Source organism: Nelumbo lutea, chromosome 5 (genome assembly GCF_056320005.1).
Source record: "Nelumbo lutea isolate HS-2025 chromosome 5, American lotus-T2T, whole genome shotgun sequence".
Lineage (NCBI taxonomy): Eukaryota > Viridiplantae > Streptophyta > Magnoliopsida > Proteales > Nelumbonaceae > Nelumbo > Nelumbo lutea.
Window position 1 is genome coordinate 11965590 of NC_142688.1, and position 142220 is coordinate 12107809.

The 142220-nt window shown below is 38.0% G+C and overlaps 11 protein-coding genes, 1 long non-coding RNA gene, 1 other non-coding gene and 2 pseudogenes across 17 annotated transcripts in view; 7 read left to right on the forward strand and 8 right to left on the reverse strand.

Annotated features, from left to right (window-relative positions):
* ALDH6B2 (aldehyde dehydrogenase 6B2) overlaps positions 1 to 2105 on the forward strand; it is a 16465-nt gene extending 14360 nt beyond the window's left edge. The window contains exons 14-20 of one of the 2 annotated variants that reach the window (XM_088946150.1): positions 705 to 782; positions 926 to 961; positions 1067 to 1110; positions 1206 to 1284; positions 1410 to 1500; positions 1621 to 1775; positions 1870 to 2105. In XM_088946150.1, coding sequence (XP_088802276.1) covers positions 705 to 782; positions 926 to 961; positions 1067 to 1110; positions 1206 to 1284; positions 1410 to 1500; positions 1621 to 1730 — 438 coding nt within the window. In that variant the 3' untranslated portion in view covers positions 1731 to 1775; positions 1870 to 2105. Of the gene's footprint in view, positions 1 to 704; positions 783 to 925; positions 962 to 1066; positions 1111 to 1205; positions 1285 to 1409; positions 1501 to 1620; positions 1822 to 1869 lie in introns of those variants that run through there. The other variant, XM_088946149.1, reaches the window with a different exon arrangement.
* Positions 2106 to 10871: 8766 nt separating this feature from the next.
* Positions 10872 to 12833, forward strand: LOC148850361 (mitogen-activated protein kinase kinase kinase 20-like). Its single transcript, XM_088942796.1, has one exon. It carries the CDS (start codon positions 11234 to 11236, stop codon positions 12410 to 12412), a length of 1179 nt encoding a protein of 392 aa, XP_088798922.1. The 5' UTR covers positions 10872 to 11233; the 3' UTR covers positions 12413 to 12833.
* Positions 12834 to 20263: 7430 nt separating this feature from the next.
* Positions 20264 to 22183, reverse strand: LOC148850362 (uncharacterized). The gene is made up of 3 exons (XM_088942797.1): positions 21416 to 22183; positions 21071 to 21256; positions 20264 to 20901 (listed from the first exon to the last, which is right to left on the reverse strand). The coding sequence occupies exons 1-3, from the start codon at positions 21902 to 21904 to the stop codon at positions 20617 to 20619; spliced, it is 960 nt and encodes a 319-aa protein (XP_088798923.1). The 5' UTR covers positions 21905 to 22183; the 3' UTR covers positions 20264 to 20616.
* Positions 22184 to 29953: 7770 nt separating this feature from the next.
* LOC148850363 (subtilisin-like protease SBT3) lies at positions 29954 to 32266 on the reverse strand (annotated as a pseudogene). The gene is made up of 3 exons (XR_016099108.1): positions 32154 to 32266; positions 31979 to 32090; positions 29954 to 31674 (listed from the first exon to the last, which is right to left on the reverse strand). The product of XR_016099108.1 is annotated as a subtilisin-like protease SBT3 (transcript).
* Positions 32267 to 32412: 146 nt separating this feature from the next.
* On the reverse strand, positions 32413 to 41768 carry LOC148850364 (putative receptor-like protein kinase At1g49730). Of its 2 annotated transcripts, none has more exons than XM_088942794.1 (9): positions 41463 to 41768; positions 37838 to 38389; positions 34537 to 34830; positions 34198 to 34456; positions 34065 to 34117; positions 33900 to 33967; positions 33674 to 33763; positions 33489 to 33573; positions 32413 to 33405 (listed from the first exon to the last, which is right to left on the reverse strand). In XM_088942794.1, the coding sequence occupies exons 1-9, from the start codon at positions 41533 to 41535 to the stop codon at positions 32927 to 32929; spliced, it is 1953 nt and encodes a 650-aa protein (XP_088798920.1). In that variant the 5' UTR covers positions 41536 to 41768; the 3' UTR covers positions 32413 to 32926. The 2 variants fall into 2 exon arrangements, with proteins under 2 accessions (XP_088798920.1, XP_088798919.1); XM_088942793.1 differs by having other exon boundaries at positions 34546 to 34830; positions 41463 to 41680.
* A 9673-nt stretch (positions 41769 to 51441) lies between these two features.
* On the forward strand, positions 51442 to 58464 carry LOC148850365 (PI-PLC X domain-containing protein At5g67130-like). The gene is made up of 9 exons (XM_088942795.1): positions 51442 to 51748; positions 51842 to 51922; positions 52039 to 52161; positions 52280 to 52417; positions 55439 to 55537; positions 55638 to 55941; positions 56332 to 56555; positions 56653 to 56739; positions 58111 to 58464. The coding sequence occupies exons 1-9, from the start codon at positions 51743 to 51745 to the stop codon at positions 58276 to 58278; spliced, it is 1230 nt and encodes a 409-aa protein (XP_088798921.1). The 5' UTR covers positions 51442 to 51742; the 3' UTR covers positions 58279 to 58464.
* On the forward strand, positions 57581 to 58011 carry LOC148850366 (uncharacterized). The gene is made up of 2 exons (XR_016098736.1): positions 57581 to 57699; positions 57803 to 58011. It is a non-coding gene; the product is annotated as an uncharacterized LOC148850366 (long non-coding RNA).
* Positions 58465 to 66086: 7622 nt separating the features above from the next.
* On the reverse strand, positions 66087 to 69251 carry LOC148850367 (putative serine/threonine-protein kinase At1g01540). The gene is made up of 7 exons (XM_088946489.1): positions 68209 to 69251; positions 67893 to 67997; positions 67639 to 67761; positions 67387 to 67557; positions 67100 to 67229; positions 66786 to 66992; positions 66087 to 66524 (listed from the first exon to the last, which is right to left on the reverse strand). The coding sequence occupies exons 1-7, from the start codon at positions 68874 to 68876 to the stop codon at positions 66441 to 66443; spliced, it is 1488 nt and encodes a 495-aa protein (XP_088802615.1). The 5' UTR covers positions 68877 to 69251; the 3' UTR covers positions 66087 to 66440.
* A 7414-nt stretch (positions 69252 to 76665) lies between these two features.
* Positions 76666 to 79594, forward strand: SCO2 (protein disulfide isomerase). The gene is made up of 3 exons (XM_088947441.1): positions 76666 to 77227; positions 77334 to 77460; positions 79273 to 79594. Exons 1-3 carry the CDS (start codon positions 76817 to 76819, stop codon positions 79344 to 79346), a joined length of 612 nt encoding a protein of 203 aa, XP_088803567.1. The 5' UTR covers positions 76666 to 76816; the 3' UTR covers positions 79347 to 79594.
* A 102-nt stretch (positions 79595 to 79696) lies between these two features.
* CML30 (Calcium-binding EF-hand family protein) lies at positions 79697 to 80736 on the forward strand. The gene has a single exon (XM_088947440.1). The coding sequence runs from the start codon at positions 79823 to 79825 to the stop codon at positions 80456 to 80458; it is 636 nt and encodes a 211-aa protein (XP_088803566.1). The 5' UTR covers positions 79697 to 79822; the 3' UTR covers positions 80459 to 80736.
* Positions 80737 to 81385: 649 nt separating this feature from the next.
* On the reverse strand, positions 81386 to 84560 carry LOC148850370 (cell number regulator 1-like). Of its 2 annotated transcripts, XM_088947442.1 has the most exons (5): positions 83842 to 84560; positions 83101 to 83203; positions 82921 to 82992; positions 82610 to 82822; positions 81386 to 81749 (listed from the first exon to the last, which is right to left on the reverse strand). In XM_088947442.1, the coding sequence occupies exons 1-5, from the start codon at positions 83875 to 83877 to the stop codon at positions 81673 to 81675; spliced, it is 501 nt and encodes a 166-aa protein (XP_088803568.1). In that variant the 5' UTR covers positions 83878 to 84560; the 3' UTR covers positions 81386 to 81672. The 2 variants fall into 2 exon arrangements, with proteins under 2 accessions (XP_088803568.1, XP_088803569.1); XM_088947443.1 differs by lacking the exon at positions 83842 to 84560 and having other exon boundaries at positions 83101 to 83248.
* A 2011-nt stretch (positions 84561 to 86571) lies between these two features.
* On the reverse strand, positions 86572 to 89804 carry LOC148850371 (protein PLANT CADMIUM RESISTANCE 2-like). The gene is made up of 4 exons (XM_088947076.1): positions 89427 to 89804; positions 89246 to 89317; positions 88922 to 89134; positions 86572 to 86769 (listed from the first exon to the last, which is right to left on the reverse strand). The coding sequence occupies exons 1-4, from the start codon at positions 89629 to 89631 to the stop codon at positions 86693 to 86695; spliced, it is 567 nt and encodes a 188-aa protein (XP_088803202.1). The 5' UTR covers positions 89632 to 89804; the 3' UTR covers positions 86572 to 86692.
* A 6106-nt stretch (positions 89805 to 95910) lies between these two features.
* On the reverse strand, positions 95911 to 107658 carry LOC148850372 (E3 ubiquitin-protein ligase ATL42 pseudogene; annotated as a pseudogene).
* Positions 107659 to 113879: 6221 nt separating this feature from the next.
* LOC148850373 (acyl transferase 4-like) lies at positions 113880 to 118386 on the reverse strand. Its single transcript, XM_088942412.1, has 2 exons — positions 117875 to 118386; positions 113880 to 115018 (listed from the first exon to the last, which is right to left on the reverse strand). Exons 1-2 carry the CDS (start codon positions 118304 to 118306, stop codon positions 114173 to 114175), a joined length of 1278 nt encoding a protein of 425 aa, XP_088798538.1. The 5' UTR covers positions 118307 to 118386; the 3' UTR covers positions 113880 to 114172.
* Positions 118387 to 137167: 18781 nt separating this feature from the next.
* Positions 137168 to 137239, forward strand: TRNAC-GCA (transfer RNA cysteine (anticodon GCA)). The gene has a single exon. It is a non-coding gene; the product is annotated as a tRNA-Cys (tRNA).
* Positions 137240 to 142220: the final 4981 nt, after the last annotated feature.

The following is a 142220-nucleotide window of genomic DNA, read 5'->3' on the forward strand; positions in this document are numbered from 1 at the left end:
ATCCTAACGGTAAGGGTAGAGTTAGTCAATTGTCAGAAACAGTAAGGGTATACTTAGTCAATTAGCTAAACCATAAGGGTAGTTTAAGAAATTATCAAAAAAAAAAAAGCTAATAACTCTACAAGTCTTCTTCCATCATGATATTCTCAGTCCAAAGATGTATGTACCCAGCCTTAATCACTTGAGGATAAACAATTGAATTTCCAGTGCCGATGACTCGATGAGGCCTGCAAACACCATCAGTAACATACTCATACAAGTGACCACCAATGCCCAAGGTTCCTTGGTTCCCAAGACTGAAGCCATCAAAGTTTAGTTTGATCATAGCAGGTAGCAGTCTTCTAATGATATCATCCATGGATGCTATGGAGCCACTAGTGCTATTTCAATTTACAGCATTAACTAAAGCAGGATTTATTCAGAAACGAACTAGAAATTCTTTCATTTTCATTTAAAGTGGCATATTTTTCTCGCCAAGTTTTATTGGGAAAATGTACAATGCGTGTTTGGTATGCCTCCACAAAAATGAAGTGGTTTATTTTTTATTCCTGTATGAAGTTCTGAATGAAGCATATGTAATCCATTGTAGCTCCAAAGCCTTTTTGTTTTGTGGAAGAGATAAGTCTTTGTGGAGCCACTCCATTGTGCAATATCAATTATTTCAAAGATCTGAGTGGCTTTGGATCTCTTTACATGAAAAATAGGTTCCTGGGTATGAGGATGGTAACTTTGTTGGTCCCACAATCTTATCAAATGTGACAAGCAGCATGGAATGTTACAAGGTATATCTTCCTGTGCTTTCAGTCCTTTTATTAATTTATTCATGTTTTTGGAATGGTTGAACATGTGGAAATAATGCTTACTTGAACCCAAGTCCCAAGACCATGGCATAAAATTTTTTAACACAGAATATTGTGTTAATCAGGAGGAGATCTTTGGCCCAGTTCTTCTTTGTATGCAGGTATACTAGTTCTTGCTGGTCTCTTCTTTTGAAGTTCCTCATGGATTACACTTGAAAGTTGAAAAAGCACTAATAAAATTTTCTTTTGATGTCACACACATATAGGCTGACAGCCTAGAAGAGGCCATAGACATTGTCAACAGAAACAAGTACTTTCTCAGCTCAGTTGTCTTCAACCTTGTCGAATCATTAATTTGCTTTTGGTAGATTCCTTTTCCCTTATTTTGTTGTTCTGCCATTACAGATATGGAAATGGCGCATCTATATTTACCTCATCTGGTATAGCTGCAAGGAAATTCCAAAATGAGATTGAAGCAGGCCAGGTAAGTAAATCACTTCTCTGATGATGATATATAATCCCTTTAAGAAATATGGAGAACCGAAGACCAGCATAAACTAGGACAAGGTTTTGCAAACTATGTTTTTAATTGTTAAAATGTCGATACAGGTGGGCATTAATGTTCCAATCCCAGTTCCATTGCCCTTCTTCTCTTTCACTGGAAACAAGGCATCATTTGCAGGCGATCTCAATTTCTATGGTACTATGTATTTCTGAATCTTCCGCATTTTTTTTCTCTTTCAGTAGACAGCTAATAGAGGAGTCGACTTGGACTATATTCTGAACTTACAACTTAGAGAATATATTTTCTGGATTTCAGGTAAGGCCGGTGTCCATTTCTACACTCAGATGAAAACAATAACTCAACAGTGGAAGGATTTACCAGGCCAAGGAGTATCACTAGCCATGCCAACTTCTCAGAAAGCATAAAAACCCAAGATCATGCATTTGTTTCTTTGCTGAAGTGAATCATTTGTAAACGCATGAGAACCAATGTTATTGCACTTTGTTCAACTCTCCAGTTTTGTGCACGTCCATGATTGCTTTTTTTTTTTTTTTTCGTTTTTAGGCTTGCCCATGCCAAAGAGAGCTGCGAAGAAGTGGATAACCGAGCTTACATCAAACCCGTCCTCCCCCTTTCAATTTCATTCATGCCCCGTTGTCTTGATTGGAATTGGAATTGATCTTCTGGTACATGGAGGGATGAAACTTTCATTGTCCAATTGTCCCAAGTCCAAATAACATGCATTACTGTTAAAATGAAGCCGCCAAGCTACTTTAATTAAATTTAATTTGTCTTTAAAAGAGCAGTGGAACAATGAATGAGGGTTCCTTCAACGCGTAAGAGCTATGTATTGTGTTGTGCCCTCTCTTGAGATGCCCAAGTGTTTAGAGAAAACAATTGTATTCCCTCTAATATATTTTATTTCTAGGAGCAAGGGTTAAGAGAAAACAATTGGATCGTGGGCATGGGTATAAAACTACAAATTTGGGGAAAGGTGAAGAGAACTCGATCAGGTTAACCAACCGGCATCATGCTATTGGTGACCAATCAACCGTTATTCAAATTTACGTGACTTTTTATTGGTTAAAGTATTTTAGGTATCATAAATTGAGCTCGCATTCAGTGGATCCTTCGGCCCACAAGATGCGTGCACCCTTCAATAAATTTTAAACACGTCTGCTTGTACTTTTTTTAACAGGAAAACTAACGGCATTCTTAACGGCGAGTTGTATGGTTGAACCGGGTATTCAAAGCTTTAAAACAAAGAAAATCTACTCCTTTTTGACCAGGTACTGAAACGAACAAAGTTTCAAACTCATCTTCCCCTCTACATCCAAAATCGTCTTTGTTCTGTCTCATCTGAACCCTAGTCTTTAATCAGACCACTGGTAGTGGTAACCAGTGGCACCAACGTCTTACTGATATGCCCCTCCAAGGGTTGTTTCGGGTCAGCCACCAGTTCAGAGGGTGGCCGGGCCTTAAACTGACCCCTTTGAATCAATTTTAAAAAAATAAGTAAAACATAAAAAATGTATCGATACGGGCGTACTGACATATCGGCCCATGTCGATATTTAGAACTTTGCCAGCAACTACATTTCCCTCTTCTTCTCATAGAGGTTAGTGTTCCACGGTTCTACCCTACCCTTCAACTGGGATTCTTTTTCATTCTTCACCGGCGGTTGCTGGCTTGTGCATCTAATGCCAGAAATTGAACTATTAATATTCAAAGTCCACATGTTTATTTTGGACTCTCCAACATTTAGTTTCCTCAGATTGGTCCAGCCAGAAATTTGTTTTGTTCAGATTGATTTCAACATTTTGCACAGGAGTTCATTTTGAGATGCCAACATAGTAACCATATCGGTTACCCAAAGATTACCTTTGAAGAAGATACAATTTTAGCTTGCTTAAACGGCTGCAAGTTGAAATGTATTTGTCATTTGATAAAAATAAAGTGATCGACATTCAAATATATGGTGCTGTTGAACAAAAATGAAAAACAAAAAAATACGCATCAGAGGCTGCAACTAATTCATGGGAGTCGTTGATAGGCTGAGTTTTGTTGATCCCGACTTTGGATGTTAATCAGTGGTCGGTTGAGGGTAGGAAGAACCTTAACTTGACGAAGAAGTAAAAGAAGTTGCTTGATGTCAGTGGTCTAGTTAATGGCTAGGTTTAGATCGGAGATAATCGAAAGATGATTTCAGATAAGAGAGAGGAAGAGAAGCACGTTCATTTCAATGTTGAAGGGGAAGATATTTTTTTATATGTTTTTAATACTCGGTCCAATCAAGAAACTCGCCATTAAGATAAGAATCCCGTCAGTTTGCCAATTAAGAGTCATAAGCCAACGTGTTTAAAATTCATTGGAGGGTTCATGGGAGCATGTGCATACTTGCCTTGAGTTCCATAATACCAATTGCCATGTATGGTGATGCATGTGCATTTTTGCTCGTCATCTTACAATACTTTTAAAAATTCTGAAGTTTTGTTAAGAATATTTTGCTTTAGCATAAATTGAAATACTCAAAAATACCAGCCAAAACAAATATCCAAGAAAAACATGATGAATGAAAATTAATTAGATCATGTAATGTTTGAATGCGATTGATTGAAATCTTAATATGGTTGGATTATATTTATAAACCTAATGTTTTAGGTGGAATAAAATTTTCCTTTTTTATGAAAATTGGTATCCAACAATGAGCATGCAAATTTTAGATTCTTTGCTGTAGAGAGATGGTGAGAAGAATCTATGAAAATTATAATAAAAGGACGCAAGTAATTTTGTAGGGCCAATAATCCAGGACCTGCATAAATATCTTTTTTTTGTTTTTAAAAATTTTCATTATATTGTAAAAAAATAATGGGAGTTGCTACCGCAACTCTTTTGTTTTAGTCTTTGTAGGTAGGACCTATATAACCTATCTCATATATACATACATACATGCATACATACATACATATATGCTTTGTAATTTAGATGTAGGTACTATTCCTATGTCCTCTTCCGGATGTTCTCATCAACCTAGAAGCACTAGAAAGCATATTATGACACTTGTTAAAGTTAGCTAGCTTGGGAATTGGAATTGGGATAGCAAGAAGTAAGTCAGCTGTCTTCTGTTATAACCTGTATATGAAAATAACAGAATTTGGACTGTTTTTATTCCTTGTGTTGTTGGTGAAAGGATAGTTGGATAGTCAGTCGGATACGGCAGCCGAGCCCAAACAGATACTATACCAAACAAACCCTCGAAATTGGAAGAAACCAAACCAACAGGTTATAGGTCGAACCATTTTGCTGACCAAATGACGATCGACGGCACATGGGTTCAACCAGACCAGCCCAACCCGTCGAATTTAGCGGCAGATTCTAACCACTTACGCCTGCACAGTGCACACTGTATTGCCTGCCCTATCGTCTGATCGTCGTCCTAGGCCTAGGGGCTACTGGGCTAGGGCAAATAAACCCAACCCAAATTATCGCTCGGTTGGATGATGTACGTGCACCCTCCATCATATTCAATGTTTTTCATCATCCACCACAACCAACTAGCCAACTAGGCAAGGTTTTTGTGTTGTCCTTTTTCTACCGCTATAAGGAACTAAGGATTACCCTTCCTTCCTTCCCCACTCGTGGGCGGTGGGCCCTGGCCCGTGCACTCCCCGTCCCCGGCGCAAAATAGAGAAGACGCGTCCTGCACTATGCAACTGAAACATAATCATGTTCATCTGCAAATTCTTCTACAATTACTCGTTTTAAACCGTTCGATCTGAATCTCACGACCATGTCGTACACCCAGACCTGGATCAAAGGCCACAGTTGACAGTTAAAAAAAGACATTACCAGTTAAAAAAGCACTGGTAGAAGTGAAAATATGGGGTGGGTGGTACTGGTACGCGATATTATTACATTTCTCGACCCGAAACCCTCGAATTCGATAAATTAAAAGGAAAGCGGCTGTTGGCCGACACAGCTGTCACCCAACTTGTGCATGTGAGCCTCTGTCTCCTCCTTTCCCTCCTTTGTACGAGTGGTGTGGTGTGTCTTCCCCGCTTCACAGTTCACGCTCTCAAAGCACCGGGAAAGAAAAGAAACTGAAGACTGGTGTAGTTCTGAAAACCTGCGACTTCCATGGCTTCTTCTTCAAGGTTTATACTCCTGTTTGGCTTCTGTCTCCTCTTCATCGGTTGCAGATCAGGTGTTCAAGTTCAGGCCGAAGACACGAGCTTCCAGCTAACGACACAGGCCCTGGAATGGCCTTCTACAATGCCATTCTACGATGAATTCGGTGAGGACGACGACGTAGATGGTGGAACGAGTCGGAGGTCTCTGTTCTGGAGGGCGACTCACTACTACATTTCCTACGGTGCTCTCTCCGCCAACAGGATCCCTTGCCCACCTCGCTCCGGGAGGTCGTACTACACTCATAACTGCTACAAGGCTAGAGGCCCTGTCCATCCATACACCAGAGGGTGTTCAAAGATCACCCGTTGCAGGCGATAGCTTTTTAACCGTTTCGGTTTCCACGATCTTCATGTCGCCTTCCATCATCTGGGTTTGTTTTCTTTTACCTACGATTTTATTTATTTTTAGCTGCTGAATAATTTAGGGCTTGGTCTTGAACTTCTGAAGATCCTATCAGATTTTTGGGTAAGTGAGGTTATGATGGAGACTGGAGGAGGCTGTTCGTTTTTCTTTCTTCTTTCTCAATGTTGGAATTTATATTTATGTTTAACGTTATTTACATATATGATGGCCACCATTTATCTATGGAAATATAATGTAGTTCCTGTTGCTTAGTTTGTTGCGTTGCCGCCTCTGATATTCCTCCTTCGTGATTCTGACGCGATTATGTGTGTGAAAAAAATGCATTTTCCCTTTCATTTTTCTTCTACATCTGCTGAAATGATCGAACATTTGACCATCTGTTCTTTCTGAAGTGAGATTTGTTTTGCTCTTCTAAAACTAGTAATTTTGCTTACTTGGGTTGTATTAATAGGCGAAATGTACCGTTGAACTTTGCTCTTTTAATGGAAAATGTAAATGGGGTTTGGCACTGTTAAAGAACTAATCTGAATCTCTCTCTCTCTCTCTCTCTCTCTCTCTCAAAAAGTAAAGGAACTAATCTGAAAACTGAAGCTCAAAGATTTGAAAGGAAAATTTAGAGGAGTAACTTTGTTTTGAAATTGGAACATTGTGTTCTGAGAAGAATGTGAGAAGAAAGGGATTGTGAATCATTGATCGGACGAGGTCAAGATCGAAAGTTGGGAACAAAACTTTGTTTTCTTGTATTTGATCCATGATTCCCACCCATCTGGCAATCTCGAATTATTTGGGGGTTGGGTTTGAACATTGATTGCTCTACCCCTTTTGGTTCACAGTTTATTATGTGTATTTATTCCGCAGGTTTTGGATCATAGTGATTTTTCTTTTTATCTGAGGTTTAGAGAGGCCAGTAGTTAAAGAACGTGAAATCTTGCGTTTTAGTTTTTTTTTTTTTTTTGACCTTTTTGGATGATATGTGGATGTGACCGAGACAAATTTTTTGAGGAGCCAAAACCTAATGTGGTATTAACATAGACGGCCACTGAAGGGGGCCAAAGCATTGAGGGTGTGCTCTCCTGCCCACAAGAACTCTGCCTCGCCTACCCACAATACATTACCCCCGTGAATTGGGAACATCTCCCCCTGGTGGAGAGTGGTGGAGAGTGGAAGAGGGGAAAATTATAAATGGATAAAAACCGGACTGGACACTGAACCGTTTTGGGGACCGGTTCCAGGTCAAACTGTCTGACCAACTCCTGGGTCAATTGGTCTAACCATCTGGCCTGGTCCGGGTTTCAAACCCATGTTGTCGGCCATAGTGGGGCTATGGCCCCCCTGGGTCCCTCCTAGCCCCACCCCTGCGGAGAAGAAGCTAACCTTTTCTGATGGATAGAGAAGAAGCTAACCTCGGTTGGGTTTTCTTTCTTTAGTGCCATATTCAACTGAGAGCTTTCACTTTCGATGAAATTGTTGTCACTGGGCTTGTATCTTAGGCTCAGTTTGGGAAGAGTGCAAGTTTCATTTACATTACTATAATAGCGGAAATGCATGTGCTGAGTGTAAATTCTGATTTAGTTTAGTTCAGACCTGATTTTGCCTTTGTGAGAAGTAAAATGGTGTGCTTTCACCTTATATTTAAGAGAGGGGAGGTAAGAGGAGGGGATTATTTAATCGAGTGTGGTAGGAAGTTAGGAATTAGGAAGCTAGACGATGGAGATGCAAAATTTGCATTGTGAATAAGTGCAAAGGAGACAAAAAGTAAAAATTTTGTACCAGAAGAGTGCAAATCATAATTACAATTAAATGAATGCAAACAAAACTGAACCATGTGCAAAATCTGTATCAGGTTCAGTTTTGCATTATAAACAAACAAGGACTTTAGGGTTCATTTGTTTGCAGTGTAATTTTATTTGCGTTAATGCAAATGGATGCAAATGAGAAGAATGCATATTTCGATTCACTTTTGCTTTGTGGTTTACATTGCTTTAGGTTATATTTTACTTCATTTTCACTCTAAACAAACTAAGGTAAAAGTTGAAATAACAAACTAATCAGAAATTACACTAAAATCATTTGTGGTCCCATATTTTTTGGCTTTTGCAATGACTAGAGGAATGGCTCGTGCAATGCACGGGGTATTTGATATTGATGGTGATATTTGACTATGTTTTTATATATTGGGTATAGATTTGTAATTTATGTTATTTTCTTCAATTTTTATGATTTTCTATTTTTTCATAAATTTTCTGTGTATTTCTTTGTTTTTTATAATTTATATTATTTTCTTCATTTTATGTGTTTTTTCATAATTATTTTGCAATAACATATACATAATGGGAAAAATAGAAAGTTGAGGGTAAATTTGGAAAGTAAAATTGGGGTGTTTTGACCAAACCAATTGCACCATTCTCATTTTTAGTATGATATATAAGTTTCTATGATTTTCTACATTTTTTGTAAATTTTCAATGTATTTCTTTGTTTTTTGTAATTTATATTGTTTTCTTCAATTTTTATGATTGTCAGAAACTTCAAAAGAGAGGTTTTTGCATTTTACCCTATACTAAAATAGTATTTTGTTATGAACCGATGAGGGTCGTGAACCACTTGAGCCGGGTATTGCAAAGCTTGAACTTGATTTGATCAATTATTCAACTTAGAGGGGAGTTCAGTTAAAACTTATTAGTTGGGGGCTTGGAGCTGAGTTACAAGGTCGCTTATTCCCCTACTCCAGGCTCAGGGATTGTACAAGTTGGTCTGGCTTGCTTTGTGGTCATACATGGGAATGTGGAAGTTGAACAAGGGCTGTTAATGGATTGTCGTCAGTCGTCACCCACCGGACTCTCTTAAATATGGGTATAAGTTGGTCGCTTATTCCCCTAATCCAGTCGATCAGGACTCATGAGTCGTCGTCACCCACCGGACTCAATCCTCAAATCTCAATCAAATAAATCCCCCTGCTGTGTTTAGTGCTTAGTGCTTACCCAATTTGTGTTATTTGTGTGGTGGAACTGGAAGTCGACCGATGAAGATGATGGACGGTGTGCTTACCCAACCCAAATCTTTATATTTTCCGTCGTCCTCTTGGCAATATGAAAGTGTACGGTCTAGGTGCTTTGCTGTCAATTGGCCTCTTAATCCTTACGTTTTGGACTTTTGGATTTGGTCGTCTGCATCCACCTACGTGATATACGTGATACGTGTGTGTGAGTGTGTGTGAAGGCTCTGATGCTCCATGTTCCCCTATGCGAAACTACCTTGTAGGCAATTAGGCATTAGGGTGGCTGTATCAATTCGTTAATGTTGATCAATATCTCAACTTTTAGTTGTGTTGTGGTTCTTGTGGTTGATAAGTGGGTCCCAAATACCTACCAATACCATCCATCGTTAATTAATGTGTGTGTACTCTGATTGATGGTCCTCGACAGCTGGCTGATCGCGATGGAGGCCAGATAAGAATACCTGATTTCTTGTCTATAGTCGCTTCCAATTCCATTCTTTCTCTACGTAAATGCTAATCTTTGGTTATAACCCGAAACAAATCCAGTTGTCGTCAATAAATTTCTCTCATGAAAATCCCTTCAGAAAAACAAGAACCACGTTTTACTATCTATTATCTTCTATTTGTAACGTTTGGTTATCTATATCTATCCAACCCGCAACCCCCACCCACTCCCTCTTTTTTTCTCTTCTCCTTCTTGCAACTAATTATCAACATCTGGTGTCTGCAATTTGGATTCACTCAACCCAATACATTCATTCATGCATTAATTAATGAATATCAAAGATAGCCTTGACAGATTTTGTTAACCCGGTTCTTACTTTCTAGGAATGCCTAGACTTACCTCATTTTATTTGATTAAATAGGTATAGGTCATAAAAAATAATCCCTAGAACCTCAGCCCACTAGACTAGAAAGGAGGAAGAGGAGTGATACTTAATTACTTATAACTTAGTAGTGGCTCCCCCCCCCCCCCCCCCCAAGTCCTCAGATGAAATGAGGGCATCTTTAGTTTTAATAACATCTAAATCCACAACAATATCGAAATACTCACATTTCGGTTCTAACATTCGGTCCATTGTGTCCACTTGTGCCACCAAACAACACCGACACCTGCTTCGTCGTCGACACTAACCCATCTACCCTTTGAAAGTTATCCATTTTATATCTATCTGCTGCCTGCTGCTATTCCAATCCGTCTATTACATTCTACAAATTAATTAATTATTTATTTATTTAACCGTTCCTTGTATCACATTATTAACATCATCGTTCGTGGGCCACCTCAAAAATCTGCATTCAATTCAAATGAATGGCTATGATGCTTCGACCCCCACAAGTCACAACCACATGGAAATAAACCCCTTCCGAGTTCCGGCCATCAACATTCAACACTGGCTACGTTGTAGTTGTAGAGAGTAGAGAGGCTTACTCCTCCTCACTCCCTCACAAGCCACAAGGCGCATGCATGGTTCACGTGGTATTTGATTTGGTCCAGAGACGTGTCATATCGCTTATCCACTCGCCTAATTAACTGCGCAATTATACCATCCGTATCAACCACGTGTCTAGTCTAGTTATAACTTATAAATACGGGGACCATGAATTAAAATGAATTAATCCTTGCCCCTAAATAAAGGGTAAATTATAGATAAGTACTTTATACTTTAGAGTATTGACTGATAAATATTCTTTTGATTGCAACATTTGAATATTCTCAACTTTTTACACATAGTTTCATCCATTAATATTCCGTTAGTTAAAGGTTCAAAAATACCTTTATTGTATACTAACCCTTTTATCAAAAAATAAATAAAAAAATTCTGAAGTAGTCTTGGATGATATTCTCACATGAACAGTAAATAATATATTCAAATTTTCTGATAATTGCATTTCTTAGCGATGATTTTCTGACAATTACATTCTTTAGTGATGATTTTAGTTTATAGAATGATATTTTTGATATTATGCAATATTTAACTGACAGAATACTAATAGATGGACATTTACGAAAATTCAAGTTACTCGAGTGTTACAATTGAAACTTTAGGAGACCTATCGCTATTCACTACCCAAAATACAGGATATCTACCTGTAATTTGCCCATAAGTAAAAGGTAAGTCAACAGAAAAACTAAATCCCCTATTTATAGACAGAGACAATAATCGAAATAAACCGAAAGCGTTAGAGTTAAATAGTTGTTTGTTACTTGTTAAATACAATTTTCAAGTAAGCAAGAGAAGAAGAACAAGAACCAATCTCCCACGGAAACAAAACTTTTCTAATCTCTTAAGTCTCTAGCACCAGTGCACCACCAACAAGGAATCCAAATTCTCTATCCTATTGAGCCCACTTCGGATTCAAACGGCATCCATCGATGGAATGGACGAGAGGTAAGCCCGTCGGCAGGGGAAGCTTCTCCACTGTAAGTTTGGCCGTCCCCAGAAGTGGTTGCAGTATAACTAAGTTTCCTCCATTAATGGCAGTTAAATCTGCCTTCGCTTCCAAGTCTTCTTCGCTACGAATGGAGAAAGAAATTCTGACCCATCTCCGTGGTTGTCCTCAAATTCTTCATTGTTTTGGCGACGATCTCACTGTCGAGAATGGGAACCAGATTTATAACATCTTCTTAGAGTATGCCCCAACTGGTAGTCTAGCTGACCTACTCAAGATTTCCGGTGGTTTGTTTGTGGAATCGGATGTTCGACGCTACGCGAGATCAATTCTCCGAGGCCTTCGTTGCATCCACGCAAATGGCTACGTACACTGTGACATCAAGCCCCAAAACATCCTCGTCTGTTCTTATCCAGACGGAAGCAACGGCGTTAAGATCGCCGATTTTGGGCTGGCAAAGACGGCAGGAAATGAGAAGAGGAGAACGGAAGGTGCGGTGTCTGAATTAAGAGGCACGCCGCTTTATATGTCCCCTGAATCCATCGCTCGGAATGAACACGAGGCGCCGGCCGATATATGGGCTCTCGGGTGCGCCGTGTTGGAGATGGTGTTGGGCAAGCACGCATGGAGGTGTCGGGCGAGCGAGGAGGTCGTCGCCCTATTATACCGGATTGGTTTCGGGGAAGAAGTACCGGAGATTCCAGCGGAATTGTCGGCAGAGGGGAGGGATTTCATAGAGAAATGTTTCATCAAAGATCCTCGGAAGAGATGGACAGCAGAGATGCTACTGAATCATCCATTTGTAGCAGAAGACACTGTTTCATTGTCCGAGTGCGAGAAACAATCTCCATCTCCGAGGAGCGCCTTCGACTTTCCGGAATGGAACTCCCTACGATCGTCGGTTTCCAATTCGGTGGACTCTTCTTCTTCTTCTTCTTCGTCTTCTTCTTCTTCGTCTTCTTCTTCTTCGCCGGTGTCATCGTCGTCATCGGATTCCTTAACTTGTTGTGAAGATGAAGAAAAAGACCAATCCGATTCTCCTCGTTATTCGGCCAGTCGGATTCGAGAGGTGGCGACGGGACAAGTATCGAATTGGTCCACCTCAGATGGTTGGGTCACCGTAAGGGAGGCAGAATCCTCTGTTTCTCTGTTAGGGCGGTGATGCTGCTGTGTTAGAAGCCGAAGCATGAACTATGAAGCATGGGTCGGGATTCGGGAGGGAGGGAGGGAGGTGGAGATCAAGAGACACGTTTCATCAGACGGTTCTGATCTCTTCTCAAGTGATTTCACTTTGTAAATATGTGATATGAACAATCGATTTTGATTGATGATGGACCCCGACTCCTGATCCAGTACAAAATTATTTCCCAAGGAGCATCCATCAATTTTGTAAAACATGAAGAAAACCGAAGAATATCATATATATTAACATATTTTTATATTTTAATTTCTTCTTTTATTTTAAGTAAATCCATTTTCTAATATAACTTTTAATTTTAAAATTTCAGTAATAGGAATCAAAATTAGGGATATGTATTTGTTTCAAAGTTGGGATTCAGATGAAGAATATGATTTTTTATTTTTTTTGTGATATCCATTTTTCCATCAAATTCACATTTGGCGTGCATTGAGAATATCTCTCATACTTGTCACTGGGAGATGTTCTCAATACATGATGGAAATATGGTGTGAAACAGTTACAGGACACATTCTGAGGGGCATGTGTGACTTCTGAGCGACCAATGTCCCAGCCCACAATAAAGTGATTGTCCTAGGTTTGCAGATGAGTTCGCATCTCTGCCCCACCAAGCCTCGCCCCACACAACGTACAACTGACACCTGTCCAGTCACACGCGGTGAGGCATTCCTGCGTGTAGGGCTAATGGGACCGACATTAGCCCCACCCGTTAGCTCTAAAACGATCTCAAAAAGGGCAAAGTTCAAACTTCTCCCATATTCCTACCCCTGAACCTCAAATCGGAGTCTCTGACCTCCGTTCTAGCCCGATCTCTGACATACTGTATGTGTGGTGGCTGGACTAAAAAAAACATGGAATTTGGAGTATGGCCCCTCGGTTTAAAAATAGAGAAAAGAAAGAAAAGAAAAAAAAAGCAGGTGGGCGTTCCCCCAAATCACATGTGATTCATTAGAGGTCCATGGTGGGCCGTGAAAGTTCTCAATGGGCTAGGCTGCCCCATTTATATCGCTAGCGAACCGATTTAATCTTATGATTTCATGGACCCAAGGCCCAACCAAATAATCAAATGGGTTAAAAACTAACTATATCTACAATTTGCCGCCACCTGAATACTCAGCTCAGTCGCAAAATTGCATTAGTTGAAGCTAATCCAAGTTGATAATGAGATTGAGCTAGTTATCAGGGGTGATCTTGTCTAACCCGGCCCAACAAAACCCAGCCCCGATTATACTTGTCTATTTTGTTTTATATTAGAAATTATTGTGTACGATATTTTATATTTTATTAGCAAGGCTGGCGCTGTATCCTTTCTCATAAGTGTTAAGCCGAGATACGGCCCGGCCCATGATCACCTCTATTTGTCAGGTTGAGGTCAAGGCTTTTCAAGGTTCCATTGCATACTTCGGAATGTGAATCACCCATTATCCAACACGTGGTAATTTTATCCACGTCATAAAAAATTACATGTAGACAATTCAACCAAGAATTCACATCTGCAACCCACAAAGCGCGTCCCACACACACCCCACAGCACATCCCAAAATCTCAACCGTATATTCAGAATATTTTTCAATGACAACAGCTAGAAATGTTCCCAATGCAAACTTAGATGTGCATGTGGGAGGCACTCTATGGGGCACAGATATGAAGTCCTCAACAACATTAAACACTGAGTAATTCGTTATTATTCATCAGTTGAAAAACTTATAACCAATCAACTGGTACCAAAAGTGAGAACCAATTCATCAAAATGCACGCAAGGTCCAGTCACCCAACTGGTAGGTAAGGTCTCCTGCTGGTTGTAATCGGTTTAACACCTCTAGGACATGAATTCTTTTGCTTTCACTTTCTTTTAATTGTCACATAAACCAAAAAAAAAAAAAAAACAGTTCCAAATTTGTATTTTTATTTGAAAATTAGAAACGGGGGAGTTTTATTCAAATATATGTTTCTAAAACCATAGTTTTGAAAATTGGATTGGACTGGACGGTTGGACTGGTTGACCCAGGAACCAATAAGGTAACCAGTTCTATTTCACCCTGAAACCATTTTTTGGCCAAAAATCATTGATTTGCTCAATGGCTCGCTGACCCTAGCGGGTGTCAACTCGAACAACGTTTTGGCTCTTTAATATTTTCTTTATTTTTTAGTCAGAATGTGCATTCCATTCTAACTGGGTGGTCAGACTATTCAGCCTAGAAACTGGTCCCCAAGAGATTCTCCGTCTGGTCCAATTTTTATGTACTTTTTCTTATTTTAAGGACTTATTTATTTTCAAACCAGTCGTTTTTTGTTTGTCTATGAAAATGGCAATAAAAACAATTGACACTGATGAACACCCACCTAGGAATGGCAACAGGGTAGGGCGGGGCTGAGGAGCCTCTCCCATTCCCATCCCCGATAATGTGGACAAAGTTATCCCCATCCCCGTCTACATGGGGATCCCTATTCCCCATGATTTTTTATAATGTCAACCATTATGTTTTTGTTTTTTATTTTGTTTAAAAAATAAAAATAAAATAATTAAAATTTACAATCCTATTAGAAAAGATTCAAACATATTCAACCATTTTTTTAAAATATTAGCATCTAGAGGAATGTGTATATATATACATATATAAACGTATGTGTGTATATACATATATATTAGCGGGGATCCCATGGGGTAGGGATCGGGGTCCCTGTGGGGCAAGGAGTGCTCTCCCCATCCTTGCACCATCCTTGCCAATGGGGATGAGAAATGGAGAAAATTGCCATTCCTACACCCACCCCCCTTGTGTTTTAGTTTTACCATTGACTCGTGAAGCCAGAGTCATGTTCATGAAGCATAGTCAACTCAATGGCATTATGAGCCAAGAAGTCGAGTTAAAACAATAATTGATGGTAAGGCTGTAACTTGAGTCGGGTTGGCCTAAAGAGTTAGATTGGGTTGATGTTCGGGTTAGGATTAAGGTTGAAATTCATGAACCGAACTTTACTTCAGGTTGTGTTGGATTGACCCCTTGAGGAACCCAACTCTATAGTACATGTCATACATTGATTTGTTTAGATGCATGATAGTTGTATAGCCCCTACCAAATACTGTCATGTCTTTCTTTTAAGATAACCACTTTACTTAATCCTAATTGGAAAGACTAAAACCTTAATAACATATTTTATATTTTTAAATATTTTATTCTTCATCTCCTCTTTGTTGTTTGATGCTCATAGCTTGATGCCTATGAAAGATCTATCATAAGTCATAACTCATAATCAGCTATAGTCAGTCAAACGCTTATTTTTCTGAATTCTATATTAAAAAAAAATCAATAAAAGCATCAACAAACAAATACTAATAAAATATAGGATTAATGTATGTAATGAAAGTTGAGTTAAGATCTAAGGTTGAGAAGTTCCAAAAGATTTTAAGGGATGGGAAGGTTGGGTTGGGCCAACCTGAGGTTGAGATAAGGTTAAAGGAATTTAGTTAGGATGAGGATTAAGTAGGTCGGATTGGGTTAGGGGTTTAAAACTTAGAATTGGCCTCAATCTAACCTAACCGACCCGACTTGCAGACTTAATTGGAGTTCAGATCTGCGCCCCATAGTGTCCCACAGTACATCCCTGCCGTGTATTAGGAATATCTCCCAATGATACATCATCAAAACTGAAACTATCATCGGAAGATGTTCCCAATACATGGTGAGAGTGTGCTGTGGGACACTGTGGGGCGCCCCTTTGTGGGGCGCGGATGTGGACTCACTTAATTGGTAGTCGGACCAATGGCCAAGTTTCTCAAACAGTTCCGAATTGGTTGTTTATTGGGTCCAATTTTCACTTTTCACACCTAATATAATAATAATGACAATTGAATATCGATTATGAAAACTAGATAATAAGCATCAATTTTGTTTATCACAAACTCAAAGTAAAAACTTATCTGTTACTTAGTATTCCTTCCTACGCGCCCGTTTGCGAGTTTTTATTCAAGTGCTTATCCTAATAAGCCTTATGATTATTTGTTTAAAACTTAAAAGTAGAAAGTAATTCTTTCAAATGAGGAAAGTATAGGTATTTTGAAAATTACACAACAGGCCATGCTAAGATAGAAGTACAAATAAACCCTTCTTCAAAAGTGTTTTAAAAAAACAAAAATTGTGAGTTTATTTATTAAAAAGGGCTAATTTGGGGTTATTTCCCACATGAATATAAGGATTCTAGGTCTGCTCTTTATATAGCACTTCTTACAACGATTTCACAATATGTATTAACCACACATCAAGAATATCTTTCGTACTTATAAGTTATTATTCACGGGAGATGTTTCCAATACATAGTAGATGTGGCTGCCACATCAGTGTGAGGAACAGATCCCAATTCGCATATAAGAACCTATTGGTGTGGTTCGAGCAAAAAACAAATGCTTTTATTAATAAGTGCTTAAACATTAGCATTCCCAAATGGTGTTTATCATAAGATAGAATTTACATTTTACATATATCAAGTTAATAACTGAATATAATAAAAGTAAACTATGAGACAATTAATTCCCAATTGTCACAAGGCCTCACTACTCTCTCACGCTTTCCATCCACTTCCACCCCGCACCCAAAAAAAAAAAAAAAAGCAAAATTTCTTAAACTATCCCTAAGGTTTAGGAAATTGACTAATTATACCCTACCGTTTCATACTTCTATTGTTTCTCACAATTAAGGCTTGATTTCAAAGTTTGTTCACGTTTAGTCATTCAAAGTTTGTTCACGTTCAAAGTCTGAACTTCTCTACATCTTTCTCTCTCTCCGTTCGGTCCATTCTCTCTCTCTCCCCGTTCGTTCTCTCTCTCCCTCCTGCCCCTGTTTTATCACCGCCGCTGTTGCAACTTGCAGCAACGGCGAACCTCTCCAGCAACACCTCTCTCTCTCTCCTCTTCGTTCTCCCTATTCTTCTTCTTCCTCCGCCCCCTCCCAGATTTACAACTCCCACCGTTTCTTCTTGACTCGCACTTGAAGAGGGCATCGACACCCCCTTCCCCTCTTCGTTGTCCCTATTTCCTTCTTCCTCCGTCTCCCTCCCAGATCTATAACTCCCTAATTTTTTCGTTGACAAGATTTCTCCTCTCCTCCTCTCCTCCCCCGGCAGTCGGACGACTTTAAAAAAGGAGAAGATCACACCCGTTTGTAAATCTGGGACTTGCGACTATGTTTCATGTTCCAATAGAAGATCTGGGACCTGCAAGTGAGAGAGACGTCGTCCTCAACATTCTTGTGAGGAGAGAGACCATGGAGAACAAGTTTGTAAAACCTAAAATAACGATGGAAAAATTGGAGAACATGAAGAAAGAGAATGATGGAGGGAAGAGAAAGAGGTTAGACGAGGTGGGGGCTGCCGGTCCAAAGGAAAGGGATGAGGGTAATATTGGGTTTTAAAAATTTTAAAAGTTATATAGTGGAAAATAATGAATGCCGGTGGCTAGAGCTAGTCAATTGTCAGAAAACTTAGAGGTATTATAAGACAATAATTAAAAGGGTATTGTTTGTCAATTAAATTAACCAAATAGTAAGAATAATTTAAGAAATTTACCCTTTTTTAATCGTTTAATTAATATTTAATAGACACTCATGATAAGGAAGATTTGTCAATTGTAAAAAATAACAAAGGTATTTTAAGATAATATTAAAACAATAAAGGTATAATTAGTCAATTTTTATAATTTAAGAAACTTGTTCAAAAAAAGCTTTTGAAAGTTTTTATTATTCAATCCGAATCCTATCGTATAGTTAGAATGAATTTTGACCGTAAATAGATGTCAAATCTACGAACAGATGCGATTTATAAGATGATAGATAGTAAACTAGAAGGGGGCTGTAGATTTATGTGGTGGAGTGCAGTCAAAAAATTAATTGGGTAAATTACAAACACCCCCCTTACTATGGATCTCTCTACTTTGTTTTGGGACAAAAGACCCCCTGTACAATGATTGCGAGACAAAGACCCTCATCTATTAGCATTCCAAACACTATTCATCTTCACTGACCTCATAATTCGGGCATACCCCATCCTCTGGCTTCTTCTCTCCCTTTGTTCCTTCTCTTCCTCTTTCTTTTTTTCTTCATTTTCTTATTCCCATTGTTCTTGTCCGTGACATTAGAGATGTTACACAGAACGTCATTCACTCAATTTCCTCACTTTTTTAGTGATTTCTTGTGGAAAAAATGCAATACATCGGACGGCTTCCGTTTCATATACGTGTTGGTATTCTGGTATATTCTGTGGGTCCGTTGGACGAACCATTTAAACTCTACTGCATTGCGTAGAAACTTCTACGTAAGACGCATTCCCCCCAATAAAGCGGCAAATTCATGTTGAACGTTGAGGAAGTCGAGAGCTCACTGCTCACATGCTCTGGCCTCGGAGCTTAGAACTGCATATCTCTCTCTGTTACAGTCTTGTTTTTTCCTTTCTTCTTGTTTGGGAACCCTTCTTTTCCAAATCTTCTACCATCCTGACGTTTTTGGTACACTCGTGGTTCTGTAACCAGCTTTCTCCCGATGGCAGATCGTTTTGCTGAGGTTCCTCTTCCGGTTTCTGTAGAAGAAATGCTAAGAACTATATGTGAGCAACAGTCACTGCCACCTGCTGAAATGAGCGCAATGAGAGAGCTGGCTTTGCTTGGAGAAGAGGCATCTCTGTAGCTTCTTCAGCGAATTTCCAGTCAAGGAATCTGATCCTTGACAGGATTTATCATCTACATGGCAAGAAGGGTGTGTACAACCGTGTCTACTCAAGAAAGCGTGTGCTTCTTCGGGCCACGTAGTTCTGAAAGTTCAGCTTCTGTTTCTCTTTCTATGCGAGGTAACTTTATATGTGCATAATCCTCTGTTTCTGGTTCCTCGTGAATATCGTCGTCGTCATCGTTTTCATTTCAACATTTCTTTATCCCCATATTAGGTAATTATGCACTGACAAATTTCATTTGTCGTGCCATTATCTTAGTAAAGTTGTAATTGCAACTTATAAATTCTCTCTCTGTAAAATGTCATTGGTTTTGTTCAGCATTTGGCAAGCACCCCCATCCACCTTCCCGATTTAGGTATTCTGTAACATATCATGCCTTGGGCAGTTTCTGAACTTTTGAGAAAATAGGAGCCGTATAAGTTGTCTCTGCAATCTTCACTGATTTGGGTTCCCCCTTAATTCACTGCTTCTTGTAGGCTATGGTGATGCTACCCCTCACTCTCCGAGGTTAGATCATCTCTGTAGGTAGAAGAGCGGCTTGGGTTTGGAGGGGATGAGCAGAGAATCCCTTCTCCTGGCGTTGGGCGAACTGGAATTTAGGAAAGCCTTCTTGATATTAAGTTACATTGGCAAGTAAATATATGCTTAGCCCCTGCGAACTATCCCGCTGCTTTCAACCTTCACAATTTGCAAAAACAATCATCGTCTTCAACCTTGGGTGCACCATTCGGAGCTTGTGACGAAGGGTTCGATGAAAAGGAGAGCGACAAGAGGATTGTTTCTTCTCAATTCTACTAAATGGCGCACCCAACTATAAATCGTCTTCAACCTTGAGACGAAGAGGAGAGCAACAAAGCACGGATTACCGCCGCTGTTGTTCGTGTATCATGAATTGGGAGAAGATGAATAATGTTTTTTTCCGAATTATGCGAATAGTTACTACAAAGGTAACATGCGGATTAAAAAATATTGTACCGACAGGGTCTTTTATCTCACGGTCACAGTATAGGGGTCTTTATCTCACGGTCACAGTATGCGGATTAAAAAATATTTTTCCGAATTAAGCAAGTAAAAACTGTTAAGCCACTAGTATACAACTTATTAATGAATTATTGTAGTATTTAATTTAATTTAATTTAATAAACAACATTAAATATTTAACAGCAAAAACCAAAAGTCACCACCGAATCCCCAGCTGTCTTTCGGGCAATGCGGGCAATCTAAGCCACGTCACTCCACCCTTGCCCGTCTAGCTGTCTCCACCTTCGTTTCGCTTTTCTAAGTAAGATCAGAAATTCCTCCGACTACAATGTGAAAAAACAACACAACTAGCAAAATAATTAAATAAATATAAACCAGATCCTTTCTGTTCTCTTCTCTTCTCTTCCGTGATCTCTTTTCCCATGATGATGATGATGATGATCATTGGACTCTTCTCAGATTTTACTCAATCCCTAAGTGTATGTGCACGAATCCTTCAGCGAGATAGGAACGTTGAGCTTCTTTGGATTAAGAACTACGGAGCACTCGATCGTCTTGTAGAACTTTGGTTTAACCAATCTACCTAGAACATAAGCCCTTGATCGAACCGTGAAACTCAGTTTCAACGGCACCGGCACCGTTAATTTCCCGGTCGAACTGCTCAAACCTGCCCCACTTCCATACAGAGGAATCTTGTTCCCCATTACTACCACCGTCATCGTTCTTTGGCTCTTCCTCGATTGATAGAACTTCTTTATCTGAAATTGACCATTAGACACCACCCAAAAAGAAAAAGTGAGCAAAGGATCAAACTTTAACGAAAATGACACAGATAGAACATTAGCGTTTGTTAATTCATTGATTGATCTAAATTCCTCAGTAATCAGCAAAAGAAAGAAGAGATGGGTATTGGGTGTTGCAGCTTACGGTGCCACTGGCCACATTAAGTTGAGTATAGGAGAGATCTAGAGGCGTTGATGTTACATGCACTCCGAAGAACGTCGCAGTGTTGCGAAAAGTGAGCTTAACAGTGGAATTCAAGGAGACCATATCCGTTGCCACTCCTGTAGAGTCCGTACCGGATTGAATCACTACTTGCTCGAATGTGATGCTCTGCAAAATAAGGAAATAAAAACCCCATTTCAGACCAGACGGACAAGAGAAATGTATGTGACTGTGTTCAATAATAGACGGTTTTGTTACTAAATGTTGTATTGAACTCTTGATTTTATCTGGAAATAACGAGAGAGAGAAGAGAGAGATTGTATTGACCTTCATGGTGATCTTAGGCTTCTGAGGACGAGCGGCTCCCCACAAAATCAAGGAAAAGAGAGAGAAAAGGAAAATGAAGCCAAGAATGAAAGCGAGGAAATAACAGCGACGGGGAAGACTCTTTTCGGTGGATTCCTCTTCCAGAAGGCCCTCTTCTTCAATCACGGCGCATTCCTTCCACGGCTTTTGTCCCTTGCGCTGACCCCCTCGAGATCCGTCACTGGGCGTGATCTTCCGCGACCCAGGTTTGAGGGATCCGGAGAATCGGCTGGTAGAGGATTCACGAGAGTGACGACCGAGCGAGGAGTGGGAATGGTGGGGTGAGCCCATGGGGCTGAGCACCGGCGAGGAATGAAAAGATGTAGTCGTCTTCTCGCCATCGTGAGAATCTCGTGATGGGCTCTGCACGTAGTAGACGGGCCTTCTAGGGGACCTCGTCGGCGACGATGCGGAGAGACTTGTTACCTCTGAATCTGTCTTGGCGTGCATTTCCTTTGTCGATGTTCACTCTTGCGCAACTCGGAAGGCTATCTCAAAGAGAGAGAGAGAGAGAGAGAGATCTAGCAGCACCCAAACTCTAATTGCAGTCGTCTGTATTTCTCTCTAGAAACTAAAGTCCTAGAATTGTTAATTCAATTTTATATTGTATGTGAAGTGGAAAGGAGAAGGAAGCTCCGTCGACTTCATCATCAAGTCTGAACTCTGAAGTCTAATAAAGACTAAAACGAGTGATATCCTGTTCATAATTTGGTTAGTAGAATCTTAATCAGGTTCAATTCTTAAAATAATAAGATATCGTACAAACCACGGTGGTGCTGGCGCGCTGTGTATGACGGAAGTACCGTTTGATAATTCACCATTAATATATGGTCATTTTAATATTTCAACGGAGTACGAAACGAAATGATGCCGTTTTTTAAACCTTAAAATTAGTAGGGTAAAATACAAAAACCTCCCAATTATAAAAATCACCCCTTAAGTTTTATTTTAATAAAAATCTCCCTTAAATTTTTGAAAAACTACATATAAACTACGTATACCTCCCTTTTGTCATTGAACCAAATGGAAAACATTCAACTGATGCATTAATTTTTCTAAAATGGCCATCCTACCCTTTTAAAGGATTCTCGAACCCTGTTATCATTCTCATAGGACATGAAAACGTTATTCCTGCTAATTGAATGATTCTTGAGCTCTATTAGTGTGATGCATGCTCTATAGGTTGAGCACCCTTCAAGTTCGGAGAGAGGACTTGGGAAAAAGGAACCGAGGGTGAAGGGAGGAGGGGTTAGCAGAAGGAGGTGGTGGTCGGCATGAGGGAGAGGATCGAGGGTGAGGAGACCATAAGTGGTGGAGGTGAGAGAAATGATATGGTGACCGAGTCCAGAGCTCACAAGATGGGAGAAGTCATCGTCGTGATCAAGCAAAGTGGAAGAGACGCAACCCATATGGGAAGGAAGACGGGAAAACAGAGCAATAAGCACCAAAGCAGTAGTAGACAGAAACGAGTAACTCGACCAAACCCTTGAAATTTAATAATTTAAAATTTAAAATAAGGTGGTTAATTCCCTTTGCTAGTCTGTTTCATAGGTCCACTACTAGAGAAATCTGTAGTGGTCGAATGCTACCTCTCTTCTTGACTTGATGTAATTTTAGGGGTAGGAGATTGAGAAAGAAAAATGATGGTAAATGAGTTATTTGAAGTTAAAATCAGGATTATTTTAATAAAATTATATGTGAAAAGAAAAAATCTATAGCACATTAATAGAGTTCGAGAATCCTTTAAAAGGGTAGGATGGTCATTTTGGAAAAGTTAATGCATCAGTTGAACGTTTTTCGTCTGACTCGGTGACGGAAGGAGGTATGTGTAGAGTTTTCTTAAAGTCCAAAGTAGATTTTTGTTAAAATAAAACTTTAGGGAAGTTTTTGTATTTTATCCAAACTAATATTGATTTGGTATGGTAAGGGGAGAGGGTTGATGCATTCAATGTGCACTTCGATAGGCGTGCGCCTACCTGGATGGGCCCGGCAAGAGGGGCTCTAACATTTATGAAAGAAGATAATAGATCCTCCACGGTGGAGGACTTGTGTTTTGTGATGGTTTTGACTCCACATATGAACTCCATGTTGTAGCGGAAGAAATCTGTGCCATGGATGGTCAGATAAGCCTTATATGTGCATGAGAGCCATGAATCGGTCCGATGAATGGATTCATCAAAGTCAGTGGCAACACACCCATGTATTGTGGGTGTGGTGAAGGTTCATGCTTGAACCAAACCCATGTGCCAAACCTCCCTTCAATATGCGTGGAGCAGTGCCAGTCCATGCACTGTCCCCACCAGCGTGTGTGCCCATGAGAAAATCTGGTAGCCATGTTAGTCATTAACCAAGGCTGTGTCGCAAGGAAATGTTGGTTTAGGAGTGTCAAGGTTAAGCACTCAAGGAGGTCAACCACCCCTCTTCAAAGAATACGTTAAGCTTTTAGAGGTCCGCTAATAGAAAACATTACTTCTCCTAAAAATTATACTGATGATATTTACGAAAACGTTAGTTAACGTAAGCTTGTCAAGCGTAGGCAAGGCTAAGCCTGGGTCAGACCGTGACAGGCTCCCCCACTCAATTCATTGTTGTCTATGACAATGGCTCCTTTGTGAATGGGCATCTGTATCCTGCATCATTCATGTGTGTTCCATCTAAGGGTCGCTTGGTCATCCTAGGCCTCGCTTATATTGGTGTCCATTAATGGGGATGAGACTATTTCATCATGCCTTGGACTTCACCCGCTATGTTGGAGTTACTCAAATTGCACGATGGCTATGCCATTGATGTGTGTGTAAGGCCCTCAAAGAAATCGAGTGTGTTGTTTCGCTGAGATCTATCCCATGTTCTCTTTACCATAAGGCTCAACTGTCTTTTTGGTAGGTTTTTGGTGGTGCTACTGGATTCGATGCAATAAGTATTCTCCTTCTATTGGCGTAGTGTGCTAGGAACTCTTTCACCATGTTGGCCTGTGGACTTCACCTCACTATGTTCGGGTTATTCAAACCTAGCCATGGCTTATGTATTTTTGTCCCTTGGAAATATACTTCACCTTGTCAGTTCGGACTACATCTTCACTCCAAGGGGGCCCCAATGTATTGTACCTCAAGGATCTGACCACGCTCTATGCGAATGAGGCAACTTTTACCCATCCTGATCCTGCCAAAAAAACGTACTAATGTGCAAACCTGACCATAATTGGACTAAACCGCTACATCGCAATGAGCCCGATTTTGAGGCCCAGTGCATACGACTCCAATCTTTTACAGTAGCTTCTGCCCCCAAAAACCATGTCCTTTTAATAGTAGCCACGCCTAATTTTTTTGACCTGCTCTTGGTTGCCTTCTACGTAACTCACGTCATATAGTTTCCATTATTAATGGGGAATTCCGATTTGGTCCTCACAAATCCGTTTTTACACCTTTCTCAAAGCCCTATGCATTGGGAGTATTGGGGTAATATTCCCAATATACAGTTGCAACTAGCTGTCGAGACCAAATTCGAATTCCATACTACCGTAGGGCAGCAAAGATTGACCATCTTTGAATTCTAATAAAGATGTAGCGTGTGTTTGGCACCGATGCAGTTGTTCTAAGAAATGGTGTTACATCAGTGTTATATCGCAAAAAAATAGTATTCCACAAAATGAGTGTGTTCAGAATTGTTCTTCCATAAAAAACAGTGCTTCAAGTCATGTCTTGAAAATCGGGAAGGTATGACTTGAAGTAAAATTTGGCGTTTCCTAGAGCTGCATCTCGTTGCTGTCAACAGAGATGTGAGGTGGCAGTGATGTGGCACTGGATAATGGGTACCAATGCTGAAAACGTTTATTTGAGCATTAGTACCAAACAGAAAAAGTTGTTGCTCTAGAAAACGTTCTATCTGGCAACAATGATTCCAAAAATAAAAAAAGACATCATTTTCTCAGAAAACAATACTTTCAACCCACACATCTGTATCACCGTTTTCTGAAAAAAGAATATTGTATCTGCAACATCGATGCCAAACATACAAAATACAGAAAATGAAATGTTCATTTTCAGCAACTTGACAGTCCTTTGGATGACTGTAGATGATTTCTTTTAGCATGATTGTAATGGATTCATAATCAATATGGAGGTAAATACTTACTAATTAGAAAAAACCCAATTAGGACTAGAGAACAATTGGAGTTCATATTACAAATTTACACTAAACAGCATGTATCTTGGAAGATGCCATGATTTGTTGGTAAGGAGTTAGACACTCCTTGCCTAATTCAAATGGCTTACTATGAGGCATACTCAATTAGGGTTGCAAAGGATATCCAATTATCCAAATTTGAATTTGATCTTATTAGGTTGCATTTGGAAATGATGCAAATGGAGTGTAAAACCTGGTTCAGGGTAAATTTGCACTCTGGTTCACTTTTGCCCTGTGTTTGGCAACATTATATTTATGCATTGACAAATGACAGACCAATGCATATTTACATTGATAATAAGATGTAAATGTACATCAATAAAAAAGAAGTAAATTTGCAATCAAGTGGGGTTTTAATAAAAAGGCATATGCTTTATTAGAATTCATGTTTGCATCTATTACAGCTAAAAGGTTGTTTGGTAAAAATGTAAACATGTCAGTGCAAAACTAACACAATTTTGCAATTTATATAAGCCGTTTTATATTCTATATATTTGCATTCACACTTATTTGCATCATTTCCAATCGCAGCCTTAAGGGTTCTTTGGATTTGATTCATTTATAATTGGAACAAATATGAATCTACCCTATCATACAATCTGATTTTATTCAATTTATTTTATATGTTCATATATACTTAGAATTTATATTTTGTCTATTATTTAATAAAGTTGGCTTCAAACTTTCAATGTTGCGCTTTTATTAAATTGTCATATGTTCAAGTTTCATACAATTAGCTTCCAATTTATATTGTTCATGAAATACAATATCGAAGTCATTTTTAGCCTTTTTATATATAATATTTTTATCATTTTAGTTTAATATATTTCATCATTTTTATGATACCATTTGATTGGTTATAAGCAAGGTTCAATGTATCGATGTATCGGCCTGTGTCGGTGTTTTTTTTATGTTTTATTTATTTTTAAACTGGTTCAGAGTGGTTTGTTTAAGTACTGATTGCCCTCTGAACCATGGTCTGACCTGATACAACCCCTGTAAGGGCATATCGAAAAGCTATTAATAGGATCCATATCGACCAATACATATCAATACTTTGAACCTTGACCATAAGTTTTTTTGGGTATCATAATCATAATTTGGATCTATCCATTTCCGGTTCGATTCAATCCATTTGCACCCTATGTGTAATGTAGTACTCAATGAAAAGGGTTCAATTAGGATTTAGAGTTGATGAGAAGTGATTTTGAGCAGGTTAAAAGGATTAAAAAAAATTAGAAGCTAGTAGTGATCAATGAGCAATAACCATGGCTGTCATTCTTTTGCCGCTTGATCGTTGCTATCAAAACCAACCAGCAAATTAGCCTCGTATTCTCCTCCTATGCCAGCGAGAATGGGGAGCAAGATTCATGGCCCAAATAAGTCTTTCCTTGAAGCAAGCATCATACTCTCCATAATTCAATTGACCCATTTCAAGGAAAATAAAGTATACATATAAAAAGAAGAAACTGGACATAGAAAGGCAGCAACTTCACCCTATGAGATCAATACATAGGCCCGCTTCAGTAAGTTATTTATTTGGGTAAATGCAATTATCTGGGTAAGTTTTTCCTAGGAAATACTTACTCAGTTAAGTGTATTTACCCATATTCTTTTATTTTCCAAGTAAAAAAGAAAATGATCATTTTAGTCATAAAAAAATCATTTATCTAATTATATGAAAAAAAATATATAAGATTTTTTATCAATAAGAACCAAAACCCATTGACCAATTTTTCTCCTCTCAAAACCCCTTAATGTCACTTTCTTTATCATAGTGGTATATGATTGGAGCATATCTATGGTTAACTGGCCCATTTTAGCTTCTAGGATTTTTAACTCCATATAAAATGGAATATGGTGGGGCAAGACGGTTCCTTATGGTAGGACGAATGCATTGGACCACCTCTTGATTTTCATATCTAAACATTAAATTTTAAATCTTAAATCCTAAACCCTTCAACCTTGAAGTTAATGTGTAAAATTGCCCCACCATAAAATGGAATATGGTGGGGCAAGACGGCTCCTTATGGTAGTTCGAATGCATCGGATCACCTCTTAATTTTCAGATCTAAATACTAAATTTTAAATTTTAGAGTCCGCTTGGTTTGTAGGAATAGAGGTCTGGAATCGGAACGGGAATGGGCTATTCCGATCTAACTGTTTGGTTGGGCGGAATCGGAATCCCATTCCCATTCCTACTGAAATGATATTCTCCCATTTGAGGGAACGGCCATCCCCTATCCCTCCCTTGGAATGAAATCCCATTCCTATTGATTTTAATTCTCATTTCTATTCCTGTTTGAATCAAACAAAATATGGGATCAGGCCATTTCAATTCTGATTCTGATTATAAACCAAATGGACCCCTAAATCTTAAACCCTAAACCCTTCAACCTTGAAGTTAATGTGTAAAATGGCTTTAATTAGCAAATCAGGTAGGAGCCAATTATTTTCCACCTGATTAAATCCAATTTTTATTAATTAATTTGTACCCGTGAAAGAGGAGAATGGTTGTCTTGGAGGCAACCGTTAAAATTATATTAATTAGTAAAGATTTTCTTTTAATTTTCGAAAGGAAATGATGTGTAAAAGTTAAAAATTGGATGGTGGAGCATCTCACCAGAAGCTAGAATTTATAATCTTCATTGAAGTATTCAATGAAACAACAATTAAAATGAGCTCAACCATCAACATCACAATAAGCATTGTATGAATATTGATTTTTTTTCTAATTTTCATTAACTTTGTATATGTTTGCAATCGATGTTGTATATACGGTATCATTTTCTGAGAAAATAGTGTCTTTTTTTGTTTGAAAATATTGTTGTTAAATAGGACATTTTCTGTGGCAATAATAATACCTTTTGTTTGGTACTAATGCCCCATATCTGTTTTCAGCACTAGTACCCATTATAGGAAGTCCATGCCACTGCCACATCATGTTCTTGTTGGCAGCAACAAGCTTCAAATTAAGAAAGTGTCGAATTCGATGTTTTTCCAAGCCATGTCTTTTCGATTTCCAATGTGTGGTTTAAAGAACCGTTCTTTATAGAAAAATGGTTTTAAACATGTTACCATTTTCTGGACCACCAATTTTTCCAACATGATGATAATGTACCACTGTTTTCGAGAGCAATGGCATTGATGCCAAACACCGCCCTTGAGTGCTTCTTACACTAAAATTTCAAACATGATTTTCAAAACCGGACCGAACCGGATGATCGGGTTGGAAAAACTAGGAACCGATCAGGAACCGGTCAGGTGACCGGTTTCGTTTTCCCCAAAAGCCAGATTTCCCCTTAAAACCGTTGATTTTGGTGAACAAACCGCTGAATCGGGCGATTAACCATTCGAACGATTTTAACCGTTTTTTATTTTGTTGAATTTTTTTATTTTCTTCTCAGAATGGGCTGAGTGTTTGGTTCGAAGGGTCAGACCGGTAACCGGACCATGACCGGTTCCATCACCAGGTCGGTTTTAAAAACTATGATTTCAAATTCAACAAAGTCTGACTAGCTAGGAACACAACACTTAATTAATTACTTGTCCCACTCCCACCAAAACAAAAATAAATTCAATTTATGATAATGTAAATTAAATAAATACATGGCATGGTTGATTGACAAATTGCATGAGCTAAAGACAATCTGGTTGATGATTATTTCCCCACATGCCATAGAAAGATGAAAGCAGTCCAAAAGCATTGTCTCTTTGTAGCCTGAATTGTGGTGGCTCTGGCCTCTCTACATTTGCTCTCTATTGGCCTGCTGATGAGCTATGGCAAATAACTCTCTTTCCATGCCCACTTGTTCAGGCCATTTTTTCAACTCTCAATTAATGTACTTTTATTCCATGCCATCTACTTCTTATTTCACATCTGGCCATCCTGCAATTGTTCCAAAATCATATATTGTGATTTATTAATATACTTTAGAATGCACAAACTATTAGTATACTTATTACTTAGCATATGGGTCGGAATGGCTCAACTTGGCTTTGGCTTGGTATGGACTCCGGCTACTCTGAAATTTCACTCAAATTCAAACCAGTTTAGGCTGGCCCACAGCCTGGATGATACGGGGTTGGATTAACCCTTCTTCTGGCTGGCCTGGTCCACTTCCAACTGAAACACGGCCAGCTCACTGCTTGTACTGAGTACGAAATGCTAGCCCTTACCTTTGAGATATAGAAATAAAATCTGAGCCTGAGGAAGGGTGAAATAGATAAACAGTGAGGCACCTGTGAGTACAAGTACAACAATCAGCTCCTCAAATCACAATTGAGCAACGTACATTCAACTTGCAAGAAATTACAAAAAAAAAAAAAGGATTTTTGGACTGAAATCTGATTTGCAGCCCCCTCCTAGAGACTTGTAGCCCCTCCCCCCCTCCTAGTCTACTTAGATAACCCCAAAATTGCAAGAAAGAGACGACTTTTCAGTTTTCACCGCATGTTTACCTCCATCATCGACCCAGCTGAGATAACCATGAACCACTCAACCATCTCTTTCATTCTCCTTGGACCTTCTATACTGAGTTTGTAGCTTAGCTTCCCGTATTTTTCTCGGAAAATCAGCGTCTCGGGCACCACACTTACCTGAAAACCATCCATCGGTGTCAAGTTAGCGGTGTATGTTGGCATCCCATCCCCAACGTTAGGAATTCTTGGACGACTTTGACATCTGAAGATGAATCATTAGCGTTGAAGAAAGCGATGAAAGATGGGTAGTTGAGATCCAAAGATGGGTTTGAACAATTGAAATCAGAAGACCTTGTGATTATCTTGATTTGGTTCACGGTGTAGTTCATTGCGCACAGGAATCTCACGAAATCGTCTAATTTGCGTCATAAATGACAGATGAGGCCGGGATCCAGTGCCTTGTTCGGATTTATGTGGCCGTTTCCCATGGCTATAGGACTGGCTGCTTTGTCACCGTATCCAATATCTTTGATGGGGTTTACTGTGTTATCCAAGGAATCGGCCGTCGTCATCATGGCCGACCGTATGGCTGCCGGACTCCATTCGGGATGTGCCCCTTTTAGTAATGCTGCCACTCCTGCTGCGTGAGGACAAGACATGGACGTTCCAGATATGAGATTGAAGTTGCTGAACAGAATGTGTGATCCGGAGTCCCCCACAGGACTTGTTTGAGCCCACCCCACGATGCTAATACCAAGGAACAAGGTCCCATAAGCTCTAAGACGCCATGACAGCTTGGAGCTGTACTTGGCTACCCTTGGCGCTGGCTTTGTGCCAATAAGCCTTTTCCGGAATTCCAAACTTACTTTTACCCCCGAGTCAGAGACAGAGTTCCCCTGGATATAGTCCAGGCAGGGCATTGTTTGGCCATCCTGAGGGCTTAAAAACACTGCAGGAAACGAGCTCTGAATGAAGAATTCCAAGTTGGAGCTACTGGATAAGAAGATGGCTCCGGGTACTCTTGCAGAGCCAACGTAATCAACTTGATCACTTAGAGAATCATTCTTGTCCAAGGTACAGAGACGTCCCTGTAATTGAAACTCCATTCTCGAGAGTAACAATTCCATGAAACTCAGGATCCATAGTACCGGCAGTTACAGTTAGCAGCCACGGTGTTCCATTGTGTAGGGGTCCCTGCAGAGTAAGGCCCCTCATTTCCAGCCGATGAGGCAACAAAAATGCCCTTCTCAATGGCTGCAAAGCTGGCTATGGCCACGGGGTCAGCGTACAGAGGTAACCTGTCCAAGCCAAAAGACAAGGAAATAATTAATGTCAACACCGTCCAGAATTGCCTGCAGCCTGCAGGTCGATTGCAGCAATGATATCGGACAAGTAACCACCATCGTCCCAAAGGGCCTTATACATGGCGACGCACCTTCTACATAGTTCCCCGCAGCCGTAGAAGAACCACCGGTGTAACGAGTGGAGTTCATCGAGATGGTCAAATTGGGAGTGTTACCAATTAGACCTTTTTTAAAGAATAGAGCGCCGAAGCTGATTAGCTTCTTGTTGCACACCGAAGAACTGAAGTCAGTGCCGTTGACACATTCTCCTTTCTACTTTACATGAAAGCAGGAGAAAGGTTGTCTATTAGTGAGGAGCAAAATAGGAAGCAAAAGCATGCAGTCCCCACTTTATCTAAGAGTAAATTAAAGTAAAAAAGGGTGGTGCATATTTCAGGTCAGTTTGAGATGCAAAATCTGCAGTCAATGAGCATGGATGAAACGAAGTGCAAATTTTACATCAAGAGTGCAGATAATAGTTGCAATATACGAAAATATGCAAATCCGAACTGATTGCGAAATTCGCACTCATTCAGATTTGAACTGTAAAAAACAGAGCTGCATGGAATTCTTGCACCTTTCTTCTAAGTCTTGGAATGGACCAAAACCTGTGGTATGGTGGGTTAATTCTGTCATCTTCACTGCTCCACTGAGTTCGTCCCTGCACTCGTAGATCTGGAATTCCAAGTGGTCAATAATGGTCCATACCAAAACTTAATTCATCATTTCTTTCTTCAAATGATTTGACCAACACAACAACCACTATTGTATCAGCATTGTTATAGCCATTGCTGCTTGACGCTGATAGCCTCGTAACTCGTATACCATCACCATTACCATACACATTGCAGCAGGGTATATCCATGTCTCTTGGTTTTTTTCATCCTATCCAAAGATGTCTCTTAAAATTGCCTTCCAACACTCTATATTTCCAATACTTTGAACCTTTGATTGCACCCAACAATTATAAAGCACCATTTCGTTTCGATCAATTTGAATTTAGATGGCAAGTAATATCAACTAATTTTGGATTCCGTCAAAATGGGCATATACACTACTTAAATTACCTGTGAAATTACATCTGACATTTCTTGGCTTTGCTACTTGTCACACTGCAATGATGTTTGAATAATACAGAACTCTACATCTTAGCTTTGCAGCGGAAAACAAAGAAGAAAAGGGAATGGGGAAAAAAGAGTAATGCCTAGTAACCATAAACAATGAGCATTGCCATTTCTCGTGGTCTGGATGCAATTTCTGTAATAATCTTGAGTTCCTTCACATTCTTAAACAAGCTTTTACTCGATAAATATGAACACTATGCATACCTATGACTTGGAGGCAGTTTCATCCCTTTGTCCAGGATATATTTTTTACTCTTAAATATAATATACTAGTCGATGAATGACCCATCAATGTGGCTCAAGCAGGAGATTTAGATATGGTGCAATCCCACATTATCTTAGAGAGAGGAAATGCCAGGAGGTGATTATGGTGAACCAGTTTCAATTAAAACGCTCCTGCTTCAGTAGGATCTGGATGTACTTGAAGAAGGAAGACACCTCGCATCTCCACTGTGAAAGATTACCTCGTTCCCTTGCACTTTCCCCTTACTCATCCTTCCCCCACTTTCATCACCTTCACATTCTCCATCTTCCACAGTTTGCACACGATCACTATGCATTGGGTCCAAACTATCATATAGCAGCCTCAGAACCTGTTTAATTGAAGGTCTCACTCTTCCTTCCCTTGGTGTGCACCATCTCACAATTGTAACCAAGGTTTGAAGTTGCTCCAAGTCAAAGGAATCCCCTATTGCGGGATCCACTAATTCAGGTAGTCTTGATTCTGTTGCCATGAATTGCTGAGACCATTCAACAAGATTTCTGTTGTCTTGTATGGCTCGCCTGGCAGTTACCAGTTCCAATAACAGTACTCCGTAACTGTATATATCACTCTTCTCAGTCAGCTCCTGAGTAACAACATATTCAGGATCCATATAACCTGAAGTCATCCAATAGGCATTCTTTTAGAACATTTAAAAATAAATAAATAGCATGTCTGGTTTGTCATGGATCATCACTTACCTGGAGTTCCACAGATATCAGTGTTCACTGGTTCAAAGTTAATTGAGCCAGTTTTTGAAGCATGTGCAAGGCCAAAATCTGACACCTGGAAGAGAAAAAGGAAAAATAAAGAACAAATTGTGCTACAAATACTCAAGGTTTAGTGAAAATTTACAAACTTGCCTCCAGCTAACCAGATAGATTACCTTTGCAATAAAGTTTTCATCCAGTAGGATATTGCTAGACTTGATATCTCTATGACAGAGAGGAGGATCACAATAAAAATGGAGATACTCCTGCACAAGGAAAGACAGATGGGGGCTCCACCATGGAAAAGCAAGTATGAAAACAATTTTAAATGGACTTACACCCAAAAGATCCTAATTACTGAAATTGGATTATGTGGTCCAAATGAAAAGTCTCATAAATTACCAGAGCATTGGCAACATCAATGGCAATCTGGATTCTAGTCAGCCAACTCAGTGGAGTTTTCCCAGTAGCTGAAGAAATGCATGTTAATCAGGTAATTAGTAATTATAGGACAACATTTAACACAAGTGAACCAAGGAAAAAATCCGGAGTCACATAGTTGCTTACAATGAAGATGATCCTTTAAGCTTCCATTTTCCATGTACTCATATATCAGAAACCTGCCCATCAAGAGGCAAAAATTGTTAGCTTTTACATGAGTATGAGATTGCAAGAAACACAACTAATACGAATTGAATACCTCTCATGTTTTTCAACACAAAATCCCCTTAGAGAAACAAGATGGCGATGGTGCAATCTTCCAAGAAGTTCCATCTCCCGGCAGAATTCATCCTCCCCTTGCTCGGAAACTTTGTTCATCCGCTTCACAGCGGCAACAAAACCATCACTAAATTGAGCCTTGTAGACAGTTCCAAACCCCCCTTGTCCAATGGTGGTGCTGAAATTGTATGTGGCCCTCTTTGTTTCCTTATAGCTGAATTTCTGAAACGTAGATGGCCCTGCATTAACACGAAACTATGTCCTGTATATCTAAATCATTGTGAACCAATATGGAATTAGAGAATCCAAATGAAGTTACCATCCTGACATTTCTGAATTGGTTGAGGAGGGAAAACTTTCAAACAAGTCTTATCAGGATTCTCAGAATCCCCTAGCTCTCTGCTTTTCCTATGGATGAGAAATATCAAAATTATCAGCAGAAAAACAGAAACTGCTGTGACTGCAATGCCAACACGTATTACTGTGAGGTGGTAAGGATGGTGATGTTCTTCAGAAGGTATTCCTACTAAAAGCTGGCTAGGGCTAGCATCAGGCAATGAACTTGGAGAAGCCCTGGGTGTAAGCGAAGGTGAGGATGGATCTGAAGCAACCACTGTAAATGCAACAGAACCATTACAATTGTTCCAAGGACATTGATCCAAAGAATAGTTATACATAGAATAACTGATAGTATCATCAAAGAAAACTCATTGAAATAAAAGAGAAGGAAACAGAAACTGAAAGGAAAAGAACAAAGCAAATAAGAAAAACAATATCTGGGCATTCTAAAGTCTAAATTTCATAATTTTATGTTAACAAATTCCAAAATGTAAATTATAAAGTAGCATTTCAGGAGTAAAAATCGCAATAAAAATGTTCCAATTGGCATTTTATTATCACTTACCAAATAATGCTTGGAAAACCCAGATGTGACTCAACCAAGTTGAATGATTTTTTATTCATTCAACTTGGTAAAGCAAATGGATGGAAAGATAAGACACATCATGAAACAAAACAGATAGAGCACAAGTTCTTTTGCATTGTGATGATGGTGTTTATGGGTATGAGTCCTACCAAATTCTACAAATACTAAATGACTGATAAAGCAAACCCTTGTTTCATTTAGGAAAGCATATCAATCAACCTCAACCACTGTAGAAATTCAAAACCTTCACAAATTGCTGACTGAAAGAGTGCCAAAATCTTAAACCGTAAGGTGATTAACACACTTCTCTTCAAGGAACTAGAGCTGGGCAAAGTTATCATGCATGCAAAGTAGCAGAAAAAACATTGTATAAAAAAGTAACAGAAAAACTTGATCAGCCAATAAATGGGATGGCAAGAGAAGGGGTCGAGAGTGCTGAGTTGTAGCTGGGTTGTACTAAATGGCTGCTGGCCCCATGGGAGAAGTATTATGCTTATTGTGTATGTTTTCGTGCAGGGTGTATATTCAAGTACCTATTGGATTTATGGCTGTCTCTTTGATTCTTAATATTGTTATTAATAAAGCTTTTTTTTATAAAAAATGCCTTAATAGTGAATAATTTCTTTTCATGTACCTACCGGATGTATGGATATCTCTTGTTTCTTAGTCCATTCATTAATAAAGCTAATATTTCTTGCTGATCAACAAATTTTGCTTTATTAGTAGAAAATTTTCTTGTTTGTCCAAACTCCAAATTATGTTAGATTTTTCTGTAATACAAAGAAAATTTTTGAGAGAAAGTATAGAATTTCACTAAACAAGAACCCTTGTAATACAAAGAACAATGCCTGACTCATCTTTGCTTGTGACTTGCTGTCTTTTTATGGGGGGTTGGGCAGGTCAAGCCTGAGTTCTGGGTTTTCCAACTATCTATCAAATATCCATATCCTACTAATATGGAATAAGCTAGACAATGATGATGATAACGAATACACAGGCCAAGAAGCATCACTTAACATTTGTAGAATACAGGAAGCAAAGCAACCGGGTAAAACCAATATTAACAATGCATACAGTTGTAGGAATAAAATGATAAATCATAAACAATTTAGTGTTACAACCAGAAGTTATATGGATCAAAATAGTAGAAACCATAACGCATACAATTTGTTTCTGCAGCCATCAGCGTTAGGAATATCAAAGCTGCATGTAAAAACGACAAAAATATGCTTCTTCTTTTTTATTCTTCTACCAATTCGTGGCTAAATTCTTTCAACCGATTTAAACATCACAGCATACACATAGATTCAAGTTTTAGGTCCCTTTATATGTAGGTAATTTTTTTCATTAACTAATAATAGAATCATCTGTGGCAGCTTTCACAACTGAGAAGAAGGGGAGAGAGGGAGGGATGGCTAAATCCATTGTAAGCCCCATAAAAGTCATCAAATTACCACATGGAACCCATAACATTCATCAAAGACCCTTTTGGTTGTATAGATAGATGGGGGGAGGGATGGGAAGAATAGAAGACCAACCTGAATCCCTTGCAAGCCCCATAAAATTCAGAAAATTACCACATGGAACCCATAACGATTTTTAGAGATGGCAATTTGACCCCTCCCCATGGGGCCCTGCCCCGTCCTGGTCGGGGTGGATTTTTTTACCACTGGTCACAGTTCGGGGAAACCCGAAACTCTGGGGGTTGGGGACAGGGCAGGGACCCCACCCCAACTATAATATATTACATAATATAAAACTGTTAATATATGTTATATTATATTATACTATAATATATTACATAATATAAAATAGTTCTAGCCTTCTAGGTAGGTTTAACAAAATAAAAAAAAAATAAAGTTGTAAGTATACAAGTAGGAATGACCAGGGCAGGGTGGAGCAAATTCGGGGATCCCCGTTCCCCATGGGGACGGGGATGGGGTTAGGATTTCTAGCCCCGCCTGGGTTTGGGCCGGGGCATTTAAGTTCGGGGTCAGGGACGAGGCAGGAAAAACCCGGCCCTGCCCCTCCCCATTGCCATTCCTAACATTTTTTAACAGTCCTCAAAGTCCTTTATGTTTTTTTCTTTTCTAATAATCTTTTCTTTTTCCCTTCAGAAATTCTACTCAGTGATGGAAGAAAAAAGCTCCTGTGTTATTGAGATATTCTATTTAAAAACTCTCTGGTGTTGTATAGTGGGAAATAATTAGCGTTTTACAAGATCTTCCCTGGTCCAGCATTTGCACCTCAATTCAGCATCAATCACATTGAATCAATTGACTAAACTAATCAAGCTTCACAAACATTTAGTAAAATAAGTAATTGAAACTTGACAAAACAACTTATAACCCTGTATCAATCTATGGGAATAATAAAATAGAGTCAATTGAAACTTGACAAAAACACTTAAAGAGATGATTGGTAGATTCTCCTCCATTTAGATTCACAAACATTTAGTAAAACAAGTTATTAGAGAAATGAACATTTAACTTGTCAAAATGGGGCAGAAAACAAACTTTCACCGTCCAATCGATGGAAATAATAGCTGAAAAATTCCCACTTTAAGAAGCAACAAACACAGAAAAGAAAAAGTGATGAAAAATTGTTTGAACACCAAAGCAATCTAAAATTTATTATTTTTAATAAACTTTTTAACCCATGTAAATTCCAAGACATCATCATGAGCAGAATATACCTGGATGAACATTAAGCCCTTGGACACCAAAGAAACAGGTTGCTATTTCAAAAGTAGACACATTATCACGCTGGCTTGCAAGAGCAGCAAAAGTTGCATCTCGGCAAGTACTCAATGTCATATTATCTTCAGCTCCTATAAGGTGGTGAAGGTACAAAATGCTAGCATTCATACATCTCCTGCAACTACTTTCCTCTGAAAGTGGTAACTTGCAGTTCTCTGTGACATCCTCAAAGTTTGGAGATTCTAGCATCTGCATGACAGTTATTCGGCCCATGCACTCATAAGTGACTGGGATTTTTGTACCAAGTGCACAGAAGACTGTTGCATTTGATGGAACCCCATATAGTTCCAGGGTCTCTGATATGGAGTGGAGGCAGATGTCAGACAATCCTGAAGGAACCCCAAGGTTGCTTGACATGTTAGCATAGCGAGCAACAGAAACTGCCACAAAAGCATTGATATAACGGCAACACTTTCCTCTGTCACCTTTGTTGGAGCAAGTGGAGGATAGCAGCGTTAAATTTGACCCACTCAAATCAAGTGGACAATCTGCAAGAACATCAGGAAAAAGAACTTGTAAGATGGTCATGTACTTAACTGTATTACAGTCAATTGATGTCACAAACTATCATGCAAATAACTATTGCAATAAAGAGATAATTCCTGAATGGATAAATTGATGAATGTTACTTGCTGCACCAAAAGTTCATTTTTTTTCTTAATTTGGCCAGATCAGGGGGATGAAATCACATGGAAGGAAGAGCTTAGATGAATGTCCATGGTGCATTCCATCAATATGGCCTTAGCAAGCGGGGCATCAAAGGCAGTTGAGACTGATTATGTGTGGGGTTTTCATGTTCCTGCTAGGTCAAGGGGTTCATGAACACATTGATAAGGTTCCCACTATCAATCACTTAAATAATAGAGGTCTCCCCACTCACAGAAGATGTTTGATGTGCAACAAGAAGGAAAAGCCAGTGAATCATCTTTCCCTTGAATCAGTAAATGTCCAATCTCTTCTACATTATGGAAATTCTATTTTATTTTTTCATACGAATTGGGTTAGATTCAGCTTCTTTAAATCTGTGCTCTGTTCCAGGAACCCTTGCTCTCTAGGAAGTAGGGGAAATGTTCAGCTCAGGCAGCCTTAGTCCCCAGCAAAATCTGCTAATGAGTTAGATGACCCTTGCACCCATCTGAACAAGATGTTCAAGTCATTTAAAAGTATCTTACCTCCCAAGTGAAGTGCAATTAGATGCCAAGGTACTGATTGCATGCCTTCATCCAATCTATAATTACTTGAGAATCTCCTTCCACTACTACCTTGTTATGTCCTGGTGAACAACCTAGCCAAAGTTCATCTAAGTCTAGATGGGATCTGAAATATCTATCTATGACAACGATAAGAAATCATCCATAAATGTCCAGATCCCACTTTTAAAAGATATTATTTATTTGGCCTGCTTAAAATCCTTGAAAGCATATGCCCAAAAGAAAGCAGATGTTATAGCTCTCTTTCACAAACTCCAATTGATTAATGTGCAATCATTCTTCTCCACCCAATTTTTTTTTTTTTTTTGATCAATCTTCTCCACCCAAATATTAAGCATATTTTTCTGGTTTATAGTCCTTAGAGAGGAAAAAGAACTACCTTCAGAGGGCTTCTAGTGCTTCAAATAAGCTTTATCATTGGAGTGAACTCAGAGAGAAAGGCTACAAGGGAAATCAAACCATGAAATCTAGATTGTTTGAGACAGCTTTTCCTCCCTTGCACAAGGAGTAACCATGTGAGGTCCAGTGGGGGTGTTAAGCAAAGCTATAGTATGGACTGTGTAGACAAGTGGAATGCCAGTATCTTCTTAAACAAGAACTGTTCAGTGGGTGCATTGATTGATCTTATTACCATTAGGGTGGCTCATTGTAAACTCAAAAAGGAATTCAGAGCCTTTTCTAATGATGATATAGTTAGATCCTTAAAGTCTGGTGGGGCTAGATTGTCAACTCAAAAGGTTACACCGCAAGTATGGACCATGGAGTGTTCAAGATGAATTTTGATATCCACTCAATAGGGAACCTAAGAGCCTGAAGAGTCAAGATAGGTAGATAATCATGGTGTTATATGGCTCCATTGGCCAAAAATATTTGAAGGGAAGAAGTTATTCAGCAATATGGGCATTCGCTTTATTTTACAGTTTGAGATAGTCCACCATTAAGACATTGCCCTGGTAGCCACCCAAATGGAGCAATCTTCAATGGAACCAAAGTTTGTGACAACCTAACCAATGTAAATCCGAATTTCCCACCCCCAAAACCATAAAGTCAATAGATGTATGCAAAAACACCCTTTCCGCCTCATCTTTGTGATTTTGTTCTCATTGTCAGCAATATCAACTTCCTCCCTTGAGCAATTTCTCACCAGAGATTTTTTTCGTTTCTCTTGCTATAAGGATTGCATTTCACAAAGAGATGTGAGTACTCTCACCAATACGCATGGAAAAAAATAAAATGACCAGATATGGAACTTGAAAATTACACTCAATGCCTATAATTTTTCAAGAAAATAGGGAGCAGGGAACACTAAGGGGGGGTTCTACAGCCTGAATTGTTTTTCTTGTTGCCAGTTCCAAAAACAAATCAAAACCATATTGTTTGAAAACAGATTGTTTCTTAAAATAAAAACACAAAAACATGTTCTCAGGGGTGTGTGTGTTTTCTGCTTTCAAAACTGAAACCAAAAATATGTTCTTGAATCTGGCTGGAAGGCATGTTTCGTCTGATTATTCAACATCATGTTCCATAAATCGTATAATTTTTATACTAGAAATTTTGTTTTTGTTTTAAAAACCAACATTTTGTTGGTTTCAAAAACATGTAATGTTCTTTGAAACAAAACATATTGTTTTTCCCTTTGAAAACAAAACTAGAGTTCAAGAACATTTTTTTTTCTGATGTGACAATTCCAAAAACAAATGAAAACAAAATTACTCATGTTGTAGAACGCCCCCTAAAATGTGCATATTTTATCTTCCAATAATAACTAAGGCTCTCAAGGGACAAAGAATTCAATTCCTCTTCTGAGATGTAGCTTATTAACGTTTTGTTTTGAAGGTGTCACTAACATTATCAGTGGCTTAGAGATTGAGTAACTAGCAGCCAACCGATAAGAAATTGGAGACCAAACAGAGTGATGCTTCATCAAAGCCAAAAATACAGAAACAGTAAAAGAACAAATTCGCTAAAACCACAAAAACCAAATCAGAGACTCAATAAATTACATTTCCTGTGACCCAAAATGAGAAAAGAAGATGCATTCAGAAGTGTCCATAAATACATAAAACCAAAAAACAAAACAGGGGGAAAAGTTGAACAGTGTAACAATTAGTTTTATTACTAATATGCAATCAAACCCAAGAATTCATCATTTGGCATTTCGGCTAGAAAACCAGTACCATAAATCCAAGATGTGATTAAAAGATATAAGTGGCCTTTAAGCACACGAACAAGAACAATTGAAGTACAGTTGGGAGAGTACGCTTCTACCTTTTTTTTTTTTTTTTGCCTTACTGCCACTAAAGGCGTGAGAACAAAGTAAAAGCTTAAAAGGAAGAGAAAAAGGACTTACTTCCCATCACCTTCAGCCGCATTTCAAGAAAAACCAGTATACATACAACCACGGCCACTCCGGACGCCAACATATCTGAGACGGCAGGAAGACCTCGCCAGTCGCCACCTCAGTCTGGGATGAACGAGGTGTGGCCGAGAGGGAGAAAGAGAAGCCCTTCTGAGTTCTGAGCGTGGAAAAGGGGAAAGGGGACCGAACTTGAGAAGGTATGTAAGTGGGACCAGATGCACTGACGAGACCGTCCCTGAGTTTTGAAGCTGCAGCTGCAGGGAACAAAATGAACAAATTAAAAAAACAAAAAATAAAGGAAATTATCTAATCCCACCGTCACTTTTCAACATTTCTCTTAAATTCATTGCAACTTTTTAAACTCTCTAAAATTCATCATGTCAGAAATTTTTTATTTTCCAAAACTCATATTCCCTTAGTGCACTGTTAATGTTTCTTAATAGAGTGTCTATATCAGCATAAATAATAATTTTCATAATCAAATTACCCTTGAATGTGAGTTACAGGAAATATGGCCTTTTTCAATTTTCAATTTTTTTTGTTTTTCTTGATTTTTAGTGTTTTGTTATAATTTTCAATGTTTCTTATAATTTTTGTTTTTTTTACATTCTTCTATTTTCTACAATCTATACATTTCCCTGTATTTTTTTTATTTATTTGCAATTTGTGTTTTCTATAATCTTTTGTGTCTTTTCTACAATTTTTATTTTCTGATTTTGTTTTTCAATTTCTATATTTTCTATAATTTGAAAATCATTTTTTATTTTGTTTGCAATCTTTATAATTTTTTTATATTTTTTGTAATTTCTATGTTTCTATGTATTTTATATTTGAAAATATTTTTTTGAACTTTTCCTTTTTCATGTCTAAATATTAAAATGATAATATATTAACACCCGTTAATTTATTTTGTATATATTTTATATTTTTGTATGAAGGTTAAAATGGTAATATATTAACACCCGTTAGTTTGTTTAACGTTAAGCTAGTGACATGATGAGTTTTAGGCATTTTGAAAAGTTGTGGTGAGTTTAAGAAAAATGTTGAAAACCCATGATGAGTTTTAGATAATTTCCCAAAAATAAAGGGGAACATGAGTGAGTGTTCAGCCCACAGTGCCCCACCATACAATTGGAGTAGGTGTCAGCTCCGAGAAAAGTAAGGCCTTACCTAATGGTTTGTTTGGTTGCTGAGAAATAATAGGATGAGAAAGGAAATTTTTATTTTCTCATTTTTGGCCATTATGTTTGTTTGCTAAGAGAAGAACCTGAGCTCCTTATTTGCTAAGCAGAAAACCTTACCAATCAACTGGTTGGCACCTTCAAGAGGCATTATTTATTTTAACATAATATAAATCGGCAAAATATGAATTCATTAGATCTATAATGAAAATTATTCTCAATTATATAATAACTACAAAAATTGTCCCTTATTTTGTGAATATTTATTTGAAATATTTCCTAATTACTAATTAGTCGATCTGGGCCGTGCCGCATTCTTCTTCTTTTATGTTTTTGGATAAAATAATGAATAAGAATACTTCATCATTGATCAAATTATAAATAACCTTTAAATGAGCAACTTGCCCATCATATCTTAATTTTAACGACCCCCGGGATCTCAACCCCTCGTAAAGGTAACACATTTTGCAACCCATTTTTTTGGTAGGCAGGGAAAAAACCTACGATCAGCGAGGGGAGTACTTTCCTATGAATTACTAAAACAAGTATATAACAATTCAATTAAGCCTCGTTATTTTAGAATTTTACAACATATCCGAGTAAGTGTATTTATTCATGTTTTGTTTATTTTCAAGTAATTAATATAATTACTTTTTACTCATAAAAAACTAATGTTAAAATAGGTGAATTTGTCCTATTATATTTTATAATTTTTTTTCCAATGAATAAATTTTATTCCAATAATACTCTTTTTACCAATAGAGCCTAATAGTTAATGTAAAAAAAAAAATACTATAAAATTGATCAATGAGAAAGAGGTACCCACCAACTTTCCTCCCTCCCCCTATTTACCATAAACAAACAGGGCTAAGGGAATAAATCTTCGAAGTGTCTCAGGTTTGTTAACCAATCAGCCACAGAATTGACCTCTCTGCATACAAATATGAAAGTTATTGTCAACTCAAATCTCCTACAAAAATCTTAACATTCTTCAATAATGGGTTTCGTGTTCTACAGGGTTTGGGGAATTTTGATGACCACTCAAACATGAAATTTTGTACTTATCTTTAATGCTTCTAATGGATTAACGCTGCCCATCCCTATGATAGATTTATCAGCATCCTCCAATATTCTTGCATGTCAGGAAGAAAACCCTTTCTTTGCAATCCCGATCTACAATACCAACATGATGGGAACCTTTCCTTCTACGCCCCATTTGCACTTTATAAAAAGGCACACTTGCTCAATAAGAACACATTAGGTGCACAAAAATGAAATAGTTTAATTTTGGGAAATTCCCAATTAGTATTCTGTATTTTGAGCCTAGTGTCATCTTGGTCCCCGAACTTTAAAATGCGATAATTCAGTACTTGAACTTTCGAAACATGTCCAATCCAGTACTTATCGTTAATGAGCTATTAACCAGCCGTTAAGTGGCATTTGGAAAAGACATAAATGCTTTTTGAGTGTCATCTATTCAAGAAAGTCGGGGTTATGTCTCTATAGGTATTTTGGTGATCCTAACTTTCTTGAAAGGATTTGGGACTGCTAATTTTGTTGTCAACATTTTGGATGGTTTATAAAGAAAATTCGATGACACTCCAAGGGCATTTGTGTCTTTTTCAAATACTACTTAATGGCTAGTTAACAACTAGTTAATGGTAGATACTAAATTGACACGTTTAAAAGTTTGGGTATTGGATTGTCTCATTTTAAAGTTCAGGAACCAAAATGACACTAGGCCCAAAGTATAGGGTGCTAATTGGGAATTTTCCCTTTAATTTTCTGCCCCAAACCAACTTCTATGGTGATAAATACCATATAATTGTTTATCAGTTTTTAGGGTATGAACTTTAAATGCAGAAAATTGTTTCAATGTGAAGTCAACCTAATTAATTTTCTGCCGAAAGAATGCTTTTAGAGGATCAGAATAGAAATAGTGATCCAAGAAAATGGCCTAGTTCAATGAAAAAAAAAATAGCAATGGAAAGAACTTTGGGTTGAGCCAAAATAAGGATGTTTCTGTAGAAATGTTGTTGGAATGCTTGTGAAAACTTGTTTAAATTTTATTTTTTATTTTATATCCCATTTAGGCCCATTCTTTTTTCAGGAAGTTATTTATCTAGGTAAATGCACCAACTTAGGTAAGTGTTTCATGACTGTTTTAGTCATAAAAAAAATCATTATTTAAAGGGAGAATTTTGTCCCATTCAAGTGTTGGTAACTTTTTCCCAAGTAAGAAAATTAATTACCCACATGGAGATGTGTTTTACCTATCTCGATAAGTGATACCCAAAAAAATAAAATTTTCATAAACCCCACATAAATCTGAAAAACGAACATGAATATCTTAGTTAGTGGGAACCAAACTTCTATTGACCAATTTTACCCTCTCTCAAAATCTTAAAAACAAAGGGCCATTATCATAATGACACTGAATATACATTCTCCATGGTTTCAGCTTTCACCTTGTTTAGTTTTTGGATTGACTGGTGTGAAGGCAACAAAGATAGGATAAGAAAGATGAAATTCTTATATTTATAGCCCTGCAGCTTTTGGGGAATATGGAGATGTAGAAATAGGTACATATATGAAAAGTCTAACCACCCTAGCATGTCCCTATTTGTGTGATCGACTAACCGTGACGTAGAGGGAGAGGAGTTTGATTTCCCGACCAGAAAGGCAGCCTTCCTTGTTTGATTCTGAAGATGTGCATACTTATCTTTTGTCAACAGAAACAGGTAGAGTTGGTTTTGGTGTTATATTAATTAAGAATAATATAAAGAGACCATTGGGGAGGGGGGCGTTAATTTGGATTGTGTTAAAAAGATATGTAAACAAATTAAGTATTCCATGAGTTGGGTTAAAAATTTTTAATTTGGATTGTCTTGGGTGGATTGAAAAAATTTTAAGATGAGACTCAGATATACCTTGATAAAACAAAGTGTTTTTAATCAAAATTACCTTATATACTATTTAACGATAACATATAACAAAAATTATAGAAAACCAGTATATATATTATTAATCACATAATTGGTATAATGAGGACACTTAACTCAGAACCAGAATTGATATAATTGGTTGAAAGCCACTTTAATGACTTTATTCAAGGCTTTAAGAAATGCCCTTATTTATACATACACTTTTAAAAATTTTAATATTTTCACCGGTTCCTTCCACCATTTCTTCTTCTCATCTTTTTTCTCTATGGGCATTGGTGGCTGCTTGGTAGATGGGCGGCTTAGCTTGACTTTAGGGTAAATCCATGTATTTTATATTATTTTATATGTATTTATATTGTACATACTTTGTTGTTGCCAAATGTGAAGTCAAGGGCAACAACATAATTTTTAGCATCTAAGACCGACGGGTCCAACCTGTTGAGAGAAAGAAAGAAGATGTCAAAGGCCCTGAGAGTTACCCCAAGGTGAAAACTCCAACGGTTATGTTAGCAAAGGATTATGAAGGGTCGGACCAAGAAAAAGAGGAGACTTAGATCTTGAGTTCCAGAGAGTGTTTACCTCAATGTGAGAGCCCCTTTTTATAGTCAGAGTTGCTTGAGAGGAAGAGTACTTGGGAGCAGGTGGCAACAATTGGCAGTGGTTGGTAATGGTTGGTTAGGATACATCCAGCCAATGCCACGTGTTAGGATCTGCGGGATGGCCAGGATGCCTTCGACCAACGCCATGTGTCAAGATCTGCAGGTTGGCCAAATACTCCCACATCAATTGCCCCCCACTCTCAAGGTCGTAGCGACCGAGGTTGGTTGGCGGGTTGCGTCGAGGCCTAGGCTCCAATTGAAGAGACTATAGTACATTCGTGTGGAGGCGTTGGCCTCGATTGTGAAACTCTTCATAGCAGTTTTGTGGCGCCTAGTCCTCCATTCATCTTTTGCGTCAATAAAGGATCACGCTCATACAAGCGTAGGCAATTCGCACGCATCACTCGTGCCCCATACAGGTGATGACATCATTCGTCGTAGTATGCTAAGCTTTCCGATGTTGGGCTCAGGAACTATGACTTTTCTAAGGATGAGGCCGCCTTCCTTGAAGTGATACTCTCTGACTCGAGAGTTGTAGTATCTTGCAACTCTTTGTTAGTATGTTGTGACCCTAATTTGGGCTTGTTCACGGACACCTTCCAATAGGTCGAGGTTGTTCCTTAACTCTTCATTGTTCTCAACTTCCTACTATGCCTCAGTTTGAAGTGTCGGCTGGCCAATCTCTGCTGGGATGACAATTTTTGTCTCATATGTCAAGTTGAAGGGTTTTCACCCATGGCAGTCTGAGGTGTTGTTCGGTATGGCCAGAAAATGCTGCACAGTTTGTCCCGCCAAAGCCCTTTGGCTCTGTCTAATCTTGCCTTCAATTCGTCTAGGATCGTCCTATTGGTTACCCCGACTAGCCCGTTAGTTTGAGGGTAGTTGATTGAGTGCTCGAGATGAGCTAGCCCTGTTCCCGGAGTGCTTGGATGCCAGTACATCCTAAGCCTTGCGGGCACGAAGATCGTTGAGGAGGTTGTGAAGGTCAGAAATTGGTGGGGGAGAGGCATGGTGCCGGCCTCTCGCTCTTGGAGGGGGACTATAGTGGCTCGAGTGCCCGCCGTTGTCCCGACTAGTCATCATGTGATGGTGTTGATGACTGAGGTTCTTGTGCTTAGCATGGGACCCCACTAGGTCGGCCCCTCAACTGGGGAGCCTTGTGCTCGGTCGGATTTGGTCCTCACAACACTGTGTTTACACCATTGCACAGTCCTTTACAGCCTTGCATTGGGAATATCTTCCCATAATTAAACATACAAGTATGGAAATATTCTCAATATATGGCTGTAAAAGATTGTACAAATAGTGTGTGCATGGTCTTGTGAGTTTTGAAACCGATCTCTAGATAGGGATGCAACTTGGGTAGGCTCAACCTAAGTCCAAGTTGACTTGGGCTGCAATTTTAGAAAGGTTAGATTTGAATATTTTATTCTTGGGTTGGGCCCAGGGTCAAAAGTTTGAGCTTTTTAATTTTTTGGGCTGGGCTTAGTCTTAGTTCTTAAGTAGTCCAAATCCAGTCTAACCTTATCCCAACTTGAGCTCAACCAAATTATATACATGTATATATGTATATATAGACAGATATTAATATTTTCTTGATAAATCATATGTATATATGCATATACATATATCAATTTTTAGTGTGAGTTGATTGACCAATCGAAACTTAGCCTATACCAGAATCCAATACTTACCTAACCCAAGTGCATCAAATTTTAATGCGGGCTGGTCTCAAGTTGGATAACTCAGACTTGAGTTTTCTTTAAGATTAAGTTTCAGTTGAATTAAAACATAGCCCAACCCATCCAACTTGAACCCTTAAGGGTAGACCAGTGTGAACTAATTATTAATCAGTTCTATAAAATAGATTTAGAAATGAACGAATTATTGATTGGGTTAATTGGATCTATAAAATAGATCCCATTATAACTTTCACATATATAATTTATTTGTGAAATAGTAGCTTGGAACTTCGTTTATGACAAATAAACTTAATAAAAATGACAACAAATTGTAAACTATTTATAGGTCCATAAAACCAGTGTTTTTAAACAAAAAATATTATGTACTGTCTTATATAACAAAATTTGTAAAAAAATTAGGAGACCTTTATATGTTATTATTTATTCAATCTGGGATACGTGGGAACGTTAATGTGCTGCATCAAAGAAACAAACCATGGTGTAGTTGTAAAACACTATGAATAACTTACATGTCACCTAAGGTTGTAAATAAGTCAATCAGATTCTATTTGGTAAAAATAGAATTTGGATACCTCCCTTATCCTAATAAATCAGATCGAATTGGTAAGTCGATTCATTTTATGTGTTCGGTGCTGTGGGCATTTATTGGGGGAGGGGCGTTTATCTGCTAAACACTGCTTTAAATGTTTTTTTGGTCTTATTGTTTGGTTGGGCTATTTTGGGCGTTTTAAGTAACCACACAAATAGTTACTTTCCAATTCAGCAATAACAAACCTTCTCTTCATGTGTGGGTTAATTTTGACTGTTGGAGTCCAACAACAGACAGTTTTTGGACTGGGCATGTTTTGGACACTTTACCTATTCATGTCCATGCTTTGGTTTATAGTAAAAATAAATTAAGATGTAATTATTAATTTATCCATTCCCATGGTAACGTGACATTCTACAGCTAAAGTTTTTCATGTTTGTTGGGGCATTTTAAGAAACAACCCATATATAGATGATTGAGTGTGACACTTTTACTTGATATTTGGGTGTCATTGAGTCAATCTAATGACCCAAATTACTCATGCTTATACATAATGGCCGATTTTGATATCCATCAGTAGATCTTGAATGCAAAACATATCCAACGATCAAATGACTGGTATAGTTACTCAAAGTGTGAAATTGATATCTATCAATGTCTCTTATATGCAAACTATCCTTTTTTTTTTCTCCTAAATTCATCTCAATCTTGGTCCCAACTATTTGGAGTCCGCCAACTGCCATCCCTTCACGATAAAAAACATGTTTTGGGCAGAGAGCTTATTGAAGTTTTTAACCTTTCTCTATGCATAGAAAGGGATGAGCACTTCAAATAATTGAAGTATGGAGCTCTTGGAACTCTATGTATACGGACTACAAAAAAGGGAAATGCCCTTGTGGGTGAAAAAAATGAAAAATTTAGGCTCAATTTGAAAGGAGTATGAATGTAAATATGTAGTGTAAAATCGTATATTTTATATTATTTTGTATATATTTATATTTATACTCTTTCCAAAATGAGCCTTATGAAAATTACATAACGAACATGATCACAGGTTTTCACAAGAACCCAAAGAAATTGTATATTGTGTAGGTGTACATGTTGGAGGAAGTAAATGGGAAGTAATGGTCTAAGCAACACGGGGGGTTGGTTTGTGAAAGACTATGGGAAAGAGATATTTTCTTGCAATAGAACGTGAAGATAGTGACTGGTTTCATGACAATTTATTTCTACCCTCTCTTGCCCAGCACTTGATCTCCAAGTATCCTACGAATTTGATGAGTTTTGCTTTTGGGGCTTAAAGGCTTGAGTTTTCTTCTCTTTTGGGAATCTATTGTACATACCAGCAATGGACATGAAGTTAAGCGGAAAAGTAACATTTTCAGCAGCTATAAGAAATAGCAAGGATAGGAAAAACGGCTCCGGACCTCCTGTCCACAAAAATTCTATTCATGTTTACGTACACAATACACTATCCTATGCATTGGAAATATCTTTCCATGTATAATATTATATAGGAGGATAAAACGTTCTCTTCTCTATGTGTAACTGTAATGTTATATGAATAGACGTGGACAAAATTCTTGTAAACAGGAGATCTGGATTCAAGAGAAACGTGGGGATCTAAAAAAACAAATTTCTTCAATTCAAAATCGATGGATCAATGTCGTCGGTGTGGAAAAAATTAATGGCGTCTAATGGCAAGAGGATGTGGTTATTGGCACACACAGCAACAGTGTGTGAACAAACTCCTTGCAAAGGCGACGGTGCTGTGTTTGTGTGTTCTCTTCTAGAGCGAAACCGTAGTGCCTAGGGTTTAGTTTGTTTTCTCATTTTTGGAACAATGGCCTGCGATGCATCGAATCAGAGTTATGGTCTGCCACATCGGTCGCCATGTCATTGCCGGGTCAGCTCCATGTTTTGGGAAATGATTAGCTGTTGGGAGAAGCGAAAATTTGAAGCTTCCTCCAATGATTCCATTCACGAACATCAAGGCATTTATGTGTTTTTTTTTTCTGTTTTTAATAAACATTGAACCCAAATAATGGTTTCTTGCGCAATAAACACAAATGTGTGGTGCTACGTGGTAACATTTTGAAAAAATACCCATAGAACCAAACATCCTTTTAGTTAATGTTTTGAATTCAGATATGCCTCAATTTAATCCATCACAACCCAATCTGATCTAGGGGTGTCCACGGTTTCGTTAAGGACATTCTTTCCAAACCAAACCAGTCTTATTGGTTTTTCAATTTCTCCAAATCAAAACCGAACCAGTACCACTGGTTAACTAGTCCGTTAGTTTCAGTTTTTGATTGGTTCGGTTTTTCAGTTTTTTGGTTTTTTATATTCATAACATATATTATATAAATATATATATATATATATATAATATTATATTATAAATAATAAATGATATATAATATATTATAGATATTATAAAAATATATAATATATTTATAAATAGATTATTATAAATATAATATATGTATATATTTTATAAATATAATGCATATATTTATATATAATATATAAAAAATATATGACATATATTTAAAATATACAGATAAATATATATACCGGTTGGTTCATTTAACCATCAATTTTTTTTTCTAGGGTAACCGAAAACTAAACCAATCCTTCAGTTTTTCATGAACACCCCTAATATGATCTATTAGTTATGAAATATTATATATATTCTTTCTCTATATTATTTATATTATATCATCAATTTTTTTATTACACTCCAAATCGAATATGATATCCTTTCTTATTCAACTTTAAATCATAATTTTGGAAATCCCATGAATTTTTATCGGATTGTGATAGTATATACCCGAATCCAATCCGATCAGTTTGCAGTCCTAATGTCACTCCAACGTAATGGCAATGGACTATTTGAATATGCCGCGTCATTTATCCACGTGGCAAAATATGGAGGGACGGGTCGCATAGGGAAGCGGGAATCCCCTTTTAACACTTTTTTCCCTATTTGTTTAAAGTATAAACCCTCGACCCTTTTGGCCTTTTCACAAACTACTTAATTTTGTTGCATTGCAAAAGGGATAGGAAAGCCGAGATCGCTTTCATGTAGGGTGAGGAGGGAAGAGGAGAGCCGACAGCACAAAGTGACAACCAGCCTTACCAAAAAAAAAAAGCGACAAAACCAGACGGAGAGAGAGGGAAGGAGAAGAAGAAGAAAACAAAGTTAGCAGGAGAGAGGTTCATATCAACTGCTACTTCCTCTCTCTCTCTCTCTCTCTCTCTCTCTCTTTCTCTCCCTCTCCCCCCTGCACATCGGCGAAAAGATAGAGATGAAGGTATGGGATTTCATTTTCTCCTCACAGTCCAGTTTTCGTCATTTTTGTTCATATTCTGCAATTACAGAAGGCCAACTTTATATCTATTTGCAGAGCAAAAGCTTCCTCTCAGATCTCTCAATTGCGGCTTTGTTTGTGGTTGCTCATATCTCCGTCTCTTCTTGCGCGCTGAAGGTGCTCTTCCTTTGAACTCTTCTATATATTTTGATCTCTTAATCTGAGAGACAGAAAGCGAAAAAAGAACATTCAGATCTGTTTTTCTCTCTCACCATTGCTTTTCCCGTTATCAGCAAGGACAAATCTGTGTTGATGACATAAACTGTGATGCCGGATTACATTGCCAAATGTGCGGGACAAACAGCAACGCCCAGTCGAGATGTGCTCGAAACCAACCGTTCAACCCGACATCGAAGGTACTTTAGTTAGTTATCTTTAAGCTTTGATCTTCCACTTCGAATTTTCGTACTACTTTATTTTGATTTTGTCATTCTTTCTTTTTATATTAAATTTCCGTGTTATGTGTGATTTTAGGTGAAAGGGCTGCCATTCAATCGATATTCATGGCTAACGACGCACAACTCGTTTTCTCTCTTGGGAGCCAAGCCGGCCATAGGATCAACTCTTTTGGCACCCCGAAACCAGGAAGATTCCATTACAAGTCAGTTCAACGTAAGTAATATCTGATTTCTACTAAATCTCAATGCCATGCCATACCGGAAATTCGCCGAGATGGAAGTAGAAGTTTTAGGCGTGGGAAAATCTATTATGCGGGAAAGCTATGGTATGAAAAGAATTTTGGCTAATCAAAACCGGTTAATAGGTGATGGTTGATTTGATTGATTTCGTTCGCCTGCTATTTTCTACTCTGCCCTACCTCCTATTCCCATTTCTCAAGCATTCTTTACTAATTTAAAAGACTTTAAACTGTCATTTTCATAAAGCCGATGCTGTTCAAACTTCAAACTGTTCGTTCATTCAAGTTTTATTACAACCTTTGAACCACTCCTGATCGTCTGCGTTTGGGCTGGAAGGAAATTTTCCAATCCAACAAAACTTAGCCACGTCAAAATAATTGTCAGAAGCATCCAAAAAACAAAGAGAGAAATACTGATGCATGGACTGCTGGCTCCTTGTGATCAATAATTAAGCACGTATTGCAGCGAAGCTGGCCGTGCACACAACACCACAGCCGCATATTGGGAACATCTCTCGCTAAATGACAACGAATGGTACAAAGACATGTTTCCCAATGTGCATTTGGTTGGAGTGCAAGAAAATTTAGGTTGTTTTGATTAACTGAATTGATTTGAATAAATTGAAAAACTCATAATAAGTAAAACTGATTAATTTGATTTTTTAGTTAAAAAATAATCTAAAATAAAAAATTAAGTATATGCTTGGTTTTGTGGGTTATCTTGGGCTGAGCATAATTTTAAATATTTTTTTTATTTTCTATTTTAAATTAAAAAATTGATAAAAAAATCAGAATTTAACGTTTCTCCAAATATCTCATACAGTATTTATTTGATAAACATTGAAACTAAACACTAGTTTTATGCACAATAGTCTTCAATATCTGTGACACTGATGTGATGACAAATTTTCAATAAACGCCATGGAATCAAACATAAACTAAAATTTTTATTTCAGTTTTTTTTTTTTTTTATTTACAATGCTCACCCCTTCCTGGGTCCAGAATTTATAAAGGGTCAGTTTTTTTTGGAATTTTTGGACTGTATTCCTCTTCCTAAATCTTTTTTGCAGCCCCCTCTTAATCTATACTAGCCCCCCTATAAACTACATCCTGCCCGTGAATTTGACATCAATCCACGGGCAGGATTCAATCCACCCCTAGCTGCAGCCCCCCCCCGGGCAGGATTCAATCCACCCCTAGCTGCAGCCCCCCCCCCCCCCCCCCCCCCCTTTTTTTTTGATAAATCTTCAAAGGGTCACAGTTGACAAACAAGATTTACACAACTCACCATTTGTCATTTGCCACTCTGTTGTAAGTATTCAAGAGACAAACCAAAAGCCTCTTTCGTTAGGCCTAAAAAAAGAAAAACCTCTTTTATTCTTTGAAGAGGGACGAACCCTTGAAGCAACTATTTTGGGTGTTTTTACACTTACCAGTAAAATCAGATGTTGCATTTGACGTGGCCGTGTTTGGTTGGGCTGAAAGGAAAATCCAAACACAAACGATTCGGATTCCCAAAGTGGGACTCGATGCGATCTGAACAGGACGTCAGGCTCATGTCTTTAAACCGATTAAACTGTGATCGTGATCGATTACTCTTTGACTCGAAGGAATTATGAAATTTCCTTCGAGTAATACTATTCACTCCAAGTCAAAAACATGTAAGACGCGGCTCTCGTTCTAAATGTATAGATCATCCTCAATTTAAAAAATAAAACGATTGAAAAATAATAATGATTATATTTAGTGGAACTAGAGGAGATCCCTCATCTCTGTTTATAAAAATAAATTATCTAAACATAATAATAATTAGAATTAATGGTAATTCTGGTCAGATGAGAATATGAGATAATCGAATTTGATGCGGTAGGTAGATTGATTAGAGGTGGTTTATGGGTTACGGTGGATAATGGTTGTTTGCTTAAACTATAAGGAAAGCAACCCTTTCTCCACCGTTGTTTTACCTACCATCTAATTTGCTCCATTTTTATTATTATGTTATGCAGAACGAGGCTGAGATCTATGTTTAAAAGAATAATATTTTAACCGCTTTAAAGAAAAAATCTGCGTTAGGAAAGAAGGAAAAAAAATTAAAAAGAGATATATAAGAAAGTAGTGAAGTGTGATCGATTTGTAATACCTTTTGATTGGAATCTGGGGTAAGGGCTTTGTCTCTATTGCTTGCATGTCACATACGTTTCAGCATGTGGATTCCAGTCTGTCTGGTGGTTGATTGCCTCATTCACTTGCAACTTCTCCCCTGTTAATTGTTTTATGTGAAACCGGTAGGCAATTATCATCATCATCTCTGTTTGCAACTTGCAAGGTTTCAACTGAGGGGATAATCAACCTCTTTCTTCTCGATGGCCCATTCAATACCTTTGACTCTGAAAAGTTACAATTATTTTCACAGTGTTTAATTTGGGCCATCATCTCTGGTTGAAAAAAATCTGGTACGGTTGAATAAAAACGGACCTTACTCTTCTGTGTTAAAACTGAAAATTTTCATCAACCTTGTATTCCATTTAAAACTATGTTTTGTGATCTATTTGCTTTTAATTTTTGAATCATATAAGAAAAGTTCTTTATAATGTTTACTTTAGAAAAAAAGGGAGAATAACTGTTCAATCTATCCCTAAAATTCTAAATTCCATTATAGATTTATAGGGGTAGGTGTCAGTGATGTCAATATAAAGGCGAGTATTGATGTTTAAGATGGAATATTTAATCTTTTGAATTATTATAAGTCTAAAGTGGAATTCAAAATTCTAAGGTATAATGCAATATACTTACCCGTAGTAAAAAATGGTATATATGATGATTCTGTGTAGTCGTATATGGATGGAAATTTCAATTGTCATTATGAATCTTTGATTTGTGGGCAAAGTAACTTGCTGTGTGGACATCATTATATAATACCGCATTTATACCATAAAATGCAGAGGGATGAACCTCACATATGGCATCATACTTACATCAGTTGGGTTCTTTTGCAGAATGGAGTTAGGGGATTGATGCTTGATATGTACGACTTCGAAAACGACATCTGGTTGTGTCATTCCTTTGGTGGAAAATGTTATAACGTCACTGCATTTGTAAGTGATGTTGAATTTTAATGCCGAATTACTCATTTGCTTTAATCTATTTTATAATTTAAGTAGTTGTAACCGGTTGTTTGTATACCCGATCAACCAGCAACCTGCTATTAACGTGTTGAAAGAGGTTCAAGTTTTTCTCGAAGCAAATCCTACTGAAATTGTCACCATCTTCATTGAAGACTATGTCTCATCACCACAAGGACTGACCAAGGTTTTCAATGCTGCCGGCCTTAGGAAATATTGGTTTCCGGTGTCTAGAATGCCCAAGAATGGTGCAGACTGGCCCACGGTTGACGACATGGTCCGACAGAATCAGCGTTTGGTGGTCTTCACCTCTAAATCAAATAAGGAAGCCTCTGAGGGGATCGCGTATGAATGGGCATACATTGTAGAGAATCAATGTGAGTGTTATTCTACCACTTCAGTCCTCAAAGAGAGAAATTCATAATTAAGGGTTCGTTTGGTTGTAGTTAGAATTGGAATAAAAAAACTTTGTAATTAGAATGATCTATTTCTGTAATCTGTTTAGTTCAGACAGGAATAAGAATCATTTCAGAATGGGAATTGAAATAAGCTGAAATGAGATTTTCAAGAGGGGGAGGCAATGGCTATTCTCTCATTGCCATTCCACCAGAAATGAAAATGAATTTTGATTCCATCCAACCAAATAATTGGATGCAGAATGGCCCATCCGATTCCAATTCCAAACTCTGTTCCTATGAACCAAATGGCTCTAAAATCAACACAATTACCAAACTACAAATGAAAATCTGATTTTGACGATGGGCCAGATGGCAGTGTTGGATTGGAAGCGGGTACTTGTACGAACCGTGAAGAATCATCTCCCATGAATGCAAAGACGAGATCACTTGTCCTGCAGAACAATTTCCCTGATAACCCAAACTCGGACCAAGCTTGTGCATATAATTCAGCTACTCTTATTGGCATGATGAACTCTTGTTATGAAGCGGCTGGAAAAAGATGGCCAAATTTTATTGCTGTTGATTTCTACAAGGTATATTGATATTACTGATATGTATGCTTATTCCTGATCAGAAATCAGTGGAACTTAAACAACAGATATATTTGTTTTATGATTATTGTTCTCACAGAGGAGTGATGGAGGAGGAACTCCAGAAGCTCTAGATATAGCAAATGGTCATCTAACGTGTGGGTGTGCCAATATAGCCTACTGCAAGGTATTTCAAAGAAACTTATACATTACTTGCTACTATTAATCAATGTTTCCAATAAGTTGTAGACTGCTTGCTGCTTGGACAGATGCTCTGGTCACAATTCCGGTTTGGGTCAACATTTGACCCATCATATTACAGAAAACTGTTTAGTCAATGATCTGTTGACCTAAACAATTCAACCATTCACTTACTGACATTAATAATTGAACCATTGATTTATCTAGTAGGTGTTTGGCATCAATGCCATTGCTTTAGAGATGTTTTCCTATATGCATGAGATTTTGTTGCACTGTTTTCTTAAAAAACGACGACTCTTTTTTTTTTTTGGCATCGATGCTTCCACATAAGCTTTTTTCTGGGAAAATAGCATTGATTTTGTATGGTAGTGGTGCTGTAGAACTGCTTTCAGCATTAGTTTATATTATCCAATGTCCAAGATGATACCATATCATTGCACTGCTGACAGCAACAGGCTGTTTTCTGAGAAACATTGAGTTTGACATTCTTCAGACCATACTGTCCTGACTTCCAAGACGTGGTCTGGAACAATGTTTTCCTGAAAAAATAGTACCAAATAAAAAGCCGCTTTCTGAAATATCACTTTTTCTGATATAGTGATCGTTTTCTCAAAAAATGACATCAATGCCAAACACCACCCTAAACTTGCATTTCCTGCAACCCTGGTCACAAGACAATCGACAGGATGCGAGTACCAGCGTTTGCATTTTTGCGATAAATTTAAAGCATCACATAAACTGATTTTTTATTTCTTAGTGCTCGTGTATTTGTATTTCATTGAGGTTTGCATGCAAGCTCTCGATTTATCTGGCCTGACATGTTCAAATGGTTATCTCCTTTTTAAATTGTTTTAATTTTTTGAATTTTTTGTTGTTAAGACATGAAGAGGTTGATCCATTAATCTGGATGGTTAAAGTGTTAAACTGCTGACCTGTTAATCCTGAGGTAAAAACAGTTCAGCCTCAGAGCTGGATTTTTAAAATATTGTTATTAATTACAGTTTTATCAGCATCATAACTATTAAACATTTTGCTGCATTTGCTTGTAGGTTGTAAGTAGGTTGGATTAGATCAAATTCAACCACATCTAAATCAGATCCACTTTATTCAAACTTCAAATGTGAACTCCTATTGAAATCTGAAATATTGGACTCAGATTGGATTCTAAGTAAATCTGAATCCAGCTTTTGACTTGTATATAATAAATTTATATGATGGTTTAAATGCCCACTAACCTATTTAACTTCGTTACAAGTAATCTTACTTTTGAATTCTGAGTTGGAATTAATGAAGAAATGTTGATTATCGTGGGTGAGGTCCTAAACTAGGCTGTCTGTATATTTGTTGCCATGAGCAGGCCAATGCGACTTTTGGAACGTGCGATATCCCTGTCGCCAGTCCCGCGTCTGCCCCGACAGCTGCAGCGGCCACCGATTTTAGTGTTGCTTCCTCAACTACATCGTTCCATTTGCAATGGTTGTTTTCGACTCTTTCGCTGGTTGTTTTCTTGTCACAACGAGTATAGGCTTTACTTCACATTAATTTTATCAAAATGGCGTGAAGGGCATGTGCCATGCACGTGTTACATAAAACAAAATAAAATGAAACAACAGAAAATTTTATTTGTGTAACCATTATTTGTAATATTCACATTAAGCCACCACACGGCATGTCTCATGATGACCCCTAATAAACAGTTTATTACAAATAAGATCGCGAAATATTATAAAATACCACCAATAATATCGTGATTCAAAGTATTGATATGTCAAATATGCACAGTTGTGTATTATGTGCCCTCGTAGCTTTTAAAATTTGAGCGAAAACTGATGAGCATTGTTAATGTTTTAAAAAAAATGACTTAGAAATGGTACTGTTTGGGTCACTGATTTTTGGGTTGATGGTTTGATTATCTGATTTAAACGAATGGTCTGTTTTAATAAAAAAAATAAAAATAAAAATAAAAATGATCAAAAAGTATTGAACCAATCAAATGAATCAATGGTTTAATCATCGGGATCAATAGGTTGTTGATCGATTTAGTAGTTTTTTTACCAAGAACTAGGTTTGAGGTAAAATAGAATTGATTGTCTAGGCGATTTCCAGGCTGAATGGTCTAATTATTCAGGTCATCAGCGGTTCAAAAAATAAAGTATTACCATTCAAAAATGGCTAGAAGTCCTGACTCTCAAGATCTAAAAAAAGTTTTCAGATGCTATTTCAGATGCAACACCAAACAAAGGTGGCATCTGAAAAGCACCATTTTCAGAGTCAAACGTCTGAAAAATACAATCAAATGCCACTTCAATCTATGGATGACCCTGAAAGATACTTGAATCATCTATGGGTGACCCCCGGATTCTGTCTTCCTAGAATAATTAGAAGCGGCATTCCTAGAATAATAATGATAAAATAATAATTCAACAATATAGAACATTTACAAGAATTCACAAGACAACAAAAAAAAAAGGGTTATTTTTTCATGGGAGACAAAAAAAATTGACTGGTATTTTATTCTTTTATGGGAGTCAACATTTGTATTAAAACTTAATAATTATTTCACCCAGTATTGTCAGAATTGGACTTGACCATCAGAGCTAGCAGCCAAGACGGTTTTTTGAATGATGTTTGGCCTCATTGCTGTTTTTTAATAAAATAATAATGCATTAGTATGGCATTTTTTAATTTTTTTGTTCTGTTCCATTGTTGCTATCCGAGTGTTTCCATTGTCATGTCAGCTAACTAGCAACAGTGAAAAAATATAAAATAAGAAAACATCTTTTTTTGACGTTTTTTCAAATCATATTCATGCCTTCATAATTTTCTAGGTGTAGTCGTTTTTTGGAAAAATGCCAACCAAACAGAGAGGATGAGGTGCTGGCATGTCATCGTTTTTATTTTTTTGGAAACGCCATCGACTCTAAACTCCCTTTGGTTGTCCTATAAAAGTGTTGATTTAGCCAAATTTATGCTATTAATTTTTACCGTTATAAGCTTATTTCCATGTGAAATAGCTTTAAAAGATAACCTGGAATCAATTTTTATTTTTATTTGAAGGAATCGGAAAGTTGAACTTGAACAAGAAGGGGGAAAATTTCTATCAACACAAGGAGTAAAATAAGGGAAAGCAAAGCCTGAAAGATTCTAGACGTCTAGTGGTTATGAGTATCTTCTCTTTTCATTTGTTCACACATATATACCAATCCCTCTTTTCTATTAGTTGTTTCTTAAGAATTTGCTGTCACATGGAAGTTTAGAGTTAGTCGTGTTGACCGCTTTCAGTCCATATGAACCTAATGTTTCATGTAGTTGGACTACTAATGGCACGAATAACTTGGATATTTGAATGACTCCTGCACGTTTAATTCGATCTTTTGGGTTTAAAGTTCAAACATGTCTGAATAATTGGATCAAAAGCCCGATATAATGGTTTTGTTGGAGCTGTCCATTGCGTTTGAGCACAACTTATTCTCTATCTCATTTGGGCCCGGGCACATTGGGCTCACCGCTCATGGCCATTCAAATTTGTTTAGTTCAATTATACCAAACCAATATGTGATTTTCATCCTCTATATCGTAGCCACACATAGAGCATTCAGGGTCTATGCTAATGCCTTTGGAGACTAGAAGGGCCTTGATTTGGGTTTTGGCTTGGCTTAGAACCCTCAATAACACTTTAAGATCATGTTTGGTTTAGCTCTCATTTTTTTTTCATTTTTATCTATGAAATTCTAAACTGAACAAGACTGGGTAAAAATGGCCAGAATGAGAAAATATTGTTATGAATCAATCTTTTTTTTTTCTTAAGAATTTATTTTTTTAGACTGGCAAGTGCCCTAATAAATATCCATAATTTTCATAAGAAAAGTCTAAACTTCATTTTAAAGTATAGAAAATCAATATATTCCAACATATTCATGAGAAGAAAAAGAAGAAAGAAAAGAAAATTTGAAAAATAACGGGGCTGAACCCCTATTTCTGTTATAGAAAAAGAAGAAAAGAAAAGGTACACTAAATTAGTAAAGAAAGAGAAGAAAATGTATTGATTGGACAACATTTTATGTTCTTCTTCTAAAAAATTTTGTGTGAGTTGTATCCAAAGCTGTCAATAAAGATATTTATCGGTGGATGGCCGATGATCAATGCCTGCCAGCGTAACTTTCATTGGCAGTCTGCTACTAAACATCTAATGCGATAGTTTTGTAGACCTAGACTAGCAGTTTACGACATCCGACATAAAGTTTCTTTAAAGAATAAAAATGAACAAGATGAGATGTGACTCTTTTTCATGTTGCTGGTTATTTCATTTTTTTATTTTTTATTTTTTTGTAATAGATTGATTTTTCATTCTAAAAAGAATGAGACCCTTGACAAGAAATATCATTCATTGTTGTTCGTTATTATTCAAGATAAACAAGAATTAAAAGAATAAGGCCCAGAACAACAAATGAAACATAGTCTAAATTTCTCTCGACATTTAATTGTTCATTTTTTTTTTATAATTCCAGCCTCGTCCTATCTGGAACTGCTATTATTCTGTTTTTTTACTAACAAAGCAATAATCCATAAGCCATACAGTTCTCCACTTCAGCTGTTATAATTTGATCCATTAGACTTATAATACTTGTACTTGTTTTTGGCCTCCACACTGCATAAGTATAAACTAATTCCGACAAATCCAAAACTCAAGTTCCCTTAGCAATATAGTAATTCTTGGTCATTGCATCTTATCGACAAGATTAAGTTTTTGAAGATTTTATTGGAATTCCTTTTGAAACGAAACCCACAAAAGAGGTTCATCATACGAGTATATACGGTTCGATTTTTTTTTTTTTATAGTTTTTTATGAGCATCCCTAATTCATGCAGACCCTCTAAAACAATAATGCGGATAGGGATCTCTGTTATCAACAAAACGCTTCCAACACTGTCCCAAGTTACCACTGCAACTGCACATTAGGAATATGCTTCTTTTGTCATTCTTAGAGAGAGGTTCTGATGTACTGCTGCAATGGCAGGTTGGGATGTTGTTGGGACCGTGCGTTAGTAGCTGATCCGAACTCCAGGAATGAAATTCTTCTGAATTTCAACTGCATTCCTAAGAAGGAAGTATGAATAGAAGGACGAGTGCTGTGATGGCGCCAGTCCCTCCATCTGTACCGATTCGACAATTTCAAGGGAGAAGGGACCCATTCACATAAAGCTTTTGAGTGCTGATGGGCTGGACTGTCCCATACGCTGAGAAATGTACATTTATTAGTGACGTGTATTGACTAAAATTCTCTTGTCAGATAGAACTCATCTAATGCCAATTCAATTACTCAACTGCCAAACATTAGAGTTCTTATTCACATTAATTGAATGGCACCTCCATTTTAAGAGATGAAGAAGCAAAATAGGAATTTTTTAAACTATTCTTATGATTTAGTTAATTGATTAATTCTATCATTACTGTTTATTGTTCCTTAAATTTTTAAAATAAATTTCAATTAATAAAAATTTTCAACAAAATAGGAAGCAGATTGTTGCTCCATTTCCATCTTTCTCTCCGTTTTTCGTTTCCATCTCCATCTGCATTCTTCTTGCCGTCTTCCTCACCTGAGTTGAAACAGCAGCACCTGTTTGTGAGGCCGAGAAATTGAGGAGAACGAGTAGTGTGGAGTTGTTGAAGTCAAGAGGAAATTGGTAAGAACCTGAAATGAATACATAAATACCATACAAAGAAAAAAAAGGTCCTCTATTTCTTCAATAATACGAAGAAACACATTGATTATTCAAATCTTAATCCTGTAGCTAATCGTCCAGTCCATCAAACGTCTGGAGCCACGTTTACCTTGTTCTTCAGTCTATTTGAAAACAAACATTTTAGTGCTTTGGGTTAACAAAAAAAAAGAGGAACTGATACAAATGCTTCTTCCATTGGCTTACCACAAAACCAACTGATACAGATGCTACTGCTCAAAAACGGAGAGAGAGAGAGAGAGAGAAGCCATTGCAATCAGTGACGAGAGAATTGCTAACTCATACGGTATGCAAGAGTAATATATCATCCTGCTGAAATTCCAATTGCTTGACCCATTAATTAGTTAGAGGGTTTGCCCTAAAAAGATGTTAAGAAATGAGAGATTGAACAAAGTCATAGTTACAAAAATGAGATGCAACTCGGTTCAAGATATGAGAAAGAACTCCCCAAAGGCTTCTTCCGTTGGTCAGCAATGAAATGAAAAAACCGAGTACACATCTCCACTCTACAACATCCCACAATACATAATCTCCCCATGATATATCAAAACCGATTATATCATCAACGGGAAATGTTTCTAATACATGGTAGAAATATACTGTGGGAAGTAGTGGGGCGGAGATGTGAACTAAAAAAACCATGTTTCAAGCAAGCTGAGTTCTTTCTATCAGTCTTCGGGAAAGCTGATTTCCATACGTAGCTGCAACAAGTAGGCGATTCCTCGCCCACATCCATCACTTGTTCAATTGCTGCGATGAAAAACGAGGTAGACGTGTTATTTGCCACGTAAGAAGAAAGAAAGACACTCCTACGTTTCAAATGACAAGCACCGACGCTAGGTTAAAGAGAATCAAGCACCTGCTCCTGCCTGAGGTTGATAGTTTAAAGAAATTTGCCCATAAAATTTTGGAATGATCAAACAATATAGATACGTTATTAGTTTATGAGTATTACTTGTAGACGTCAGTGTGATTGAAATGCCCCGAGCCTATGACAGCATTCAATGGGTCCCAATCTCATCCAAGACAGCTGGGTTACTGTCTATTTTATGAAATAGAAAATAGTATAATTGTGGTCTGGACTGGTGGGCCTCTGCTTCTGAGTCCCCTAAATCCATAACCCACCCGCCCACCTCATTACTTGTTGCCAATATTCATAGCTAGGGCTAGAAGGAGAAAAAGGAATCAAAAACAAAGGCCACACCACATTATCTTTCGCTGTCAGTTTTTAGGCATTGCTTTCTAGTTTTCAAGAGTATTTAGGCTCGAGAGCAACAAAAGTCAATAAGATATTATGCATGTCGACACACCTCCATATTGGATGGGCGTTGCTTTTGAATGTGCTACTGGAATCTAATCCATATTCTTGTTTCAAGTTGATTTTTTTTTTTTATTTTAATTATATCTATGCATATTTTAATTATTCAATGCATCGAGTCATTCACATCTCAGATAAATTAATTAAAATATGTTTTTATTGTGTGTATATGCCGTAGGGGTGTCAATTGGACTGGATTTGGTCCAATCCGACCCAGTTTAATGTGAGTCCATTATAAATACACTAGATCCAATCTAATAAATGTTTTGGATCAATTTGGACTGGTCCAATTCAATGTTTATCGTCTAGACTATTCAATCTATTCAAAATTCATCTTGATTTAGATTGATTCCAACTCAAACTTGGTCCATTGACACATGCATTCTTATCTTATATTAATGGACCAGATATTGGCTTAATCCAACCCAATCTAATATGTCTTGTTAGTCCGTCCAATCCGTCCAAATTGATTTTGGACTGGATAGGGTCCAATCCAAAACCGGTCCATTGACACCCCTATATATGCCTTACTCATAATCATCAGAGACTTTTACATGAGCTTTCCTTTAGTATTGTCTACTGATTGTTGCAAGCATAATATGCATGCTTGATCAATCCCTTTGTGATATTTTGTTCTCTTTCTCCTATTTGATACAAAATTTGTACTTTTTGCCTTATTTACACTCATTGTCAATGCAAACTTTGAATGTCAAAAACTGTTCAAATTTTATATTATTTTCCTATTTCAAATCTCTCTTATGAAGTAATGATCACACCATCTTTCTTCCTACCTCACTTCCAAGTCCCAAACAAACAACCCTCTTCCTACCTCCATTCTCTTGCATTTAAGGTTGGGATCACATTATCTTATTTATCACAAACAAAGTCTGTAGTTACTTAGACAAGCAAAAGTAAAGCAGAATTTGCATTTAGTCTATTTGCACTACTCACATGCATTTGTTACAATGCATAAGAAATTCGTACTGCAAACTAATGATTTCAAAATCGGTTTCATGAATTGGTCATTTGACCGGTTCCATTTTACCCCAGAATCGTCTTTTGGCCAAAAATTATTGATTTGATCAGCAAATCACTGAACCAGACGTTTGAACCATTCAAATTGTCCAACAATTTTTGACTGTTTTTTAATTTTTAATTTTTTGTCAAAACAGAACGTCCATTCAATTGAATGGTCAGACCATTCAACCCAGGAAACGGACCCTGAACGGTTTATTGTCCGATTCGGTTTAAAAAACCTTGCTGCAATCAAAGAGAGCCTTTTAGTGCCAATTATGGACTTGCCCAAAAGCACAATCCCTTAACAACAAGGAATTCAATGGTGGGTTACGGGGATCTTCATAATTTTTCAATTTTAGGTGCAAGCAAAAACTCTGTTCTTCTGTGTTACGGTGTCTGTCGGTGCTGTCAGATTGTAGGGTAACTGATATTGGAGCGTGACCCCATTACCCCCAATAGAGGGCACTTGGGAGTTGGGACCGATTAGCACCACTGACAGTCAGTGTTTACCCGAAAAAAAAAAAGGGGAAAACTAGACATATGTTCACAAGAGTTCATTAAAGTACCAACATTCAACATTCTCCCCAACCTCCCAACAATGGGAAAAAAAAAGAGCTCATAGTAACTCGAGGAAGTTACTGATTATCAAGCGTGAACAGAGCCAATGCATCAATCAAACTAGATGCCAGGGTCCCTTTCACTCAAGCGCAAGTTAAAATACGAAATAAACACAAAAGGCAAAAACCAAATTGAGTAACTGAAAAAGCCTCTTCATGTCTTCCTTCTAAGACCACAACCAGCAATTGATGTGAGGACAAAATCCAGAGTGAGTCAAATTCACCAGCTGTCAAGGTTCTGCATGTCATACCACACCTCACCCTCCCTATAAGCTTCTGGACAATGCTCTAAGGCCCATGGCCATGTGAGTGGAGAGGTCCGTCCATATCCCACATCCAGCCATACTAATGTAACAAGCAGAAGACTAGGAGTGCTGTCCCTCCTACACCACCATCAATTCTGCTCGAATGTTTGCCCATCAACCCCAATTTGCCGTAGTGTTCGGTCAAATCTGATGGAATGTAAAATTTAATAACTTTTCAAATTTGATTGCACAGAAGCTTTTAAGCCTGTTCTACATGTAAAGCTTGCACCAGTGATCTGATAAAATACCCAGTATTTTGGTAGTCCCATATATTCGGACTCTAGCAAAATTTAACTGTGCAGAATCGCATATTTTCATTGTTTTAGGAGAAGATGAACAATGAAGATGCAATGAACTTTCCAGAATGACAGCCAAACACAGTGGAGCGTCCAGATACAAAATATAGCTCATGCTACAACGATACAAAAAAAAAGTAAAGAGCAATTGATAACCAGTATGATATTGTCGAAAGATACAGGGGTACAGATTGTATACAATGGCATTCATGAAACTTGCTTATACAAAGTAAATGGTATATCGTATACGCACAGGCTGGATCTGTATTGACTGAATCAGACAAATGAGTTCTGCCACTTTACTTTCTTGCTTGCTGTTCATCTACTTTCTTCTTGGCATTCTTGCTTTGTCCACCTTGCCCTGTTGACCTGGGTACCACCTCTATTATCACCTCATTCTGTCACTCGCTTCTCTATCACTCTTTCCTTGACACCATCACGATGTCCATATCCTGCATCCCGCCCAGCTCGACGATCCTGCAATGAATTGTTCATGTTTTTATTAGAAACAGGAACCAAAGATGATTGCAGAGATTATAAAAAGATGATAATAAAAACAAAAAGATCAACATCTTGCTGCTTCTAATTCGATGTGCATGTCCGGGGTAATGACTGCTTAATTATTTTTAGTTCTGAAGTCAAATCGACACGGCTTGGCCACGGCCACCCGTGAAAAAGGAAATATTCGAAATTCTGTAAATGGAAAAAATGGGTTTAAAAGGAAAAACACAGACATACATCTCGGAGGTGGAAATCATCTTCGAGCATATGTATCACATGCCCCATCTTTGGCCTTTTCTGTGCGTCTGAGTCCACACAGCGTAATGCCACTAATAGTGCTCGCTTCAATTCCCTGGAAGTAGGTTTCTGAGGTATTTTAGGATCCAATACTCCCCCAGAATTTCGATTAGCAACCATCGTTCTCAGCCACTCAACCAAGTTCACCTGAAAGTTCCAGACACAGGAGTTGCAAAAAAAAAAAAGAAAGAAAGAAAAATCCGTGGAGCACCAGAACCACTTGAAAGATATTCCAAGCAAGTTAAATCACTAACCTCTCCTGGAGGTCTACTGTAATCAACAGGATTCCTCCCAGAAATGACCTCCATTAAAAGAATCCCAAAACTATACACATCGCTTCTCTCATTCAACATGCCTGTACTGGCATATTCAGGGGCTACATACCTGGAAAATACAATCAAGAGGTTATCATTTTCTATGCTTGATCCACGCTTATTGAGGTCATCACTTGCAGAGAGAAAGTAACAGTGACTGGGTGAAGATAATCATCATTTAGAGGAAGATTGAAGATTGAAGATTGAATATTGAATATTGAACTCACCCAAATGTTCCCATCACACGGGTTGTGACGTAGCTCCTCTCCGAACCCAAGAGCTTAGCAAGCCCGAAATCAGACACCTTTGGGTTCCATTGTTTGTCGAGCAAAATATTGCTTGACTTAATATCGCGATGAACAACCTTGGGTTCAAGTCCCTCATGAAGGTATGTCAAACTAAATTCAGAAATTTAATCATTACCGAGAAGGCAGAATTAATTTGAAGAGTAGAAGGATCCAAGTTTGAAAGATTTGTACCCATTTGCTGTTCCAAGAACTATGTTCATACGGATTTCCCAAGTAAGAGGACTGTAAGGGCCTACGTCTCCATGGAGCCACTGTTCTAAGTTACCATTATCTACATACTCATAAACAAGCATCCTGGGAAAACACCAACACAGGAAAAACAGGGTTTTTTTCTTACTTACACAAACATTTAAAAATCATCCATGGAGATAAAATGACCATCGATCAGTTTCTCCAAGCATCAATAGAATAGAAGAGCTAAGTACCTATGAGCTCCTTCAACACAATAACCGAGTAACCTCACTAAATTCTTGTGCCGAACACGTCCAATTGCTTCAACTTCAACCTTGAACTCTCTCTCAGCTTGTCCCCTAGTGAAACATAAATACCAATTAGTCATTTTATCACCTCTAAAGCAAAAAAAAAAAAAAAAAAAAAAAAAAAAAAAAAAAAAAACGGCATGTTCGAATAACCAACCACCACTGAGTGGCTGAGAATACTGCTATTCTACCGCTGTTGAGAAAATGGCTTCTGTCCGAAACAAAAAAAGGATTAGGTTGACAATGTAGTAAAGAGGGGCACCTGTTATTGAGCAAGTTCTTAACAGCAACCTGGCTCTTGTCATCCAAGACGCCACGGTAAACAATGCCATATCCGCCTTCGCCGATCACATTCTCGTCCGCAAAACCATTCGTTGCGTCCTCAAGTTCTCTGAGGGTATACCAGTGGCCCCAACCCAAATGGGAAACCTCGGGGGCTGCCAACGACACCTGATCAACCGAGCGAGCCTCCCCACTCCCATGCGAGGACCCACCACCACGTTCCGGGTAGGAAATTCTATGATCCTTGCCGATCTCAATGTGAATTCTCTGAAGCCCAATTGGGCTGTCTTCCTCCGCAGGGAAGAGCAAGGCTTGGCGCTCAATTGAGCCATTGTGCTCGGATTCGGGTAATGGGTTGGGAGGAAATTGGTGAGTCTTGGCATCTTGCTGATGGTGAATTGTATTCCGGGCATGGTCAATTTTGATTTCTTGAATTTCTTTGGAAACATTAGGGATTGTGGGCTTCTGAGAGGACTTGTGTTTGCAAGTGTTATTCCGTTTCGAGGTGACCCAGAGAGAGATAAGAAAGAGAAGAAGAACGAAGGCAGCTCCAACACATACACCCAGAATGACCCACAAGCGGAGACCAAAGATTGAGGTCCGTTTCGAGAGCTCATCATTCAGAAACGGAGCTTTATAGTCAGACATTCTCTTCTTCAGTTCTTCCCTCTGCAACTCTAGTTCTGCTTTTTAGTTGTTGCATATATACAAGAACGGAGGGATACACCCAGATAAATAGAAGATAAAAGGAAAAGAAAGACCAAGAAGAAGAGGAAAGGGTGGCAATGGAGAAGGAAAGTAAAAGTGATGGGTCTGGACTCTGGAGAGAAGAAAAGGAGGTAAGAGAGTAGCAGCTGTCTTGATGGGACTTTTGGAATAAGAGGAATTCCCACTAGTTTGTTGTTCTCAATTTTAATGCACTCGTCATAGATTTGTGCACTAACTTCCCAACCCCCATCCCAGAAAAATAAAAAAGAAAGGAAAATAATTTACATAAATAATCAAATATGAAGTCAGCGAACCAGGGTCTCTCTCCGACTCTCTGTAGGTTTATGTTTTCTAATCCTTTATTTTGTTATGATTATTATTAGTTGGTTTTGTTTTGTTTATTTGTGTTTTGTGTCCAATCAGAAAAACTGGAAATACAAAATTAAAGCGGTGTTTGGAGTAGTGGTGTGGTGTTGCCGTTGGATTTGGGGTTGATCAATATAAAATTGTGTGAAAAAAAGATTTTTATACCTAAAACATTTTGAATTGATCAATTACCTAAAAAATTAAATTTAATGGTTTCTAAACACATATTTTTACTAATTAAAATGACACTAGCAGTAGCGGCAATACATATTTCTTACAAATTGATATTCATCAATCTAAACAGCAATCTATTAAAATTATATATAATGGCATACAGTACCACTGTACCAAACAACCCCTTAGCTTAAATTAACAGGTGAAGATATCAAGCATTAAAGTTGGGAACAGGGCTTCTCCTTTCGCTAGTGTATGAGGATTTTTTTGTCAGAATCATGGTCTAATGTGTACGAGTCTTCTTCTGCTTTGTTGTTTATATTTGTTTTATTACTTTTTTATGCAATCAATGGTATTCGCTCATTTTATTTTTATTATTATATTCAAGCATGAAGACCACCAACTCAAAAAGGATTCGAGAAAAAAAAAAAAAAAAAAACAAAGGAAAGATAAATATACTTTTGTGTAGGAAAATTTATAAATGGGAATTCAATGTATTTTGCGTGGATGTCGGTGAATCAACATTTTTTATTTATCCTGGCTTAGAAAAACATTTTATTTATCCGTATTCCGTAAGCAGTAGGTAAAGGCCGTAGGCCCATGGCAGATTTTGTGCTGCAAAACCCAAAAAATGGGCCAGTGGTGGGGTGGGCTACATCTTAAGGCCCATTAGTAGTAGATCAGATGTCCGTAAGGCATTAAGCAGGTCGAATCTGTGACTGTATTTGTTGGATCCAGTTCATATAAGAATATATACACAAGTCACTAATTCCAGGTTAGACAGTGCTTTGATCCAGTAAATTTTAGTCACTAATTCGGATTGGATACCACTTAATGCAAATGTATCCACCACGAACACGATTTAATCCGGCCTAAGATCAACTTGAATCTTTCTAGTGGTATGGGCCTTGCCAACCGTCCAGACCACCGTATTAAAATTGTAGGCTGCGTTTGGCATATTTTCTGCTTTCATGCTTTCAAATAATTAATTCGGATGAATTTTGTGATTGTAAAGAATTATTTTTTTAAGTTTGATTTTATGAGAACTTATGGAAATTATTTTTTTCTCAAAGACTCAGTCTAATAATTGATTCTTTGAAACTATAAAATTTAGCTTTAAAAATCATTTTTGCGTTAGAATTTATTCTTTTATGGAGCAAAATTGTGAACAAACTAAATCCTTATTTTCCTTCGCTAGCCACCACGTGGCACTGAAGCAGTCTTTATTAGACGTGCAGTTATACTACCACTCAACCAATATTCATGTCCAAACAATCACGCCATGTGAAAAAATTTATTACATTTATTTTCTCTTCTATTCCATTCATTTTCCTTTCTCTCCACTCAATTTTTTGTGGGCTCCCCACTCAATTCATCTCTTCTCTTCCCCTCTGCATGAAGGATACTTTTGCTGCAAACACATAAAAATTGGCACTTCTTTATTATTATTATTATTATTATTATTATTATTATTATTATTATTATTATTATTATTATTATTATTATTATTATTATTATTATTATTATTATTATTAAGGAATGTGAACTAAAAATCTTGTCAAAAAGGAAAAAAAAAAAAAAACTCTAATGGGAACTTCAGCCCACTAGGTGCTCATTATGTTCAGATTCTGCCCAGCCGCTTTTAAAAGCTTTTACAAATACCAATGTCATTGTCTTTTGATTGTTATTATTATTGAGAAAAGATTAAAATGACTTTTTTTTTTTCTTTCGAATTTGTTCTTTTATACAAAATCAAACTGTCACGGTACATTGATGATTTTTTCTTCTATTTGTATATTATTTAAGTAATCATTTATCTCTATCCAATAACATGATTCTAAGAGCTAAGTTTCAATTAAATTAACACAAGTATTAAGAAATAGACCTCCTTTTGTTTTTATTTTTTTATTTTTAGCTGATAAAACAATAAGTAAAATAGAGTTCGCATTAGATTTAGAATTTAATGGGCATAGTTTTTTTTTTTTTTTTTTGTGTGTGGGGTGGGGGGGGGGGTAGGGGAGGTTTAAACCTGAAACTGTCACTGCTTTAAAATTAAGTAAAATTAATGTGGAGTTTATGTACTATGCTTAGTTGGCATGAATAATTAAATTCGTTATCTTTTTGTTACAAAGTTATTCAAGCTGTTTTTTTGGCAGGAGAAAGTTAATCCAAATCCTTTAATAACAAATCAAATCTGATTTTGGTTTTATAGTTCAAACTAAAAAACAAAAAATTCCAATGTAGAGGCTTTTAAGACATTACATTGGTATGAGCCCAAGGAACCCTGAGCCCAACTCAATAATCTAAACCTGAATAACCCGATTTTCATGACCAGGTTGGGAATGATTCAATGCAATGAACTTAACCTGAATAATCTGAATTGCCCATCCGCCAAACCCATAAATCACCCAGTTAGGTGCAGCAGGATTTGATCCCAAATCTCTGATACGACCACCAGGAGACCGGTTGGTAAGGCCGTAATTGAATATTAATAAGGCCATAATTGTATAAGGAGAAACAAATGCGACCAATAAAATCCAGTTGGCATGCAATCAGTTGAAAGCTCGGTTTCACCTCGAACCGGTTCGCATGATCAACATACATCAAGGATTAAACATTATTCTCTTTTTGCTGTTTTTCTTTTTCTTTTTTTGTATTTTTATCCATTTTCATCTTTAATAATTATTTTTCATTTGATATTATTATTTTTATTTAATTTGATAAATATATAATATTAAAGATATATATAATTTTTTATATTTTTAATATTTAATTTATGGCATCATCAAATTGACACATTTCACCAAGTTGGTTGAACAGTTGCATGAAAAAATGGTTTCATTTTCATTTCAATTTTAAAACATGGATATATACGTAAGGCTGTGTTGTAGTTGCTATGGATCTCAACCCTAGCCCAATTCATCAAATCTAACTTGGTCAATTGGGTTTCGTGGGGTTGGGAATTTAGGATCTTCTGTCGTCCCACTTCTGTCCATCTCGATGTCCTCTTAGGAGTAGTGTTTTTTAATCGTCGTTGATTCAGATGGTCAGACTTTTCAGCCCAGAAATTATCTAGGCAATTAGTTCTATTTTACCCTTAACCCGTTTTTAGGCCAAAAAACATTGACTTGGTCAGAAAACCACTGACCCGGGCGATCGAAGCATCGGCCAGTTCGACCCTGACAGTGGTTTGCATGAGATTAAAAAGGAACTGAGACAAGACTAATCACATAGTAGAGACAACAGAGAGAAAGAGAGAAAAAGAAAAGAAGATATGAGATCTCAGATCTGAGTTCTATGATTGTTGCCGCTACATCTGTTGTCTCTGTTGTCATCACCAGTTGGTGAAGTCAGATCCTCCTCCTCCTCCTCTTCCTTCTTGCTCCCTCCTTCCCTCCTTAATTCCTTTATTTCTTTTCCCTCCTTCCTTTATTCCTTTCTTTCTTTCTTTCTTTCTCAACCAACAACTACATATCTTTTCTCATATTGATAACAGTCTAAAGGTTGCCCTGATAATCTAAACCACCTGAATCATTCAACCTAGCATGTGGATGAATGCCAATATTTTAAGGTGTATGCAGAGTTTTGTGGGGGACGGAATCCAGGCCCGTTTCCTTGAATTAAATCCTTTTTCCACTTTTTTGTTTTATTTTCTAAAAATAAAAAATGATAAGAAAGCAATTGATGGTGACTCAATTGGTAGGTTCTTAGACTATTTGAAAAGGAGACCTAGCATTAAGTCCTATTGTCAACAGGGTTGGGGGTAAAGGCGTAAAGCTACCACCATTTCAAGGGTCTCATCGTTCAATTCTTTTGTGATTGGTTCGGTCTTCAGTTTTTCAGTTTTTTTTTTTATATTTATAATAAATAATTATAAATAAATATAAGATCAATCTAGATATTTTATTCTCATTCTATTTTCTTCTCAATCGACAATAGAACCACTACACAAGATTGGCCTCCACCTTTTTTTTTTTTTTTTTTATATTCTCTATGTTTTCTTCAAAACAAATCTACCTCTAGTTTTGAGAGAATGAAAAAAAGAAAAAAGAAAATTGAAGAAAAACACAACAGATTTCCGGGAAAAAAGAAGAGGTGAAAAGCAAGAAAATAAACTTACCTGTTACAAAGAGAGAAAACAACAATGGCATCGGTGAAAGTTGAGTTGCAACATGTTGTGGTAGAGACCAATTTTCATACCTTCACCAACATAAGTCATGCTTAGTAAATCAATCTAGGAGGAGACCTTTACAGCACTGAACTTGTGGTGACCATCAATTCGAGTTTTTTTTTTTTTTTTTTTTTTTTTTCTGTTTTTCGGTATTCGGTGCTATGAACCTCCCCTTGACCCCTTTTCTTCCTAAACTAGTGGTTGCGGGATTCGATTTCGCATCACTGCTAGAATAAACCAGCTATATAAGACACCAACGAGCCACTTCTCGATTGGTTCAATTCAAATACAGACCATTGCAACATTGGTGGAGTTGGAAAGGTTTATGAATGATGAAGGAGATGCAAAATGGTTTACCTAGAAATAGATGTAAAAAAATTTCATTTTATATTTTTGAATGTTTATGTATGACTGCTTAAGTATGATAGTATACATAGTAGATAGTCATCAATGCTATGCCCTCTTTTGAAAAAAAAAAGGAGTCATCAAGCGATAGATGCAAAGGACAGGAATCAAGGGAAGGTTTAAAACTAAATAGACTTATTAACCGAGAACCGAATTAGTTGATTTGGCTCACCAGATTTTTTGGTTTGGTTTCCTCAATTCAACTTTTTAAGTTTTTGATGAGCACCAGTATCCATTGTGTATCCCTAAGAAGTAAAAAAATATGGATAAAAAAATGGAAGCTGGCCATTTAATAAGGCTCCCACATGTCAACCAAAGTGCCATGTGAAATATGACATGGTATATTGATTGAGAGTCCATCTCAACATACATGAGAGATTGAGAGGTATCACCACTCGACCATGGTTTTTAAAATGGACCCAGTGACCGAATCAGTCAAGGGTCCGGTTATTTGTTCGAACAGTCGGTTTGTTCTAATAAAAAATTAAAAATTATTAAAAAATTAAAAAAATAATAATAAAATTAAAAAATGATCAAAATTGTTCGAACAGTTAACCGGTTGGTTCAGCGGTTTAGGGAAAAATAGAATCGATTAGGTGATCGGTTCCCGGTTTTTCCGATCTGGTCTGGTTTTGAAAACCATGCCCCAACATAGAGATAAGAGCATCTAAGGCTGCTAATGATCAAATTGAGGGGATGTTTGGAAGCATGACTGTTTTTCTAAAAAACGATGACACGTTGGATCCACGTAGGTGATTTCACAAATGCCCACATACATGATTGTTTGGTTCAAGTGTTTTTTGAAAAAAATGCTGAAAAATGGGCATACATCTTAAATCAGGACCCAACCGTTGCATGCAACGTCAAATTTGGCGTTTCATGCTTCAATGAACCATTGCCCCCAATGGTTGACTGATTGACGATTACGTGTATCCTATGTGATGCTTACCTATCAGTACATACATGAAAAATGGTGATGAAAATCACCTTACCAAACAGTATAGTATTGCTCACTGCCTACGTGACAGAAACACTCCCAAACATATCAAGGCATTTTTTGTGAAAAATGGGTCTAGCAAGAATGGGTGTTTTTTTATTTTTTTTGAAAATCAGTCCAAAAAAACACCCACGCTTTCAAACACCATATGAATTATGGGGTCTATCTAATTTGATTTGTTTATCTTAACAAATATCTGATTCGAATGGGATCAGGCTTAAGAGACAATATTGGCTATAGGCTAGTGGTTAGAAGGGGAGGAGAGAGAGAGAACTTGTAATTTGCATCCCTTGAGTCTAGATCTGCTTCTTACACGAGTATTCTTTACACAGATCTCACAGCATGTTTTTGTTGCACATGGGAACATGTCTTGAACATTATTATTCTATGAGAGATGTTCTCAATACACGATGGGATGTGGTTGGTTGCTGGTTGCAGCGGCCATCCTCTCCAAACAGTAGCATTGCAGCAATGCAGATTGACTGTCAGAGTTGTCAGGGTCCGGCGGGCGGCGGTCAGGCTTCCACGAGCGAGAGAGGTGTGTTAAACTGTTAACTGTTGGGTTTGTAGCTTATAAGCCAAATTAATATTTTAGCCCAAATCCAATGACCCCAATCGATTAAGGTTTGTAGCTTACAAGCCAAATTAATATTTTAGCCATAATAAAAATAAAAAATTACAAAGATACAAAAGAAAGTTAAATATAAATGTAAGGGGTAATGGGGTATAAATGTTATATAAAATTATTTTAAAACATATATAAAAATTTTTAACGGATCTGATCGGGGGTATAATCGAATTTTATCCATTAACTAAATGGATCGCTCTTTTCCGAATCGATCCGATTTGTTAATACCGAATGGGATATTCAAATCCGTCTCTTACCATCGAATTTTAATTCGGATCGAATGTGATCCGGATTATTTGCAGCCTTAAATATTTAGAGTATGACATCTCCCATCAACATCAATTACAGCAAAGGAAGTACAAGGGATATTCCGGAAGCACGGCTACAGAATCTTGTAGTCAGCAGATCAGGGCTTTCCGGTACCGGATCAATGATTTTTTATTTTTGTGTGGGCCCTATCCACTGGAGCACATCTTCCTGCGCACACATACTGCTGGTATGGATAGTGGATACATGACCAGGGCTCAAGCTCAAGAAGGCGAGACCGGATCTGCTCCTGATACTTATCAGGGCGCCTCACAACGATCTCACAAGCACATTTCACCGTGCATTGGGAATATTTACGGGAGATGCTCTCAATAGATGTGCCTGTGAGGTCGTTGTGAGACGCCCTGTATGAAGAGCAGATCCCAATTCCAAGTAGGAAGAGTTTGAGTTGGGCGTCCGCCTGCGCCCACTACCCATCACCTCCCAATCCACAGTACACACCACCTCCATGTCCTGATGTCCGGTATGCACCCAACCTTTTCGTTTTTTCAATTCCCCAACTTGCCAAACACTTCCTTGTTGTTGTGATGGCTTGAATCAGATTCCTCACATTTTTATTGTACCCAGTCTCTCTCATTCTCCATTTCCAACGCACTCGTGAATTTGATACCGTCGGTCGTTTTCCCCTCTTCTCATTCTCGATCTCAGTCTCTAAATTCAATCTCTTAATCCCCTTCGACCACCAAAACCATACTAACACCATTACAGATGTAACCAAAAGAAATAACGTTTCACTTCTCTCTCTGCGGCTCTGCCAACAAGAATGCTCTTTCTATCCATCCAAGTTCGCTTCCTGTATAAATAATTAGCCAATGTTGCGGATCAACCCTAGCCTCCGCCTCTCTCCCTCCCATTCCTATTCCTCATTTCGCACTTCTCCCAATCCCTCCTCCTCTTACAGGGTCTGTTGTATAGCCACAGACCCGCCTGTCCGTCCCACTCCTCCTCGCTGGTTCCATGTTCCGGGAGCTATCGATGTATCTAATGGCTTCGGTCTCCATCTCGTCCAAGACTCGAACGTAAGTGGCATCGGTGGTTCGAGGAGAAGCTCTGCTGCTAACACTACTAGGGTCAATGCAAGAGAAAAGAGATGGTCATGCGACAGGGAGAGCTACCTGGCCGATGATGGCGATGCCCTCCCCCTTCCCATGACTTATCCAGATTCTTCCCCGGTACTCCCGGAGGAGATCGATCGTCGCCTTCATTGCAACTCCCGAGTTGAGGTGATTGTTTACTTTTTAATTAATGACATTGATTTAGAAGCAAACAAAAAAGATCATTTTACATACTTCTAGTAATTTTACTTAATGTCTCATCTTTGAATTTTAGAACTGTAAACAAGTGGTGTATGAATGGACTGGGAAGTGCAGACGTTGCCAAGGTTCTGGTTTCGTCAGTTATTATAATAAAAGAGGGAAGGAGATTATCTGCAAATGCATCCCTTGCCTTGGAATCGGTACTCTTTTTCTCTACTTCTCTTGTTCTTTTGTCGTTTTTTTTTTCTTTTTCTTACAGAACAAATTCTGTTTCTTGTGCTTCAATGTCTTGTTGGTTAAGAAAAAAAATTGATCCAGTATGGTGAAAAGAAATAAGATAAAGGCCGCTCAACAAAAGTAATGTATTTCGAGGTTTTATCCATCTTTGGTTTATTCGATAAATTTATGGAAGGGATGGTCCAGACTGTGGAATCTACCCTCTGCAAAACATAAGACTTGATGTTTATGGTTCAAGAAACTTGCTTTGAAGCATCTTAACTGTAAATAGCTTCGTTCTTTTCTTACTTCTTGTCCGTTATTTATTTGATTGCTAGTCTATGTAACTTTTTTATTCCTACATTACATTGGCAGATGATTTTACAGCAATCTAACAAGCAGGGGATTGATACTTGTTTTGTGTGGCACTTGTTTACCTTTTTGTTTGGTAAATTACAGACTTCCACCTTGTACCTTGGGGTAGTGACACTTAGCCCCTCAAATTTTCATTTTTTAATGGGCTTGATGTTAAAGATAAAATTATAAAATTGCTCATTCTAAGTTCTATATTCTCTTGTATTTTTTTCTGTCTTTCTGTATTTTCCTTTTTTTCTTTGTTATATTTTCTGCACAATTTCGTACTTTTCCTTTATTTTCTGCTTTTTCTATGTTGTGTTTTATCAATTTTCCACAAAATGGTCTCATAAAATGATATGAAGGCATTTGGGGTTTTAGAAATGTTTAAACATGCACATGACAGTCACATGAGAATCTTTATGAAGTTAACCGACGAATACTAACAGTGGGGGCAAAATGCTGCAATCTAAAAGTTCATGGTGGGTCTTGTTGCAAATGACAGTTCAGGGGGTTAAGTGTCACTACCCCCAAAGTACAAGGTGGCAGTCTGTAATTTACCCTTTTTTGTTCTAGTGTGGGTTGCTCCTCCAGAGATGACAATTATTTTTTATTTGCTTTCAATGGTGGCCATTCAAGCTTGGGCCAAAGGGTTTGCGCCTTCTGTAGTGGTATGATGCATGCTATTACATGGGGTGTTTGGGAGGATGAAAGAAAATGATTTTGAAGGGAAAGCATACTTTTGTATATGCTTAGGAGAGGACATGAGTTTTCCTTGGGTCTTGCCAGGGAGTGAGGGCACCATTCATTCCGTTGAAAATGCTACCATTCTTTGTGAAAGATAAAATTAGTTTTCAGACGAAGCAAGTTAAAAGTTGTTAAGTTGGGATTGGTATTGCCATTGCACAAGTAGGGGCAGAATGGACCATGGATGTAGGAGCCGGCACACAAAGATATAAACCATAACCCATTAATCTAATCCATGTAATATCTTGTGCTGACTTCTCTTTTCTTGACTCGAGTGCTCTAAAAGTCTAATCCATAGAATGTGATAGCTTGGATGGTTAAGACCATTGGATCTGCTTTATTTTACTGTTAAGACCATAGATGCATGAACTGCAAGCCGTTAGGTGCAATGCTTAAGCTTCGTAGATATACCAATTTTTAAGAAAATAAAGGATTTGAGAATATTAGGACTTTTAGAGAAAACCGTCACATTCTTTACAAGTTACACGCCATTTAATAACTATAAGAAGCTCTATGTTTTAGTATATCAAAATGGCTTTAAAAAGGTTAAAGCATTAGAAACATGCACATATAAACTTTTAAATGTCAGTGAGCGGATATTTATTTTAATGATATAACCCTCAGATGTAATCTTTTAATTGTGGTTTAATATTCATTGCAATTAAGGTTGTACTGAATTCCCTTCATCTGTGCAGGATATGTTCACAAAGTTACAACCCGCAAGGACATTAAAGTGATGGAGGATTTAGATAATGGGAAATCTCCCTGAAACAGATATACACAAATCTTTTTTTTTTAAGTTCTTAATTTTCCTTAAATTTTTAATTTCATTCTTTTTGACGAGCTCCCCATCTGTCCTAATTATGTATTAATGTAATACAACTATTGATGTTATTCTTTTGCTACTTCTGGCCTATTAGTTTATAACTCACTTTGCTATGGATTGCGAAGGATAATTCCATCAGGATGTTGGAACTTTGAAGCAGAATAAAAAAGAGTAGAAGATCACTTTACACTGAATGCATATTCTTTTCCTTTGATTCTAGTCTATTTATGCTCTTCTCTCTCTTTATCTTGCTTCCATTCATAACTTTTAAAAATTTGCAACCCTTAATTGCAAGTAAGTGCTTTAGGAAAACCACAGAACTCAATTTTGGCTTAACTTGTTGACATGGAAGAGAATAATCCCTTGCCTTCTTTTGATTTCTACCCATAGCAGGCAGTTGACGCTTATATTTGGAGTCAATGTCGAAGGGAGGAGTTCATTCTTATCGGGAATTGTGCTGTCATCAGGCACAAGAAGCTTTGAGAATGTTCCAACCCAAAATAAGTTTCCTCAATTTCCTATTCAGGCTTCCTCAAAGGTTTTTACCGAAACCAACTCAGCAGTTTTCCTTCAAAGACAGACAATACTCTGGGCTGTCGCAGGCATTCCAGCCAAATGTGGATGAGATGAGGCGGGTATTTGATGAATTTGATGCGGACAAAGACGGGAAGATCTCTAAGAAGGATTATTCTGCTTTACTGAGGAAGTTAAGGCAGCAGGATGTTGAGTGTGATGAAGTGCATAGGATATTTCATGTTATTGACTTGGACCGAGATGGGTTCATTGATTTTGATGAGTTCATGGACGCTCACAAGAAGGGAGGAGGGGTTAAAGTGATTGACATAAGAAAAGCGTTTTGGTTTTTTGATTTGGATGGGGATGGGAAAATAAGCCCGGAGGAGGTGTTGGAGGTGCTGAATAGGCTTGGGGAGAGTTGCAGCCTGGACTTGGAGGATTGTAAACGGATGGTTCGAGGGGTGGATACTGATGGGGATGGTTTTGTGGATATGGAAGAGTTCATGAACATGATGACACTGTCCATGAAGCCCAATTAGAAGTTTCTGCTGTGCAGCTCTACCTTGGCCCAAAATCTCATTTGGCAAATTGGTCCTATGTCTCCTATGTGTAAAACTATGTTCCTATTTATATTTGATATTTTGGCCAAAAGATATGTTTATTATGTGCCTCTCTCTCTCTGGAGAAGGAAATTTTTTATAACCACCCAGTTGCTATGGCGCTTGGATAACCAAAACTATAATAGGCAAGATATATGTATGATCTACCATCAAAAGTCTTAATTTTGGACTGAGTGAAATTTAATTTACTTGTCAAAGGAATGGGGAGCTTTTTGAATCATCATGGTTTCTGGATGACTGGATTCACATCTTCCACTTGCCGGGCTGGTAGTGCTGGGCTAGCCCTGTTTCGCTTGTTCTTTCCAGTCATCCTGGGCCAGGCCCATCCCTGACACTGATATGGGAATTAAAAGTCCCCACTCAGTGAATTCTACCAAATTGAGCTTTCTCTATCTTCTTTGGAGGAATCTCTTGGAACGGTGAATTTGTAGTTCCCTGACCGGAAGCCAAGAAGCGATTTGGCTCATGCTGGTATCCAGTTCATATATTGGGTTTGCAATGTCCTCCAGAACAGACCATTCTATAATCTGCCCTGTAATGATTCAGAACTCCTATTATTGAGTGGAGCAGATGTATGTAGAGGTCGGATCTGACTGTGATTCACTTACTAGGAGCTCTCACTCTCAACCATATCTTCTGTTTGAGACTGGGGCTTGATGTTAGGTAGGCTCTGCTGACAAAAGATGGGAGTTTCATATAGTTCAATGTTGATGCAGGTACACAATTATTATCTCTATGGGATCTCCTCTTTTCAGTTTTCACCGTAATCCACCCTACATGGTTCTTTGGCCTTTACAACAAAACTCTCAAAGAGAGAGAGAGAGACCTTACTGGGAGGGCTGAAAATATATGAAGATTAAGATTTTTGTACCGTATACTTTTGTTTATCCTTTAAGCTTCGTTTGTTTCAATGTACATTGGGTACAATGAAAACCTACTTCTGTTTCTATGTATAGAGAAAAACGAAGCTTTGTATGTTTGCATGAAGGCTCCTCCTGTCTCAAGGAATCAACTTGCTTACATTGAAAAATGATTCTAAATACCGAAGCAAGAAAACCAACTTAATGCAAATATACATCTGCAACATGTATAGAGACACAAGTTTGCAGCATTTGTGTCGAAGATCTTCCTCTTCATCTCACCATGCCTGCTCCCACAACAGGAGCTACTGTAATTCCACGTCTCTGTCTATCCATGTTTGCTTGCCAACCTTCATATTCAAATATAAATTTCTTAGTGGTGTGAACGAGGATAAAAAAAAATCTAAACATAATTAAAGTGAAACCGAAAATACTTATAATTAATCAATAGGTATCATAAAAGTAGTAACCTAACAAATTCACTGGGGTTTTGGTATTGGTCAAAATTCCTTCGATATGGTGTCTTTTTAGCAGCATAAAATTTTTCACTAATAATTGTCAATTAATTATTTATGATTTTACTGATTTTAAATAACCAACTGCCACATCAGCAACACATACATATTGTTTTGGCTGATGTGACAATTGTTTTTATTTAAAAAACCACAAAATCATAGTTAATGGCGAATAATAGCTCTTAACTAGAATAGACTTCCTATTCAGCTTAATTAGACGCCATCTCACAATTGTTTAGAAACGTTTGATTTCCATGATTTTTATTTGCATAATTAATTTATGATGACATGGATACATGGCAAACGATATGCAGTTTAATTAAGGCGTTTTTTTTTTTTTTTTGAGAAGTTGCTAAGGCCTACTTTTAAGTTATAGGCTTGTTTATAGTTAAACATGATTTCATGAGGGTCTCATTGTAAAGGATAATGATATATGAAGTCCTCTCTCCCCTGATAGACCATTGAAGAGGGATTCTTAATTTACTTTTCCTACTCTCAAAGGCTCAGGAGAAAAAAAAAAAAAATAGAGGAAAGAAAGATCAGATAAGAGGATTAGTGGATCTGAAATTCCAATAACATACAATCCCTTCTGGGCTAGAAAATTCAGCATTTTTTGTTGGCAGAGCTGGTGATATCGACACAAGCTAAAAAACTATTTGAGATTGAAGTAAGGATATGAAAGAAGGGAGACCTACCTATTCCCATGTCAAATCCACGGTTCTTGAGCTCTCTGTATTCTTGACACAGTGCACAAGCCTCGCAACATAAGTGAACTAAGGAATCCACACAGGGAGCCTCTTCCAGGTCGTATTGGGCTCTCAGTTTCGAGCGATAGCAGCTCGAATACAAGCATGATAAACTGGGAATAGCTTGTAACATCCCATAGATCACACAGCTTGCCGAACAAGCTGGATACATGAAAAACCACGTTAACTGATCAATTGATTCAACATCCACAACGAGTAAATTTGTTAATCAAGCATGTTTTAAGTTTTAACAGACTTACGCAGGGAACCTCTGTTCACAATCTCTGCAATCTGTCCGAAGGTAACACAAGGGCAGCAACAAGTGACCAAACCTTCCAAGTTCCAACCAAAACAAATTTACAACACCCAGCACAATGAATAGCCATGGTTAGGGCAGGACAGGAAAGAATCAAAAGTTAAAAGAGGCAACGTGTTCTTACAGATTGCGGGATCATCGCAACAGTGGCAAAGGCCGGTCGACCATGGTCCTGGGGCACCCGGAGCTTGAAGTGGAGGTGGAACTGGGACTGGAACTGGGACTCCCTGTTTGGCATATGGATAAGAAGGGTACATTTGGTATGCGAATTTGATGAATATAAAGCTTCAAAGAAATAAAGAAGAGATGTAGTAGTTTCAAGAAAGAGGTCTGGTTTGGTTTGATGGAAGCAATTTCCTGTAATTAATAAGATGGCAATTCTCTGTATGATTGCAGTACCAAGTTTTGTGAAGGGCCACGCTACAACATGGTCAATACTCAATACATTGGTTCTCGGTTATTTTGCATTTTTCTTTGGGGTAGGCGCGTGGGCCGTGGGCGTGGCTTGGAGGACAAGGACTATTAAATAACTTCACCGGGAATCAAAGATGCGATTGCAAGTTTTGAGAATGACAGAATGTGACAGGCTGACAGGTTTCTCTTTCCTTTTAGGATATTATATAAAAACCTCCCCTTAAATATTTTCTGACAGTTATAAAAGCCTCATTTATAGTTTCATTTAGCAAAAAATCTCTTCTCTATTTTAAAAAATTCAATAAATACCTCCCCTTATCAAAAGAATTCAATAAATACCTCCTTCGGGTCAATGATCAAGACAGAAAATGTTAAAGAAATGATTTTTTTAAAATACTTATTTTACTCTTTTACGAATTAATATGCATTTTCTTTACTAAAATAATTCTACCTCAACAACTCCATAATTTGCTTGAGCATTATTCATCTTCTTCTTTAGATACACGACAGAAGAATGGCGGTGCACTCCCCCTCCAGAAGATTGCAGATAGACCTCTCTATCAAAGCACTCCACTTACCTCCTCACAACAAGAAGAGGCTCATCAAAATCCAAAAAGACCTCTCCTATTACCTTTTGAATGGCGTTGTTGATTCTCAAAGACCAAAATCGAGATAAATCACTTCTAGGTACATGTCCCCTTCTGATTGCATTGGCCTTTTGTCAAAAATCATGGTTGGAGAGAGAAGGAGAGAGGAATACAGAGCCAGGGAGATATCCTAGTTTTTCCCCCTCCCCACCTGCGGAATAGAGGAAGAGGGAGAGATAGAGAGGGAGAGAGACTATGGGATTCTTTTTTTTATTTTTTATTTTCTTTTCAAGGGTGAGGAAAAGAGGAAAGATCTGTCAAGGGAATTCTATTTTTTGATGTTTGAAGTTTCAACAGCTAATTATATATAAAATAAAAGAGTTAAAAACGATGGCACCACCAAAAACACTAAATTTGGTGAACCCAAATCTTATGACCTCCAAATTTTCCAATGAAATCGTATTTAAGAGGCTCCTTCATTGAAATATCGTCCATTTTGGTTTCCAGGAGAAAATTGCAAGAGGAAGAAATTTTCCTTCTCTATTCTTTAATCATAGGGGACGTTATTTTGTTTTAGATTTTGAGAGGGGGAAAGTTGGTCAATGGGATTTTGGTTCCCATTGACCAAGAATCTCATATTCATTTTTTAGATTAATGTGGGGATTAGAAAAAATTTATTTTCTTGGGTATCATTTACCCAGGTGGATAAATAACTATCCCACCTAAAAGGAAAGTTGATAACACTTGAATGAGACAAAAATACTCTTTTTAATAATGGATTTTTATGACTAAAATGACCATTATACTATTTACCTGAAAAATAAAAGAACATGGATATATGTATTTACCTGGGTAAGTACCAAGTAATTGCATTTACCTGGATAAGTAACTTTTAAAGAAAAATCAAAGGCCTCTCCACAATGAGCTCTTAAAGGGAAACATGATCAAAGGTCTCTCGACGATGAGCTCTTAAAAGGAAACATGAAATAAAGAAAGAAAGAAACCCCTCGATTTAAAAACCAAGATTCTGACTCTAATTCTTCAATAAGTACTAAATTGAAGGGAAAAAGAAAAGACAAAAACTACCCAAAAACCTACTGACCCCACTTTCGGAGCCCACTGTCACCCAGAATCAGCTCTTCTAAACTGCTAGAATATTTTCCTTCTTTTTTTCCTTCAAATTTGTAGATCTCTTGTTCTGTATGGGTTTGATTTGAAGAAAAACAAATAAAGAAAACAAAAGGATTGGGTTTGGATAACCGCATGAATTAAATCCTTTAACAGTTAACAACCAATCCAAGGACGTCTCACGTCTGTTTAAAGGATAAAGCACCGACGACGCTAATTAGTCCTGGTCTAAGTCTCCTGACAAATCCACCATCAGCGAAGACTAACCAAGAGCCATAAGAATTGGTGGCCCAACTTCTTCATCAATCAACACCTTTAAATTAAATTGGTGATCAGCCATTCAGCCTCACCCACAACTCATGACTGAATCAAAGTAAACAATCAAAGCACAGGATTATCAGAATGAGCTTCTGGAATTGGAATAAGCGGAGTGCCTTGATCGAGAGGTTTATCTATAGAATCTTCTGAAGGGGAGAGTGCATCGTTATTCTACCCTTGTGCATTGTAAAGAAGAAGATGAACAGTATTCTTGAGATAGAGTTATTTTAATAAAAATAGATACATATTAGTTTTTAAAAAGGTAAAATAAGTATTTTGAAGAAAAATGGTCATCTCTTTAATGTTGTCCGTCTTAATCGAAGTATTTATTGAATTTTTTGAAAATAGATGAGAGATTTTTACTAATATAAAAATATAAAAGAGGTTTTTTAGAATTCTTTTTCAAGAGAAAGTATTAATATATTATTATTCCTATACTTCCAAGAGAACAGTCTGCGTATCAGGCTATCAGCACATGGTTTTGGCGTGGGATCGAGTTACGAAGCAGAGTTTCAGCATATCAAGGGAATTCGGTGGGCTTGGCTTAAGTCAAATGCATGGGCTCTTTGATTATGTCAAATAGAGGCCCAAGGATCAGGACCCACCCAAATATTAAATTCCCCATTCCGCGAACAAGTTTTACCCCTGACCCTGACTACACAAATTTTCTAAAGAGAAAGTAACATGGAGATGGTTGCATAAAAAGTGATCCACTTTTGCTATTTTTCTCGCATGTGATAAGGCCTTGCAGTCGCAGTTGAGAGGGGAAACTCCTGATTGCTCTTTGTGCTATAGCAACCTCACTTCATTGTCCACGCCGAAGGAAATTGCTCTTTGTGCTATGAATTGGGATTTGTTTCTCACAAGGACCTCACTGCCACTTTCTACTATTTATTGAGAACATCTTCCCATAAATAATAAGTATAATTATAAGAGATGTTTCCTTTTCTATGTATGGTCAGGGCATGCTGTGAAGCCAGTATCCGGCCTCTTTATACATAGTTGTATGTTCATAGATGAAAGCATGTTTTTGGCAACATTGCAATTGTGTCAGCTCTTTAAGACTTAAGAGTTAATGAGTGAAGGTCATCTGCTCTTGTGGCTCTCAAACAACAAACAAAAATGATCCAAAATTATATCCAGAATCACAGTGTCTCAACCTTCATTAATAATAGCACTTGAACTTGGATGTTTGGGTGCGACATATAGAGATGTAAATCATTTGTAAAACATGTACAACTAAAAGATACAAGTTGCGCAGAGATGTCTTCATCTTGTCATGCCTGCTCCCACACTTGGAGGTACTGTCATTCCTCGGTTTTGTCTACCCATATTTGCCTCCCAACCTTCAAATTCAAACGTAATTTAACAAACATTAGTGAATTCTTTCAAGCGTAATTAATTAATTTTCATGATTATTTTTTGCCATTTAATATTATAGGTTGCATTTGGATAAACTTAAGGGTTTATGCTTTTAAAGCCCAAAAGCATAAAGCCCCAATTTTATGCTTTGTGGGTGCTCAAAAGTGTTTTAGCTTTAGATTATTATGTGTTTTAAAGCAACACTTACCAAATGCTCAAACACCTTTCGGCTCATTTTTGTTTCCTACAGCCCACAGCCCAAAGCCCAAAGCTCAAAGCAGAAGCATATCCAATACCAATAGTACTGCGTTCTATTACTATGAAGAAAAAGCATTGTCTTCAATTTCTACACTTATTGCTCTTATAATATTTTTAAATGGCACATGACGAATAAATTTAATTTCAGTTAAATTTGCAAAGTTTTTTTTCCTCATTTCAGTAAAAATACTTGCAGAATTAAATAAATAAAAATATGCGTAGAATTTATTTATGGATTTTGTAAAGTAATTGTAAAACAAAAAAGAGTGACGAAATTAGGAGTTTGATTTATAATATAATGCATCACAATAAATACAATTAAATAATATATAATACATGAATGTAAATGTAATAACTTTTTTTTTTTGGAATAATGCCTAAAAAATTTTAGCAAAAAAAAATCGGACTTCCAAAGGTTTGAATCCTTCGCTTTATATATATATATATATATATATATATATTTTTTTTTTTTTTTTTTTTTTTCTGGAAGCCTTTGATTCCTGCCCAACAAAATGATAAAATTATTCACAATTAAGAACCTTGGAATCAACGGTAAATAGATTCAATAGCCTGGTTCCAGCCTTCCCAAGTCTAAACGAAGAATTAAAAAAAATAAAAAAGACACAAAGAGCACATGAAAACAATAAAGAAAAAAAGGAAAATGACGAAAAAACCTTTCTTAAAAGGGTGAGTAGGGGTCAGTCAATGGGGGCACATGGAAGCAAGGATAAGCTTATTCGAAATTCCAAATTGAGGATAGCCCGTCCCGTTTGTAAAGCAACATACATTTCTAATTTATTCACCCTTCTCTTCTAGTGGATCGGTCAATAAGATTTCATAGAACCTAATGACCTGGATCATCAACCTAAGCCCAGCCCAAATTCATGAATTTTAGCCTGGGCCAACTTGGGCTGAAACGGGTGGTTAACTTTGGTTGTTGGGGGCCAATAACCTTTCTTATTGAAAGAGTTTTTGGGTTGGACACATTCACGGCAGTTCATCAATTCACGGACATGTTTTTATTTTTATTCAAAATAAATCAATGGGTAATTTTTAATTTGTCCACTCTCATGGAAAAGTGTCCAACCAAAAAACTCTCTCAACAGGAAAGGCTGTTTGCCCCCAACAGCCAAAGTTTTTCCAGCTGAAACTGGGTTCAATCTTGTTTAATGTTCTCTTTCCTATTTGGTAATACGCTGGACCCGGATATTTTTGGTTAGATTCGGATTGGGTTAAGGTATTTTTGGTTGATTTTGGGTAGGGTTGAATTTCAGGCTGGGTTGTCAAATGCTAGACCCTAACCCTAAATGTTCAGGTTAGGGTTGACCCATGGGTCAATTTGGGTTATCCCAAAAAATAATTAAATTTAAAAAAAATAAAGAAAAATTACATGAAAAATGTCAAAATTAAAAGAATTAACTTTAAAATTCCAAATATAAAATAAAAACTTTAACATTTAACAATTTAAGCAGTAAACAATAAAAAGTAAAGACAATAGAAAAAATTAAAGAGTGGAAACTTCTAACAATGCATAAATAATATCAATTAGACTTGACAATCAGGTCAGCAGGTTGACCCATGACCCAACCCAACTCAATTTATGGGTCGGGTCAGATCATTTTTCACATTTGGGTTGCTAAATATGAGACCCTAACCCTATTTTATCGGGTTGGGTTAGGTCGGGTTTGTGGGTTGGATCAACTTTTTGCCAGGTCTAGTTGTTGGGTCCTATTGGGAATAAAAAATAGGACTGACTTTGTGAAATTCCTTGAGAATTTCCCCTCAATTTTATATTTCTCTTATTTTCCATCAAACCAAAACGCGACTTAAGGTATAAACAACTGAACAAGGGGGTGGTGTCAGCAGTCAGCACTTTACCAATTCCCATGTCATATCCACGCATCTTAAGCTCTCTGTATTCTTGACACAGTGCACAAGTCTCACAACAGAAATGAACTAAGCAATCCACACAAGGGGCCTCTTCCAGATCGTATTGTCCCCTCAATTTGGAGCGGTAGAAGCAGGAATATAAGCAAGCGAAGCCCGTGAAACCCAGTAAGAGCCCATAAATAGCACCTCTACTGGCACAAGCTGCACACAAAGTCCACCCATCAAACTTCAAACCTAGCTTCAATCAATTCAGTGTTCAATATGAGCAGAGCATATATGCGGGTAGATTAATATTCTGTAACAGAGACTTACATGTTTGGCCCCTATTCACAATCTCTGCAATCTGTCCAAACGTAATGCAAGGGCAAAAGCAAGTGATCACACCTTCAATTACAAACAGTAGAAGAATGAATGGATTAATTAGACAATAGTACTAGAGAGATCAGATCAGCACAGAAAATCTTGACATGACTTAGAGGCTTGGTGTTCTTACAATTTGCCGGATCGTCGCAGCAGTGGCAAAGACCGGTTGACCAGGGTATTCCGACCGTCGGAGCTTTAAAAGGCGTGTTCCTTGCGATATATCCGGCGGCATATGCTTGTGTAGGAGGAGTATGTGGAACGCCCGAAGCTGGAACTGGACCTCCATGTGCCTCCGGCGTATATGCCCCTTGGTTGTGTGGAGCTGAAGGATACATTTGCTGAGACAAGGCCGCTAACTAATTACAACCTCTGGTGGAACCTTTCTAGCTCTGTAATGAAATGAAGCAAACAACTCTTATTAATATAACTGAAGAAATGGTTGGATTTCGTGGAAACTGTCAACTGGTCGATGAGAGAAGTTTCTATATGATTAAGGTACAAGTTCTGTGTATATTTTGTAGCCAAGTTGAAATTTCAAACATTTATTGGCTTCTGTGCAGCTTCTTTCAATTTTTCTTATACAAGTTGGGAGCAATGACATGACCCAATTGTCCCACCACAGGAGGGACCAATTAATTAGTTAAGTTGCTTATGGGAGCCTCATTCCGCTGTGTACCAATGTACAACTAAGTGAACTAACTATTCATTGACCCCAACGGAAGTATATATAAGAACCCAAGAGCTCCGAGAATTAGTTGCAAAATAATAATAATAATAATAATAATAATAATAATAATAATAATAATAATAATAATAATAAGATCCAAAAATTAATTAAAGATCAGATCCACAGGTTATTTCTTCTTTCTTTATTGCTTCTTTTGTGAATAAATGGTGTTTTTTTTTGGCTGTTTGATTTGTCAGAGAGTAAGAGATCCACAAAAAGCAGAAAGCTAATGGAAAGTTCTTAAGTTCAGTTTGGTGTAAATGTATGGAAGTGCAAATAGGGAGTGTATGTTCTGATTTAATTTTGCTTCAGGTTTGACTGTTCTATTTGTTTGTGAGAAGTAAATCTATGCTATATACTTAAAAGTTCATGTTGGTTATTTCACATTGTTTATCATCTCCCTTACAAATTTGTGGTTTTTTAATTATAAAATAAAAAATCAAACATAGGGCCATTTAAATTCATCCGCAATTGATTCAGATTTCAAAAAAAAAAAAGTCAATTCAGTTTTCTTTTTATTAAAAAATTAAATGAAAATACGCAACCAAACATGGGTCCAACCCTTGCATTGCATGGGTCTCTTCTGATATAGAGTAAATGATAGAGGTAGGAGGATGATTATTTGTTTAGAGTAAGGTAGGAAGTATCTTAACAAATGAGAGATTGAAAGTAAGATGGTATGGTCCCCATTTTATATGAGAAAGAATTAAAGTTGGAAAAAGGGAGAAGCTTTGGCCATTGAGATTCTTTCACATAGCACATCAACCCATTCATTCAGTACTTGTTTGATTTTTTGGTCAAAAGATATTGAGGGCAATTACTCTTTTACCCCATGCCTATGTTAGATGGGGTCACTATAACTTAGGAGGAGAAGCTCTGAAGTGCGTTTGAAGACACTGTCTTTAGAACGTTATTTGCCTCCACTCAGTTTTACTGAGTTTGCTGTTGGGTTACAGGCAAATTCGTTCCCAGGATACAACAGAGCCTTAGGCGAGAATCTACAAACCAGCAAAGTTGAAGAGTCTCCAAAGAAACCTTCTGTGAGACTGTAGCAGACCGGACTGAGAGAGAGAGAGAGATAGTGAATTTTGAAATTGTGTTTTGGAGTTTGATTCATGCTCCTTAAATAATTTGTGAAGATGTATGAGGAAAATGTAGGTGCTAGTTTAGAGAAGGCACATTGAACAGTCACAATTTCAACCATTGTGACTGTTTAAAAAGTTGTTAACAGTTGGTGACTGTTAACTTTGAATTGTGCCTCTTGATCGCAATCGATCGAATTGTGACTGTTGATCTCATCAACGGTGATCAACGGTCATCAACACACCAAAACCAGCTCCTATTGAAATACCCATACTCTCCTCTACTAATTCTAAGGAGTGTAAATCAGCTCCTATTGAAATACTGAAAACAAACCTTGTAGTTATCTAATGTGGGACAAGTTCAAAACTGGGTTTTTTTTTTGTAAGAGAAAAACTGATTTTTCAACCAAGTGTGCAGGTGCAATTTCTCATGTAATTGGCCAATCAAACCCATTGGATTTAATCTCTTATGAGATTAAAATCCAACAATCCCCCACATTGATTGATCAATTACATAGTTCTCTCTCAATCCAAACTACTATGACACAATTATGCATACAAAAGGTGTTTATCAACTTAAACATCTTGTTAGTATAGTTATCTCAGAGCCTTGTCAAAGTTATTGGTGGTAAGACCTTAAACCAACTACTCTCAAGACAGACCGGAGACACCTATACACATAAAAATGTTCAATCTCTACAAGAGTTTCAAATTTTGCTCAGCACTGTTATGGCCATGTGCTTTTTTCTTGGTTTCATGAACAATCCCGAGAGCAAACCCAAATGCTCATGAGAAGTGGCACCACTTCTATGTTCACATAGGTGAAGTTCCACTATGTGCTCCGTTATTTGACACATTTCAGAACTTCATTAAGAGTTTACCTCAACCTCTCATTATAACGGACAACACTGTTTATGTTGTGATGGAAAATTTCTCAATGTCAGTGCTAACAGTCACATTGTTGTAATTTGTTGTTACCCATTAAACCCAATACTGATGGTTTTTCGGTTCAGGTTGGGTTACTTTTATTTTAAAGTAATCATGGCCACGAGATTGCCTTCTACCATGTTTGCAGATTTGGTTCTGCCTTTCCGATATCGGAAGACTCGGGCATAATGCCCCTTCTTTCCACAAACATAGCAGGATCTTTTCTTATTGTTGCTCTTTTTGAAGTTCTCATCCATCTTCTTTACTTGTAATGCAGGGTTAGTCTTCTTCGATCTGTTTTCTACAAAATTTACCTTAGAGTTCAGCATACTGGTCAGGGTCTTATCCCTATTGTCTCTAATTCGATATTCCTTTTCAATACGAAGGTGTTGTTGAATTTGCTCCAAGGTAAGTTCTTCAGCCTTGTGCAGAAGCTTCTTCCTGTAATCCTTCCAAGAGGGTGGAAGTTTGGCAATGATTGCTCCCACTTGGAAAGATTCAGGAAGGATGATGTTAAGGGATCGAATTTTATTGACTATCACTTGTAGTTCATGAACTTGCTCCAGTATAGGTTTATGGTCGTTCATGGCGAAATCAAAGTATTCTGCAATAAGATACTTATTCATACATGCTTCTTGCACCTTGTATTTGAATTCTAGGGCCTTCCAAATTTCTTTTGGAGATGCAAGTTCCTTGTAGAAGTTGTAGAGTCGGTCTGATAAGGCATTCAGTATGTGTCCTCGGCACAGAAGTGAGTCATCTTCCCGTTTTGCTCTTTCATTATTTAGTTTCTCAGAGTCTTTGTCAGTGGGTTCAGGAAGTGATTGCAGATTCGGGTCCAACAGATAGTATAGCTTCAATGTGGTCAGAAAGAAGATCATCTTGTCTTGCCATAGGTTGAAATTTGCTCCATCGAACTGGTCTAGTCGAACAAGATCTTGGTTCATCATTTTGATCGAAGTCATGCTTGTTTCCGCCTCCATTGTAGAATAGCGTTCTAAAATTGTTGGGGAAGATGGGGTCACTGTAACTTAGGAGGAGAAGCTCAGAAGCGCGTCTGAAGACACTGTCTTTAGAACGTTATTTGCCCCCACTCAGTTTTACTAAGTTTGCTGTCGGGTTACAGGCAAATTCGTTCCCAGGATACAACAGAGCCTTGGGCGAGAATCTGTAATCAGCAAAGTTGAACAATCTCCAAAGAAACCTTCTGTGAGACTGTAGCAGACCGGACTAAGAGAGAGAGAGAGAGAGAGAGAGAGAGAGATAGTGAATTTCGAAATTGTGTTTTGGAGTGGTATGAGGAAAAGGTAGGTGCTGGTTTAGAGAAGGCACCTTGAACAATCACAATTTCAACCATTGTGATTGTTTAAAAAGTTGTTAATAGTTGGTAACTGTTAACTTTGAATTGTGCCTCTTGATCACACCCGATCAAATTGTGACCGTTGATCTCATCAACGGTGATCAACGGTCATCAACACACCAAAACCAGAGCCGCCCATCGCAAGCCACACGGGTGCGAGCAAAGTGCGCCTCATTGTGCCACACACACGCGCGCATGCACGTTGTGCGGTATTGAATACCCATACTCTCCTCTACTAATTCTAAAGAGTGTAAATCAGCTCCTATTGAAATACTGAAAACAAACATTGTAATTATCCAATGTGGGACAAGTTCAAAACTAGGTTTTTATTTTTTTTTTTGTAAGAAAAAACTGATTTTTCAACCAATTGTGCAGGTGCAATTTCTCATGTAATTGACCAATCAAACCCATTGGATTTAATCTCTTATGAGATTAAAATCCAACAATTGTGTCATGCAAAAGAAGCCCCTCAACAGCCCATGCCAACAGCCATAGTCTTTGCAGAGGAAGGTGGTGCAAATTTTTTACGAAAGGAATGCAAATTATAATTTACAAACAAATGGATGCAAAAGTAAATTAGTTCAGATTTGCATTACAATCAGATCAAGCCTACAAATTTTCACAAAACTAAAGACAGCCTGCCTAAAAAAACTAAATTTTTTATGACATCATTGTCATCATTGTTACCATCGTCATCATTGTTACCATCACCATCTATGACTTATTCCAATTGTATGAAACCCATGGGGAAAAGTATTAAGATATCCATTGCAGATTTTTGAATTCCATTGTAGACTTATAAATATTCAAAATGTCAATATCCCCACTTTATACATCAACACCCACTCATGAATTGATATCAATTCCGATCTTACACCTTCTTATCTGTACTTTAAACCTAAAAACCTAAGCTAAACCATCATTCTCCGTTATATGAATCCTGTTTCGCCAATCCCTTTTATTTAAAGTCATATCACCAATCCTTTATATTATTACTACTTTAATCCTATACCCCCAACTGTTCTATGCCCTTTCCAGAAATCTTTGATGTTAGTTAAAAAAAAAAAAACCAGGTTCCTGGAGAAATTAACAGTGGAAAGACAAGACGTTGTGTCATCCTCAAGCAATAAGAAATATTAAATAAATGGAGCTTCATCTCCTAATTGCATTTATTATTTATGTCGTCTTTTGAACCAGACGCATAATTACCATTAGAAGGATATTTGGATAACCATGAAGACAATTTCCCTCTTTGGCTCGTTCGGTCACAGGATAAAACATTTTGTTTTTAAAACTGTATTTAGTTGCAATATTTGCACTAGTAAAAATTCATGAGAGTACAAATAGAAAAAATGCAAATTAACATTGGAAAGACAAAAAGTTCTGTTTCATGTTTTTATTTATTTTAATTAAACAAAATAAATTAAAATTTGAAATAAAAATGAGTTAGAATTTACATTCAAATCACTTACACTGTCATAATCTTGCATCAATGCAAACTTATTTGCATTGCAACTAAACACAGCCTAACTTTCATTGATTGCTGACGATTGAAAGTTAATTAGACGAAGTTGGAATTCAAATTGCCTGCCTGGAAGTAGACAACTTTAGGCTTCCACTAAGCACCCAGGTGGAAGGTTGAATACGGATGGCGCTTTTAGAAGCAACACATCAAGAGGTGGAGTAGAGGAGGGGAGTGGTGATTAGAGACTGTAATGGGAACTTTAGCACTAACCACTCCACATCTACTACCTACAAACTGTTCCATACTACATTAATGTCATATATTGGAAATATTCTCAATGTGCAACTCTAATGTCCCCTGGGTAGGGATTAAAAAAGAAAGTTCAAGGTTAATTATCTATAATAATAGTTTTATGCCATGAAACAACTAATTTAATTTTTAGGCCCTATTTGTCTTATTTATTCATGTCAATAAGGTAATGACAATTTTAACCATTAAAAATCAATTATTAAAAGAGTCATTTTTGTCTCATTCAAGTGTTAGCAATTTTTCCTTAAATTGTTATTTATCCACTTAGAAGATGGATATCACTTACCCCAGTACATGATATTCGAGAAAATAAAATTTCCTTGGTCAAAATCCTATTGACCAACTTTTCTCTTCCTCTCAAAATCTAAAAATATAATCCTCCTTAGGGTAAATATAAAAACCTCCCCTTAGATTTCTAACAATCATAAAAATCTCCCCTCTAATTTTACTTTAACAAATTGTAAGAAACCTTAGAAGAGGTTTTTATATGGGTTTCTAATAGATAAGGGCAACTTTTTACCCTTAATATCAATAAAAATAATATTTTTATATAATAACTAAAATGAAATAGCTTTTTTTGAAAAATATAAAAAAAGGGCTTCCTGCTCTGCCTTTGTATTCGTGTGAATTGAAAATGATGAAAGAAAACAAGAATCTCGGTGATAAATCGCCGGGTTTTTCTTACGTACACAACCTAAAAAATGACAGGTGGCATTTCCGGCAGAATTCCAAAAAACGACAACTCTATTTATACAATAGCTTCCGCAGGTCATCTTCACCATCACTACCATTATCTTCGTTACCTTGTAGTACTTGCAAAGGCAATTCATCATCCTTGCCAACCTTTCTGAAACTGCTTCCGATACTGAACCTGGAAGACCCTTGATTGTCTTGTTCTCTGCATACAAAGAGTTCGACAGTGGAATCCTCCCCTAGCTCCGAAGGATTGCCCAAGTATCTTGAACTATTAGAGTACGTAAAAGTGGAGAGGTCCTCGGGATCAACTTTGTGTCTACAAGGAGAACAACTAGAGTGGTTCTCAAGCCATTTGTCAACACAGTCGATATGAAATGCATGCTTACACTTCGGAAGCAACAGGAGGATCTCGGTGTCTTCAAATTTCGATAGACAGACGACACATTCGAGGCCTTCCCGGGACCCCAAAGGGATGAGAATCTGAAGAAGGGAAGCGAATCGTTTACGATTCTATCTATTCCGGAAAACCATGACCTTGTTCAGAATAGACCCCGATGCTGGGGGTGGTCGAGTTCGCATGAATACAGAGGCAGAGGAGGACGACAAGCAATAGTGTCCACTGCCTTTATTGATATTTTTTCAAAAAAGCTATTCCATTTTAATTATTATATAAATATATTATTTTTTATTGATATTAAGGAAAAAAAATTATCTTTATCTACTAGAAAAACTTTTTATATTTTACCCTTTTTAATTTATTCATCAATGTTTCTTAACTCAGCTCAAAAGATTAAACACGGTTTGTCGGTCATTTGGGTTAACTTAATAGTGATGGATAGTTGGCCAAGTTAATATATTTTGACTTACTAAAACTTATTTTATATTTTATTAAAATACCTCTTATAGTTTGCAATTGATTTTCTTAATCGATTTTTCATTAGATGTTAGTGGAAATTGATAATTTTAATCCTAATATCCATTTAGATAAAATTTAATCAAAAGAAAATAAAAATAAAAATATCATTTTTACCTTTAATAAGACACAAACAACCACTCTATTTAGAATAAATAATCATGGGCCCATCCCCTTTAATACCTTCCACTCAGTAAAAAAAGTGATCATATTACTATTTTTATATGACAAAACATACACTTATTACTAAATTAATAAAATAAATAGGTTATAAATTATAGAGGGTGTTTTAATTAATTCGTCAAATCATTGTTTTGACCGGCTAAGTCAACAATGGATTGAATACACTGACGATTAAAGCCTTTTTAGAAAATCCAATTATGTAGTCTAAAGTCCAAACGCCAACAATATTAATCTCTACCCCACGAAGGGGCAATTGTGGGCCGTTAGAGCACTATCTCTGTGGGTCCAATAGAAGCTTCGTCTCTTGTGTATTGCCAGTTTGCCATAGACCATCCTATCAAACATCAATGTCTTGCCCTGGAATAAAGAAAAGAGAAAAGAAGTTCCGTTTTTGAAGTTTCTATTTTAATCCTTGTGAGTTGTGGCCGAGAGATTGTTTACGAAAATACTACTAGCTAGAAACTGATCCAGGTTATAATGGGTTTACGAGCATCTACCTTTACAATATTTTTGTTTTTTGGTAAGATCTACCCTTATCAATTGGGTGAATTGGGATTAGTACCCAAGCAGATACCAGAAGAAACCAAGTTGATTGAGGGGTCAAAAAAAAGTCGCATCCCTGTTTGGGTAGGTAAATGGGAAACAAAATATGAATTATGTTTGCACAATAAAACATCATTCCAGGCCTTAATTTAATTGAGAGATCAAAGCCATCAGCAGCTATTTGTCTATTTTCGCCTGGAAAGCTCTCTGATAACTAGTAGAATGGAAAACCAACTGTTTGATACGACCGAGACTAATTCAGATGATCCCCCACTCCACATGGCCGCGTTCAAACAGCAGCTGGAGGAGTTTGTAGATAGAAGATGGGTGGATGACTGAACAGATAAATAGAGATATTGTAAGACGACTTAATTGGTCCCGTCAAATATATTGCTGACCGTTTCTCTTGTTTGATTGGTCGTCGATCATTATCCAGACTCTGAATTGATATATGTTATTGGTGAAGTGGGACAAAATATGCATTGATTAGCTAGCTTTGTTTGATCACTGATTATTGTGTTATTGTTCGTCTTTTTCTCTACGGCAACTTACACTATAATCCAGACAAAAAGCCAAAGTGGATGATCCCATCCACTCTTCCTATTAGATGCTGGCCTTGTTCAAATTTCCAAGGAGAACCTTGTTTTGTTTTTATAGCTGGATCGTTCTCATATAAATTTATTTTATTAAGACTATGTCCACAGTCCACACGGAACACAATTATTATGCCGATATCTATGGACTATGGGTGTGAATCCTTTACAAATATGGCTTAGTTTTGTTCTCAAAGAAAGAGCTAAAACAATTTTTAATATAAAATAAAATGTAATTAAGCTATTTATAATTGAGATAAAAAATATGGGCCCTTTCATATTAAATTAAACAATTTTTTAATTTAGGGTCCGTTTGGTTTATAGGAACAGGGGTCTGAAATCGGAATTCGAATGGGCTATTCTGATTCCAATTGTTTGGTTGGGCTAAATCGAAATCTCATTTCTATTCCTTTTGGAATGGCATTCCCCTATTTGAGGGAATGGCCATTCACTGTCTCCCATTTGGAAATAAAATCCTATTCCTGCTGATTTTAATTTTCATTTCGATTCTTGTCTGAAGCAAACAGACTATAAGAATGGACCATTCTGATTCCGATTCTAACTATGAATCAAACGGACCTTTTATTTTTTATGTAACCGTTTTCGACCACGTACCAATGTTTTGTGATGTAAAATTTTTTGGCAAAGTACCTCGTTATTCGACCCGGTGGTGGCGTACCTTAGTGACGAGCTACTTGGTGGTGAACTGCCTGGTGGCGAACTGCCTTGGTGGCGAACTGCCTGGTGGCGAACTCCCTGGTGAAGAACTGCCTGGGGGCGAACTGCCTTGGTGGCGAACTGCCTGGGGGCGAACTCCCTGGTGGCGAACTGCCTGTGGGCGAACTGCCTTGGTGGCGAACTCCTCGGGGGTGAACTGCCTTGGTGGCGAACTGCCGGAGGGTGAACTCCCTGGTGGCGAACTGCCTGGGGGCGAACTCCCTGGTGGCGAACTGCCTGGGGGCGAACTCCCTGGTGGCGAACTGCTTGGGGGCGAACTCCCTGGTGGCGAACTGCCTGGGGGCGAACTCCCTTGGTGGCGAACTGCCTTGGTGGCGAACTGCATTGGAGGCTAACTCCCTGGGGGCGAACTCCCTGGTGGCGAACTGCCTGGGGGCGAACTCCCTGGTGGCGAACTGCCTGGGGGCGAACTCCCTACTAGGCGGTCGATTCCTTAGAGAATGTTGGAGCTCCCTGGTGCGGCGCAATCCGACTGCCCTCAGCATGAGGCGGTCTTCTTTCCTTTGTAGGCTGCGGGAGATGAGGGACCTGCAAGAACTTCATCTTTTCCTCCTCTTTGTAGGTGGCGGGAGCTGAGGGACCTGCGAGAACTGAATCAGAGGTCCCGGGGGTAATTTCCCGGTGGGGGCTCTCCGATGCTTAAGTTAGCACTCTTATTGTAGAAAGCTTTGAAGATAATATGAAAGAGCTAGAGAGCAGGGTTACTTCCCTTTCCTTTCCCCCCCCCCTTCCCCTTTGGGGGGTGAGGTCTTTATATACCGGAGTCTTCGCAGGTTAGGTGGGTGAAAAGCCTCCAAACGGTAAGACTCGTCGCATCCAGTCAGAACCGGGGTACGGTGGTGAACTCCTCGAGATCGTCAGAATGGCGCTTGTGTCAGGCGGCCAGGTCGGCGCCTGGGCCAGGTTGTCAAAGGGGTGCCTGCGTTAGTCGGCGGGTCAGTGTTTAGGCCAGGTCGTCAGGTTGGCGCCTGTGTCAGTCGGCGGGACAGTGCCTAGATCAGGTCGTCAAGCTGGCGCTTGTGTCAGTCGACGGGTCAATGTCTAGATCAAGTCGGCAAGCTGGCGCCTTGGCCGGATCATGCGCTAGGCTGGTCCAGGTCGGCCAGGTCGCGCAGGCCGTGCACAGTTCGCGCAGGCCGTGCGCGCAGTTCGCGCAGGCCGCGCGCGCAGTTCGCGCAAGCCGTGCGCGCACCGTGCAGTTCGTGCACACCGCGCAGGTCGCGCTAGGTCGGCCAGACAGGTGCCCGGGTGGGTCACCAACTTCGTAAGTTCGTTGGCTGGGTGTTTTCCTAGCTGTCACGAGGTGCCACGTGTCATAATTTTACTAGAGGGCCAAATCTGCCCTCATCAATAGCCCCCACTCCCGCGCTGATAGTAACTCAGGGAAGGGAGTAGATTTCTTTTGGCCCGTAAGTCGATGAGCTAGTAAGTGCTGATCCAATTGCTAGTATGGCCCGTAGGCTTTGGGAGCGACTCGTAGTCTATTCTTTTTTGACTTTGCCCGTGCCGAAGAGGCGACCGGGTCTTGAGCAGTAATGTAGCCCGTAGGCTTTTGGGAGCGACTCGTAGTCCACTCTCTTATCTTGACTTTTGCCCGTGCTAGAGAGGCGACCGGGTCTTAAGCAGTAATGTGGCCCATAGGCTTTTGGGAGCGACTCGTAGTCTACTCTTTTTTTACTTTTGCCCGTGCCGGAGAGGCGACCGGGTCTTAAGCAGTAATGTGGCCCATAGGCTTTTGGGAGTGACTCGTAGTCTACTCTCTTTTTTTACTTTTGCCCGTGCTGGAGAGGCAACCGGGCCTTAAGTAGTAATGTGGCCCGTAGGCTTTTGGGAGTGACTCGTAGTCTACTCTCTCTTTTTTTACTTTTGCCCGTGCCGGAGAGGCGACCGGGTCTTAAGCAGTAATGTGGCCCGTAGGCTTTTGGGAGTGACTCGTAGTCTACTCTCTTTTTTTTACTTTTGCCCGTGCTGGAGAGGCAACCGGGCCTTAAGCAGTAATGTGGCCCGTATGCTTTTGGGAGTGACTCGTAGTCTACTCTCTTTTTTACTTTTACCCGTGCTGAAGAGGCAACCGGGCCTTAAGCAGTAATGTGGCCTGTAGGCTTGGCCTACATCAGCTTCGTAATGCTGGTCACCTACTCCTACAAGAAGCTACTAGGGGCTCGACCTTCGGGGGCAACACCACTAACTTTAGGTTGCCAGATCACACGGGAGCCTTGGAAGGCTCGACTAGTAAGGACGCCTATGTAGTTAGTTGGCCGCCAACAACCGCGGAAGCCACGAAGAGCTCATCTTTGTAGGGGGACCTTGCGGAGAGGACTGATGTGGCATTATCTGAATTGAAAGTAAGGTTGGTAGAGCTACTTAGTCCGTTAGCTCCTTGCATTGTCTCTGAGTTCATAAAAAATGTAAACTATAAAGCGATAGCTTCAATTTCTAAAAAGTGAGGACTTAGTTTTGGCGAGATGAGAACTTAGCTTTGGTAGGATGAGAACTTAGCTTTTTGTAGCGGTTTCCCACAGACGACGCCAATTGATGTAACCGTTTTCGGCCACGTACCAATGTTTTGTGATGTAAAATTTTTTGGCAAAGTACCTCGTTATTCGACCCGGTGGTGGCGTACCTTAGTGACGAGCTACTTGGTGGCGAACTGCCTAGTGGCGAATTGCCTTGGTGGCGAACTGCCTGGTGGCGAACTCCCTGGTGGCGAACTGCCTGGGGGCGAACTGCCCTGGTGGCGAACTGCCTGGGGGCGAACTGCCTTGGTGGCGAACTGCCTGGGGGCGAACTCCCTGGTGGCGAACTGCCTGGGGGTGAACTCCCTGGTGGTGAACTGCCTGGGGGCTAACTTCCTTGGTGGTGAACTGCCCGGAGGCGAACTCCCTGGTGGCGAACTGCCTGGGGGCGAACTCCCTGGTGGCGAACTGCCTGGGGGCAAACTCCCTGGTGGCGAACTGCCTTGGTGGTGAACTGGCCGGGGGCAAATTGCCCGGGGGCGAACTGCCTTGGTGGCGAACTGTCCGGGGGCGAACTGCCCGGGGGCGAATTGCCTGGGGGCGAACTGCCTTGGAGGCTAACTCCCTGGGGGCGAACTCCCTGGTGGTGAATTGCCTGGGGGCGAACTCCCTGGTGGCGAACTGCCTGGGGGCAAACTCCCTGGTGGCGAAGTGCCTGGGGGCGAACTCCCTGGTGGCGAACTCCCTACTAGGCGGTCGATGCCTTAGAGAATGTTGGACTGTTCCAAGGCCATTAGCAACGCTGTGCATGGTTGAGAGCCCCATCACAAACCCGTCGCATGTGAAACGGGTCACCTGGAAATCATAAATCAGAATTTCATTTGCACTAATGGAAAAACATGGGAGTGCAAATGAATTGAATCCAAATTCTGACATGGTTCATTTTTGTTCGAAATTTTACTTTGTTTTATTTTTTATTTTTTGTTCATTATTATAAGTGAAGTACGATATATAAAACTTAGGCTGTATTTAGTTGCAGTGCAATTTTATTTACATTAGTATTAATTTTTGGAAGTGTAAATGTTAAAAATGCAAATTCTCATCTAATTTTGTTTTAGATTTTATTTTATTTTGCTTCACTTCTTAATTTATTTCATTTATACTACAATCAAACAAGATGAGTTAAATTTTGAAACAAAAATAAGACAAAATTTACACTCAAATCATTTACACTGTTATAGTTTTGCATCAGTACAAATTTATTTACATTACAACCAAATACAACCTTACAAGCAAAATAAAGTACAATCCTAAGCAAAAGTGAACTAGAATTTAAACTTTTTCTTGTTTGTGCTCCCGTACAATGGACAATTATATTAGTGCAAATGAAATTGCATTACAGAGTTCGATCACTTCAGCTACAACGATTAGACTTCAAACCCAAAACATTTGATTCCAGATAGAAAAAAACAGTAGTACCAAAGACAAGTAGAAAACTAATTTGTCATGAGGTCCCACTATATCAAATAAAAAATCACAAAAGTGACAAAGATTTATCGTAATTTTGAGGCAAACTTGTTCTGCATAATATTCCTTGAATTAAAATATAATTAATTAGGTTAGTGGAGGGAGAAGAAGCAACTATGTGGATAAGTAATTAGTTATATTCTGTTAGCTGATGCTGATGTATCAACCGTAAGGAAATTAATATTCACAAATCAAAACTAGTTTCTTGTAACCCAGCATTCAATGGGTCTCACTACCCTTTGATTTGAAGATTGCTTATACTGCTCCTTTTAAGTAGTTTGGTTCAGAAGATAGCAACACGCCTACATGCACTCACCTACAGCCTAAATAAACAGAGAAAAATCATAGAATCTGCAGGTTGATTTTTAACTCCACCAACTGTCTACCAGTACCAGTGTTATGATCAGGAAGTCCACTATATAATCTTTACCAAAAGGAAAAGGAAACTATACAAGGCTGCTTTTATCACTCTGTAGCAAGGAAAACAAAGTTTTCATTAATGTACAAGTCCGAGCATTTTGCTTTTCATAATAAAAAATAACAACAAACTTGGTCCGACTTTATCCCAACCCAATTATATATATACACACATAAATGCATATATAGACTCATATGCATATGCACATTCATAGAGATATAAGTTATTTATTTATAAATATGTTCATATTGCATTTTTTGTAATTTTTTATAAACATATATAAATATATATACTTTTAATTTGTTAGAAATTAAATCGGATCAGGTTATATTCGGGTTTCCAACATTATTAGCAGATTCAAATTCGAATCTATATCAGTGAGATCCAATTAGATCTTCGGATTGAATTTGGGTATACCCTAATTTGAATTTGATTTGATCCGTTTGCATCCCTAATTTTAGTGTGAACTGATTGACCAACCTAAACCCAGTCTTAATACAAACCTAACAGAAATGCATCAAATTTCAGTGCAGGTTAAATCTACATTGGAGAGATAGGACTTGAATTTGGGCTTGGCTTAAAATTGGGCCATAGGTCCAATTCTTAGGGTTGGGCTTGTGTTGAGTTTAAACCCAGCCAAGCCTTGTACCCCATTTCCCAAGGTAAGTAGAGGTGATATTAAGAATGGCAGAGATGTAAATTAAAGGAGTGAAAGTCCAACATGTGGTGGGAGGTGAGCCGGAAAGAAATGCAAGAAAGTGTTGCATCAAGTGAGTTGGGCTTATGTTGAAGAAGACCAACCAGTAGAAATTATTAACTCTCTGCAAGTTAAACATTACCTAATTGGTATCATTGTATAAGTTCACAGGGATTAAGCTCGATCATAAAATTCATCTACCAACCATTTTTAGTACTCTTAACCAAATGGATAGAAATAAATCACAAAATGATTTAGATACCTTACCTTTTCAAGAGTTTCTCTAATTGAATATTTTCAAGAATGTTGATAGGTTTCTGTGATATTAACACAATACAATTGAGTACCATGCGGGTACCGTTGAAGAGTCAACATCCCGAAAGACGGGTGATTTTTGCAACTATGCTTTGCAGATTTGATTCATCTAACAACGATATATAAATCAACTGCTCTTTATGCAATATATTCATATATTTTTATAAATCAACTGCTCTTTATGCAATATATTCATATATTTTTATAAATCAACTGCTCTTTATATATTCAAAAAAATATAAATATAAATGTAATATATATATATATATATATATATATGTTATTTATTTATTTATAAATATATTTTTATAAATTTATTATATTATTTATCTTTTTATAAAAAGGCATGTATATATGATGAAAATAATTAAAAAATACTTATATTTTTTGTTTTTAGTTTATTTAAATTAGTATATTTTATTTTTTTTAATAATTTATTAAATTTTAAAGAAAACAAGTCAAATCAAATCAGATCCGAAGATCTGACTTACCAATAGGATTTGAGTTCAAGTTTTATCTGATGGTGCGCAATCCGATCACTCCTAGCTGGCACTTGTGTGGCTCCTGAAAGGCACCTGAGATGGAGAAAATGAAGGATCCCCGGGGGCTTACCCGGCGGGAACACTCCGACGCTTAAGTTAGAGTTCTGTGAAAGATGCAAAGAGAGGAAGAAAGCTAAGAGTGCAGATAGCACGAGTATCAGGAAATTACCTCTGACAGGGCAATTATAACCGCCACTGCCGTCTTGCCGTAGCCGTTACAGCCAGAGTTGAGGTGGTACGTGTGGGGCCATCCTTGCAGGGTACGTACCTGTCAGATGTAAGACACCTTCTAAAGGTGGCGGGCACGACACTATCTAACGAGAGACGTGGTTGCAGTCTCTAGGTTTTATCGAGTACGGTGGTCGAGCAGGAGGCCTTCCTGTGATGTGCCGAACTGCTCTTCTGCGAGTTACCCTGTACTGAGCTACCCTACAAGTGGCGAGCTGCCTGTGGCAAGCTACACCGAGCTATCTAGCCCGAGGTGTCTCTACCTCGGGGGTATCTAGAGTCAGATTGTGGTGTTCTTGTTTGGGAATGGCATAAAATCCACTGGGAGGAGCTTGGGCATTAGGAAAGGTCAGGGGGCCCCAAGCTCGGAGGTAGCTCGGAGTGCCTCAGCCTTGGGAAGGAGGCGCAAGCCAGGCGGCTCTCGGCAAGTAGCCTAACCCACCAAGTTGCCAGACTAAACTCGGTGAATCCTTCTCACCGAGTTGTGGTTGCGCTAAGTCATCATTTGAGCAAGATCATGCCCACGTGTACCCGTGCTACGAGATCGGACCAAATCAACTTCCATCACTATCTATAATATCCGATTAAATCATCTTCAAATACGATTAGATCTGGCATAAACAGTATTAAATCAGATGCAAAATTGCCTTAATTTAAATCCGATCCGATCCATATGCGTCCTTACATCGTCTTCAATTCAAAGCATAGCCTTGTTTTGTTCTTAATCAATTGTGATATATGGTTACTTCATACTCCACACGGAACACTATTTTTATACTGAATCGCTGATTTCTGTGGGTGTGAATCTTTTAGAACTAGAAAGTTTCGTGATAAAGAAAAGAACTAGAAAGTTTTTATATAAAAAAATAAAAATAAAAATAAAAAATAATCAAGAGTTACGGTTATAAATGAAATAAAAATATGGGATTCATTATTCTCCATCTTTTAACTTAAAATAAATAAATTTTATATTTCAGTAAGCAATATACTATTTAAATCACCATTTGATGTGCCTTGCAGCTCAAGCTGAGAAGTGGGAACTGAAACAGTGGATAATGTGCTCAAGACATCAACCCAGACAATTTCTGACTTCAGCCCTGCTGGTATTCAGCGAGGGGTGAAAAGGTCAACTGGTAAATAGACCCCGATTCTCCCTGTTCATTTGCTCTTGCATCGGGTACTACGGTAAGTAAAGATATCGGGGAGTATAAATTAGTTTACATGAAGATAGATAAATAATTTAGGAATTGTTTGACAAGTATTTTTTAAAAGATTTTATAGAAGTTTTAATAGTTAAAAGAGGATATGAGTTTTTTGATTAACATCTTAGCAGCTTAAAGGCCATTGGGTTAAGATGTGTGTTTCTACACAATGACAAGTTGAAAAAAAGATAAAGAACTTTATTTGGAACTTTCTTAAAATAGCCTGAAACAAGTTTTTCACGTCTTTTTGAAACTATAACTTTAAATTGCTAGATCTTTTCCCAGCCAAATGAAAAAAGATCAAAACGTAAACTGTCGGATTTCTAAAAAACTGACAACCCGCACAAAAAAATGCACCAAACAGAACCTTACCGTGCATCAATAATGCTCCATCTCTCTTTACCCAAATAATTTTTAATAATGCTCTAAATAAGGTTTACGTGGAAAACACTTACTGGGATAAACGCACTTATGCTAATAAGTGAAAACGAACGGAGCGTTAATGTCAAACCCAAAATTTTAAGTGTATAGGCATAGGCCCAGTCGAGAGCCCACAAATCCATGAGGCATGCCCAACCTATGCACTTATTCAGGTGTTCGGGTTGGGCGCTTATACGTATTGGGCTTGCTCGAGTTATAGCCGTTGAATTAGAGTCCAGATTTTTAATGAAATAAACTACCCCTCAAATGGCAATTTATAGCAATCTACTTTTAATAATGAATAAGAAGCCTTTGAAAGAAGCATGTTTTTGTCACGTGGCAAAAAGTGTCAAATTGCTCACCACACGATAACTTGGGAATAAAAGGGGCTTATGTACGAATCCTAATCTCATAAAGTTAAAGAATTCACGCGTGAGCTGTTTGATTCGATCTAGTGGAATGTGAACCGCTGCATGCTTTAGTTGGAGCACTGGCGGTGGTGGTGGGAGAGGTTGTTTTAGGATTTTGGTCGGAGCTTCTAGTCGCGGTGGGGTTGGAATAACTTCCCTACACCAGACGCTTGGATGTTGCAGGCCTCTGGCCAATTCACCAACTGTGATCAGGAATTGTAGAGTTCCAAGGCCATCAGCAACGCTGTGCAAGGTTGAGAGACCCATCATTGAATTGAATTATAGTAAGAACTGTTGTGTGGGTGGTAAAATATCACCATGTGATGAATCGCTTGTTTAAGTATTTTGCTGTTCTTTTTAAGGGTATATCAGCATCAGGATAAGTGGGTCCAAGCCATCGATTTCTGGAGGATGATCTGGAAGGAGGTCATCATGTGGGATCAAGAGAGAATTGTCGAGATAATTCGCATCGTGTAATTGTCGACAAACCACACGCCCTCTCCGGTGTATTCAATTTGGGCCTTCTGAATCCTTGAACCATCCTGCAAGAGGATAATAGGGAACCAAAGCCCTGGACAGAGCTTCTCGTACGACCTTTGCAGCTTCATCATGGCCGTGCCGGAACACATGCAGCATTTCTATGACGAATCTTAAGGCTGCAGCCCACCGAGCGCTGAGTGGATTTATGTTTTGGTGGGTTTATGTTTTGGTGGGTTTATGTTGAGTGGCACTATATATAGCAAATATTATCAGTATGATTTTTCAAAAAAAATGATATTCCCTATTAGCAGACCTCCAAAAGCTTAATACTATTTGAGAAGGGGTGGTTAAACTAATCGAGCTACTCCGTTGCCCATTGTATACGGTGTGTTTTTAGACACAGTGGTTGCTTCACATCCTCACTACAACAGGTGCCTCACATTATGACGATCCCCCTTTGACACGTAAGAGGAACCTCCCATAGACTGGCAAGAATCATAGAGAGTATCGGCCAAACGCTATGAGAAAATGATCCAATATCACTAATCTTGGTGGAATAGTCATTGGACCGACACATATCTTTAACATACACAACAGACCAAACTGTCCATGGCCCAATCGCTGCACAGATTTCTTCTGCTGCAGATCTATCCCGTGACAATGTGGCTTATGTCGACATGGCTGAACCATGCCTCGAGCTCACCTCACAACAGAAAAGCCATACTGAACGACGGGATTGATGATCGATGAGGGAGGGACCTGCGATCGAGAGCAGATGCTTATTAATGCAATAACTGATGTGCAATAGCTAGAATATTTTATATGCCATTCCATGGAAGATGGTAGGATATAGGTTTCTTAATTTTATTAGTTAAGATTGCAAGCGACGTACTTCACGTTTAAGATTTGTAGGAGAGGTGCTTGGCTTATAAGTTTTCATTCATGTATCATGTTCCATTACATTCTATAGTCTGTACGTAGCTTTGCTTGGATAATAGACGATTAACTTAACACAATCTTATTAATGCAATAACTGATGTGCAATAGCTAGAATATTTTATATGCCATTCCATGGAAGATGGTAGGATATAGGTTTCTTAATTTTATTAGTTAAGATTGCAAGCGACGTACTTCACGTTTAAGATTTGTAGGAGAGGTGCTTGGCTTATAAGTTTTCATTCATGTATCATGTTCCATTACATTCTATAGTCTGTACGTAGCTTTGCTTGGATAATAGACGATTAACTTAACACAATCTTATTACCACCAATTAAACGACTTTACTTTGACTAAGTAGCTCCTCCCTTTCGGACATGTGCGATGCACAGGATTTATTAATGCTATGCTTGGTTTGAAGGAAAAGATAGGGAAAGGAAGGTAAATGAGTCGAGCTTTTCACGAGTTGTTCAAGTTTAGCTTGGCTCAGTTCGGTTTCAGTAGAGTTCGAGCCCAATTCAGTGGCTCGATTATTAAACGAGCCAAGCTCGATCCTACTTGAGCTCGGCTCGTGAGGCTCGCCAGTCGGATCGAATTTTATATATATATATATATATATATATATAATTCTTAAATTTTTAAATATAAAATAATATATATATATATAATTTTTATTTTTATAAAATATTTTTTCTAAATATTTTTATAATAAAATATTTTTATGAAATATAAAGTGAGTCAAGCTAAGCTCGAGCTTATGAACTCTTGACTCGAGCTGAACTTGAGCTCGGTTCTACCCTGGTACTATTTGACTCGGATCAGCTCGAATCCACCCCTAAGTTTCCCTACCTTTCCCTTCCTTTTCCTTCATTTTCTTTCAAACCAAACATAGCCTAAGAGAAAGTTAAATAATAAAAGAGTCATACACTAAAATACCCCTTATAGTTTCATGGATTTACTAAAATCTACTCTATAGTTAGCATTTTACTAAAACACCACTTATAATTTACAATGGATTTAATCAATCTTCCATTAGATGATAGTGGAAAATGACAGTGTTGACCCTAATGTTCATTTAAATAAATTTAATCAAAAAGAAAATAAAAATAAAAATACCATTTTTGCCCTTAATAAGACATGGGTAACCACTCTATTGGCTACATTTGTTCAATTTTGTTTTTTATACAAAAAGTGTTAGGGGTATTTTTGGAATAAAAAGTCATGGGCCTAAGGGCAAAATAAACACTCCTTAATGAAATCATGGGCCTAAGGCCCCGACCTTGATTCTAAAATTAACCTCCATCCCCGATCCCTGACAGGGATGGGTTCCCCAATGGGGACCCGAATCCCCAAAATGTTTTCATACAATAGTACTTTTTAAAATAAATAAAAATTTGGAATTATAAATAATGTTTTAAATATATTTTGATAGATATATAATATAAATAGTATAATCGAGGTTGCGGTGGGGCAAGGACCTCAATCCCCATCCTCGACCCCGACCTCAATCAGGGATTCCTATTAATCCTCATCCCTGCCCTCGCCCCACCAAAACAATCCCCATCCCTAGCCCCATTGGGTCGGGGAAGTCAGGTCCTTGTCGAGGATGGGGAAATTTTCCATCCCTAAAAGTGTGTTCCAATAAATGATCATAATAGAAACACATAAGAGTATACAATTGTTATATATTTGAAAATTTCAGTTAGGTTTATTTATCAAATTGATGAAACCAACCAACCCAATTAACTCGACCCGAGTTGGTTGATTGTCTAGTATTTTAGATTGGCTTTGGTTAAAAAATTTTCCAATTCGACCAAGTTGGATCAATTTCACTTTAGCCATTTGTAGACTGACCAAAATCGAATGACCTATATATATATAATTTTTAATATGGAAAAGTGGGAATTTTTCCATATTTGTTAGTGTAAAATGTTTTATATCATAAATCTAATTTTTAAATTTATTATTTAATAATCACATTTTAATTTTTAAAATTAAATTAAATTTTTAAGTTTAAATCTTTTGAACAGACTGACTAAACCAAAAATTCAACCCAAACCAATACAACTTAAGTGGGTTGGTTTTCACAAAAGGTTAGCCAATTTCAACTGACCAACTCCCTAACCTGACCAAGTCAATTTGGTTGACCAAATAGCCTACGACCGCTCCAAACCAACCCATGAACACTCATAATTTCAGATAAATTAATAATCTTATCTCTAATAAATAACAATAGTTATTAAAAATTTATTGCACAATTATTGGTGATGTGGCTTTGATTTCCACTGTCGAAAGGAGTATTTTCTTCTTTAGTTTAAAGTAAAAGACTATACAAAGCATGCAAGCTTACTGCATTGATTAATTAATCCTTTTTTTGGAAGGCGCATAGCGCTGTTGATAATAAACATTAGGGTAATTGTATAAAACTCACCATTACTTTTTGGCATGATTTTTAAAAATGAACCAGAAACAGAATCAGTCAAGGGATCGATTTCCATTTAAGCGGCTCAACCATTTGGGTTGAATGGTTCGACACATGTCATCATAAATAAAATAAAAATAAAAAATATATTTATAAATAATAAAAATAACATAAAATTAAATAGGAAACAAAAAATACAGAAAATAAAATATCTAAATAAAAAATAATACAGTATAAAATACATAGAAAATATAAACATAGAGTACAAAAAAAATTCTAAAAAATACAGAAAAACACAAAAAAAATAAAAAAATACAGAAAAATAACTTGAAATAAACCCTTAATATCTATAAATAGACCCTTATATCTATATGTAAAAATCGATGCAAAAAACCATGATTTTGGGTTGTGAGAGATGTTTGGCTGAAGATTCTTCATTCGTGAAATGAAAGACTCCTTTGAGGAGGAATTCGAGTTATTGAGAACAAAGTTATGCAGCAAGACAAGTAGCTTGAAGAGACAAACCAGAGCAAGCTAAAGAAGAAAAGAGAAAGAAGACAAACTCACTAACTAATTCTTCATCATCTTTTCTCCTAGCAAAGCACTTAAACCGTAACTCACCCATTGGCCTGGTGTTTTTCCAAAAGAAAAGAGAGAGAGAGAGAGAGATAAACTAGCGAGTTTGGTTTGTGACTTGTGAGAGATGTTTGTCCGCTAAAAACTTGTCGTCCACCGCTGCAAGTCGTTCGTCGCTACAAACTCACTTGCCGCAACTCTATTGCTGGAGCCTGGAACTCTAGATGTGCTACAAACTCGCCGTCATTGGTAGTCGTTAATCACCGTTGGTCGGTGTCTGTCCCCATCCGACGCCAGAGGTACTGGCCTATGCAAGTGGTTGGTTGTGTGTGAGGGTTGAGAGGAGGGAAGGGTTAGAACGAAAATGGGGTTCTAACCCTAAAAAGCCTTAACCATTCGATTTTGATTTGGGGATTCAAGTCTTTTTATTTTTTATTTTTTTTAATTAAAACTGTGAAAATAAAAAAGGATAACCCATGGACCACTGCCAGGGTCAAACGGTTTAGTGGTACAACCGCCCGGGTCAACGGTTTTTTGACTTTTTTAATGGTTTTTACAAATTTCCGGTTTTTAATATAACCTGACCCGGGGGCTGACTGGTTACCACTTTTTCTGGTCCGACCATCCGGTTCGATCCAGCTTTGAAAACCATGCTTTTTGGTATTTCTCTTAAACTCATCACAACATTTCAAAAATGTCTAAAACTCACCATATCAATAACTTGACATTAAACAGACTAACAATTCTGATTCCAACTGTTTGGTTGAGTGGAATCAGAATCCCATCCTTATTTCTAGTGGAATAGCATTCCCCTAAAGGGAATGGCCGTTCTCTCACCCTCTATTGTGAATGAAAATCTGCCTGAATTGGATTCGGAATGGTCTATTTCCACAATTTATTAGGTTCAAATAAGAACAGGAACGGAAGAACACAAACCCAACTGTTGCAACGGAACTATTGCTCGGAATATTACATTTCTCAAAATATTCCTTTCGTTTTCCAGTGATTGTTCTTCATCGGAGAATATCATTGACCAGCGAGCGTTCTCATATTTCCATTTTGAATCTTATTCTCTGTGTTCCTTCTTTGAAAACGTAAGGAGTTCAGTCCCTGAGAGCAATTCCATTTTTAAGCTCTCATTCTATCATTCCATTTTTTAAATCTAATCTTGTCACTTTTATTTTAAAAACTTGTAATAGATTTAAGGCCTATTTCAAATTACCCCCCTAGATTTAACAGCAATTAGGTGGTTCATTCATGTCTTCAACATCCTGCCTGAAGCAAGTAGCGACTTTCTTCCATCTCTCTCTTCTTCTTTAGTCTCCACCACTACAACCATTCCTCCGCTCCAACTTCTTGATCCTACAGAGATTGACTACCAATTCCCCCGTTCACGTATCCCATTCAATTTAATTAAACCATTGCAGTTGCGGTTTAATGATTTTGCAACATGCCATTTCGCTATACCAAAACTCAATGATGGGGTTGACAACCAAGTTCTGGGTTGATGGAGGTTTTACATGTATGATACAATTGTCTTCTTTGCGGAAATGGGGAAGCAGAAGAAATAGGGAAAGGAAAGAAAGCAGACACTGAAGTTGAATCCCCTATTCAGAGGTGTTCGATCTATAATAGTTGTAGAAGACTGGGGAGGAGTCGAATAAAAAGAAAATAGAAGACGAGGGGGGAGGAAGAAAGAGAACAAAGTGGAAGGGGACGGTGACTATGCCATCTTTGGCGGCGTTCTCTATTCAGGTCTGATACGGCGGGGCGGGGCGATGTCCTCGGTTCAAGTCGCCTTCATTCGTTGAAGATAATGAACAGTAAACCTTCTAATATTCGCTTTTTCCCTCTTCGTTTCTTGATTTCTATTCTGTCTTTCTTCGAGCTATCACCATTGGGTTCCTCAGTGGAGAGAGAGAGAGAGTTTCAGGAAGGCCGAGCTGTAGCACAGGAACTTCACCACTGATCAAGATTAGTTTAAATCGAGGGATTTAATTTGTAAAAGAATAAAATAGATATTTGAAAAGATTTGATCATCGGTCTAACGTTTTCTATCATGATCATTGACGGGAGATTTTTGTCAAATTTTTAAAAAATAACGGAGAAGATTTTGCTAAAAGAAAAGTATAGAAAAGGTTTTTATGATTGTGAGAAAGTTCAGGAAAGGTTTTCATATTTTACCTTTTTTTTGGAGAAAAGGTTAATACCCTACCCACTCACGTGTGATGTGAATTAGGGCGAATCATCAATCTACTCGACTCAGCAACTTGTTGCCTTGGTCAAGTTTCCTTAATTGCCTTCAAGTTTTAACCACCCCTTCTCGTTGCTCCAAAAGTTCTGAAAATGCCCATAAAGAAAAGTCCCTTCCGCATCAAAAGTAAAAACTAAAATGTTGCTTAAAAACAGAAAAAAAAAAAAACAACTTTTATTCATTTGGTATTTGGGTTGAAGTACATTCCACAAATTGCTTGGTCCTTAAGCTTTCTCACCTAACCTAGCCTCTAGCTACACACATATACATGTATAATCACATACACAATCATATGCATATATAAAATAAAATCCACAAACTAAAACTTAAGGAAGCTGTCACAAAGCCTAACATTCATGGCTTTTGGCTCCTACTATTTATGAAAGTGGTAAAATGCTTATGAGAGCTGACAGCATTTCAGCTAAGAAAGAACAAGTCTAGCTGAGGCTTGATCACTTCAGAAAGGATGATAAATTTTCATCATCTCATCCATGAAGTATGGCAGGTGGGTCCCCTCCAGGCTCCACGTGATAAGACGGATACCGGCGTTTTGCTTAGGTAGGGCTAATATGAGTGCCACAGGGAACTTGGGGCCCTGAGTGGGGATCATACGAAGAGGAGGGCCCCACCCATAGTCCACCTGGTTGAACCCCAGTCGGTTCCACTCCGATATAAATAAATTGGAATAGATGTATGGAGCAAATGGGTCCGGCAATCCACTGTCTATCCACTGGCTGAAATCCTTTCGCGACCTCTTCTTAGCCTCTTGCAGCAGCGTCACCACCTCAGAAAGCGATGCCCGTGAGATAGCCCCACTAGAAGCCTTAATGGCCAACGGGTACACACAGTTTCCATAGAAACCTTCCGGCAACGGTGGATTCAAGAGCCGCCGGCCATTGGCGAAGAACATGAGCTTCACTTCCGTGTCTACGACGAAGTTTATTGCCCGGGTTCTGCAAATCCACAAACTGGCTACAACGATTTCAAAAGTGGAGCATGTTCGGCCCGTCATCTGTAGGTGTTGTTGCTTTATCTGATTGATTCGGTCTAGAGAAATGTCTACGCAGCCAGTCTCTAGTTCAAACGCTGGCAGTTCTGGTAGTTTTCGGTCTCCAGCGGAGTACGCAAGTCGGGGTGGAGTTGGAATAGCTTCTCTACACCACAGTGGAGCGATGCTAGGTTGCTGCATGCCTCTAGCCAGTTCGCCCACTGCATTCAGGAACTGTGCAGCTCCAAGGCCATCAGCAACGCAGTGATGGGTTATAAGCCCGACAATAAACCCGTTGCATTTAAACTGAGTCACCTGAAAATGAAAATCCGGATATTAATTTGTTAGCATGATAGATGCATGGTTTTTTATGTACCTTTACGTAGGATAGATGCTGTTATTGAGTCCGACGAACTACAAAAGCGACTGAACATGCTTATTGTTATTCTAAGTGATTGCTCTGTTAATTATATATGGTTGGAAAAGGTTAATTGGCTCATCTTAATTATAACATACCACACATCAGCATGATGTGTTTGGTTCTAAAACACATCATCGTATGTTCTTTAAGATGTAGCTTAAATTGATACCAATAAGCCAATTGACGTTAGCTGGTTTGTTCCAAAAGAGATACTGATTCAAGTCCCGTTTCACCAATACCGTTGACTGTGCGTTAAGACATATTTTCGATGTATATGTTATAATGCAAGGTTTTTAAAATCGAGCCAGACAACGAACCGGTCAGGGCCCCGTTCCCAGGTCAAATGATTGATCGTTTCAATCAAACGGATGGCCCATTCTGACAAAAAAATAAAAACCAGTCAAATCATTAAACAGTTTGAATGGTTTGACCGTCTTGATCACTGGTTTGCTGACCAAATCAACGGTTTTTGGGAAAACAACAATTCTAAGATAAAACAAAACCGGTTCCCGGTTTTTCTGGACTGATTGCCCGGTCCAGTTCAGTTTTGAAAACCACGGTTATATCAGTCATGTTTTACAATTAATCAAAATAAACTTTAATAAATCATCATAAAATCAATGTTTAAAAACCGAACAAGAACCTGAACCATTTTTGCCTCTAGGTCATTGATCACCTCAATCGGAAATCAAAGCACAAAGTTGTGACCGGTTCCAGATTTTTCTAGACCAATTGTCTGGTCTGGTCCGGTTTTGAAAACCATGGTTATATGAGTCATGTTTTACAATTAATCAAAATAAACTTTATTAAAACATCATAAAATCAATGTTTAAAAACTGAACAAGATCTGAATCATTTTTGCCTATAGGTCATGGATCACCTCAATCGGACATCAAAGCACAAAGTTATGGCCAGTTCCCAATTTTTCTAGACCAATTGTATGGTCCGGTCCGATTTTGAAAACCATGGTTATATGAGTCATGTTTTATAATTAATCAAAATAAACTTTATTAAAGCATCATAAAATCAATGTTTAAAAACCGAACAAGATCTGAATCATTTTTGCCTCTAGGTCATGGATCACCTCAATCGGACATCAAAGCACAAAGTTATGGCCTCTAGAAGTTTGTATACACATTTAATATGCAACCTATGACCTTATCATTGGGTTGAATTGGTCAACGGTCCAACTACCCATGCTAAATGATTTTTTATCAAGTCAACAAATTTTTACAAATTCCCAGGTTCAGTAGAACTATAGACACAAAGTCATGGTTAGGTGACAATTCGAATTAGGGCTATAAATGGATCGGATTCTGCAAAATCCAAATCCAATCTGCTTATTGAAAACATGCATTTGAATATGATTCAAAATCTGGTTGAATTTGAAGATCTTAGACTCAAATCCAGATCCTAATGGCCTTGGATCATATTTGGATTTAATTCGACTTTGCTTTAGTTTTTTAAAATACAAGACAATAAAAGGTTAATTAGTTTTCAACTTTTATATACAATAAATTAGTGTATATATAGCACACTAAATTTTATTATATATAAATTCATATACAATATAATATATGAAAATATATTTTTTTAAAATTTTAAATATAATTATATAAACTATATATATATTAAAATCAATAAATATTATAATATAATTTATTCAAATTTTAATTAGATCAAATGGAGTCGAACCCACATACAATCTAATTATTAATTGGATGTAGATTGTAAAATCCGAAGCCAGTCCGATTACATAAATGCAACATCCAAATATGAGATAATCAAATCAGATGTCAATGACAAATTGAAAACACTATATAAAATAGTTAAAAATAATAAAAAGAATATAGTAAATATAACAAAATTAATTATTAAAAACTATTAAAGGTAATAAAAAGCATTTAAGTAAATCTAATATATATATACATATATATATATATAAATCTAGTATATAAAAATAATGATTAATTATTAATATCTATAAAAATGATAATTTCAGTACGTTTAATAAAAAATAAATCAAATAACACAAGTAGCACAAATAATAGGGGTGAAAAGCAGGGAATAAAAAAAATTAAAATAGAGGAGGGGTGTGGTTCGTTTGAGGACATATTTGGTGTGGCTGGGCTGGTATGAGATGTTGTGTGCTGCAGCTAATTCTAGAAAAAGCAACACCGCTAAACGAACAAACTTTGCCATGGTTCATCGACAGAATTAACCACGTTGTTGAACACTGCACTAGTCACTTAACCGAGTCCGGATCAAGTCTACAATTTAAACTTGAAAAAGAAGAATGAATAAATGAAAAATGAAGACAGTAGGAGGAGATTGAAGGAGAGAGATGAGTGAGTGTGGATGAACCAAGGGAAAAACTGAAAACGAAGGCTATGTTTGGTTTGAAGGAAAAGGTAGGGAAATGAAAGAAAAGACAGGGAAATAAATCTATACAAGGTTTGTAAAAGTTTCCTCACCTTTCCCTACATTTTCCTTCAAATCAAACATAGTTTAAAAGTGAGAATGAGAATGAAGGTGATCGATTTATAAGTTTAGATCATCTGCCAACAAAACAAGTTCCAATGTGCCTTCCACACCTTACGTTTCATACATAGTGGGTTCCAATTTTATGTTGAATATGTATTGGTAGAAGGTAGATATATATATTAAATTTGTTGAGAGAAGATGTCAATTCTGGATTTACGTGCACATTGATAAGTAGTTGATCAGTTGTAAATAAATAAAAATTTTACCTTGATTAGGACAACGGGGTCGAAGCCAAGATTTATAGGAGGATAATGTGGAAGGAAGTCCTGGTGGGGGATCAAAGGTTCACCATCACCATCGACATAATTGACATCCAATAGGGTACAATGGGCAGATGCCTGCACAAACCAAACGCCTTCTCCGGTACAAGCAACTTGGACCTGGGCCTGGCCGCCTTGGGTTGATTCCTTGATCCTCCCCGCCAGAGGATAGTAGGGAACCAGGGCCTTTGCCAGGGCTTCCTTTATGACCTTTGCAGCTTCTTCATCAGGAGGACCATGCCTAAACACATGCACGGTTCCAACGTTGAACTGTAAGCTTGGCAATGTATCAATTACGGAGAGATGAAGCATGTCTGATGGGGTCTGTTCACATGGCTGCACCATCCCCTCTGCTGACACCACAATAGAGAAAGCCATGGTACCCAACAATGAACTTAAAGGGTTCTCTCTCGAATAATAGCAATAGGGCGGGAATCCAAGAACTAAAATTAAACAACCCTAGCTAGCTTGTTGCTTGTGATAGTAAGTGTCTGAGTTCGTTAATTTATATATAGAGCAGACCGCTTATTCAGGAGATAAGAGTAGATGGGAGTCCCTTTCTAAACTAACAGTCCAATACCAGTAAAAAAAGTGGTCAGACAAATAAGTTTATGAAGTTATTGTTTGTACAAGGCTGTTTAAGTCAGAAGAAACCAGAAATTTAAGGTCATATACTACAGCAAGGCAGCAACCTATCACACAAATCTACAACGCACGACTCGAGGATGAAAGAGAATATATATACTAAATATTAATTACCTTCTTATATATTGATTAGTTGTAACATCGATACCAAGTGACGACTAGAAGCATGTGTGGTCACAGCGATGAATGACACTAAACAAGATGGTCCCGCCTTATATATTCAAGTGCAAAAAGGTGGAATGTAAATCTTATTTTTGTCCCGCCTTCATTGGTTCTTTTAGTCAACACAATTTATATAATGACCTAGTCAATCTTATTTTTGTCGTTACCTAACAAATTAATTAAGCTTAGTTTTCCAATAGTTAAAGGTAAAGCCTACGTTCTCGGCATCAAATATGAAATTTTAAAAATTAATGTTATTTACATAATATTTTTCATTTAATTAAACCGATAATTCTGACAACATGAAGATATATCTTTAATTTAACTCATCGTTAATCACTTAATTGAATTAACTACTTACCAATCATGCAAGGGTGTTAATGTGGCACGATCCAGGCACTCTTATCTGGCTGTTGACTGATTCTTTGTTGGTGATGGACGGCACTTAAGAAGATGGAAATGGAGGATTCCGAGGGATTTTATCCGGTGGGAATGCTCTAATACTTAAGTTAGAACGCTGGAGAAAGAGAAAAGAAGTACGCAGTAGCTAAGAGTGTAGGTCGCGCTCTTTCACTATGCTTGAGAGATTAGAAGTTTGAAGAAGATGTTTCTCTTTTGCCCTAAGGGCCTTTATAGGGGCGTTCTTGTCAGATCGGACATAACTGCCACTGGGACCTTGCCACAGTCGTTACCTGCCAGTGTTGCGTAGGTGGCCGTTGCAACATAATCCTTGCCCGGGTGAGTGACACGTCTCCAAAGGGCAGGCACGCATCCGCCTGTTGAGAGACGTGGGTGCAGACTGTCGAAAGGACAGGGAATACGCAGTCGGTTAAGGGACGTGGCGCAGTCTGATTGGTACGGCCTGTCAAACGGTAGCTTCTTGAGGAATGCTCGGGTCGCTCATTCGCGAGCTACTTTGTAGCGAGCTCAGAATGCTTTAGAGTTACCCTTAGTAGAATTGATCCCTATGATGATTTATCTGCCTGGGGGCATGGGCGAGCTAGTTTCCCTAGCTCCCAAGCTAAAATTGCCTTGGAGTATCCCTTTCGGGGTAACTCGGGGAACCCGGAGCTCGTGTTGTGGCGAGCTCCTTCTTTTGCAAACTACGATGTAGCGAGCTGCTTTATGGGCCCGTTACTTAGTAGTACTAGGCCACAATGTTGAGTTATTGCTCGTGCTAAGTCAGACCCACGTGTCACCATTTTATAGGTCGGGCCAAATCACCCTCCATCAGATGTCATTGTTATCATTAATGTCTTTTTTTTTCACAAAGATTATTAACGGTTTATATCATGAAAGGTTTGTTAGGTAATTTGTTCTAGTCAATAATCTACAAGTTGACCAAATCAATCAGTCATATGGAGATCCAATTTGCTAGTCATATAGCGCCCCCTCATACCAACCTCACAAACACATTCAAGAGTGCATTGAAAATATTGGAGAAAATCCAAATTTTCTGTTACTTGCCTCATTTTCTTACAATTAAAAAGTCTGCACACTTAACTGAATTGAGATCTATTATTGACAGAGTGCGCCTCACACTGAGCTCATAGCCACACCCCACCTTGTATTAGAAACATCTCTCATAATAATAAATATAAGTACGAGATATGCTTTTGATCTACGGCCAGAACATGTTGTGAGATCGGTGTGAGACATACTCTATGAGGATTAGATCCGGACTCCACTTAACCAGCCACATATGAGACACGGTCTACTTACAATTTTTTCCACATATGAGACGCTCTACTTACAATTTTTTTATTTTCTTTTACATTGCATATTTGAGCGAGTCAATTGGCCAAACCAGATTAATCCATAACAAAACGGTTAGGATGTGTTTGGTTGCAGTGCAATTTTATTTGCACTAGTATAAAAGCATGAGATTGTAAATAAAAAAAATGAAAATTTTGGTTTAATTTTATTTGAGATTTTACTTTATCCTGTTTCAGATTTTATTTTACTTCATTTGCATTGTAATCAAATAAAATAAGATAAAATTTGAAACAAAAATAAATCAGAATTTTCATACAAATCATTTACACTATCATAATTTTCCACCAGTGCAAATAAATTTGCACTGCAACCAAACACAGCCTTATGTTCAAATAAGGATCCACGTGTTTCTCTTTGTTAAATAATCTTATAGACTACTTTTTTTTTTTTTTTTTTGCTTTACAAATCTAAAGCGCAGAGGCAAATTTTCCATACTGTTCAAATTTGCAACTGGAAGTTTTTATTATAATTATGATTTGTACTCTTATGTGATACAAATTGCACTTTGAGTCTTCATTTGCACTTGTTAGTTTTGCAAAATTTAAGCTACCTTCGTTCTTTTTTATTTAAATTCTACTTCTAATTTTATTCCTCCAAAATAGTCATAATCAGATTGGATTCAGATCGAATCCAGTTACACCCACATCCACATCAATTATCAAATATTGGATTTAAATCCAATCCGAATCCAACACATTGGATTAATAAAAAAAATATGTTTTAATACACATCTATCTTATTGTGTTTAAAATAAAAAGATAATTATTTTAATACTTTAAAATTTATCAATTATAAATTTTATATAATTATATTTTTATTTTCTTTTGTTGGGGGGAGGGGGATGCTTGAGATGGTGAGGGAGAGCTTCGTTTTGTTTGGGCCTTGGTGGCCTATGTCCTCTCCTATTATACCAAAATTTTCTTTTATAAATGATTAATAAAATTAAAGGCAGTTTGTTCCTTTATCTGAAATAAAGTTTGAGGCCTAAAAAACTTTATATAATCATAATATAGCATATATGCATACATAAAATAAGAATCTTTTATCAAATTCGGATTGTAATCAGATCAAATAGGGTTAAATATGCATCTGATTTTATTATTAATGAGATACAAGTTTAGCATCCAAACCTAGGAAAATCATAATTTAAATCAAATCGAGTATCAGATTTTTGGAGTTTGTTGACAACCATACTTCTTAACAAACAAAATAAAACATAAAAACTAAAACAAAATTGATGTGGTACGATTCAGGCACTTCTAGTTGGTTGCTGTCTGGCTCCTTGTTGACAACGGACAGCACCTGAGAAGATAAAATGAAGGATTCCCGGGGATTTTACCCGGTGGGAATACTCCGATGCTTAAGTTAGAACGCAAGAAAGAAGGAAAAAAAGAGTCGGTAGCTAAGAGTGTAGGTCGCGCTTTATCACTATACTCGAGAGATTAGGGGTCTCAAGAAGAAGCTTCTCTTCTGCCCTGAGGGCTTTTATAGGGGCGCTCTCGTGAGATCGGGCATAACCGCCACTGGGCTCTCGCAGTCGTTACCTGTCAGGTCTGCGCAGGTGATCGTTATAGTGTACTATCCGTTTGGCTGAGTGACACGTCCCAAAGGGGCAGGAACGCCTTCATCTGTCGAGGGACGTGGGTACAAACTGTCAAAAGGACAAGGAATGCGCAGCCAGTCAAGAGACGTAGCGCAGTTTGTCCGGTACGGTCTTGTCAGATGGAAGCTTCCTGAGAGCGTCGCATCACTCAGTTACAAGTTACCTCGTAGCGATCTATCCTTGTCGCGAGCTACTTTGTAGCAAACTCTTAGGGGTACTTCGAGGTGACCCTCATCAAAGTTGGTCTTTGAGGCAGTTCTTCTGCCCAGGTGCTGGAGCGAGCTAGTTTCCCTGGCTCGCTAGCTGAAAGTCTTGGAGTATTCCCTTCTCGGTAGCTCGGGGAACCTGGAGCTTGCGTTGTAGCGAGCTCCCCTTATAGCGAGCTATGATGTAGTGAGCTACTCTACAGACTCAATACTTAGCTGTGGTCAAGCCATGATGCTGAGTTGTTGCTTGTGTTGAGTCAGATCCACGTGTCATCATCTAAGTAGGTCGGGTCAAATCATCCTCCATCAATTGCCCCCCACTCCTTGGGACAAGGGTGTTGCCTTAGCGTGAGGAGTTCATGAAGTGTGACGGGTTGATTTGACCAAAATTCAAACTTGGTTGATTGCTCATATTAAATGTGTGCGCGGAATCAGGGGATTTCTGACTTTTCGAATACCGAAAATGCATTGAAGTGGCTCTTAACTCCGAATGTCGTGCAGCTACCATTACCTCAATCATGGGAGACGTGCAGCTAGTCACATTTCGGTTTTAGAAAGCGTGCGGTTAGTTTGACTGTGAACCGTTGGATCTGTCTCAATCTGGGCCGTTGATTCGGAGGCGTAGTGGCTATAAATAGGAGGGGCCCCTAGGCCTCATTTCCTTTCATGCTATCTTGTTGTCTTCGGATTCTGAGGTCGCGCATCCATCTAGTTTACACGAGCTCTTCCGTTCACTGCGTTTCGTCTTTTCCGGTGAGTCTCATTCACTGTCAATCATGTCTGGGTATCCGTACCACACTTATTACCAGAACGGTAACCAGGACAACGACACTCCCTCAAACTCGAGGGGAGCTTGGGAGCAGGTTCCGGAGGCTCGAGAGACCTCCGATGATGTGGCCTCTACTTCCCGTGGGAGGGAGCCTGACACCTTCGGTCCCTCCTCTATGACGGTAGAGAGACTCAGGTCCCTAATCTGCTATTTTCACCTTCCTGGGGATCTTGTCTACAGCCTCCCCACTGGTAACTTCCCTTGGGAGCATGGTCCCAACGATATAGTTATTTTCCAGGAACAGCTTGAGGCTGTCCTGCATCTTCCCCTGCACCCCCTAATAGTGGAGGTGCTAAGCCATTTTAATGTTACCATCGATCAGCTTCATCCCAACGCTATCTGAAACATGGTTGGGACCATTTCTTTGTGTTATGAGTACTGCCTCCCCTTGGACCTTGACATTTTTACTTCTATTCTCTGTATAAAAAATGCTGCTTTTGGGGCTCCTCCGGAGAGGCGCTTTTATTACCTCTCTCCTCGTCGCAGCTATAAGCTCTTGTACGAGCTATCAAATAAGATTCCCGCTTGGAAGAGGGATTACTTTGTGGTCCGTAACCCCGAGGGGTGGCCCTTCCTCACTGCTTGGAGGGGCGCCATCCAAGACCCTGGGGTCGAGCTGGACCCCAAAACTCAGAAAATGATGTTGTCCAGGGCGTCAGTAGGCTTTCTTTGTTCGGACTACTTGACCGAGGAGAACCTCATGCAGGCAGGCTTGAGCCCAGGTAGGTCGACCTTTTTGGTCGTGTAGTGCCTTGTGACAAAATTGTGTACACATGTATTTTGTTTCTTGTCGAACTAATATCTTGTGGTCTTTTGGCAGCCATCATGTCTAGTGCTGATTCGTGCTGCCTTCTCTCGAGCAGCCAGAGACGCCATGCGAAGAGGATGCGCCCTGACCGGACCCCTCCTTCGAGAAGTATTGAGTTTGGGTCTGTTGAGGTGGTTCTACCATCTCCTCCGCCCGAGGTTCCGATGCCCCCACCTGTGGGGGCTAGTGGGATTAACCCTGGGGGAAACAAGCTCCCTCAGCCGGGGGAGGCTCCCTGTAATCCCCTTCATCCCCGTCCTTACCCCTGATTCCCAGTGGGAAAGTGGGAAGGGGTAAATGATTATCTGGTGGCTCGTCGGAGGAGCTGGAAGGCGATCACTAATGACGAGATCGCTCAGTGGGGAAACATGGAGCCCGGGGACCTCTCCGCGTTTGCCTCTGCTCATTGCATGGTGGTAAGTGACATTTTTTCCCTTTTTTCTCTCTTGTTTTGCCCTTTTCCGTTGCCTTCTAATCTTCTTTTTCCGTCGGCAGGTGAATTCCTCCATCCATGCCATGGCTCTCCAGACGCGCATCCATCGCGTCAACGCCCTCGACTAGCGGGCTACCAACCAGAAGCTCCAGGGCGAGCTCAATCGGATTTGGGGCGAGCTCCATCACACCCACAAGGGGAGCGAGTCTCAGGAGCTGCTCGTCCACGATCAGGAGGCTCAAATCGCCCAGCTTTCTGAAGAGAGCACACGTTACAGGGAGGAATCGTCGAGGATGGCGGCGGAGAGGGAGCTCCTCAGGAAGCAGGTGCGGGACTTGGAGTCCACTCTTCTAAATCGAACTTGAAACTTTTATCAAATGGTGGAGGCTGAGCGAGAGAAAACAGTCTGGGATTTTAAAGACTCCCAGAAATTTCAGGACCTCCAGGAGGAGTACATCTCGGGTTCATACCGCTCGGGGTTTAAGCTTTGCCGGTGGCTGGTTCGGAAGAAGTTCTCCGGACTCAACCTCGACGGCATTACTATGAAGGGTCTGTCTCTTGAGATGGCGGATCAAGCGGAGGAAGAGGAGCCTAACTCTCCAGAGGATGAGGAGGCAGATCCTTGAGGCGGCATTTCTCTGGGCTTTTAGTGGCTTCCGGGTGCCGTAAACCCGGTCTTTCACAAGTCTTTGGTTGGGCGGTTGTGCCCTGTGAAAGTCAAACTTTTCATGAGCTGTTTATTAGTAGTATTTATTAGTGAAAAATAAATTAAATATAGGATTTAATAAAAGAAAATGAGAGTCAAATACCTTAAGTATAAGATTTAATTAATGTGAGAGGACTAAATGAGGTAAAAAATAATAATTAAAGTTGCATTTTCAACTATTACAATTAGAGAGGATTAAATAGACAAATATATGTATTTTAGTAGCCATTAAAACTGACATTAAAACTGTAATAAAATGGCATTTATACCATTTCTCAAACAAAAATAATAATAATAATAGTTTTAGTCCAAAAAAACTTTCACTCTACATCCGCACTTTTATATATAATATAAATTTTGTATATATTTATATTTGTACTTCCAAACGGAGCCTTAGTGCTTAAAGCAACTTCAAGCAAGGCTGGGGCTAATAATGATATACAAGCTTAACACGATCATTATTTGTTAAAGAAAAATAGCGAGGTTATGTCGAGCATGAAGATACATATATAATTGGTTACTCATTGGCCATAGCCAACTTTCAACTTTCATACATAATTGATTATCCATTGTGGTATCTGGGTCGAGCAAACATTGTGATTCGGCCTTACCAATGTTCGAAACAAGTACTCCTATTGCTACTTTAACTCTTCTTTTTTTTTTTCATTTTTACATTTTCTTTGATCCAATAACGTAACCCAGCTGGTTAGGTTGTGATATCTTGATTCTAATATTTAGAATCTGTAATAGAGAGAAGAATAAAAATTCAAAAGCATAAAAAAAAAAATCAGCTTATTTCATGCTTGATCATCACTAAGAAGACTTGGTAAAGATAACATATAATATGTAATTCATCCTGAAGGGAAGGAAACTATCCTTCCGTTTAGTTGATAGAATTGAATAATCAGATAATAAAATATATAAGCTAATAGTTTGTCTAATGAAGAGATTCACCTATGTATGATGTATCGCCTATGTTATCATGTGAACATGCTGACTCGTATGTTAAGGTAAATAAGTAAATTAAGTTAGTGCTAATTAAAAGTAAAATAAAATAAGTAAATAAAGTAATTAAAGAAACTAGGTAAATTAGCTTAATTAGAAATTTGAGTTACTAAGTTAATTAAGTATATTAAATAATTGTTATAATTTACTGTCAGCTAATTAAGTTAGTGTTTAAATAATTATTCACTCTTTATTTTTAATTATGTACTATAAAATTAATTACTGATATTTTAATGACTCTAATTTGATAAAATCTTTAGAGTAATTTTTTAAAAGGTTAATAAAAATTACTTTTTAGGGTCTAAAGTGACCTTTTCAAACTTTAGCAGTGTTGCGAAATCATGTTTTTATTATTTTATTCGTTGTCTAACAGATCCGTTGACATTATTTCTAATGTCATTTATTTTTGCTTAAAATTAGCCTTTCCACCAAAATCTGGGGCCAAAAATGACCTTTCATTTATTCTTTAAAATTAAAATTGACATTTTCATAAAATTTCAGGGGTTGTAAGAGCCACACAAATATATGTATGTAATCAAATCGATAGAATAGAAAATTTCTTTTTTTTGGAGTTTGCACTCTATATATTTGCATTTGTAATCATTCTAAACGGAGCCAAAAAAACAAAGATGGCCATCCCTTCTAATCTTCAAGAATTCTCTCAACCATTTAGGTGGTATCATAATGTAAGCACACCAACTATTTTCTATTTATATATATATAGGACACCTTACAATTAACAAATATATTTATTTTTTTGCATCTATTTCCTCTTTGATAGACAATATAATTCACCCCAACCCACAAAAATGTTTGGTAAGTTGTTCACTCCGAGACCGAATCAGCCCCAATAAGACTGTATGTCCCCCACAACGTCCCACACCACATCTGCTATGTATTGAGCTCGTTCACTTCCTTCTGAGCATCAAGAAAGAATTGAACACTATAGATGTTCTTGTATTTATTGCTTAGAGAAAAGTTTGATGGCAAAAGAATAACACATCCTGTAGCAGTATGTGCGTTTTTCTATTAAAGGCAGCATCAACATTAACTTCATAAACAACATTATGCAATTCTGTGTATCACATCCCATGTATATGACTTTCGGACTTTCGGACTTTCGGACTTTGGGACACAGATATCCCGTGATGACAGAGCAGATATCGGTTCGACGCAATGTATATGACTAGCTCATATACAAGTCATTTTAAGAGAAAGCACCTTTTGATTATTCCTCCTTCGTTCCATCACTTACATAGTGTCTTATTTGGTATATATTGTTACCTCTACGAACCTTATTTTTTCAATTTCCAATGTTGTGATCAAGGGTAAATCTGTAAATGTCGAAGCTTAAATCCACCATGATACCCAACATAACCGAAGTGGTATACCTATATTATTGGGGCAATGAAACTTCAGCTCTTTGGGAATAACAGCTTGGACGGTTTCAAGTTTCCTCTACATCACATATTATCCCATTCAGTTCCTTATTTTCTTGGCTAAAGGTGTATTTCGTAAGAGCGCAAATGCAAAATAGAACCTTATTTGTGCTCTGGTTCAATTTTGCAAGTCTTTGGTAAAAGTACGCTTTTTTATACTGAAAATTATATTAAATTTGTTTTCTCAACTATTTTTGCATTGAAAGTTGGTCAATGCAAAATAGGTTGGTTCCAACCTTAGAGATTTGTCTCTACAACCATCACAATCATCAATTGATGAGTACAAAATTGAAGCGGATTTGGATCCTTCCACTTGAAAACGTTCAACAGATCTTTTAGAAATAAGGGTGCGTATCCATTAGATTGGATATATAGAAATTTCCATCCCTATTAGTAACAGATCCTATTCCCAATCATTCACTCTCCTAATCCGCATCACCTTGTAACTTGTATTGTAGTTATTTTTCTAGTTGAGTTCCCAAAATTTCAGGAATAGTGTGTGGAAGTTTTATATATATAAGGTCCGCTTACCATCTAGGTAGGGGTGTCAATTGGACTCGATTTGGTTCAATCCTATCCAGTCCAGTGTGAGTCTATTATAAATGGACCACGTCCAATCCAATTTAATGAATGTTTTAGACCAATTTGGACTGGTCCAATTCAATGTCTGGACCGGCCAAATTCATTTTGATTTAGATTGGTTTCAACCCAAACCTAGTCCATTGATACATGTATTCTTATCTTATATCAATGGACCGGATATTTCTAACCCAATTCAATATAAATTTGTTACAGATGGATCAGGTCCAATCTAATCTAATAAATATTTTGGATCAGATAGGTCCAATCCAATATGCCGTGTTGGTCCATCCAATCTGTCCAAATTGATTTTGAACTAGACAGGGTCCGATCCAAAACCGGTATAATAGTGAGGCAGACAATACTTTCAGCTCTCCTCAACCGAATTCAGGGTCATTCATTGAAGATTTACATATAGGCCCCCAGACATTGGGCCTATATATTCCGTTAGATATACAAAGATTTAATATGTAACAATGTTATATATATATATATATATATATATATATATATATATATATATATATATAATAATTATGTGTCAGTTTGTAATATTATGCATATAACATAAAAATAAACAAAACATATATATATATATATATATATATATATATATATACACATCAGACCAGGCCTAAAAGTGGTGAGCCCAAGCCCCATCATGTCGACCGGGGCAGGCCAATCTTAAACACAAAATTAAAACCTCCTGAGACCGACCTGGAAATTTGCGGGCTGGGCCAGGCTAGGCCAACTTGCCAAGAATGATCACCCCAAGCCTGAAGTTTTGCCCCATGAATTGAGTAGTATATTGAATATCGGGCTTTCAACTGGAGCCTGACCTAATCTAGCCCAATGGGAACCCAAACCAACTAGCTACGTCAGTACGGAATCCAAACCCCAAAGAAGTCCGGATCTCATGCACATAATTCGTGTACATCGTCCTGTACATTAAATCAGAGGGTGCTATATCAGTACCATAACATGGACGAATCTTATATATGCGAGTGGAATTAACATTCCAAATCTACTCTTATTCTATTTTTTCCTTATTAAATTTACATTAAAATTTTCTCTTCCTCTTTTGCTGAAAGTTTTTCTCAACGAATGTGCATGAGACAAACTAATAGAAAACAGTATGCCTGAACATCACATTCCATTCATCTAGAACGGAATGCTTGAGACTAAATATACACCAATAAAAAAAAATGAAAAGGGTTTCTTCTTCTCATTCAAAGCTCTGTAAGGAATTGAACATATCTGAAATGAACCAACGAAAAACTGCATGCCTAAGCACTGAGTACCACCAAGTCATTGACAAGCATGAAGCAAAAAACGCTGCGCTTAATACTTGTTTGAATGATGAGGCCCATTACAGCTACTATAGACAGAACCTTGTGTGTCAATGTATCTTCAAAATCAATGGTCCTTTTAAAAACCCTAGCCGTGTGTGTCTTCAACCCAACCTCCCTTGTATTCTAATGAATACATACACTGATGTTGTTGAAATCTAGCAGCAACCCTTCGATTGAATGCACTTACAGAGAAAAACTGAATCTAGAATTCTGAATGTGTGATAAAATTTTAAGGGCTACCAATCCCATGGAAATTTCTTGTCCTTTTGCAGTGAGTCATTGTTCTTGTAAAACAAGTTTGGCTTTACGTTAGGAATATGAGGTTTTCCAGAAGATTTGGTTTTACCATTGGAGTTCGAAATCAAACCCTTTGAAGAATTTCTGTAAAGATAAAGGGACCTACTCCGCACCTCAAGTTCCTGTTACCAGGATCCCCACTATTTTTTCTTCCTAGATTTAAATTTTGACATCGTAAATAATTTTCAAACCTTTAACAATAATTGAATTACACTCATCAAAACTCCGAATTTTTTTTAATTGATTCAGATATATTACAAAACCTAAATTACTCCTCCCCTTTCATAATTTCCACATCCTGAAGACAAATAAAGGGAGCAAATTTTTGAAAAAAAAAAAAAGAAAAGTAGAAAAAAACTTAGTCGAAAGTCAAAGCCTTATAGTAATATTTCCGGTGTGATTTAGCTGGTCCTTCTCTATCAATGGCGTTAAATATTCTCAAGAAGAAAGCCTTTAAACCTTTATCTCCTGTTTTTATTTGATTTAAAATTTAATGTAAATTTTAATATATTAAAAATAAGATGAAAGAACATTTTGAAACGTCCGTTATTATCACTTCACATGCAAGTTTTGCCCCTATTGCGATGTTGATATGGCACCCTCTCATTTGATATACAGAAAGATCTACAGGATCGATGTGTAGGAGATCCGGAGTCACCCCAAGGTGTATCCTCACGATGAACTAGCATCTCTAATTCTGAGTCAGCAAAGAAGTCCATGAGATGCCGGTACGTTTTGTTCCTCTAAAGTAGTGGATTTAAACCATATAGCATCTTTCTGAAACTTTATTCATTCTTCCATTGATTCAATTTCATCATATAAATATCATTTAGCAATCAAGTAGTAAAAGAAACATGTTTAACTTAAAAAAAAAAAAAAATGGCGGGAATATTAATGTTTCAATGACAAAACCTTTTCCTTCTGCCGTTTCTTTATTCTAATATTCCCTAGTGAAGAGTGAAGACGAAACCCTATTTATTAAAACGATCAGCACTGAGACCTCTACCGCATACAGCATTACATTACAGACGAGACAACCATATACACATGCCAGAAGAAGAAACAGCAAGGAAGTCGGATGGATCGATGGATCAAGTTCCAGACAAAATGACAAGCAAGGCTCATGATGAGCTACGTACACCATTTGCCTGCTGGGTTCTAACCTCATCCGGCCTGAATATATATATAAATAATAGAGACCAAGCTTCAAGTTCCAGCGCATGATCGATCGAGGAATCATAAGAGGATGTATATGATGAAGAAGTAGTGAACAATCCAAGGTGCTAGCTGCCACATCCTATAGACAATATTGCATGCTGCTGCTATTCGATCACTGTAAAGGGAAGCTCTAGCTTTTAATTTAATTTCCTTTCAGCCCATGACTCAGCTGAGTTGTAAGTTTGTTGAGAATTGAGATACACCATGACCCACCCATCTCCATCTCCATCTCCATCTTCATCCATTGTAGAGCTTGCTGGAGATTGTTTGTTTTACGGATTTCTAAATGCATGTCTTCCGACTTGCCTGATAATTAATTAAATTAATGCATGGGTGGAGTTGAGTAGGGAAAAGGAAATGCCCACTGCGCAGCCGCGACTCTAGAAAGTAGAAACAGCTGGGACTGGGATGTGGGAGTGGGACCGACCGAGGACATAGAAGGAGGCCACGGGGATTTACAGGTCAGACTCAAGCTGCTCCTTTTATTGTCATTCAATATTAAAGCTGGCTAGACGGCTCTATATGGAATCAAAGAATAAATCCGAACCGAATCATGCAAGAGATCGGATGCGGATCGGGTCAAGAATCTCCACCGCTACTTTGCGTGTTTCTTTTCCCTTTAATTGCACCAGACCAGAAGGTCCAGAACTCAGAAGGATAAAGGCTGCGCGGATTGCTTTTGACAAGGAAGGCTCCTCCCGCTACCATATTGTCAAAGATGCTACCAGAAAGCAGGCCACGCGCAAATGAAAGACTTGGAAAATATTAATATTCGATCGGGTCCCCAACCTCTTCCTATATCAATTAGCTAGTGTCCTCTCAGATTCGAGCAGTGAGCTAGTGATCGACATGTATATATATATAGAGCGTAGCCAGTCCTGATGTTGAGATAGAATACGTATACCTGATCGATCGAGAGCGACATCTAGCTGACCGCTGATCAATCAGGAAGAAGCCGGAGGAGGAATTAATTCTTAATATATAGTGTAGCTAGCTAGAGAAATTAGAGGAGATCGATGGCGATTGTGTGTTGTGTTCCTGCAGGTCCAGCCCTCCCAAATCGGGACATGACGGTGAAGGAGTTTAAGGCTTGGCTGAAACGATTCGACTCGGACCATGACGGGCGTATCAGCCGTGAAGAACTCAAGCAGGCCCTCCGCAGCCTGCACACATGGTTTGCGTGGTGGAAGGCGCGTCAGGGAATGAAGGAAGCTGATAGCAACCGAAATGGACAGATTGAAGACGCTCAGGAGATGGCCAGATTGGTGGCCTTTGCCCAACAAAATTTGCACATGAAAATTTCTGAATCTTATTGGGGATGAACTACTACTACTCCGGCCCCCGTCCGTTCATTTGTCTCCTCAGCCGCGTTTAATTTATTTGTTTGTGTTGTGCCTGAAACAATATCTTTTTTGTAACTTTGTGACATAAAATCAAACCCATCGTAATTAAATTCACTGGATTTGTTTGTTGCCTTTGGATTTCAGACTCATCAATAATGGCCTGAGATCAAGCGCCCGGATCGGTCGATTCTGTGTAGTCGAGTCGAGTCATCACATGACTCTCGTACAGTTTATTGTGTTTTCTCTTTTGTATTTCTTCTTGCTTAATATTATTATTGATTATCAGTATTGGTGGTTGTAGTTAATGGGATGGGGTGATAATGGATAAGGTTTGTAATTAATTTCTTCTTGCTTAATTATTATTGATAATGTATGTATGTATGTATGTACATATAGAATGTAATAAATGTTTCACACAATATAATTGATCACATTTTTCTAATTTTCTTTCAAGTTTACTTGTTTAATTTGATCAATCACCTCATCTGCCATTATATGGCAATTTCCATGACGGGCAGGGCTCTAATCAGCGAAATCAAACCCAATTTACAGGGTTTCATTAATTCAGTCCATAAGGAAATTAATTTTCATAAAATGATCACCACAACGCTGACGCTGAGTTCGATTTTGGACAAATCAAACATATGTTTCAATTTAAAGCGAAAATCGATCGAGCAGCTCAAATCCACTCAACTAAGCCTTATAACCTGTTCGAATTAACTCCTATTTTGCCATTCAATTTTCATTCAGATCTTTTTCAAACCAAGCGAACTTCAATAATTACTTACAGTATTATATTACATAAAACAATTAATGGACTCGATCGTTAATTAATTTCAGCTTCAGGTGACATCAGTTAACTAATTAACCAATAGCAGTTGCACCGATGGACCGACCTCTCGATCCTCAGGAGATTCGCCCCACTATGATGAATTGATGATGGTCTGACCTCAAACTCAAAGCAGTTAACAAGTTCCCTTTTCTTATACCAATTTAGTCAAGCTTATCTTAATTAACAAGTTCCCTGTTAGTGTTATTAAATACCACCTTACTAATAAAAAGTTATTTGAGTTTTGTTTTCCCAACACTAAAGAAAAATTAAAAACATGATTCCATTTTAGGCTCATGAATTTGAAAAAAAAAGTGCAAATATAAATATATACAATATAAAAGCTGTGTATTTTATATTGCTAAACCTGTATTTGTACTGTACATATAACATATTGGTATTTGCATTACTCTTCCCAAACTGAGCCTTAAAGATGATCAATTGTTTTGTGTCATTTTACATGCAACCAAACATAAGCCTTTATGTTAAACAATTTAAAAAGGCATTACTTAAACAAGAAAATGCATTGTTATAACTTGTAACAATCACATGATTTTTTTTTTCCTTTTGCCTCTTTTAAACTGGTCCATAATTAGGGCTGCAACTTGAATAGACCAAACCAGTTCAGATCAATTAAGTCGAAGCATTGACATGTTTAAGTCAATGATTTGGTGATCTAGCCTCTTAAATAATTAAACGATTCAACCCACTCATTGGGTCACAAGTAAGATGTTATTTTTTTCTTTTTTTCATTGTCCATAGCTATTTCCATTGTTAATAATAACAATTTTCATAGATCACAATTATTTGTATTTAATATGATAAATATATATAATATTAAAAATACTTTTATTTTTTACAAAATTTTCTGAAATGTTACATATTTTATATTTCATATTTAACTTATAACCCATTTGGCCCAAAATGGGTGAATCGGCCAGATTTGAATGTGCTTACAAATTACAATGCTGTGTCTAACTGATCAGGGCTCAGAACCAGCCTTCCATATCGTCAGAATTCAAAATTCTGGAAGGGAATTGCGTATAAAATTCGTGTGAGTATTCTTTTTGATAGAAATAATAAGGGAAAAGTACAGAAACACATAAGACCAAGACGTGCAAACATAATTCCATTGAAAAAAGAGCCGGTGACAATGAGCTGAGTTTTTTACGAGCTGTTTGAGCTCAGCTCGTGAAAAGCTTGGATCGGCTCGGCTCAGTTTCAATCGAGCTCGAGCTCAAGTTCGAGCCCAATTTAGTGGTTGAGTTCGGCTCGCGAGTCGGCTCGAATATATATATATATATATATATAGAAAATAATATGTATATAATAAAAATATTATAATTCTTAATTATTATAAATCTTAATTTTTAAATATAAAATACAATTTTTTTTATATATAATTTTTATTTTTATAAAATATTTTTTCTCAAAATTGAGCTCGAACCATACCGAATTTGAACTTATGAACTTTTGACTCGAGCCAAACTCGAACTCAAGGTTTTGACTTGAACTGAACTTAATAGTCTCGAGCCAAGCTCAAACCCAATACTATTCGGGTTGGCTCGGCTCGGCTCGGCATGAATCCACCCCTATTGTTGGACCAATTGATTTCATTTGACAAGTTATGCAAAATGGAAAGAAGATTCTCAAGGACAAAATGATTAAAAATTTAAAAAGATAGACAAAAACAACTCAAGGAAGCCTAAAGTAGTAAAGTTATTCCTGTAAAATGATTCTTTTGATTCCATTGAAAATAATAGTGTTGATGCCCAATCACACGACGTGAGTAGAACTGGAAATTGAGATGACAAATCTTAGCAAGGGTGTCTTAGCTATTATGATCCCATCCCGGCTCGGCTCTCCAGGTCAATCCATCTTCTCCACTTTTAACACTTGGCTCAGTTTGGAAGGAATAAAATACAAAAATGTAGAGTTGTATTATTCTGTATATATTTGTACTGCATTTCCAAGCTGAGCCTTGAGTTGAGATTGGATTGCGAGTGAGGTGAATTTACTAGATTGCCCCTCAGGTGAGACACCGGGTTCGTAGTATCAATGTGGATGACTGACTGGGTTGTATCAAATACAAGCCAACATTACCAATATACCACTCATCTCTAAGATATCAATAAACAAGGGGCCTCTCAAAGAATATTAGTATATATCCATATCACTAGTACAATTTTTTAGTATATTAATATAATTGTATCAATATTTTAATTCTTCATTATAAAAGAATAAATATTAAAATATTAATATACCGGATACTTAAAACTAGATATTCATACTTATTTGATATTCATATTTTTAAAATTTTCATTTTTTTTTTTATTTTATAATGATTAGAGGGTTGGTAAGTACACACATTTTTAAAACCTCAAACCTTATAAAAGTTCTTTGTATCCATGCATCCATGGGCATACATCTACATGAATATGATATTAATCCTTGCAAAAGAATTGGGTGAACAACATGATCAAATAGAATCAAAAGGATTCACTATGCCTAACCATCTCAAATGCTTCCTCGAATCCACTCCTTGCCCTTTTTGGGGAATTATATCCTTTCTGGCCCTATTAGGAAGGAGGGGATGGGTTTTGCTCGCAACAAAAACTGTCCCAATAACCATGAGACTGGGATCGATCATGTCTGTATATTGTGTGGACACGTGTCATGTTAGAAAGTATTGGAACTGTTGTTGTTGTTGTTGGGAGAGCATCTGGACTCCATCCATTTGACGGTGGGTAACGGACGTACAGTGAACCAAACTTCTTTTTTACCAAAGAAATCAAACTTTGAACATGATGAGAAAGAAAAAGAGAAGAAATTAGGCATCAACCCAATAATCAAAAGATTCCAAAGTTGAAATGCCAGCGTGCTTCATTCATGCACCGCCATAACCATCCTAATCCTATGACCATTATATATAAAATGGTGGGTTTATCATATGCAAAGACTCCTAATACTTATCCACGGTGAAGAGAAGAGAATCAGAGATAGAGAAAATCCCTTCTTTGTGAGCAACTGCAAATCAAATATCAGGAACCTGCAGCCGGATTAATGGCTATCAAGAACAACCATATCAAGCGTCCAATCCCCAGCCATGGCAAGCGTGAGATGACGATTGAGGAGTTCAAGCAATGGATGATGCATTTCGACAAAGATGGTGATGGGCGTATAAGCAAAGGGGAGCTCCGTGAAGCCTTCCACGGCAGCGGAGGCTGGTTCACCAAGTGGAGGAGCGAACGTGCTGTACGCGCTGCAGACACCGATCGGAATGGATTCGTCGACGACAATGAGATCAACAATCTGGTAAACTTTGCACAGAAGCGTCTGGGCGTGAAGATTATATTGCAGCTTCATTACTAGCTAGACGCGTGGCTCTCCATAAATTCTCTGGGTAATGTATGAAGGAGTCTACTACTTTTGAAACTCATCAAAGTGTAATAATTCCTGTTCCTAGCTATCACTTAATGGCTAAAGTTGAACTCAAATTAGGCTTAAGCTTCAAGTATGTATCTGCTTCAGGTCGGTTGAGGTTGACATCGATGCTACGCTTTTCTTAGTTTATAATGCAAGAATGTATTAAAAAAAGGATGATGATGATTTTTGCTTCACTGTTATTATTAATAAATATAGGCTTGTAATATGAATATATTGTTTGAAGCTGCCATTATTTGATGAATCATGTAAGATTTTTGGTTTGAAATAAAAGGTTCTATTTGGTTTGAAAAAGGTAGGCACACGGTGTTAGCACAATGAGTAAGTACTTTTGACACTTGTCACATAAAATGATAAAATACGTACCTTCTTCGGCGGTAAAAATATTGTGAAATGAGAAGCCTCAAAAACATTGCTGTTGTTAGGATTTCTCTTTAAATCTTTTAAAACATTACAAATTATTTGAATCAGACAGAATGATGGAGACTATCATGAGGCTGATGGTTATTAAAAATACGTCCGCTTTAAAGAAATATAAAATCGATGCTCACGACTATCAACAATTGGGTCCATAGCTCAGTGGTAGAGCATTTGACTGCAGATCAAGAGGTCACCGGTTCGAACCCGGTTGGGCCCTAAATTCCCTTTTAAGCTTTTCTTTTCTTTTCAATGCGTCCGTTTTGTCATCTTTCATCGACACGAGCGAAGAATTTTATAATACATCAAAGATTCGATAACGGAATTGCCGGTGATGGATTCTCAACGTGAAGTTGGATGAAAAGCGGTTTCGACCCTTTTGTGGTTGCCGCAGCCGGCAGGTAACGGCGTTACACGAACACCTATCGATTACATGGCCTTTGGTCTCGCACCACAGTTGCTGACCTTGATTTGATTGTACAATCACAGAACGACAGAACCAAGTTCTTTCTTCCTTTCTTTACAGTACAATCATCTATGAATGATTCTTAGATGATGAGTAGGAACCATCCGACTATGATACCTAAAAAAGTGATAACCAATCAGTGGATTTTGATTCTTTTCTGGAATTCTAGCAGAAAAAAAAAAAAAAAAAAGTAACGTTTGACCTCTATTAACAACAACAGGTAGTTGTTTTGTAAAATATCAGAGGCAAAGGCATCTTTTGCTAGGTTATATATCACAAAAGGGCAGTATAAAACGAAGTGCATCCACCATATTGGATTAAGGGTGCTAATGGATCAGTTTTAGATTGGACCTGTCCAGTGCAAAATCAATTTAGACGGATTGGATGGACCAATAAGATATATTGTATTAGATCAATTCGGTCCAAAATATTTATTAGATTGGATTGACTTAGTCCGTTCATAACAAATTTATATTGGATTGGGTTGGATTAAGTCAATATTGAAATCGGATATGCTCCTCACAGAAGACGTCTCACACGCACATCCTATTTTTAAATACAGGAGATGTTCCCAATGCACGGTGGATGTGGATGTGGATGTGCATGTGAGGCACCTAAATGTGAGGAGCAGATATCTAGTCCATTGATATAAGATTAGAATATATGTATCAGTGGACCGGATTTGGGTTGAAACCAATCTAAATCAAAATGAATTTGAACAGATTGGACAGTCTAGAGTCCAGACATCGAATTGGACCAGTCCAAAACATTCATTGGATTGAATTGGACCTAGTCCATTTATAATGCACTCACATTGGACTGGATCGGATTGGACCAAATCCAATCCAATTGACACCACTATATGGGATATGCCTTCGAGGCTTTGATGTGTTTTTTATGACAAAATTGCCCCTATTTATAATCATCTCTTTTTCTCTTTTTCTGCAAAATGTATGAAAACCCAAAGAAACCTCTCAGTTGTCTCTTCTTGGTAATCGACTAAAACTTTTGAAACCCATTCATATTCTTCCTAAATAAATCAATTAAAATTGTAAGAAACATGTTCCTCTCTCTCCAAAATCAGAAACAAACCATATTGTAGCCTTGTTCTTCATCTGGAACCCTATGTTCATCTTTTTTGTTGATAATAGAGGTCAAGTTTACCTCTTTATGCTAGAATCCCTACAAACAACGCCAAGATATCAAAAAGCTCTGCAGCCAATTTGGATTAATTCTTTGGGTGATGATAGCCAACGGCAGTATAGATGGTCTGCACCAATGTGAGAAGCAGAGTGATAATGATGAGATTCACAATCTTGTCCCCATTTGTCGGGCTTCACATAACTAGAAATCTCATCCCTTACAACACTGAGACTATGGTCATTTACTTCCTCCGACAGGTCTAAATTCACCAAGGTATTGTGCAAATTTTTCACACTTGCAGTGTCGACATCAATGATCCCATGTATTGCAAGGACCTTGGCATCTTCATGACTACGAACCAGCTCACTCGTGAACTTCAAATATGCACAAACCTCACCACCGCTTCTATCCTGATACAGCTCCCCTTTGAAATCAATCAAGCTCTCAAGCAGCGTCTTTGTATTGGGTCCAATGGTTATGAACGGAGGCAGAGATAAGCATCAAATTTCAACCATTTTGTCTTGAATTTTATCCCTCTAATCCCCACCCCCTTGTTGTTTCTGAAGCTAATTCCAGCTTCTCAGCTCCGTTGTGCTGCGAAAGGTGGACTATACACTATCGTCTTCTTTGACAACACTATCACTCAAGTCAGGCCCAACTAGAGTGAGCCAAAGAGCATGGAGAAGGGTTGGCGCTTCTTCTGCCAAACCACTCTTCTTGCAGCGAAAGAAGCCAAGAAATTATTTAGTTGCTCTTCTTCCATGGAGATCAAGCATGGGCTTCACTAGACTGTCATACAACACCATCCTCGCCAAGTCATGGGGTCCCTTCCATTTTCCCCTACTCAACACCGCTTGAAAGAAGCTTTGCTCCATTAGCTTCTGGAGGATCAAGAGGGGAAATCGATTACTGATGGAAAGCAAGGACAAGGCCCAGTTATTGATCCTTTCCTTGTCTCAATCTTCGCCCAGATTTCTATCCAAAGTGTAAACCAATGATGCTAAACCACCCAAGGAGAACAAGGCCACTTGCAATATGAAGCACCCTTGCTTCACCATTATATCCACGAACTCGTCTCCCTTGGGGACTACATTGAATTTGTCATCAGTAACATATATTGCTCTGGCTTCATCCTCTAGAGCTGCAACTTCTTTGTATTTTCTTTCAGTATCTTCATTTGGATTGGAGTTTCGTACAATATGTTGCCACTACAGTTCCAAATATGGAGATGCTAAGGAATCAGTAAATCTTCTACAAAAGTTAACATGCACCTATAATTTTCTTCCGAACAGGTTGGAGCCGTTGACCCATTGATAGTTCTGGGTCATGGCGATCCAATTCCCAGCCATGATTGAGAGAGAGAGAGAGAGAGAGAACGAATGAGAGATTTTATTGTTGAACGGAATAGACAAATTTCTTAATTTCTTTTGAGAATAGTCGTGAGGGCAATTTTGTCCTATATGATATACGGTGGATGCACCTCGTATATTAGTGCCTCTATGTGATATCTCGTTCAAAAAGTTAACTTAAAGCTGACATTCTAAGAGCAACATTCCTTTTAATGATATTAAGGGTGAAAAGTTACCCTTATCAGCTAGAAACCCATTTTTTTATTTTAAAAAGGGAAAAGTTGGTTGAGATTTTAATTTTCATTGACCAAGAAACCCATGTTCTTTTTTCAGATTTATATGGGGATTAGGGAAAATTTATTTTTACCTAGGTAAGTGATACCCATCTCCTAGGTGGGTAAATAACTTTTCCACAATAACTTTTCCACTTAGGGGGAAAGTTGTCAATACTTAAATGGGACAAAAATGACCCTTTTAATAATAGATTTTTATTGCTAAAACGGTCATTGTCTTATTTACATTGGAAATAAAAGAACATGGATAAATGCACTTACCTAGGTAAGTAACTTACCAAAATGCAAGTGAGGCCTAAAGGAGAAGTAAAGGCTATGGTTGGAAAAATGGGGTGTTCCAATGGTGATTGTCCCACTAGTCGTTGTTGTAATCAAGTCGGCTTTGGATTGAATTCAAAAAATTCAACTAACAAAAATTGAAATCTCATATCCGATTGGGTTTAGGGATTTTGGATAGAATTGGATCTTAGATTTTTTGAGTCCACTGATAGCCAAAAATCGGCTTCAGTGCTCACAAGACCGTTTACATAGTCCTTCGCAGTCTTGCATTGAAAATATCTCCCCATAAAAAACATACAAACATACAAGTACACAAATATTCCCAATGCATAACGTAAATGATAAGAATAAAATGTAATTGGCAGTTTAACAGTTACACGCATTTGCAAGGCTATTTGAGGGCTTAACAAGGTGTCAGGTCAACATGGCTAAGTCACCAGTCCAGGTCATGGATCGAGTGTACAAGGCAAAGTCAATATTGGTGCAAGTTAGTTATGTTTTCATTTTTAGTAATCCCTAACTAGACAATTGTAACTGCTTACTGTTACTCGTGTAAAGGCTAGTATATAAGCCTCGATTAGCATGAAGATAGTTATGGAATGATAACAAACTTGTCATTTTCTCTCGAATATTTTCTTCCATATTTTTTTCCCCATCTTTCTCAATTTCTTCTCATCTTCTCCTTGTCTTTTTCTCATTTTCATTCTCAATTCTTTCTACTCTTTGAAGATTATGGAGTTGATACACAAGTGTGTATCAAGTGGTATAAGAGCTCGATCTTGGCATCATTGCTTGAGAATTCCAAACTACAGCAAACCAGTCATGGCTAATGGTACTAGGGGCCAAGAAGCTAAGAGGCACAAGGAATCTTTCAAGAACTTCACTCAAGAGGTAAATCAAAGGAAAGATCAAGCAAATACTCAAATTGTTGAGTTAAGTGAGAGGTTCGATAGATCTCTGGCTGAAATGAGGGAATTACTTTTAGCATTGAGCTTTTAGGTTTGATGAGGGCAGATTTGGCCCTCCAGTGAAATTGCGACATGTGGCACCTCGTGATAACTAGGCAAACACCCAGGCAACAACTTACGAAGATGGTGACCCACTCAGGCACCGGTCTGGCCGGCCTGGTGCGACTACACGCGGCCTACGGGCGGCCTGCACGCGCCTGCGCGACCTGCGACCTACACGCGGCCTACGTGACCTATGTGCGGCCTACACGGCCTGACACATGATCCGAACTAGCCGCCCATAAGACGCCCACCGATAAACTCGGCATGCATACCCCACGAGCTCGGTAGCTCACCAAAGAGTCGCCAAAGAGACAGGCAGCTCGGCAGAGCTCCCCACAAGCAGCTTGCCACTTGTAGGGTAGCTCGATACAGGAGTAGTTTGGCGTATCGCAAGAAGATCTCCTGCCTGACAACCTGGCCTAGACACCAACCTGCCGACTGACACAAGCGCCGACCTGACAACCTGGCTCAGACACCGACCCACCGACTGACACAGGCGCCGACCTAACAACCTGGCCCAGACACCGACCCACCGACTGACATAGGCGCCGACCTGACAACCTGGCCCAGACACCAGCCCGCCGACTAACACAAGTGCCGCCCTGACAACCTGACCCAGGCGCCGACCTGGCCGCCTGACACAAACGCCAGCCTGACGACA

What these genes read in the sequence shown, in the direction of transcription:
- CML30 (XM_088947440.1), top strand. Translation starts at nt 79,823, where the DNA reads ATGTCGAAGGGAGGAGTTCATTCTTATCGGGAATTGTGCTGTCATCAG.
- LOC148850362 (XM_088942797.1), bottom strand. Translation starts at nt 21,904, where the DNA reads ATGCACGCCAAGACAGATTCAGAGGTAACAAGTCTCTCCGCATCGTCG. An exon ending in AGCCTAAGATCACCATGAAG is followed by an intron (nt 21,257 to 21,415) that starts GTCAATACAATC and finishes CTTATTTTGCAG; the next exon opens with AGCATCACATTCGAGCAAGT. An exon ending in TTAATGTGGCCAGTGGCACC is followed by an intron (nt 20,902 to 21,070) that starts GTAAGCTGCAAC and finishes GGTCAATTTCAG; the next exon opens with ATAAAGAAGTTCTATCAATC.
- LOC148850370 (XM_088947442.1), bottom strand. Translation starts at nt 83,877, where the DNA reads ATGAATAATGCTCAAGCAAATTATGGAGTTGTTGAG. An exon ending in CAAATTATGGAGTTGTTGAG is followed by an intron (nt 83,204 to 83,841) that starts GTAGAATTATTT and finishes TATGCCAAACAG; the next exon opens with GGAGTCCCAGTTCCAGTCCC. An exon ending in TGGATTTGACATGGGAATAG is followed by an intron (nt 81,750 to 82,609) that starts GTAGGTCTCCCT and finishes TTGAATATGAAG; the next exon opens with GTTGGCAAGCAAACATGGAT.
- LOC148850361 (XM_088942796.1), top strand. Translation starts at nt 11,234, where the DNA reads ATGGAATGGACGAGAGGTAAGCCCGTCGGCAGGGGAAGCTTCTCCACT.
- LOC148850371 (XM_088947076.1), bottom strand. Translation starts at nt 89,631, where the DNA reads ATGTATCCTTCAGCTCCACACAACCAAGGGGCATATACGCCGGAGGCA. An exon ending in TGTGAATAGGGGCCAAACAT is followed by an intron (nt 89,135 to 89,245) that starts GTAAGTCTCTGT and finishes CTTTGTGTGCAG; the next exon opens with CTTGTGCCAGTAGAGGTGCT. An exon ending in TGGATATGACATGGGAATTG is followed by an intron (nt 86,770 to 88,921) that starts GTAAAGTGCTGA and finishes TTGAATTTGAAG; the next exon opens with GTTGGGAGGCAAATATGGGT.
- LOC148850364 (XM_088942794.1), bottom strand. Translation starts at nt 41,535, where the DNA reads ATGTTGGCGTCCGGAGTGGCCGTGGTTGTATGTATACTGGTTTTTCTT. An exon ending in GCGGCTGAAGGTGATGGGAA is followed by an intron (nt 38,390 to 41,462) that starts GTAAGTCCTTTT and finishes ATGTTCTTGCAG; the next exon opens with ATTGTCCACTTGATTTGAGT. An exon ending in TGATATCTGTGGAACTCCAG is followed by an intron (nt 33,406 to 33,488) that starts GTAAGTGATGAT and finishes GGATGACTTCAG; the next exon opens with GTTATATGGATCCTGAATAT.
- LOC148850367 (XM_088946489.1), bottom strand. Translation starts at nt 68,876, where the DNA reads ATGTCTGACTATAAAGCTCCGTTTCTGAATGATGAGCTCTCGAAACGG. An exon ending in TGTGTTGAAGGAGCTCATAG is followed by an intron (nt 67,762 to 67,892) that starts GTACTTAGCTCT and finishes GTGTTTTCCCAG; the next exon opens with GATGCTTGTTTATGAGTATG. An exon ending in ATGATTTCCACCTCCGAGAT is followed by an intron (nt 66,525 to 66,785) that starts GTATGTCTGTGT and finishes AATTCATTGCAG; the next exon opens with GATCGTCGAGCTGGGCGGGA.
- LOC148850373 (XM_088942412.1), bottom strand. Translation starts at nt 118,306, where the DNA reads ATGGCTTTCTCTATTGTGGTGTCAGCAGAGGGGATGGTGCAGCCATGT. An exon ending in ACCCCGTTGTCCTAATCAAG is followed by an intron (nt 115,019 to 117,874) that starts GTAAAATTTTTA and finishes TTTCATTTTCAG; the next exon opens with GTGACTCAGTTTAAATGCAA.
- LOC148850365 (XM_088942795.1), top strand. An exon ending in CCATTACAAGTCAGTTCAAC is followed by an intron (nt 52,418 to 55,438) that starts GTAAGTAATATC and finishes GTTCTTTTGCAG; the next exon opens with AATGGAGTTAGGGGATTGAT. An exon ending in GTTATAACGTCACTGCATTT is followed by an intron (nt 55,538 to 55,637) that starts GTAAGTGATGTT and finishes CCGATCAACCAG; the next exon opens with CAACCTGCTATTAACGTGTT.
- SCO2 (XM_088947441.1), top strand. Translation starts at nt 76,817, where the DNA reads ATGTTGCGGATCAACCCTAGCCTCCGCCTCTCTCCCTCCCATTCCTAT. An exon ending in ATTGCAACTCCCGAGTTGAG is followed by an intron (nt 77,228 to 77,333) that starts GTGATTGTTTAC and finishes TTTGAATTTTAG; the next exon opens with AACTGTAAACAAGTGGTGTA. An exon ending in CATCCCTTGCCTTGGAATCG is followed by an intron (nt 77,461 to 79,272) that starts GTACTCTTTTTC and finishes TCATCTGTGCAG; the next exon opens with GATATGTTCACAAAGTTACA.